We start from the raw sequence: 102,497 nt of genomic DNA, 5'->3' as shown, positions 1-102,497 counted from the left end.
CAAAGTGACTCTTACTGATGAAAAGCATGTGAAATTTGGGTGTGCCCAATGCTTTTTAATATATTTATAAATGATCTGGAAAGGGGGACGACGAGTGAGGTGATCAATTTTGCGGACGACTACAAAATCATGCAGAATAGTTAAATCTCAAGCGGATTGTGATGAATTGCAGGAGGACCTTGTGAGACTGGAAGATTGGGCTTCCAAATGGCAGATGAAGGTTAACGTGGACAAGTGCAAAGTGATGCATATAGAGAATTATAAACCTTGCTGTAGTTATACACTGTTAAGTTCTATCTTAAGAGTTACCACCAGGAAAGAGATCTAAGTGTTATAGTGAATAATACATTGAAATCGTCAGCCCATGTGCTGTGGCAATCAAAAAAGCAAACAATGTTAGGTATTATTAGGAAGGGAATGGCAAATAAAACAGAGGATGTCATAATGCCTCTGTATCTCTCCATGGTTAGATCACACCTTGAATACTGTGTGTGCAGTTCTGGTCATCGCATCTCAAAAAGGATATAGCTGCACTGAAGAAAGTGCAGAGAAGGGTGACCAAAATGATAAGGGGCATGGAATGGCTGCCCTATGAGGAAAGGCTAAAGAAGTTAGGGTTGTTCAGTTTGAAGAAGTGTTACGACTGTTGACGGACGTTTGGCTGCCATGGCGTCTGCCTGCCGTCCTCTCCGGCGTCCCCGGTCCGGCTTGGGCGCTGCCTCCCGCCATGCTGTCCAGCTGCCGCTGTGGAGTACTCAACCAACGAGGCTCTATTCCAGAATCCTGCATATACTTCATTGTACTCACTATCTCAGTTTCTCTCACTACAGCACAGCCATTGTGGGATCGCTGCTCCAGAGCCCTGAGGGACTACAGCCGGGCTTCATCTCTGCTCACTACTGCCACCTCTGGTGGCTCCTCAATACTGTTAATAAAAGATCTATCTGTGTTGTGTGTCCTAAGTTGAACCTGACCTGTGGCACCTCACGGGACATTCCCCCGTGAGCGTGGTCAGCAGCCACAGTGTCCAAGGGTCCACCCAAAACCTTACAAACAATAACAAGAAGAGACTCAGGGGGATATGATAGAAGTCTACAAAATCATGAAAGGACTTGAACAAGTTAATGTTAAATCGGTATTTACTCTCTCAGATAATAGAAGGACCCGGAGGCACTCCATGAAGTTAGCAAGTAGCTCATTTAAAACAAAGAAAATTATTTTTCACTCAGCGCATAAACTCTGGAATTCATTGCCAGGGGATATGGTTTCAGCAGTTAGTGTTATTGGGTTTAAAAAAAGTTTGGATAAGTTCCTAGAGGTTAAATCCATAAACTATTACAGTAATTAATAAGCAATAGTAGCTTGAGATTTATTTAATGTTTGGATACTTGCCAGGTACATGTGACTTGGATTGGCCACTGTTGGAAACAGGATACTGGGCTTGATGGACCCGTAGTCTGACCCAGTATGGCATTTCTTATGTGCTGACTGTATCCGTTTGGCATGCTGATTTGTCAGGGCTGTGTTCTGGTGTTTAATTTGGGGCCAGCACAGGTTTAGGTTTTACACCCTGCATCCCCATTGCTTCTGTTTGTCCATTTTGCATGTCTGTGTGTCCCGTATCTTAGTTGTGAGACCATGCTTTGGCTATGGTTCCATGTCACATGCAAAAGAAAGGCAGGTGTTGGCTGGCAGATGTAAGTGGCATATCTAAGTTTGACTAACACCTGTCCTATCCATTATTACATGGTCTCATTTCTTTTCAGTTCTTGCCTGTATTTATGTGTATTGCATACTTTGTTTTCCTCATGTGTTATATGTATACTTTTCTTTTTTCATTTCTATCTTCTGTTTTTCCCCAAAGGACACAAACTATGCAACAGTTTGTCAAAAGGTCCTGAATCCGGGAGACTAAGATGGCCGCTTACTGAGACACATGCCGAGGAAGATCTCTCCGTTTCTCGCTTTTAGAGATTTATTTCCTTATCTTAAACATGCCACATACTGAGGGAAAAGCAAAATTAAGGGAGAATATTTGTTTTTCTCCATAACCAAACAGCTTCAGCCCTGGATTGAGACTTTCTTCACAACCCCATTGCACGTTACACTGGATGTGTGGGCTGCTTCAGAGCCTGAAGTGGAGCAAACGCCAGCTACGATAGCCGAAGATGTATCGCTCAGCCCCAGTGCACTGACTATGCCTTTACCTCCGCATGCTGCTTTCTCTGTCACTCTTGCAGCACAACCAGTGTTCCCAAGTATGGGACAAGGAGAGGAGATTGAATCTGAGGCCCCAAGAAGGAATATGGAGATTCCATTTTCTCTGGAGAATCTGCGTTGAAGGATTCTACAGGCCCCCTGCTATCTCAATTTCCCCTGGAGCTGAGGAAGGCATTACCAACCTTACAAGTGAAGGTGATGGGAATTCCAAGGTATGTCCAATATTGAGACTTTTCATGGTTAAGTCTTCTCTGATAACTTTGGAGGCAGTTCGGAATGCACTTGTTTCTTTGGAATCAGCCATTTCTTCTTTAACTGCTATTTCACTTGATACTAATCGTCGAGTTCTTGCTACTGAAGGTCAGGTAGCCACTTATGGAGCAAAGTTTGAAGAATTGAATCTTGGATTTCATCTGTGGAGAATATTCATCATAAGTTGGTTCAATCTGACATAACTCCAAAAAAATTTGAAAATTCTTTAAGAATCTTCAAGCTGAGGGTTTTAAATTTCCCATTTATTAAAATGGTTTCCCCAACTGATTTATTCAAGAGCTATTTGTCTCAAATTCTCAAAATTCCATCAGAAGCTACTCCTGTTATAACTAAAGCTTACTATTTGCCTCAAAGTGAGGATGGAATATCTGAAGATCAAGCACCAGATTCTGTTGGGAATTATTAGAAAGGGAATGGTGAATAAAACGGAAAATGTCATAATGCCTCTGTAACGCTCCAGGGTGAGACCGCACCTTGAATACTGTGTACAATTCTGGTCGCCGCATCTCAAAAAAGATATAATTGCGATGGAGAAGGTACAGAGAAGGGGTACCAAAATGATAAGGGGAATGGAACAGCTCCCCTATGAGGAAAGACTAAAGAGATTAGGACTTTTTAACTTGGAGAAGAGACGGCTGAGGGGGGGATATGATAGAGGTGTTTAAAATCATGAGAGGTCTAGAATGGGTAGATGTGAATCGATTATTTACTTTTTCGGATAATAGAAAGACTAGGGGGCACTCCATGAAGTTAGCATGTGGCACATTTAAAACTAATCGGAGAAAGTTCTTTTTCACTCAACGCACAATTAAACTCTGGAATTTGTTGTCAGAGGATGTGGTTAGTGCAGTTAGTATAGCTGTGTTTAAAAAAGGATTGGATAAGTTCTTGGAGGAGAAGTCCATTACCTGCTATTAATTAAGTTGACTTAGAAAATAGCCACTGTTATTACTAACAACGGTAACATGGAATAGACTTAGTTTTTGGGTACTTGCCAGGTTCTTATGGCCTGGATTGGCCACTGTTGGAAACAGGATGCTGGGCTTGATGGACCCTTGGTCTGACCCAGTATGGCACGTTTTCATGTTTGACAGACATTCTTGAGTTATCTCAGGTTATTCAAAAGAGAGGAACTTTATTGGTTTCTTTTGCATTTATCTCAGAAAGAAATTCTGTATTGAGGGTTTTTTTTCTATGCAATTGTTCACGGTTATTTCATGGACAAAAAAATCTGGATATATCCTGATATTACAAGGACAACCCAAGAATGACGGAAGAAATTTCTTTCAATGAGATCAGACGTGATATCACCTGGGGCAAAATTTAATCTAAGATATCCTTGTAAGTGTCTGGTTAATTACCTCAATTCCAACTATGTTTTCTTCGAACCCTCACAATTACGGATGTTCCTGGACCCCGTACCTAGTTTTCCTCATATGTAGGGTCGGCTGTATGTTGTAAAGTGAAGGGATAGTTCTTGGGATTACCTTAATTTTTGTTTCATGATATTCTTTTCGCTCTGTAATTACCTTGGTCTCCCACTTTTCTTGCTATTTGGAGATATCTATATTGAATATGTATAAGTGAGTTGTTCACTTTGCATTTATTTTACTTTTTTCTTTAATATTAATTACAATGTTTATCTCCATTTCTGGTACAAGATTATTCTTGTGTTATTTGTAAATTCAATAAAAATAAAATAATAAAAAAAAGGGGGCCTGAGTCCTGTTTGCCACCAGTGAATAGATACATGCCCTGGAGTTTAGGATGAGCTGGAGAAGATGTGCCTTTTCAAGATGAAGCTGTGTGCACATGCAGTTGTCCCACTTTGCATTTGTGTTCTGTGTATGTGCTAATTTCTAAGCAGAATGTCCAATATCACCCTGGAGCAAAAATGCACTCAACGCATATACTGTATACACCAGAAGCGCAAATAAATCCTTTTTGGTCACAGTTCAACAAATGTAATTCATTTATTTTCAATACGGTGACTCCTTTCAGTAAAACACAATGTTGTACAGCAATCCCCAACATGGACCTGTGTTTCGCCAGTCCGGCTGCTTTGGGGGGCAATTTTTAAACAACAAATAGTCTGTAAACAAAGGAAAGGTAAAATTGACCAATGCACAGTAACTGGGTAAACGAGGCAGACATAGAAACCATTCACAAACATACCTGTATCACGAACTGTCTCAAATTAAATCAGGAGCACTTTTTTGCAAACTTAGGTAACAGAATTTAAATGAATCGCTGCGCCAATGACGAACGCTAACTCGCTAGCCAATCACCATGCACATCTGACCCATGACGTAAAAACGGCATATCAAATGAAGTAGCTCCACTCAAGCTCTGCATTTAAATCTTTAGGGAACACTGTATCCAAGGTGTAAATCCATTTCTGCTCCCTTCTAATAAGAATCAGTGAGTAATCCCCTCCTCTTACCGGGGGTGATATGACATCAATGACAAAAAATGTTAAGTCTGCCACTGAATGAGATAATTGTGTCCAATGTGATACCAACAGAGCATTGTCCCTACCCGTCTTGATATTAGATTTATGTTCAATGATTCTGGTTTTAATTTTACGGGATGTCTTACCGACATAAAGTTTATTGCACGGGCAACTGATCACGTATACCACCCCTTGGGAGTCACAGTCAGAATCTCCATACGGTACAAAAACTTTTCCCGTAACCGGATGTGTAAACTCAGTGATGGTAAAAGTATGTTTACAGACGGAGCAATGACCACAAGGTTTGTGTGTACCTCTACTTTGTGGGGTGTCATTCATAAAAGTGGAATGTACTAACATGTCACGTGTATGCCCGTGCAATAACCTTTATGTCGGTAAGACGTCCCGTAAAATATTTTAATTATTCATCTCGGGAGGAATGATTGGGGTAGGATGTCTGGCCGCCGGTTCGTTGGCATGGTGTGCAGGGATTTAATGTGTGTTTCTTTCTTGCTGCCTGCCATCATTCTCTGTTGGTCTGATATAATTCCTCGACCTGCAGCGATCAGGAATAAAATTTGGCGTTGATGTCGTGCCAATCAGCAGATGGGTTCTTGGCTGACTTCGATGGGGGGCTTTCATATTCAGCATGATTAGTCCTGGGACCTGGATACTGGTCTTTTCCGTACGGATGGGGTCCATTTATCCTTTATTGGTTTGGACCTATTCTTGAATTCGCTGCAGGAGGCCGTGAAATGTATTTTTCGTGGGAGTCCTGGCTGCATCTTTGGAGGTCGCAAGTAATTCTTACCTGCGCCTGTGGCGGATAGCTCGAGCCGACTGGGGGGTTATGCCTTGGTTGACAGTTGTCATGTCAGGAGTCCCTAGCAGAACAACTGGGTGCAGTTGTTGCTGGTACGGCTCCTTGCTGGACAGTGGCGGGGGTCGATCTAATCGGCTCCTTGCTTGGTGGTGGCGGGAGATGTGGGATACGATAAAAGATGGGCTGGGATAGCATGGGTGTGCCCAATTTGTAGGCTGGGATAGCCTGGTTGTGCCCAATTTGCTGGTTGGTGGCGGATGGGCGGAGGTGGGGGATTTATTGTTACAATTGCATGGCTCGGGCTCCAGGGGTGTTGTAATAAAGCTGGAGCCTGTTGACTCCCAAATTTGTTGTGTGTGTATTTATTCTACTGTGAAGGGGTGGGCTTGGGCAGAAGCATCAGTCCTGGCTACCCATATTATAATGTTATCAGGTAATCTGAGAACATTCTGTTCTATTCTTCATGTATGTACTTGCTTCTTATAAAATGTCTGTCTTTTTACATTCTTTCAGTTTTCTTTCTTTACTTTTGGTCTTTCTTGACCATTCAACAGTGTACATGGTTTGCAAATTTAATCAATGAGATAAGTTGAGGAAGGAACTGGAAAAGTGAAAATATTCTTAAAACAAGTGGAAAGCTCAAGAGAGAAAACGTGGACCCCTATCTTTATAAGCTACTGCTATGCGTATGGTTGCACACCCATTGTTTCTAGCAATATAAAATATATAGTATAATAAACTTAAAGAACTACAGTAAGACTACTGTAAGTAGGAAGAAGAATATCAGAAGAAGGAATAGAATCCACAAGAAATTGCACGCAGAACTAATGGAGTCTTTGTAGGATGCATGCATGCACATAATATATGTGGGTCTCTTCAAAAATACCCATCGGGATCATTTGACACACCTTGACATGTCTTGAAAATTTGGTGTGATTAGTATTACTATTTCTTATTTCTAAAGCAGCACTAGAAATATGCAGCCCTGTACCGATACACATGAAAGAGCCTATGCTCCATGCATGGGGCATCAAACACAAAGCTATTATAGTGGAGGACACATGGACACACACACATAGATACCATTGATGGGGACGATTTTATTGGGAGTTACTGTGAGTTGTTAGGTAGTGGGGAGAGAATGTATTTTTGAAAGGCATTTTTCCGTTGATGGAATGCTATCTATTGGGATGTAAGGGGAATATTACCCAAGTCAGGGGAATGCTATTGTAAAAAGTTTGTTGTGTGTCTTGTCCTGTTTTTGATTTATGTAGTGTATTTTTATTCCTGTTGTACACTGCTTTGGTTGGCATGTTTAGGTCAGGGAAGCAATTAATAAGAATTTTTAAACAAATTATTATAGAAAAATAAGCTTACTTTTCTTTCTTGGAAAGTAGGCTAAAAACGAGCCACTGGTATTTTGTAGGTTATAATCCTAAGTGATAATCTGGGCTTTTGTGTAAAATCTTAAATGCTCCCAGTGTGCAGGGACCCAGCTTTTGCCAAGACTTTCAGTCCTAATAACCCTATGTCACTTCTACGGTTCTAAAAGTAGGAACATCCCAGAATAATACCGCCAGTTCTGCTAGAACTCATTTATAAACGTTGGGCTGGACAACTCAAAATGCGTAAACTGGTTTTCCTATCCCTTCTCCTTTTGTCCTCCATTAGATGAAGCCCCTACTTCCATGAGCATAGTTCAGTGGGGACAAGGGGGACATTGCCCCCTTAAACGTAATGGATCTTGTGCGTGCGTGCATGTGCCGCCGTGCAGGGTTCCACCAGAGGCCACGCACGTCACACTTTGAGCCACATGGACCCAGACCTAGACCTGGAGAGAAGCGGCAGGAATCTGTGCTGCTGTCCCTATTGCGACAGCCAGTCTGGTTTCCAGTAAGCCCTGAGACATGCCAGCTAGTGCAGGTAGTGGGAGAGGATCCATGTGATGCAGCCCTCCCTTTGAGGGTGCTGGGCAGTATAGTTTACTGTTTTAGAGGAAGTTTGGAGAGTTTTCCCCCCTTGGTTGATTTTTGGCCTACCTGAAGAACTGGGCCCTTTGGAACAGGTCATGGACTCCACTGCTGTAACCTTCGCCATAGATGCAGAGTGGTTGTCCTGGGATTAATTTTGGGAATTTTGGACTTTGCTTCGTAGGAGCTTTGCGAGACACCTGGGCCTTTCCCGGATTCAGGGCACCGGGGAACCCTGTGATTTTGGATGCCCAGGGATAGGGAACACCTGCCCATCTGATTCACCCACTTGCCTCACAAATCTGCTACATTTTTTTTCAAGGGGTGAATAAACATGTGGACAAAGGTGAACCGGTAGATGTAATGTATTTGGATTTTCAGAAGGCGTTTGACGAAGTCCATCATGAGGCTTCTAAGAAAACTAAAAAGTCATGGGAGAGGAGGCGATGTCCTTTTGTGGACTGCAAACTGCTTAAAAGACAGGAAACAGAGAGTAGGATTAAATGGTCAATTTTCACAGTGGAAAAAGGTAAACAGTGGAGTGCCTCAGGGATCTGTACTTGGACCGGTGCTTTTTAATATATTTATAAATGATCTGAAAACAGGTACAATGAGTGAGGTGATGAAATGGGCAGATGACACAAAATTATTAAGAATAGTTAAAAATCACAAGTGGATTGTGAAAAATTGCAGAAAGACCTTGAGAGGCTGGAAGATTGGGCATCCACATGGCAGATGAAATATAACGTGGGCAAGTGCAAGATGATGCATATAGGGCCGGATTTTAATACCTACGCGCAGGCGTAGATTTGTGCACACAACCCAGCGCGCACAAATCTACACGCGATTTTATAACATGCGCGCAGCCGCGTGCATGTTATAAAATCTGGGGTCGGTGCGCGCAAGGGGGTGCACACTTGTGCACCTTGCGCGCGCCAAGCCTTAGGGGAGCCCTGATGGCTTTTCCTGTTGCCTCTGAGGCCGCTCCGAAATCAGAGCGGCCTCGGAGGGAACTTTCCTTCCACCCCCCCACCTTCCCCTACCTATCCCGCACCCAGCCCTACCTAAACCCCCCCTAACCTTTGTTCCATACATTGTGCCTGCCTCTGGGCAGGCGTAGGTTGCGCGTGCTGACCAAGTGCCGGCGCGAGATCCCCTGGCACAGCCGCTGTGCTGGAGGCCTTGGTCCTGCCCCCCCCCCCCCCTTTTCACAAAGCCCCAGAACATACGCGTGTTGCCGGGGCTATGCAAAATAGGCTTGGCGCTCGTAGGGCTTTTAAAATCTGCCCCATAGGGAATAACAACCCTTGCTGTAGTTACACAATGTTTGGTAACTCCTAAAATGGAACCTATCAGGAAAAAGATATGGACATCATAGTTGATATTACATTGAAATTATCAGCTCAGCATGCAGTGACAGTGAAAAAAGCAAATGATGTTAGGAATTATTAGGAAGGGAATGGCAAATAAAACAAAGGATGTCATAATGCCTCTGTATTGCTCAATGGCTAGACTGCACCTTGAATATTGTGTGCAATTCTGTTTGCTGCATCTCAGAAAAGATATAGTTGCACAGGGAAAGGACAGAGAAAGGCAACCAAAATGGTAAAAGGAATGGAACGCCTCCCCTATGAGAAAAGGCTAAAGAGGTAAGGGGTGTTCAGTTTGGAGAAGAGACAGCTGAGGGTGGTTATAATAGACTCAGAGGTCTACATATGGTAGCCAAGTGGAAGGAAGCACTGGCTCAAGGCTTTGTAAGAGGGGGAAAAGCCTTGCTCTAGCCTGCCTCCTCTTTGGCCACTATATGCTGCTGCTCCTGCACCGGCTCACTAAAAAGCAGCATCAAGTGGCCAAGGGAGGAGGATCCAAACTTTTGAGACAAAACGTTCTGTTGGAGCTGCTGAGCCTCTCCTCATTCTTCCAAGTGTGCATGTGTTTGGCAGGGGTGGGAGATTTAATGTTGAGGCTGCCCAGTTCCCCTCATTGTTCTTATGGGAAGTGGGTCTTATGATAGGGCACAAAATGTCCAGACAACAGAAGTAGATTAAAGGCTTTTTATTTTCATTTTAGTGATTGGAATAGGTTTATTGCTCAATTCAGGAGAAAAAGCATTCCTGTTTCTATTTCTCCGGTGTTGCACTGCATACAGAGTCTGGCTGCTTGGAGATTCCGTTTCTTGTCTGGACGGTTCATTTCTATTTCTAATGTGTGGGTCCCTTATTTGTACTTGCAGAAGGTCTATCTGTGTCCTGCATGTATGACTGAAGTGAGGGATTCTGCCTAGGAATCTATAGCAGTCCAGATTGTTTTCTTTTCCCAATAGGAGGCAGGTGGTTGTTGGTGTAATATTTGCAATGTTCCCTTTCCGTCCTGGGAATTATTGTTGTTATGGTCAGTCGGAGGTGGGGGGAGGGGCGCTCATTCACCCTCTCCCGCAAACCCTCCCCTCCTCAAATTAAGTAGTTAAACTAGGTCTATGCCTGCTTCCTAGGAAGCTGAGCTGGCTGGCTCCCCCCACCCCCGTGTATGAAGGGCACCGCAATTCCTCTGCAGATAGAAAAAAAAATTGCAAAACCCTAAAGTGCCACTCACATGCTCGGGCTCCTTGCAGCAAGAAAATGCAGCCAGGTCTGATCTTCCTGCGCGACTTCTCGTTTCCCTTTTCTGATCTCAGTGACTGCTTAGACCCCGCCAGCCCCGTCCCAGCTCGCCCTTCTGCAATCTCGCTCCTCGAATTTCCCAGACCTCAAAGTTTTTTTTAAGTAAACGCCATCGGATTAACCTCCGCTTACAAACCGGGCTAATCTCCCTTCCAGAAGTATAAGTGTCCCTGCCCAGGACGCTCGAGCGAGGGAGATCCCCGGGCAGGAACCCCCCAGGCTCGTTCTTCTCAAGGCTTGAGGTGCCGGAGGCACTGCGGACAGAGACCGGCGAGCAGCCTGAGCACCTGGAGGAGGGGGCAGAGGCTGCCGGATCCTTCCCGAACGAGAGTCGCACCGAGGAGAGAATTAAATCCCTTCGGATCCAAAATCGCTTAGGAAGCAGCCAGCGACTGGCGAGTGCCCGCCCGCCCGCCTCCTCTCTCTCTCTCCCCCCCCCCAGCTCTCCCCCCTTCCTTTCGTTCATTTCTTCCTCGATCGCTCACTGCTTCTCTCGCCAGCGCAGCCTCCTCTTTCTTTCCTTCCTTCTCTATCCCTCCAGAACTCTCCCAGGCTCTTTCCTCCGCGCCTTCCCCGCCCGCTGCTCCCGCCCTGCACCCGTGGACGCACCATGTGAGAACCCCCCCCCCCCCCAAGTCCGGATCGGCGATGCAGGCGGGCGGGAACAGCAGCAGCAGCGCCGCCCAGCCCGGGCCCCTCTTCAGCCCCCGCACCTACCAGCTCCTGGCTCTGGCCGTGGCCACCATCGGCGTGCTGGGCTTGTGCAGCAACCTGCTGGTGCTGCTGCTCTACGGCCGCGTGGCCGGGCTGCGGACGCCCACCAGCCTGCTGCTGGCCAACATCAGCCTCAGCCACCTGCTGGCCTCCCTCTTCGGGGTCACCTTCCCCTTCGTGTCCTGCCTGCGGAGGCGCTGGGTCTGGGACCAGGCGGGCTGCGTCTGGGACGGATTTAACAGCAGCCTTCTCGGTAAGCCGGGCCGGGGGGGGGGGTGGCACTCGCCTACAGATGGGTTGCGGTTAACAGGGACACACGTGCTAGCGGAAGGGGACTTGGCCTGGGCCGGATGGTTGCCTGCCCTCCGCGGGGGATGGAAGACAGGGCATTTAAGGACCCTCCCCCGAGGCGCCTGGCTCAAACCTGCCCCTTAGTGGTAGCCAGAAAGCCGAGAAGCTGTGTTGCCTTTGTGGAAAATTAATGCATGGTTAAGACAGTAAAGTAAGTAGCTTTACACGTGTGGGTAAGTTAACCTTCATTAACTTGATTGTTTGCTCCGAGAGAGAATAGCCGAAGCTTTGCGCTTTGATATGCCCCCATGGACCTGGCTTTCCACTTTAGTTGATCAGTTATTGTCTCTGCTCTTCCGTAGTGTAGGGATTTATAAATACAGCATTGTTATAGAGCAAATAAAATCTGGATAAAACTAAAAAAACAAAACAAAAATCCTGAAGAATCGAGAAAAGGAATTAAAAATGGAAATATATGGTTGGAAGCAGTGTAGCTAATAGTGAGAATTATATTCTTTTAGTCTAATAAGAATGTGCAACAAATCTTTTGTCCAATGAAAGGATGCATTAATGTAGTTATAGTGTGTGCTATGTGGGATGAGATTTTCTAGGAAATGTATTAGTGTCATGTTGGTAACTGTAAAAAAGCTAAGGCTTAAATGCCTCAATAAGCAGAAAATAGACAGAAGATACCTATAAAAGTGAGATCCCCAGTGGGACATTTTTCAGATCGCGATGGGCTGTTACTGCACGCAATAACATCCTAACGCACACGATAACAACCGCATCACAACTTTAGCATTTAAAAGAGGGAAATGGGGCGGGTAAAAACAATTTTTATGCCAGTACCGCTGCGGCCGATAATGTTTTACACATTATTGCCAGCAATAGAGCCGGAAATAACAACCCCTTTTGCAGTGGCTCTATGGGGGGCGATAGAATACGGCAGCCACAACTGTGGCGGACAAAAGCACACCGCTGCGATGCGGCCAGCTGCACACTATCACTCCCCGCCCCTTTTCTGGCCACAGCTCATCATTCTACTATATTTTTAGCGGAATGATAAATCCTATGGCAAGTCTTTTAAGATTCCTTGTTATGGTACTTTGAAGATTGTGTTGGCATATTAAACCAACAAAGAATGTTTTCCCTCATTAACAGATGTTATTACACATGATTTTATGTACTTTTTTTGGGGGGGGCGGCTATGAGAGAGTGGTGGTTGTGAGGGGGTATATTTTATGTTATGTCATTGAACACACAAACATATTGCAAAACAAAACTTAGTTTACTAAATGTGAATATATGGATAATAAATCAGCAAAGTAATATCAACATTATAAATCAATACAGGTAAATAGGCCACAGACAGAAATAAAGATAGAACATTAATCAATAAGGAGGGTGGATCCAAGATGGCCGCATGAAAGGACGTGAACCGCGCTGCTCCACAGTTTCCTTAAAAGATATTACCTTTTTTTTTGTTGCTTGAAGATTTTTGGTTATGCCGCATAAGAGGAAGGGGAAGGTCAGGGTATATCTTGAACCCGTCCTCCCCGCGGATCAACAAAGTATCCTCGAGTTCGCGACCCCCACAACGGTATTGAGGGGGTCTTCCCCCGCTGGAGAAGTAGAGAGAGGAGCTCTGTTTTCTCCTGGGGAAATATCTCTGAGCCCTCCAGACCCACGACCACAGCTGATAGCTTCTCCATCTGGCGACACCTGTGGTGCTGAGGCCCCAAGAGGAGACTCCAGTGGTTGGCCTCAGTCGGAAGGAGCCGACGGTACTGCTTCAGAATGGGAACTGCCCCTTAATCCAGCCCTGAGCTTGAAGGCTCCCAGGGAGAATGTTGCAGGGAATGGAGTGGTTCTCCCGGAGACATCTTGAGGGAGTGCCGGAGCTATGGGAAGTGGAACAGTGGTGATTATGAGACCGGCTGTTGTGACCCTGGAGTCTCTTTTGGACTTAAAAGCAGGCATGTTCCTATCTTTTAAAGAACAAACTCGACGCTTAGATACTGTGTCATTAAAATTGGATGCAGTCGCTCAAGACCATCAACGAATTTTACAAGAGCATTTGTCTTCTATAAAGAAATTGGAAGAAGAGGTTAAAAGTTTGAAAGGCACTAATGCTGTAATTATTCAAGAGCGTATGGCATCTGTAAGGAGACTGGAATTTTTGGAAAATTCATTGCGACATTTGAATTTGTGGTTGCTTAACTTCCCCAAAGTTCTGGGAGAATTGCCTATTCTTACTTTGAATTAATATCTAGTTGAGATACTAAAACTTCTGGAGGACACTGTTACAATTACTAAGAAGTGTTGCATCCGTCGGTCTCAGACGGCTTCGCCCGACATGCCTCACCTTTATTTCAGCCTTCACCAGCCTCGGGAGAATGGCGTCCGTAGCGTCTCCTTGCCGCACCCTCTGGCTTCCCCAGAGCAGCTCTGGCGCGGCGTCCCGCCATGTTGACCTCAGGCCTCCTAAGGCGTGCATGCCTCACATCTATAGCAATGTTGGCGCGAACCTCGGGGGCGTCCCCCTCGAGTGATGTCACTGCTTCCGTATTCAAAAGGTTGCCCGTTTGCTGACTCTCGCCGAGTTAGCAACAGATTGGATTTGCTCCGATCTGAAGCTGCTCTGCCGCTTCTACTCTGCTGGAAGCTACCTTCACCCTCCGGGGTTCTACTAACCTGGGTATCTGCTCCTCGGGGGCCCTTTGCTTATTTCCAGGTGCCTATCCTAAATACAGGTACTCGCTTCTCGAGGGCCTGTGTGTCTATCCTGGTGCCTGCTACCAATTCTTCAACCTGCTGGAACACTACCTATCAGCTACAGAGAGTGAGTACAACTTCTCCCAGTCTGTCCATTTACAGCTCCTCACTGTCCATCTGCATCGGGTCCTACACCACCATTGTGGAACGGGTCTCCTCTGCTGAGGATTACAGACTGTTAATACCTATCCTCTCTCCACTGCTCACTGGGAACTCTATCTACTCAGCTACCAGGGAGTGTGTTATAACATCTGCCAGTCTGTCTCTCCTACAGTGCCTTACTGGACATCTGTATCGGGGCCTTACACCACCATTGTGGGACGGGTCTCCTACACCAAGGATCACAGACTATTGCTATCTAATCTACTCTCTACTGCCACCTCTGGTGGACCACACTAGCTGTTTAATAAAAGATATATGCTCTGTGTTTGTGCATCTGAGTCTAGCCCGGTGCTTCAGTTCCCTGCAGGGCTCCTCCCCATAGGAGATACCATCACTGTTGCCCCTGAGAATCCACCAAACACCTCGATATCATAACAAGAAGATAGTGTTTCTATCTCAGAAGCAAACTTTGCCACTGTCTAACAATTAAGGAAACATCTCCAATTTGACTGATTATTTGGAAAATTCAGCTATAGAAGTTATTGCAAGACAAATGCTGTTGGTTTCTTTTTCCATTGAGCAAGATATGTTTAGTTATGCATTATTATTTTTAAAGTATTACTGTTCCTTTCCTGGGAGGTGTAGTACGTGTCTACCCAGATTTGGCTAGGACTACCCAATTACGCGGAAAAGCTTTTTTGGATATGGAAGTCTGAAGTTGTCTTGCATGGAGCCAGTTTTCTTTGGCGTTACCCATGCAAATGCATAGTTAGGCTACAAAACAATACCTATATTTTGTTTTAGCCCTGAACAGTGGAAAGCATTCTTAGATGCTAGGGTACTAGTACCAGCGATGAATTTGGGTATTACTGGGTCATAAGTGGATGTAATGTGGGTGAGCTCTGATGTAGCAGTTTCTTTTATGGGAAAGTTTATTGATCTCCTCCTAAGGTTGCTATTATTTTTGTACTCCCCCCTCCAGGTTACCTCTATGATGGAGAGAGTGTAATGTAATATGGCATAGAAGTGATTTGTAATATGATATAGAAAAGGATAATTGTTTGAAAGTAAGTTACTTAAATTGTACTCTCTGTAATTTTCTTTACAAAGTATTACGGTACTTTGTGTGTAATGAATGAGATTAATAAAGAAAAAAAAAGAACATTAATCAATAATAAAGAACAAATGAACGAACACCTCCCTTATACGCCCTCCTCATATAAGCCAGCATCCTAGGAAATCTGTAGGTCTTTTACGGCAAGGACTGGGCAAAATGTACAAGAGCAAGCATACAGAATTGTAGGGGTGTGCACATAACTTTTTTTTTCATTTTGTTTTCATTTTGTTTCTTTTTTGGTTGGTTTGTGGTTTATTGCTTATTTTGTTTCCAATAAACAAAATAAAACAAAATAATGTGAGTGAAAAAAAATAAAAAGGAAATAGGACTCCCTTCCCTTCATTGAAAAAAAGTGCCTGAAAAATGAAAACAATTCAAGGCTCCCAAAAGCCTGCCCCCATGCTCCTGGAGGTAAAGTCCATAAACAGACTTAGGAAAGTCAACACTTATCCTCAGGAGTGAGATACAAGAAATAGAGCAACTATTTGGGAGCTGCTGGGTACTTGTGATCTGGAATGGCCATCGTCGGAGACAGAATGCTGGGCCCAATGCACTTTGGTCTGATCCAGCATTGAAATTTTAGTATTTAAAGTATGATGTCAAATTGTGTGTTTTTACAGTTTTTTCTGGCAGGACTGACGATTGGGATTTCTATGATTGTTGAGTTTATTTATCAAACTCTTAGGTGAGAGGAGAGGCGGAGCAAGGGTGAAGGTTCGCCTAGGGTGCCTAATATCCTTCCATCAGCCCTGCTGGTTGACCTGGGTTAGGTGGCAATCCTACTCTCCATTAAATATTTGCAAAGTACCTTGCTTAAGGTAGGAAAAAAAGTCATACATTTTGTGATGTTTTTTTTTTCTTTTTTTTTTTTTTTCAAAGAATTAAACAAAACCATAAGGCCATTCAATGGCCAACTGGCAGAGAGCAGAATTTTATGCTTGGACCTGGGACTCCTTGCAAGACAGCGACACCTACCGGTTTGAAAAGGTTCATATGTGCACCAGGCTCTGAAGGCAGCTACAGGCTGGGGTTCCTTGCTGAGGAATTTTGCTGTAACAGCTGGTTTAGAGAGAGAGAGAGAGGAATGAAGGAACAGAAATAAGGGAAAAGCCTAAGTAGCTATGAATTAAAGCTTATGGCATCATGTCCCTGATGAGGGCACTCTGACCTAGAGGATGAGGAAGTTGCCAGGCTTAAAAATAAATGCAGAATTACAAAAAGTAATGAGTCTCCCGGTGCAATCTACAACACAGCCTGTGCATATACATTTACAAATATATGTGTAGGACAGTCACTTCACAGCCTTCGTTGATGATTATTAGGCTGAAAAAAAGCAAATTAGGTCCACTTTATTATAAGATTTGTACTTTTTTTTTTTTTTTAAATGTGTGCAATTAAAATATTTTAAATTGTAGCAACAAAGACAGTACAAAGAATTTTTCAAAGATGTATACTTAGTTTTATTTGTTCTCAAAATACCCCGACACGGAGCTGTGATTTCGTTCCAAGTTCCATCAGGCGGACATTCATTATCATCTTCACCCACAGAATTGTTGGTTGAAAGGTTTTGATTAATGATCTCAATACTTCATATTTGTGATCTTAAAGAAAAACAGTAGTTCTATCCAAATCTGATCTGCAGGGAGTGGAACTCATTTACATAAAATTTAGCACTGGTGCTAAAAGCCTTGTTTTGTCACTAATGTTTGTAGTCAGTGTTGTTATTGACAATTAGTGCAGCATTTTGTGTATTTAGTAAAAATTACAAATAGCCTGCAGTTTGTGACTGCTTCCCTGGGTCTTAAGGAAGTCTACTATATACTGACTCAGCCCCTGGTTTCCTGCGGCAGAGTTTTTCCAAGATTCTGTGGTAAGATGTAGCAAATTCTGTGGCAGAATTTTCAAAATTCAGTGGGAAATTTGCATAATTTTGCACTTCTTATACTAATCAAAAAGTGTCAATTTTTTATTGAAAACTTTTCACATTGTTGATAAACAATATTTAAACTCTATACAATATAAAATTTACCTTGTGCAAAAGTCAACTTTTTTTTACAGACTTTTCATTGTGAAACATTTTAGTTTTGAATTTAAATACAGGGCACTTATCCTCTTTATATTTTCCCGAGAAAGTTCTTGTCATTTTCCCCCCGAGTACATGGGCTTATGTATGCTGAAGCTGCGTTCAGCATCAGTAGAGTTTGTCATGCTCTTAATTGAAATTAATGCCTGCTGTGCCAGCTGTGGGACAGGAGCAGCTGGAGACATCAAAAACACATCCCAGGACTTTGTCAGCAGCTGTAGGGTTGGCCACATATGCAGCTGAGAGAATCTTTGTTTAAAGATGTACTTCTTCTAGAGCCGTGGGTCTCAGCCTTTCACCATTGCCGAACCCCTTTCAAGACGTGGAGATGCCTTGTGTACCTCCAGGATTGCAAGATTCACAGAAAATGCATGCACACGCACCAGAAACTGATGTTGCTGAATTAAAAGCGACTCTAGTAGCAAGAAGTGACTGTGGTATGGTAGAGCAGGCGGTGCTGAGGTAGCTGAAGGGCACATTTCTCGTGGTGCTTTACAGGACGATTCTCAAGGTCATTTACTTTGGGTGAATAACCCATGCAAGTGGTGTTACGAGCGCGCGCGGGCGCGGTCGTCTCGGGCGGGTGGTGAGCCCTTGGGCCACGGCAGGACCCCAGGAGGAGCCCAAGGCCACACCGTGGGAGGTGAGCTGAGCAGGCATGGTGAGCCAGGCAGGCAGGAACAGAAACAGGGAGTCCGGCCCTCAGCCGGACCTGCATGCCCATGGTAGCCAACACGGGGAAGTTGACTAGTGAACGGTCCTCCGACTGTTCCCGGCCCTTTCGGACCCGCCGCAGGGAACGGCAATGGGCAGCAGGCCGGACAGAGGCGAGGGCAGACAGAGTCCTTAGCAGAAGACATCAGACGGGGCAGAAGCAAGACGGAGACATCAGGTCAAGGGCTGAAGCGAGACACAGGAAAGGCCCAGGCGAGCAGGAACTCCGATGCTGGGATACTCACATCCGAAGCCCCCTCGGCTGGCAGAAGCTCAAGAGCCCGTGGGACGAATCCCTCCTGTTGGCCACTCCAGGGCCCAACAGGACAGAAGGCTCAGGAACCAGGTCAAGGCAGAGACAGGTAGACATCCGGACAAGGGCTGAAGCAGACACTGAAGACAAGGCTGGACGGGAACATTGCACTGTCCATCAGGGCGCCCTACTCAGCCCACCCGTGGGACTGAGTCGCGGACCACCCTGTCCCAGACGCGCCCTACTCAGCCTAGGAAGGCTGGTCGCGGACCACGCTGAGAAGGAGGGTGCGGGGAAGACCCAGGCGAGCAGGAACTCCGATGCTGGGATACTCACATCCGAAGCCCCCTCGGCTGGCAGAAACAGGAGCAGACATCAGGCAAGGACACTGGACTAGGAATCATGGAAGACCTGGATCAGCACGGTTACAGCCAACTGTAAGGCCTGATCAAGGCCGAAGACAAGCAGGAGTCGGAGTCACGGACCGGAGTCAAGGCAGGCTGAAGACAAGCAGGAGTCAGAGTCACGGACCGGAGTCAAGGCAGGCTGAAGACAAGCAGGAATCGGAGTCACGGACCGGAGTCAAGGCAGGCTGAAGACAAGCAGGAGTCGGAGTCACGGACCGGAGTCAAGGCAGGCTGAAGACAAGCAGGAGTCGGAGGCACGGACCGGAGTCAAGGCAGGCTGAAGACAAGCAGGGAGTCGGAGTCACGGACCGGAGTCAAGGCAGGCTGAAGACAAGCAGGAGGCGGAGTCACGGACCGGAGTCAAGGCAGGCTGAAGACAAGCAGGAGTCGGAGTCACGGACCAGAGTCAAGGCAGGCTGAAGACAAGCAGGAGTCAGAGGCACGGACCGGAGTCAAGGCAGGCAGAAGACAAGCAGGAGTCGGAGTCACGGACCGGAGTCAAGGCAGGCTGACGACAAGCAGGAGTCGGAGTCACGGACCGGAGTCAAGGCAGGCTGACGACAAGCAGGAGTCGGAGTCACGGAGGACCTGGATCGGGAGAGGCCACAGGCAACTGTGTAACCCAATCCGAAGGCCGAAGACAAGCAGGAGTCGGAGTCACGGACCGGAGTCAAGGCAGGCTGAAGACAAGCAGGAGTCGGAGTCACGGACCGGAGTCGAGGCAGGCTGACGACAAGCAGGAGTCATAGTCACGGAGGACCTGGATCGGGAGAGGCCACAGGCAACTGTGTAACCCAATCCGAAGGCCGAAGACAAGCAGGAGTCGGAGTCACGGACCGGAGTCAAGGCAGGCGGAAGACAAGCAGGAGTCAGAGTCACGGACCGGAGTCGAGGCAGGCTGACGACAAGCAGGAGTCATAGTCACGGAGGACCTGGATCGGGAGAGGCCACAGGCAACTGTGTAACCCAATCCGAAGGCAAAGACACAGTGAACAGAAAGTCCTTAAATACTGGAGGTAGAGGGCAACTCCCTGGGAGGAGCTTGCCAGGACCGCCCACCGCTGGTCCTATAACTAGGGTAGAGAGCTGCGGGCCAGCCCCTAGGGAAGGGCGTCGCCCAACAGGAAGTCCAAACACTGAGGCTGCAAGCCACCGGCACAGCTAGGCCTCTCAGGCCCTGGAGCAAGTCCTGGATGATGCGCAGGCGAGGCCCTGGCTTCAGAGCGGCCTCTGGAGGAAGGTAAGAGACCTCCTGCAGCGCAGCAGCAGGGGGGATGCAAGTGGTGTTACGAGCGCGCGCGGGCGCGGTCGTCTCGGGCGGGTGGTGAGCCCTTGGGCCACGGCAGGACCCCAGGAGGAGCCCAAGGCCACACCGTGGGAGGTGAGCTGAGCAGGCATGGTGAGCCAGGCAGGCAGGAACAGAAACAGGGAGTCCGGCCCTCAGCCGGACCTGCATGCCCATGGTAGCCAACACGGGGAAGTTGACTAGTGAACGGTCCTCCGACTGTTCCCGGCCCTTTCGGACCCGCCGCAGGGAACGGCAATGGGCAGCAGGCCGGACAGAGGCGAGGGCAGACAGAGTCCTTAGCAGAAGACATCAGACGGGGCAGAAGCAAGACGGAGACATCAGGTCAAGGGCTGAAGCGAGACACAGGAAAGGCCCAGGCGAGCAGGAACTCCGATGCTGGGATACTCACATCCGAAGCCCCCTCGGCTGGCAGAAGCTCAAGAGCCCGTGGGACGAATCCCTCCTGTTGGCCACTCCAGGGCCCAACAGGACAGAAGGCTCAGGAACCAGGTCAAGGCAGAGACAGGTAGACATCCGGACAAGGGCTGAAGCAGACACTGAAGACAAGGCTGGACGGGAACATTGCACTGTCCATCAGGGCGCCCTACTCAGCCCACCCGTGGGACTGAGTCGCGGACCACCCTGTCCCAGACGCGCCCTACTCAGCCTAGGAAGGCTGGTCGCGGACCACGCTGAGAAGGAGGGTGCGGGGAAGACCCAGGCGAGCAGGAACTCCGATGCTGGGATACTCACATCCGAAGCCCCCTCGGCTGGCAGAAACAGGAGCAGACATCAGGCAAGGACACTGGACTAGGAATCATGGAAGACCTGGATCAGCACGGTTACAGCCAACTGTAAGGCCTGATCAAGGCCGAAGACAAGCAGGAGTCGGAGTCACGGACCGGAGTCAAGGCAGGCTGAAGACAAGCAGGAGTCAGAGTCACGGACCGGAGTCAAGGCAGGCTGAAGACAAGCAGGAATCGGAGTCACGGACCGGAGTCAAGGCAGGCTGAAGACAAGCAGGAGTCGGAGTCACGGACCGGAGTCAAGGCAGGCTGAAGACAAGCAGGAGTCGGAGTCACGGACCGGAGTCAAGGCAGGCTGAAGACAAGCAGGAGTCGGAGTCACGGACCGGAGTCAAGGCAGGCTGAAGACAAGCAGGAGTCGGAGTCACGGACCGGAGTCAAGGCAGGCTGAAGACAAGCAGGAGTCGGAGTCACGGACCAGAGTCAAGGCAGGCTGAAGACAAGCAGGAGTCAGAGGCACGGACCGGAGTCAAGGCAGGCAGAAGACAAGCAGGAGTCGGAGTCACGGACCGGAGTCAAGGCAGGCTGACGACAAGCAGGAGTCGGAGTCACGGACCGGAGTCAAGGCAGGCTGACGACAAGCAGGAGTCGGAGTCACGGAGGACCTGGATCGGGAGAGGCCACAGGCAACTGTGTAACCCAATCCGAAGGCCGAAGACAAGCAGGAGTCGGAGTCACGGACCGGAGTCAAGGCAGGCTGAAGACAAGCAGGAGTCGGAGTCACGGACCGGAGTCGAGGCAGGCTGACGACAAGCAGGAGTCATAGTCACGGAGGACCTGGATCGGGAGAGGCCACAGGCAACTGTGTAACCCAATCCGAAGGCCGAAGACAAGCAGGAGTCGGAGTCACGGACCGGAGTCAAGGCAGGCTGAAGACAAGCAGGAGTCAGAGTCACGGACCGGAGTCGAGGCAGGCTGACGACAAGCAGGAGTCATAGTCACGGAGGACCTGGATCGGGAGAGGCCACAGGCAACTGTGTAACCCAATCCGAAGGCAAAGACACAGTGAACAGAAAGTCCTTAAATACTGGAGGTAGAGGGCAACTCCCTGGGAGGAGCTTGCCAGGACCGCCCACCGCTGGTCCTATAACTAGGGTAGAGAGCTGCGGGCCAGCCCCTAGGGAAGGGCGTCGCCCAACAGGAAGTCCAAACACTGAGGCTGCAAGCCACCGGCACAGCTAGGCCTCTCAGGCCCTGGAGCAAGTCCTGGATGATGCGCAGGCGAGGCCCTGGCTTCAGAGCGGCCTCTGGAGGAAGGTAAGAGACCTCCTGCAGCGCAGCAGCAGGGGGGATCGCAACAAGTGGGTCTTCTGAAAAATGGCCCTCCCTCCGTGCAGCTGAAAGAATGCTTGCTGTTCAATAGCACAAATACTTCTTACTGCATTTAGAAGAAGCGTTCCTGGAAATGTGTTTAGGACAGGGAGGAGGGCAGCGTGCGTAGATTGCATTTTCAGTTCTTTGCGCATTTATTTCTAGGGGAAATGCACCCGCCCCCCCCAAAAAAGGGGCGGTGCAAAACTCCTGAGCACTTTCTCTTTGAAACTTGGAGCAAAGTGCGTGATGCTGCAGGCGATGCAGAAGACTGGAGGCGCTGACAGTGGATCATCAAGGGCAGTGTGCCTTCCATTTTCGATTTATATGCTGCTCTCTTCTAAGAAGGGACCAAGGGCGGGTTAAAACATAGCAGTGAAAATGCAATAACAGCAGTACCTCAAAATAGAATGACATTGAAATACAAAATAAAGTAATTATCCCTTCCCTCCTCCCTCAATAAGGGGCAGGGAAAACTAAATCCAGTACCCTCCCCCCCTCTCTTTTAGGGAGGATCTACCCCAGCAGCAGGCTGGCTCTTATAATTAACCCACGATGGCAATAGCAGGAGAGAGGGGACCAGAACCAAAAGAGGAGCAGGAATAGCCAAAGCATATCAGAGACATACACACAAAAAAAACAAACAAAGCAGTAGGCAAATCCAGCAGCACCGGGGAAGAGATCTGTGATAGCAAAAATCTCATCCTTTGCTGCACCTGCAAATCAACATCCAAACCAGTTAAAGGGAGCTCAAATCCTGGACCGCCCTGGTCACTCCCAAAGGGGCAACCCCTTTTAATTCACCCCTTCAGCAGTGACCCACCCAGGGATAACCTGGTCCCCATGACAGGCAGGCCTCCTCTTCTGGACGGCTTTCAATGGTGTCAGCGGGAGAGGCAGGGAAAGGGCTCAGCTGGGCAGCGGGTGGCAGGAAAGCGTCTCTCTACAGACCAGGCTTCAGAGGAGGAGAGAGCGTGATGGCAGAACTCGCCCAGAGCAGCTCCAGCAACTTCCTGAAGGTGGTGCTTCCTCCCTCCGGTTGTGGGCCTGCTCTTCTAGACAGCCTGCAAAGACCTCAGAGAGCGGGACAGGGCTTAGCCAAGCAGCAGCAGCAGCAGGAAAGTATCTTTCGACTGGCTAGACATCTCCTTCACCCAGGGGGAGCTAGACGGCAGATCTCCCCACGCTGGGAGAAAGATCCTTGGGTGCAGCAACAGGATACGTACCTGAAGTCAGTCATGAAAAGCTTTGTAGTCATCCCAGTGGTTGGTGGCTCTCTGCATCCTGTAGAATACTCTTGGAGTAATTTGTAACTTGGCAATGGAAAATGCTGTTGAATTCTGTCTTGCTGGACAGGTACTAGGAAGAGGGGCTTTTGCTTGTCCCTCTCATCAAATGCCATAGTGGATAAAATGTTGAGGGGCATATATTGCTGTAGAAAGAAAAACCATATGAGTTATGCACTGGTGCTTCTGCTGAAACCTCATTGCTCCTCTTCTGCAGCCTTGCCACAATACCTGTTACCCCTTCACAGCAGGCCTCTGCAAAGTTTGCTCTAATTTCCTGAACAAAATCAACTGTGCATGCTGGACCCAGTGGAAACAATCTGTCAGCTTTGTCCATGGTGTCAGAGCTACATTTCGCGATTTGCTTTGGTTGTTCTTTCTCATGTTTCGTGTGTTTAGGAGACTCATTGAAGAGCCGTGGTTGGTTCTTTCCGCTCAGTAGTAGCAGGTAGCTGTCTCTTGTGGTTTGGGTTCCACTCTCGTACAGCCCTAGTGGGCTGACTGTGTGCCCCCTGACAGGCTTCTAGGTGATCCCAGGGGTACATGCACTTCTGGTTGAAAACCATTTTTCTAAATGGGACACTGCTCCTGGAATTATATCAGAATGGTCTTTGCTTTGATTTACGAGAGCTTTGAAGGATCAGACATTCTTACGGTTTGCTCTGTCCACTCTAGCCTCTCTCCTTCCCCTCCCGCTCCCTTTAGGGGAACAGGAGGGAAAGGGGGAGCAACAGGAGGAGAGGGGGCTAGATTACCAAGCAGGGTGGCTCTTTTCTTCTTTGCACTGACTGCTCTAGCCTCAGCCTCCCTCTCTCTCCCTCCTCCCTCCTGCTGCATGGGAGGGGAAGAGCTGGAGCAGGAAGCAGAGAGAGCTGTTAAATCAGCTCTTCAGGCACCTTGTAGGTTCCTTTAGATGACTGAATTACAAGGTGGGGGTGGAGGGCTTTTCAAGTTTCTTGATTGTGTTGGGGGGGAGGGGGGGTTTGAAATTTGTAAGGAACAAGCTAATTACGCAGTTTCTCCCAAGGTGGCACTCACTTATACATAAGAAGATAGGTCAAGCAATTACGCAGATTTAAAAACCTGCACAGAGGAAGTGTTAAAACGGTTACATAATATGGTTTATGAAATGTGGTTAGTGCTGCAGACATGCCCCACGTATTCTCCTGAGTTATTGCTTCTGCAAAGCGAGATCTAACTGGGTGGTTTGCGATGGTCTTAAAAGGCTTGCTCAGATTTGTTAAAAAAATACAAAACATTCAAACTTTGGATCTCACCTTTAAAAAAAAAAAGAAAAAAAAAAAAGTTACCCACATTAGGACTATTTTGTTGGCTTGCTGCCTTCCTGCCCCCTTCTTTGGGAAAATTCATGTTTTCGCTACTCTCCTCCTCCGAAAGCTGACCCCATTATAAATAATGCCAGCCTTGGATCCATTCACATTAAACAGAATTTAAATTGCACTATGGTTCATTAATTTCATGCTGGATGATAAATTCAGCCAGTGTTTTATTACTCTTGTTGGTGCAGAGCAATTTAGGAGTTATGCTGACATGAATAGCACGAGGAGATAAAAGAGCCCTTAAGTTTCTTTTGAGTTAAAAGTTTTGCTTTTATCCCTGTGCCAGAAAGTTCTTTTTTCACGTTAAAGTAACCTCTTTCCCTAAAATTTCCAGTTCTTTTTTAAAAAAAATAAAAATAAAAAACCTTTAGCTGTCTTTTCCTCTTACCATCAGCATCAGCTTTGTCTATGTTTCTGTAATGTTGATGCTTTTACACTTCTTGTGAATCAAACAGGAGGCGGAGGATGTGTCAAAATCGAGCCAAAAAATGAGGCATAATGGGAGCAATTTCATTTTTGAGCAAAACCACTAGAATAGCGATTCTCAACCAGTGTGTTGCCAAGCACTGGCAGGTGTGTTGTGGCAACTGTTGTCTCACTGCCCCAGTTGTGCTTTCCTTCTCCCTTTTTCTTGCCCCGCGGGCCAATGGGAAGCCTCCTCCCTTCTTCCTGCCACCGTGGACCAATGGGAAGCCTCCTTCCTTCTTCCTGCCACCGCGGACCAATGGGAAGCCTCCTCCCTTCTTCGTGCCAATGGGAATAGGTAGAAGGGAGAAAGCCTCTGATTGGTTGGTGGGTCAGGAAGAAGGGGCATCCCATAGCGAAGAAGCCTGACCCCACAAAGCAAGGCTGCCACGGGAGCCCATCCTCTCGGTGGTGAAAAAGAAGTCCCACTGGAATAAAGCCGTAGCGTAACTGGAGCCCATCCCTGGGGTGAAGGAAGAAGAGGTTTGTCAGTGAGGCCTGGTGCATGCATGTGTGAATGGGAGTCTGGGTGTTTGTGGGTGTGGGTGTGAATGGGAGTCTGGGTGTTTGTGGGTGTGGGTGTGAATGGGAGCCTGGGTGCATATGTGAGAACTTGTGTGTGTGGTAGAATGGGAGCCTGGGTGCGTGAGTGAGAGCTTGTGTGTGTGGTAGAATGGGAGCCTGACTGTGTGAGTGAGAGATTGTGTGTGTGTGTGTATATGGTAGAATGGGAGCCTGGCTGCGTGAGTGAGAGCTTGTGTGTGTGGTAGAATGGGAGCCTGACTGTGTGAGTGAGAGATTGTGTGTGTGTGTGTGTGTGTGTATGGTAGAATGGGAGCCTGGCTGCGTGAGTGTGTATGTGTGTGGTAGAATGGGAGCCTGGTTGCATGTGTGTGTGTGTGTGTGTGTGTGTGTATGTGTATGGTAGAATGGGAGCCTGGCTGTGTGAGTGAGAGCTTGTGTGTGTGTGTGTATGGTAGAATGGGAGCCTGGCTGCGTGAGTGAGAACTTGTGTGTGTGTGCATGGTAGAATGGGAGCCTGGCTGTGTGAGTGAGAGCTTGTGTGTGTGTGTGTGTGTTAGAATGGGAGCTTGGCTGCGTGAATGAGAGCTTGTGTGTGTATGTGTGTGGTAGAATGGGAGCCTGACTGCGTGAGAGTATGTGTGTGTGGTAGAATGGGAGCCTGGCTGCGTGAGTGAGAGCTTGTATATAAGTGACAGAGCATATCTGTGATTGAGAGAGAGATTGGTTAGGGAGATGACTGGTATGTGTGTGAGAGAGACAGACTGGTCAGGGAGGTGACTGGTGTGTGTGAGAGAGAGAGAGACAGACTGGTCAGGGAGGTGAATGGTGTGTGTGTGAGAGAGAGAGATGCAGACTGGTCAGGGAGGTGACTGGTGTGAGTGTGAGAGACAGAGACTGTTCAGGGAGGTGACTGGTATGTGTGTGTGAGAGAGAGAGAGAGATTGGTCAGGAAGGTGACTGGTATGTGTGAGGAAGAGACTAGTTTTGGGCTCTAAGGAACAAGACCGTGAGGACAGAGCTTCAGCAGCCACTGCTGCTTCTGGTGTGTGTTTTTGGCCTGCAAGAGAAAGGAGTAGTAGAATTGCTGGAGAGGGTAAGATAAGGTGGCTCTTTAAGTTTATTTTTCTTGATTGACTGCCATTTTAATGATAGTGTATTATGTGATGTGTCTGCTGCTTTTAAATATTTAATTGGTATTTGGACAATTTTTAATAATTTTTATGAGTTTTACAATTATTTCTGTATGGGGATCTATAGCAGCTTGGCTTATTCTGTTTGCCTAATAGGAAGAGTATTAGTGTTTAGGGCCTGGTTTAATATTTGTAGTATTTGCATTTTCATAAATAGGGTTGTTACTGTTTGAGTGTGTTCCATAATCCAGGTTGAGCTTTGTGCGGGTTAGTTTGTGCGCATTATTGCAGATCCTGGGACTATGTTAGGTGCTATATTTCTCTTTCCATTTCTCCAGGTTTGCACTGCATGCAGAGTGGCTTTTTTGGTTTTCCATTCCAGTTTGTCTCCATATTTATAATGTGTGGTCTTTCTGTACTTGGTGAAGGTCGGTTCTGTGTGTGTGACCGAGGTGAGGTATTTTACTAGCATGTAGGCATTTGTATCAATCTTATTTGCTGTGTTTTCTCAAAAGGACATGCATTAGTGAGATAAATTTCTGTATTTTCATAAGGAAGGCTATTGTGCCTGCAAGTAAAGGGAGTTTGTTTGCTTTTACTGAGATGTCATGAGAACCAGAATATATTTTTTGTATGGCGAGTTGTACAGGGTAATGCCCTAGATATTGTTGGGGGTCGAGGGGGTTCCTGTGGACACAGAGTGTATGTTTACATTTAGCCCCATGACGGTCACTTGTTCAAAGTGTCATGCATGTGAGAACCATTTATCAAGTGTGTCCCGGCCAAAAAAAGGTTGAGAACCACTGTACTAGAAAATGTTATACTGTAAGTGACAAAAATAAGCTAACTATACAGAGAATCTTGTAACAATCACTTTACAGCTTTATATGTAGTTTAGCTGGCACCCATTGAAAACTGATAAGAAGGTTATGTCGGATTGGATTTGGGGTGCATGCTGCTCTGCACTCTTTGTCTTCAGGCCCACGCCAGCACTCTCGTCCACCCCAACCCCAGCACACTTCCCCCTTCCAGTCTTATCCCAGCATTCTTTTCTCTCCTCTCCAGCCCAACAACAGTACACACTTTCCTCCAACCCAGACTCTAACACCCTCCAACACCCCCTCCCAACCTCAGCGCTCATTCCTTCTTCCCAGCCTGACTCCAGCACATTCTGATCCCAGCATTCTCTTCCCTTCCCCAACTCTCTTCTCTTCTCCCTTCCCCAGTCTGACCCCAGCACTCTCTTCCCCACACTAGTTTGATCCCAGTCTCACCCCAGCACCCGCCAAATTGAGCTCTCTTCCCCTTTCCCCAGCTTGACTCCAGTATACTTCATCTCTATCTACAGCCAGACTCCAGCACACTCTGATCCCCCCTCCGTAGCCCAACACCAGTATTCTTGCCCCCTCCCAGATACCACCCCTAGCCCCAGACTGACTCCAGCACCCATTTCCTGACCCCCAGCACTCTTGTCTCCCTCTTCCCAGTTCGATCCCAGCACACTATGACCCCTTCCCAGCCTGACCCAAGAACTCTGTTCTGACCCCAAAACCCTCCTATCCAACCTGACCTCAGCACTCTCTCTCCCCCTCCTCAGCCCAAACCCTGCACAATATGACCCCCCTAGTCCTAGCATTCCCTCCCCAGCCTGACCCCAGCACAGTCTGGCCCCCTCCTCTACCTGACCCCAGAGTTATCTTTCTCTCTCCAGCCTAATGCCAGCACACTGACATCCCTCTCCAGCCGACCCCCCTCCCCATCCCAGCCCAGGCACCCCAACCTCCCTTCCAAGCCCAACCCTAAACATTCTCTTCTCCCCAACAAAATCTGACCCCTCTCCCCAGCTTGACCCCTAGCACTCTTTTCCCCCCTCCCCAGTCTGACCCCAACACACTCCATACACAACTTCCCTGCCCAATTCCAGCACTCTTCCCCCCCTAGCTTGATATTGGCACATTCCAACTCCTAGCTCGATTCCAGCACCCTTTTCCCTCTCTCCCCATTCTGTCCCCAACACTTGCCAAGCCACCCTCCCTAGCCTGACCCCTGCACTTTCTTCCGTCCCAGCCCACTCCGATTATTCTTCCCAGCCCAATGCCAGCACTCTCTCCTCAGCCTAATCCCAGTGCACTCTGACCACTTCCCTAGTCTGATCCAAGCATGCTTTTCTACCCCTCAGCCTGATCCCAGAACCCGACCGCAGCTTTATCTTCCCCTTCCCTGCGCCTAATTCCAGTATATTCTGTTATTCCTGCCCAGCACATTCCAACTTCCCTTCCAAGGCCAGTCCCAGCATTTATTTCCACCCCTACCTCAGCACACTTGACCTCCCCATCCGACCCCAGAACTCTCTTTTCCAGTCTGAGCACAGTAACCCATTGAGCGTATACACGTGGCTTGCAGTGTGTGCATGTTTGCTCTGTTGTACGCATGTATCCTGCTCAGTGGCACGCAGGGTGCACATGCATGCTGATGCCTGCATATAGACCTCACCAGTTCTCAACGTACAGACACCACTTTAGGCTAAGCATATTACGTGCATTGATTTAATGAGTTTTCATACCCGTCATAAAATTATTTTTTCAAGTTTTGAATTTGATATCATATTCTAGGCAATTTTGTGTACTCTAATTGTGAAGTCCTTAAATCTGGCCCCAGAGTTTACTTAAAATACCTGGCCAAAGCTTTGATATATTTGGAGGATTATATTCTCAGAATCCCTCATGAGAACAAAAGCTTCTTTATGATCCTCCTTTTCAGTCAGCTAGAACATTTAGAGACAATAGATGTGCCTTGAAAGGCAATCATTCTGTATTTTTGAAGATTATTGCTTTAGCTTATTTTATTCTACTTATGGTCTGTGGTAGTACTATGCTATTTGCTACAAAGAGATGATTTTGAGGGCCGGTGTGGTAATGGGCATTGGCATTATGGTAAAAATGCAGGTTTTTGTTAGCGTCCATCTATGACGTGCATTAGTGCACAGGCAAATGAACTGATTAAAGGGTGTTGGTGCCGAAAGTACCATCTAGGGTTAATACCTAAGAGGCTTAGATAGTAACTTTCAAACTGGCACGCAGGCACACGTTGGCGTGCTTACATCGGCCTGCGCCCAGGGACATGGCCATTTTATAACATGCACGCGCATATGAGTGCATGTTAATTCATGCCTCTGGGCCTGAAGACCCACCAAGCAGATAAGTGCCTTTAGGTCTCTTACCCAGGCAGATAAGATCCTCTGGGCTGAACCCCTATTCTCCTTCCATGGCAGATAAGAGCTTTCGAGCATACCTCCTCTCAGATCAAACTAACCTTAAAAGTCTTCAAAATCTTCTCCAGCAGAAGAGAAGGTGTATAAAACAATGATGTAAAATGCGTAGCAGTGAAGCCTTTTGTAATGTAACTGAAATCTATCTTTAAGAAAGGGAGCCTGTTTCCTCCTGCCAGTTATAGTGCCAAAACTCGGAATAATGCCACTGCCCTGCTGATGTTCAAACCCTTGAACCTTTATAGCCCCCCCGAACACCCTCCGTTTCCATTCCCCCAGGCAGATAAGAGCCTGATGAATGCGGCAGCATTATAATGAATAATACTCTCTTAAACATGGCCGTGGTGATGCAGCCACAATCTACACTTTGACTAGCAAACAAAACCGAAATAACATTAAACCAACCCCCCCCCCCCCCCGCAAAAAGTGAAATATCCCTCCCCAAAAAGAAAAAATGAATCGAAATGAAAAAATGTGCATCTGTTTAGCAGATAGATAGTAATAAACCCATAGGGATCTTGCAAATGTTTTACATTACCCAGGTTTTTGGCCAGGGTCCAAAGAATCTCATGACCTCAGTGGGGCTGGGTGACAGGGTATTAAACCTGCCCCCCCCACCCCCATGGTATCCAGGTTCTCAGTCTCAGCCATAATTATAATAGTGAAGCCAAGAAAGGACTGTCCTCCGTTCATGGCTCAGACTTTACATATGATCTTAGCAAAAATGAAGCTATTTCCTGGGGCAGTTTGTAATGGTGAAAATTAGAATGACTGGCGCATACATCCTGATACTTCTGGTATTTGTCGTCAAATTCACAGCTAGACTGGTTCTCCTAGCTAAAGTTATTTTTTTCTTTTTTAAATTGCCTTCCTCAGGCTAATTTTGCCTACCATGTACTTTTTCTTTCTAAAGCAAAGAAGTGTATATTGGGGAAGAGGGGTTATTTAAGGAGCAGAAAGACACTTTAAGGAATTCTACTCTACCAATAAACATAGCGACATAAAATGATGGCAGATAAAAACCAAGTCATCCAGCCTGTCCGCCCAGCAAGTTGCTCATGGTAGTAACTCCACGCCATGCAGGTTACCCCCATGTTTTCTGTTATGGGTTATAACCGACACTCTGTGCACGTTATCCCCATGTCTTCCATTAAGGTTAGTACTTGCCACTCCGTAAGGTTACCCCCAGTATTAGAGCTCTGTGCTATAATAATAATAGAACAGTAATTTAAAACAGAATAACATTTGGGAAAATTGCCTCTTTAGTTTTACTTTCTTTCCATAGTACGGGTTGCTTTCCTGCACAAAGCAAATTTTTCTTTACAAGATGCCCATATTTAGGTGCCTGTCATCTTCCTTTGTGACCTACAGACATGACTTTTTTTCTAGGGATGTGCAGTCACTTGCAACAAAATGGCCCTCTGGCTAAAAAAGCACAGTGCCACCAAAATAAAAAAAAAAGTAAGGACTCCAGGTCCTTCCCCCAAAACAGGATGCAGCTCAGTGGAAGAGAACATGCTTTGCATATACAGTCCTTAGCACTTCTAGTTTCCTGTTTTATGGGGTAAAGCCGACAGTCGCTCAACAGTTTATAGTTTATTTGGGTTTTTTTTATACCATTACATCAGTTGTTAAACCATCACAATGGTGTACATTAACATAAAAATACATATATAGTAATATTATAATCAGATTAATAACAAATTAATGACAAATTAATATCATAAAATATCAGAGCCAGCACATGGTTCGGAAGGTGGGCATCATCAGAAGATAACTAACAAAACAGGAAAAGTTAGAGCATCCTGACACAGAGGTTACAATAAAGGCAAGTGTTACGAGCGCGCGCGGGCGCGGTCGTCGTAAGCGGGTGGTGGTGAGCCCTTGGGCCACGGCAGGACTCAAGGAGGAGCCCCAAGCCACACCGTGGGAGGTGAGCCGAGCAGGCATGGTGAGCCAGGCAGGCAGGAACAGAAGCAGGGAGTCCGACCCTCAGCCGGACCTGCATGCCCATGGTAGCCAACACGGGGAAGTTGACTAATGAACGGTCCTCCGACTGTTCCCGGCCCTTTCGGACCTGCCGCAGGGAACGGCAATGGGCAGCAGGCCGGACAGAGGCGAGGGCAGACAGAGTCCTTAAACAGAAGACATCAAACGGGGCAGAAGCAGGCTGAAGCAAGACGGAGACAGCAGGACAAGGGCTGCAGCGAGACACAGGGAGGATCCAGGCGGGCAGGAACTCCGATGCTGGGATACTCACATCCGAAGCCCCCTCGGCTGGCAGAAGCTCAAGAGCCCGTGGGACGAATCCCTCCTGTTGGCCACTCCAGGGCCCAACAGGACAGAAGGCTCAGGAACCAGGTCAAGGCAGAGACAGGAAGACATCCGGACAAGGGCTGAAGCAGACACTGTAGACAAGGCTGGACGGGAACATTGCACTGTCCATCAGGGCGCCCTACTCAGCCCAACCGTGGGACTGAGTCGCAGACCACCCTGTCCCAGACGCGCCCTACACAGCCTAGGAAGGCTGGTCACGGACCACGCTGAGAAGGAGGGCGCGGGGAAGACCCAGGCGAAAAGGAACTCCGATGCTGGGATACTCACATCCGAAGCCCTTTCGGCTGGCAGGAACAGGAGCAGACAACAGGCAAAGACACTGGACAAGGAACCAAGGAAGACCTGGATCAGCACGGTTACAGCCAACTGTAAGGCCTGATCGAAGGCCGAAGACAAGCAGGAGTCGGAGTCACGGACCGGAGTCAAGGCAGGCTGAAGACAAGCAGGAGTCAGAGTCACGGACCGGAGTCAAGGCAGGCTGAAGACAAGCAGGAGTCGTAGTCACGGATGATCGGGAGAGGCCACAGGCAACTGTGTAACCCAATCCGAAGGCAAAGACACAGTGAACAGAAAGTCCTTAAATACTGGAGGTAGAAGGCAACTCCCTGGGAGGAGCTTGCCAGGACCGCCCACCGCTGGTCCTATAACTAGGGTAGAGAGCTGCGGGCCAGCCCCTAGGGAAGGGCGTCGCCCAACAGGAAGTTCAAACACTGAGGCTGCAAGCCACCGGCATGCCTCAGGAGCAGCTAGGCCTCTCAGGCCCTGGAGCAAGTCCTGGATGATGCGCAGGCGAGGCCCTGGCTTCAGAGCGGCCTCTGGAGGAAGGTAAGAGACCTCCTGTAGCGCAGCAGCAGGGGGGATCGCAACAGTAAGAGTAGCCCAGATACCTTTAAATAAAGAGCAGATTGAGCTAAAAGATTCAAAATTATTCCTGTCAACTGAAAGGAAGGATGTATTTGAAAGGAAGGTTATATATTAGAACAAAAAAAAAACAAAACCAAAACATAATTTGACATGTCTGCATGCAAATGCAAAAAGTCTAAGAAATAAATTGGGAGGGTTAGAATGCATATCACTGAATGAAGAGGCAAACATAATTGGCATCTCAGAGACCTGGTGGAAGGAGGATAACCAGTGGGACAGTGATACCAGGGTACAAATTATATCATAATGATAGGATGGATCAAAATGGTGGGATGTTGGTGCTAGATGTTAGGGCTGGCATAGAGTCAATATGATAAATATCCTGAGGGGGACTAAATGCACTGTGGAATCTCTCTGGATAGAAGTTCCATGTGTGATGGGAAAGAGTATAACGGTGGGAGCATATTTCCATCTACCTGGCCACGATGTACAGACAGATGATGAAATGCCAACAGAAATTAGGGACACTAACAAATTTGGTAGCATAGTAATAATGGGAGATTTCAGTTACCCTAATATTGACTGGGTAAATGTCACATTGGGACATGCTAGAGAGGTAAAGTTTCTAGATGAAATAAATTACTGAAATGAACCAACTAGAAGGGGAGCCAGTTTAGACTTCATTCTTAGTAGAACACAAAATTTGGCATGTGAGATAATGGTGTTGAGGTCACTTAGTAATAATGATCATAACATGATCACATTTGTATACTTTTTCACAAAATAAAAAGGCTAGGGAAGACCCCATGTAGTACTAAGTAGCACTTTTAAAACAATCGGAAACATTTTTTTTTTCATTCAATGCACATTTAATCTCTGGAATTCGCTGCCAGAGAATATGGTAAAGGTAAGGTCTAAAGAAGGTTTGGACAGGTTCCCAAAGGAAGAGTCCATAAAATTATTATTAACCAAGTAGACTTGAGGGAAGCCATTGCTTATCCCTGGGAGTAAGCAACATGGAATGTATCTACTGTTTGGGATATTGCCAGCTACGTGTGACCTGGATTGACCATTGTTGGAAACAAGATACTGAGCATGATGGACCATTGGTCTGACTCAGTATGACATGTTCTTATCCCTTCACCACCCTCCCCGACCCAATTTACCCATCCTTGTGTGTCCAGAAGTGCAAACGAGACAGGAGTGATCTCCAGTCACTCCTGCCACTCTGGGTCCCTAGTGGCAAATGGCACCATCTGGCCCTGAGGCTGACAATATTTTATTGTTTAGAGGTAGAAGGCCTCAAGACTGGCTGGTGCCATTTGCAACTAGGGGCCTGATGAGGCAGGAGTAAATTAGGATAGTTTCTGCTCCATTTGTACTTCAGGATCCCCATCGATGAGATATGTTGGGGTGGGGAGAGAGGAAGACTTGGGGGCTGTACCTTGTTTAATTTTTGTATACATTTGTTTCTGCATTGGTGGGAAAGGTGCTTCCTTTTTTATGTTTGTTTTGTTCTTTTTTTCACTTTTTTCTAAATTTAGTTTCAAATAAAATGAAATAAACATCAAATGGAAAAAAAATGAAACGGCTGATGAAATAAAGAGGAGGGGTAGAGTATGGGAGGCCTTTATGGGAGGGTTTGCACGTGTCGAAGTGTAGGTTTTAATTTTTTTTTCTTGATATCTTTTAATTGTATTGATTTGATATTTTATTGATTATAACATGCTTCGAGAGACTTTTGGTGGTAAGGCATGAAATATAAATGAATGTATCATTATCTTATGTATATACACTTTTTTCAGGCCTTCCATGTACTACTCCACCCTCTTTATTTAACCAGCCAGCCCTACCACATAAGAAAACAGAATGATGAGAAAAGCATTATAAAATTGTGATACCAACCAAGCCCCAAACCCTTATTCTTGAATAGAACTCAAATCAGGTGAATGCTTGAGAAAAGAGTAGGCGTGTGCTCTTCAACTGCCATTTGATGACATGAGTATCTCTCTTTTTATAAAAGTTGAAGCTTTTGCATGGGAAACTTCTCAACATTATTCCAAAGCTGTGTTAATTCAGTGAGATCTGATGATTCAGAAAATTGGAACCAGTTTAGAAGAGAGTGAATCGTTATACTCTGAACGCTATTGAGTGGCTTTTGGGAAAGGAGTTTGATTTCTCTGTCCATTTCCCAGTAGGCAGATGTATCTACATCACTAAAAAAAAAAATCATTAAAATTTGACACTAATTGGCACAGATTTTTGACAGTCTCAGCAGAAAGGCCTATGAATGCACAGGCACGGGTATCAAAATACACTTTCACCCTTAGAGCCATTCCCTCCAGAACAGGATTGAGCCTAGGCCCAACTTACCCCGACATGCCAGGTGATGTGCCTCTTCTGTGATTACATGGACCTCTCTTTCCAATTCTGTTAGTTGGGAATCTTTCAGGAAAATTGTATTCTTGAGAAAAACTTTGGGGAAAAAAAAAAAAAAGGAGGTTGTGCTAACCCAAACATTTTACTAGAGGAATTTCTAGTATATCAAATTACTTTTTTACTATATGTTCTAGAATATTATTTGTAGGGTATTCTTCTTTAGCTAAGATTAATTGTCAAAACTGAAGCTATTGATTCCAAATACTTTAGAAAGACTAGCTTTTCTTTTAATATGCATTATTTACAGCCCTGTAAAATAGAGCAAAAGTACATCAGCATTTATTTTCCTAAAATGAACTATCTGCTGCAATATTTATTACACTAATCAACTAAACTAGATATTTGACATTGTAATACTTTTCTATATTGAAGGAACAAAACAAAAGGCTCTATTCTAGCAAATAGCTAAATAATTTATTTATATTTGATAAATTGCCGATCTTTACAGCTCAACGTGATGTGCAATCTAGCAGTTATTTAAATTCACAATAAAGTGTTCATTTCAAAACTCATTTATACATAATCAGCAACAATTATAATTAAAACAAATTCACCCATAAAACATTATTTAAGGTTTCTAATAGGATTCAAAGTATGCGCTTTTAGTGACTTTAATAATCTCTGAATAATCTAGTTCTCTATCTGGAAGAGAAGATGCCACCCTAAACAAAGATTTTTAAAAGCTTTCTAAATCTATGAAATGCCCCTTCCAAATGGACTTCCTTCAGTAAAGAGTTCCATAGATTATGAACAAGATCTGGTTTTTATCATTTTACAATTCCTAGTAGAAGGCACACATAAAAGTGCATCATTTTCTGATCTCACTCTGTGTCTTGAAATGTGTCCTTCAGTTTATTTATAAGATAAGGAGGGCCCTGATCATACTTTACTTTGAAGGTTTCTTCCTTAACACTGGTTAAAATTCAGTTTACCCTCCCTGGGAATAAAAAACCTCAGCTGGAGGCAATTCTCCCTGCTGGCCTGCAGAATTTTTAGTAAGATCATGGTGAGTTTCAAAATCTTTCATTTTAAAAAGACTGAAGATTCTTCGCATTGTAATTTTGAATGTGAAGAAAGCAATTAATCGTTAGGTGGGCAAAATCAGGTTCCTCAATATTTTATACAGTTGATGAATTAATATCTAAAACCATCGCTATTTTTGTCTGAAAAAAACAGACATTTGACACTCAAAATTTGTGTTTTTATGTCTTCAACTGTATTAAATATCTGCTTTTATCCTTCTCAGACTGATTTTCGCCACTGTCTTTCAATCTGATGATTTTTTTTTCTTTTCATATCTTTTAAGGTCAGCACTGTGACAGGGAAAGGACATAGTCTGGTTCCAACCCTTTATCAACCCTCCAAGGGAGTCACATGGTCCAAAATCTAATGTCCTTACTGCTTCTAAAAAAGTGTCTGGAGAAAAACTTTCTTTCATAGATCACTGATCAAAAAGATCCATCAATCAAAACAGGGTGACTAATATTTTAAATGTAAAAATATAATGATCCTTCCAACAAACAGGATAGCAGTCCAAATGCATTATTTCTAAATAAAAAAAAAATGTAAATCTAATATATGCCCAGCCTACTGGGTTATCAGATCTAACAGATTCTAAAGCCACAAATAGGATTTGAGTTCTATTTTCAGTCAATTGGTCCACATGGGTGTTGGAGTACCCCCACTACTATTAGTTTGGGAAATTCCAACATCCAGGCAAAAATCATTTCAAGAAGCAGCATTAATAATGTGGAAATCCCACACCCCACCACACCAATTGCTAGCTAATTATGTATTTATTTCCAAACCCTTGATATTCTGCTTTTCTCCAAGACTGGTCTCAAAGCGGAGTGCAGTACATCAGAATGGAATAACAGATCAATACCAGAACCAGAATTTTGAACAATAACTCTATTTGCCCTCCGAGGGACATGCTCATGAGTGGCGGAACTTAGTTATTATTAACAAACAGACTGAGATCCTTGCTCCAGATCTTGGGGGCAAAGAAGCTGAAGGCCCTCTCTGTCTTGTGCGGGTCACTTTCGCAGCCATTAAAGGAGGAGAGGCTAAGAAGGGGGCCCTTGTGAGGACTGGAGATCTCTTGCCGGGATGTAGGGACTAAGGAGAAGCGAGGGATACTCTGGGGCCTGTTTATTCATACATTTGAAGCAGACATCCTGAATTTTATCCTAGCTTCAATAGGGAGCCAGTGAAGATTGCATAGGATGGGCCTTATGTGATCTAAAAATTACTGTTAGCAAAGCTCAGTAGAATCCACCCTTCTTCCTGCTGAATAATATTTTTCCACACTTGCATTGTTTCTTTAAAAAATGACTTCTAGTCATAACTGGTAAATTGCAACTCTTAGGGAACTCTTAACAAGTTATTACTTGCAAAATTGTTCTCAGAGTATAAATGCCTTTTTAGTGCTTGCTTTCTTGGCATTTTAAATTTCTACACGTGGCATTATGTCTGATTAATCCCCATAGGTTAGCCACCGCTAAGCAATCTACCCCTTCCTTCTACATCATCCTTTCAACGAAACTGTTGGAACCTTATATACCAGTGTTAGAGGAGCAAGACGTATGCAGGTTCAGGTTCAACAAGGAGACCATACTATTTCTTTGCCAGCATTTAGAGCAGGACCTGTGCCCTTCCACCCAGGGAGGCCACATCTTGCCGGTAGTCCTCAAGGTCACTACAACCCTTGCCTTTTTTGGTTCTAGACACCTCTAGTGGTCACAGCAGGAGTAAGACAATCAGCCACCTGTAAGGGGAATAGCAACAGTTAATTACCTGATATAAAAAACAGATAACATACAACGCAAGTTCATTGGTTTAAGAGAGCAGAACTTATTCCTTTTGAGGTACATTAATGTTTTTTTATTGTAGCATAAGCATACAATGATTTTATACAGTAGATATGATTTAAGCTAGAGGATGGGAATGAATGAAAAAGCTTGTGGGTAACCTGCATGGAGCGGCAGTTACTACCCTTAAGAGAATCGTGGGGATAACCTGCACGGAGGGGCAGTTACTACCCTTATCAGAAACGTGGGGGTAACCTGCATGGAACGGCAGTTACTACCCTTATCAGAAACGTGAGGGTAACCTGCACGGAACGGCAGTTACTACCCTTATCAGAAACGCGGGAGTAATCTGCATGGAGCGGCAGTTACTACCTTGGGAAGCTTACTGGGCAGACTATATGGACCATTTTGGTCTTTTTCTGCCGTGATTACTATATTACGTTTGTTTTAAGTTTCTGGTTTAATAGAGCAATGCACTCGTATGGCACATTAACTCAAAGATAACTTGCACTTGTCAAACATGCATTTCCAATTAACTATTCCCAGCTAGAGAAGTAAATAAGCCAGTGATATCACCCTTTGCCACAGTTATAAGGTTATGCTCCTGGAGGATCAGGGGTCCTTTCTCAGCACAGAGGTATCCAGCTGTATCTTCAATGCCACAGTCTCAGGACAGTGCCCAGAACATTTACAAAATTCTCTGTAAGCTGTGCAGGTAGGGATGGGTAAAGAAGGCTTAACTTGTTACAGCTTAGGCTGGTGTGAGACCAGCAAGTATAACTAGACAGTCAATCCAAGAGTAATGGAGCAGGGCTGGGCCAAGCTTTGAACCTATTCTCGAAGCTTAGCTAAAGCTTCATGGAAAAGAGTCTTACGTACCAAATTCATGGGCATAAAGTTCATGTGAATAGCAGTAATGAATGGAGAAAAAGTCCAAAGTCTTTTTATTTTCTCAGAACTTTATACACATGCAGTTGCATAGTGTCCAAACGTTGATCTTGATTGAATGTTACCATCACCTGTAGCCATAGGATTGGTGGACTCCTGATATGACTTCATCTTGGCCAGTACATATATGCATATTTCTCACAGAGCATAATGAGAAGCATCAGGAGATATTTGTTGAACAATGTTGTCTTCATGGATAGATACAAAATTTCTCCAAGGCCATTGCTTAGCAATTCTGTGTCCAGGATGTACCAGCTAATTGTAAGATGCAGATGACTGGTATGAAGAACAATGGCAGTTTCTTCTACTCCATGTAGTTCACGCAGTCTCATATTAAACTGCAGAGGTCATCACGTGGTTTGATACTCCATTTTGAATTGCTCAGTCTTGTTCAGGTTTGCAGACTTTTGTTCAGTTGCACACACATTTTAGGGTGACTAGCTACTCTCAACAGTTCCTTCCTTATAAGATGGAATGCTCAGCAAGGGCATATTAGCTCTTAACCCTAACTAGTCCAAAATAACTGTGAAGTTGAACTCAGAGTAACACAAGATAAAAATGATAAATGCAATGATATAAATGATAATGATCAATGCAAGGAAGAATAATGCAAATAAGCATCAATATTTATTTTCTATTGATTATGCTTCAATATAACATAAGTCAAATATAACTAGTGATGAATATATTAAAAAATGTGATAAACAGGCATGAATGAAAATGTGAGTAAATATATTTCACTTAATGTGTGATTATGTGAAAAATCAAAATATATATCTAGCTTGAGCTTTCTTCTGTAGATCTTAAATCTAAACAGAGAAATAGGAAAAAAAATGTTTTGTTCAGTGTAGCTGGTTCTGAGACCTCCTCATGTCTGTTATCTTTTTACCCCTCTAAGCCCTTGATCCTATATTATCTTGGCTCCTTGCTGTTCCTATATGAATCAAGATATGATATTCAGTTTTGCCCCACTCCCTTATCCCTCCATCCCCCCCCCCCCACTAACCTACCCCCTTACCCACCACCTCCTTACTCCATCATACCCCTCCCTACCCTTCCAGTTTCCCATTGGGTACTTACCTGTGGGGGCAAGAAGCTCCACTATTAAATTAAACTTTTAAGGCTCCTCCATGCCTACCATATGGTCCATTCCATCTTAGACTCTGATGGTAAAAAAACAATTCCTCATTTCTCTCCCCCAGGGATGCCAGCCTATCCTTATCCCTGATGGTGAAATTTGGCTGCCTTACCTGGGGGCCATCTTGGAAGGAACCTTTCCTGGAAAAACCAGAAGTTCGCACACATGTGTAAAAACATAGACATGTACGTGAGTTCACATATTCACAAACATTTGCACGTAGTGCAAACACATGTGCATGAGTTTGGGGGATGTGGATACACAGGTAGATATTCAAATCTTAGCCGCTTATCTAAGTTATCTGGATAGACTTATCCGGCTCTGCAGCTGAATATCCCAGATAAATCACTGCTTAGCTGGATTAGTCTTATCCATCTAAGTTTAGACCTGCTATTGAGCTGAAAAACATGAAAGGGAGCTTGAAAAAATGAAAGAATGATAAAATTATGTATTTGGAACATTAAATTCAACCAACCACATACCATTTAGAAGAATGATAAAGGGGATGGAACAGCTTCCCTATGAGGAAAGGCTGAAGAGGTTAGGGCTGTTCAGCTTGGAGAAGAGACGGCCGAGGGGGATATGATAGAGGTCTTTAAGATCATGAGAGGTCTTGAACGAGTAGATATGACTCGGTTATTTTCACTTTCGAATAATAGAAGGACTAGGGGGCATTCCATGAAGTTAGCAAGTAGCACATTTAAGACTAATTGGAGAAAATTCTTTTTCACTCAACGCACAATAAAGCTTTGGAATTTGTTGCCAGAGGATGTGGTTAGTGCAGTTAGTGTAGCTGGGTTCAAAAAAGGTTTGGATAAGTTCTTGGAGGAGAAGTCCATTAATGGCTATTAATCAATTTTACTTAGGGAATAGCCACTGCTATTAATTGCATCAGTAGCATGGGATCTTCTTAGTGTTTGGGTAATTGCCAGGTTCTTGTGGGCTGGTTTTGGCCTCTGTTGGAAACAGGATGCTGGGCTTGATGGACCCTTGGTGTGACCCAGCATGGCAATTTCTTATGTTCTTATGAATAAGAACTGGAAACTGTTAAACATAAAAATAGATGTATGAGTAAGCATCTTGGGTGACCTGAAGGTAGCCTGTCCATGTAATAAAGCAACAGCATGCTTGGTTGCATAAGTAGACATATTATCAACAGAAAAAATACGGTAAGTGAGGAGCTTGTGTGCAGCATGGCCCAAGGTTGCTTATCCCAGGCCAGTTTTGTGCATCAAAGGAGAAATTCTTTGAAGCGTTTAATTCCACTTTTTCCCTCCATGCAGTAGTAGGCACTAGGCTCATACCTACCTTCCATTTTCTTTTCCCTTTGAATCCCTTCCTTCTTGAACCTGCTTTCTCTTCTATTTTAATCTAATAACAGACATGATGCTGCACCTTCTTTCTTTCAGGCTCACTTGTTATCCATTTATCATTCAGTGTTAAACATCAGTCCCTCTTTACTTCCTTTACACTGGAGTAGGTAATCACTTTCTATTAGGAAGATACAGTAGATTCAGTTTCTCAACATCTGCTTTACATTTCTACAAAACCGGCCGAATTTTAAATCAGCCACTTGCACAAACATCGTCACTAATGTGTGTGGCCGGGCCCTGTGCACGCCGCGCGCATTTTCACAAGGGCCCAGCCGTGCGTGTAAGTGACAATACATGCATAATTGCCGGGCCTTGAAAAGGGGGCGGGCCGTGGTCTGGGCAGGACGGAGGCAAGCCGGGGCAGCGGCCATTAATTGGAGCAGACACGGGGGGAAAGGGGGAATTTTACAAAATTCAGCCCCCCCTGCGTGCGCCGCCCACATACGCGCGCGGCCCATGGATTTTATAACATGGGCGCGCACACACGTTTAAAAATCTACCCAAAATTGTTTCATTGCTCTATATGTTTAGCATTATAAATCTCAAATACCTGAATGGTACGGAAAATCGAATGGTTTTTGTTTTAGAGATTTTCATTAGTACTGCTGTGAATTTACTGTTCTCTAATACAGTGCATGTTTCTCAATGCTTCCTGTCATCCTTTTTTAATGTCAATGATCAGAAAACTGCAGTATGAGACTACGGTGGATGAAAAACTGGTGATGTGGAAAAGGTCACCCTGAGGGAGGGTGAGAGTTACAGTAGGTGAGGGAATGTGAGAAGGGTAAGTGGTGGTAATGGAATTAATTGTTGGAGATGGATTAGTGACAGAAGGGTGAATGAAAGAGCTTGATAAGAGTCAGTGGATGAGCAGAATATGTTGAGGATGAATAGGTCAATCAGAAATGGTTTCTCAAAAGATATTTATTTTTTTTAGTTATGATTTTGGTGGCCCATAAAGATATATAGAAAGCCAAACTTGGTCTCTCATGGACAAAACAAGTAATGGTGCAAGGTTATAAGAGTGATTTCTGCTAGGTCATAGGTTCCCAAACCTGTCCTGGGGGACTCCCAACCCGTTGGGTTTTCAGGATAGCCACAGTGAATATGCATGAGATAAATTTGCATGCATATTCATTATGGCTATCCTGAAAATCTGATTGGCTGCGAGTTCTGCAGAACAGGTTTGGGAAACACTATATACAACCTTTTATTTAAAAAAACAAAAAAACTTTCTCTTATCTGATGTTTCAGCATGTAAAAAAAAGAGCTGAGAAAATACAAAAAAGAAATGAAAGCAGAAGAAAGGGCATACATGAAGTTTCATGCCCAACTTCAATGCACAGCCCTTTATTTGATTAGGTTTAAGGAAGATGCAATAAGAATATAACATTATTTGCATAGTGATCACGTAAATGGATGTAGGAGAGGAGAAGGCACTAAGCATCAGATGGAGGTTTCACATTTCACCTTTTGAAGTACATAGGCTTGCTAGTAAGAAGGCGCTGATGGAATAAAGATGATTCATAAAAATATAAAGCTTGTCCCAGGTCACATACAAAATGTTAGATAAGGTGAAAACCCACCACAAAAGGAGTCATATTATTCTGTTCTGTATTTACCTAAGCTGGGCTATTTGCAGTCCCATAAGTTAGCATGTATAGCACTTTCTCAAGCCAATAACAAAAAAATAGAAAAGTAATTTATCAATGTCAACATTTATTGAACCCCTATCTGTAGCAGTACCGTTTGCTTGGTAGGTGATACTGAACACAAATAATTGCCAGCTGCCTAGGAGTTTTCAGATTGTCAAGGGTTCACAGTAGATCAGTTTGACACAGTATTGTGTACCGATTCTTTAGAGCATAAGTGCCATGCTGGGTCAGACCAGAGTCCACGGAGCCCAGCATTCTCTCTCCAAAAGTGACCAATCCAGGTCACAACTACCCGGCAGAATCCCCATGGTTGATCTACTTTTTGTATTTCACTCCCAGGGGTAAGCGCTGGCTTTCCCAAGTCTTCCTGTCTAATAACTGTTTATGGGCTTTTCCTTCAGGAACTTGCTTAATCCTCTTTTGAACCGCACTATGGGGGTTATTTTCTAAGGCTATTGCACGCGAAAAGGGACTTTTCTCGTGCGATAGCTTGCCGGGGCGGAGAGGAGGCGGACGCTGCGCTATCTTCGCTGGCGGCGATAAGGTAATATATGTTATCGCCGCCAGTAGCACACCAAATAGCACCACCTTTCATGGTGGCACTATTGGATGCGAAAGCTGGCAGTGATAACACTGCGGTGGTGCGATCGCTGCTGGCTTTCGCAGGCCTGCCCCCCCCCCCTCCCCCTGTTACCACCGGAATTCACCATTCTCTGAGAGAATGGAAAATCCCGGCCTATGTTAGTTGCCTTGATGACATCCTCCATTAACAGATTTAACAGCTTGATTGCACACTGAGTGAAAAAATACCTCCTATGATTTGTTTTAAATCTACCAGTTGCTAGTTTCATGGAGTGTCCCCTAGTCCTAAAATTGATTGAAAGGGTAAATAACTGTTCCTTATTTACCTATTCCACCCCCTCATGATTTTATAAATTACAATCATAATATAAGAAGTTGCCATACTGGGTCAGACCGAGGGTCCATCAAGCCCAGCACCCTGTTTCCAACAGTGGCCAATCCAGGTTACAAGTACCTGGCAGGTACCCAAACATTAAACAGAGCCCATGTTACTAAAGTGCCAGTAATAGCAGTGGCTAGTCCTTAAGTCAGCATGATTAATAGCAGTTTCTGGACTTCTCTTCTAGGAACTTGTCCAAACCTTTTATAAACCCAGCTACACTAAGGGGCAGATTTTCAAAGGGTTACGTGCGCCAGGCCTATTTTCAAAAGGCCCGGCGACGCGTGTAAGTCCTGGGGCTTGCAAAAAGGGGAGGGGTGGGGTGGGGCGGTCCAGGGAGCGGGGTCAGAGGCTCCCGGCACAGCGGCTATTTGTGGCGATTTCGGAGTGGCCTGGGAGGGAACGGGGGAAGGCAGTGTGGCTCGCCGCGCACCCCCTTGTGTGTGCCGACCCGCACATGGACGTGTTCGCGCAAGTTTGAAAATCTACTCCTAACTGCACTAACCACGTCCGCTAGCAACAAAGTCCAGAGCTTAATTGTGCAATGAATGAAAAATAATGTTCTCCAATTTGTTTTATACGTCCTACTTGCTAACTTCATGGAGTGCCCCCCTAGTCCTTCTGTTATCTGAAAGAATAAATAACCGATTCCCATTTATCCATTCTAGAACTCTCATGATTTTAAAGCCTTCTATCATATCCCCCCTCAGCCGTTTCATCTCTACGCTCTAACGTCGTTAGCCCTTCCTCAAAGGGGAGCCATTCCATTCCCCTTTATCATTTTGGTAGCCCTTCTCTGTATCTTCTCCAGTGCAACTATATCTTTTTTTGAGATGCAGCAACCAGAATTGCACACAGTATTCTAGATGCATACAGAGGCATTATGACATCGTCCGTTTTTATTCACCATTCCCTTCCTAGTAATTCCTAACATTCTCTTTACTTTTTTGACCGCCACAGTCCACTGAGCCGACAATTTCAATGTATTATCCACTATGAAGCTTAGATCTTTTTCCTGGGTGGTAACTCCTAATGTAGAACCAATCATCATGTAACTACAGCATGTTTTTGCCCCCATATACATTACCTTGCACTTGTCCACATTATATTTCATCTGCCATATGGATACCCAATCTTCCAGTCTCACAAGGTCCTCCTACAATTTATCACAATCCGCATGTGATTTAACTACTCTGAATAATTTCATGTTATGTGCAGATTTGATCACCTCACTCGTCCTGTCTCTTGCCAGATGATTTATAAATATATTGAAAAGCACTGTTCCAAGTTCAGATCCCTGCCACAGTCCACTGTTCACCTTTTTCCACTGAGAAAACTGAGCATTTAATGCTACTCTCTATTTCCTGCCTTTTAACCAGTTTGCAATCCATGAAAGGACATCACCTCCTATCCTCTTTCCAAGCTAAAGAGCCCTAATCTGATTAGCTTTTCCCCATAAAGGAATTTTTCCATTCCCTTTTATCATTTTTATTGCCCTTCTGTGTGCCTTTTCTATGCTGCTATGTCTATTTTGAGATGGGGCGATCAGATCTGAACACAATACTCAAGGTGGGGGTCACACCATGGATCTATACAAAGGCATTTATGATATTCTCAGTTTTGTTGTCTATTCCTTTCCAAATAATTCCTAACATTCTATTTGCCTTGTTGACTGTAGCTGGACACTGAGCCAAAGATTTAAAGCATTGGAAGTAATTTTAAAAGGAGTTTCGCACATAAATGTAACATCCTATCATAGCAATTTTTCTTTTTTTTGAAAATCTGTTTTATTTGAGCCAACAGACAATCAAAAGATCAGTAAACACATCAATCAACAACAGTCAAAGTGCTGAACAGAAAGAAAACGCTATCCCTTGAGTGAACAAACTTACACTGAAATATCAGTTTCCAGCAATTTCAGTCCCCCCAGACAGACACTCATGGCACTATCATACCTCAGTCACTCACCCAAACAACCATTCATGCAGACGACGAATCTGGCATGAAGCCCATGCTACATAAGAGCCAACAACAAAGCACCTTTATACTTTCCTTAAAACTGTGTCCCGTAACAGAAACTAACCCTTGGGAGCCGTAAAGGCCTTTGTAGGGTGCAAATCTTTCTGACCCAAGTTCTCGTCTTGCACAGTGGTCTGCATTAATTCTTTCCAGCGCATAAAGGTAGGAGCAACGCTGGTTTTCCAGCATAGCAGCACAGTTTTCTTAGCAAGCAACAATGCCGAGGCTAAAAATCGCACTCCCCCTTTTGCGGTAGCTGAACACTTCTGTCCACGATATGCAAATAGATAATCCTCCCAGACCGGAGGAACCCCTCTCCCCAGGATATCATCTAAAAAATCTGTGACTTCAGCCCAGAACATTTGCAGTTTAAAACAGCCAGTGACATGTGACATAAATTCTGAGGGTGAGTGTTGCATTGAATAGAAGATTCGGAGTCCCAAAGCCGCATTTTGACCCCTAAAACCCTTGTAATGTATATTCTATGGAATAACTTAAACTGAATTGCTCTCATATCAGCAGCAAGGAGATACTTACACACCAAAGCGAAAGCCAGGCTCATAGAATCAGCCTCAGTCTGTTCCCCCAAGTCTGTGCTCCATTGCACCGCCAAGCACGCCATGTGGTGGGAAAGCAGCAAAGTTTGCAAGTGAGAGACCCAAATCAAAATTCTGTTGAATTTAGGAGTGGTGTCTAGAAAACCATCTTCCTCATCAGTAAGAACAACCCGGGACAACTGTCCTGCACAAGCACTAACCTCATAGTGGCGAGCCTGCAGGAAAGCATAGAGTTGGCAGTTCGGCAACTCCCACTCAGCCTGCAATTGCTGGAATGAAAACCCGCAAGGAGTGTCCGTATCTACCAAGGATGCCACATTCCAATAACGATAAGGGCAAGGATTTCCACCGCTGGAGGAGGGCTTTGATCTGTACAAGATTCACCCACGTAAATGTGAATATCCTATGGACACTTCAATGATGTTGTGGGATTGCCAAGCAAACTTCAGGCTGGAGACACACTCCACACTGACTTCAGCCTCTTTCATACAAGGTTCCAGCTTTATTATAACAATATTCACAACATAGCATGTAGACTGCTTAGATTCAGTAGTGTATGCACGGCTTCAACTTGGGTCAGACATATTACAGGAGCTGCTTTCTCCTAGAGATATGGGGCCTCCTGTGCCCAGCTGGGCTCCGCCTCTTATCCTAACCATCAGAGTCTCGCCCTCAGAGCTCTTTTCCTCAGTGGGTTTTAAGTTGGACCAGGCATCTAGCCTGGTTCCACATAGACATTTTTTGGGTACTTGCCAGGTTCTTATGGCCTGGATTGGCCACTGTTGGAAACAGGATGCTGGGCTTGATGGACCCTTGGTCTGACCCAGAATGGCATTTTCTTATGTTCTTAGATTAAAGAGGGGTTGTAGGGCGACTCCTTTATATACCCTCTCCCTCAGCTCAAACCCATGGGTACGAGCGCTACTATTCACCCTGGAACCCATCCAGGGAAGTGAGTCCACTCTCCAATATACTAGACTTTGGGTAGGGGCTATAGGGTCATGATCTCCCTGTCTCATTAGATTTACCCTAAATACCCCCATTACCATAACCTCCCACTGCGCTCTTTGCCCAGTGTCTACCTACATTTCTTCAAATGAGTCCCTTTGCTGCTCTGGGTTCCAGTCCTTCTCCGGCAGGACTCTCATGACTGCTTCTGGATGCTGCTGTTGTGGTTTCTCTGCCACTCGCTCTATAACTGGTTTCATCTCTTTCTCAAATTTTTTCCTGTTGTCTTTACTCTTCTGCCCCATCTTCATCTGTGACACTGCTTTCTGGCCATTCTGCGTGGTGGCATCTGGATACTCTGCAGCACCCCCCTTCTGGCCACTCTGCAGTGCCTCTCTCAGGCTTCTGCAGTGCTTCTCTTTAGGTTCTCTGCATGACCTTTCTTGGGCCACTCTGTAGCGCCTCTCCCTCGCTTCCCATGCTGCCTTCCTCAGGCCAGTCTGTGCTGCTTAAAACAGGCCACTCAATACTAGTGGCCACTCAATACTAGTGGCCTTCTTTGCAGTCTTTATTTCATCTTTCTGGCCAGTCTGTAAAACTCCACCATGAGCACTCCCGTACATAAGTCCTTGCATGTTTATTCACCTGACTTCCATTCAGCTGTGCCTGCTCTTATCCCTCTGGTTCAATCTCTGGCAGGTTGGCAGCTTTTTTTAACTTTTTTCTTTAACATAGTGTTCTCTCTGGTGAGAGAGCATAGCACTTGGGTCATCTCTGCCACAATCTCCTGCATTTCAGTCACAAGCTGTAGCCAGTTACTTCTTTGAATGGCCTGGTTTCCTGGAAGTGGGTTCTCCGGCTCCACTACCTTGGCTGGCTTTCTGGCTGCATTACCTCTTAAGTTATTTTGGGTAGCCTCTGGTTCTCCCTCTAGTCCTGCTGTCTATAGAGGAAAACTGTTACCACACAAAAATATATGACTGCTCACTTTTTCAAGCACACTGGCTTCTTTTCTGCTGTCTGTTCCAGCAGTGTGTTCACTGGCTCCACTCCAGATTTCCTGTAGTACTACTCTCAGACTCCTGTCTAGCAGCTGCACTTCTGTTCAGGACCACGCCCTGTTCAACACACAGCCTACACAAATTCTTTCCTCCTTTTTAATTTTTTTTCTGCCAGGAAAAAGAAAATAAAACCTGCTTATTCAGCAAATAATTCACTTTCTTTGCATCCTGCCTAAGCAAGCAGAGCTTCTCTCCTTACGTGCAATAAAATCTTTTAAGCTGTTAATTATCATTTCCTCTTTGGAGACTTGGATTTCTCTGTGTACCAAACACAGAGTGGAAATCCCACTTCTCACACCATATGTGGGATTGCTGAGCAAACTTCAGGCTGGAGACACATTCTTCACTGATTCCAGCCTCTTTCACCCCAAATTCCAGCTTTATTATAACAGAATTCACAACATAGCATGTAGACTGCTTAGCCTCAGCAGTGTACTCATATCTTCAACTTAGGTCAAAGATATTACAGGAGCTGCCTTCTCCTAGAGACACAGGGCCTCCTGTTCCCAGCTGGGCTCCACCTCTTATCCTGTCCAGAAGGGTCCTGGCTTAGAGCTCTTTCTCTCTATGGGTTTTAAGGTGGACCAGGCATGTAGCCTGATACTGCACAGGTTAAGGAGGGGTAGGAGGGCCACTCCTTTACAGGCATATCTTGTAGCAATTTTCAAAGGACCACTTTCACAGGTAAAGTGTACTTACATGTATAAAATCTAATTTTAAGCATATAAATGCTTTTTAAAATCAGGCCCTTTGCCCACAAGGTCTTCCTTTTCCTGGCTGGTGACTCCTAATTTGGAACCCAGCATTGTTTACCTGTAGTTGGGATTATTTTTCCCTACATCCATTACATTACTCTTGTCCACATTACATTGCATCTGCTTGTCTCACAGGGTCCTTCTGCAGTTCTTTACAATCCGCTGCTGTTTTAACAATTCAAAACTTTTTTTATGACATCTGCTAATTTGGTCACCTCACACATTGTTACTTTCTCCAGATCATTTACAAATATGCTAATATCACAGACACCCATACAGACCCTTGAGGCAATTTTCTAATTACCTTTCTCTATTTGGAAAACTGATTATTTAGTCCTACCTTCTGTTTCATGTCTTTTATCCAGTTATCAATCTACAATAGGACACTGCCCCCGATCCCATTACCTGCCGAGGAGTCTCTCATGAGGGACTTTGTCAGATGTCTTCTGAAAATCCAGACATACTATATTAACCATTTCACCTTTGTCCGCGTGTTTATTTACACCCTCAAACAAACCTAGTACATTAGTAAGGCAAGACTTCCTTTTGTAAAACCCATGTTGACTCTCCCACATTAAACCATGTCTGCTTATGTGGTCAGTAATTTTGTTTTTAAGAATAGTGCTGAGCAAAGTGATTTATTGAAGTTGATATCGGGCTCACTAATCTGTAGTTTTTCAGATCACTCCTGGAGCCCTTTTCAAAAATTTGCATCACATTGGCTGCCCTTTAGCCTTCGGATACCATGGTTGTTTTTAAATGATAGGTTATAAATCATCAGAAATAGGTCTGCAATTTCATTTTTGAGTTCTTTAATAACTTGCGAGCAGTCAGGCATGAAAAGCATCAGAGGATTAAGGAGCTGGACTTTTATTATGTACACAAACAAAACAGAAGAGAGAGGCTGCTTACCTTAGCAGTACTTATCTGGATTGAACAAAGACTTCTATATCCTTGTCTTCCTTGGGGCCTCCCTCTTCCCTCTGGGCTTGATTTCTTGATTTCTTTATTTATGTATTTATTCGGAGCTTTTATATACCGAGGGTTTAGCAGTTAGCCTTCACCCCCTGTTTACAGTAGAACAATTTGTTACATCAAACAGGACATGGAACATAGTATGGCAGAGATTACATCAAACTGTTAGAAGAATATCTTAGAATAAATCTTAATCGCTTCAACAAGGGTCGCATCATGGTAAACTAAACTTTAACAGCAACAGAGAACTGAGAAACAAATTTCTAAAAACAAGACTATAGAGAAAAGCGAAATGCATGACAAGGTAGGAAGACGGGGGGAGAACAAGGGGGGTGGGGTAAAGGAGGAACGGATGGCGGGAGTAATGGAACACTGCATCTTAAGGGTGGTATGTTGAGGGGATAGTGAGCGGAGGTATTCCCAGCTGCAGGGCAACGCCCTGAGACCACAATCTTCAGCTAGGTTGTTCCTTAAGGTGGCCTGGGTCAGCTATCTGGAGCTGGTCCTTTAAGGCATTCTGAGTCCCTTTTCTATGTACCCTGTCACAAGTTCCTTCAGAACACTTGAGGTAAATACAGTCTCACCCCAGTGACTTGTTATTCTTTAGTCTGTCAATCTGAGTTATTATATCCTTCAGTGTCAGTGATTCCATCCAGTCGCTCAGAGTCATCACCTTCAAGAAATGTTTCCATTGTGGGTAGGACCCTGACATCCATCTCAGTGAAGACAGAGGCATTCATGTAATTCTTTTTTTTTAGCTCCACAGTGCTGTTCTTCCAGAAAAGTTTGTGGGCTTTACATCAGATGCAGAATCGCTTTGTTTTTGAGTGCAGTGAATTTGGTCAACTGTATAGGTTATTTGAACAAAGATTTGGCATGCTATTCCTGCACGGTGATTTTTGACCATGTTAGTGAACCAAAGCAATAACTAACAGGAACTAAGTATAAAACATATTTTCCAGCAAAGCAGCTTCCAGTCATCTGCCCAAGTCTCAGAAGCAATGAATAGCAGCACTGTGATATACGAAGTAAAACTATTGGTTTCCTTAATACTTTATGACATCAGATCTGAATGCCTGCTGAGTCCACATCCTCCATTATTAATGCCGCTTGGATAGACTATGTCCTTTTATTTTCGAAAGTAGAAGGCCTTAACAAAATAATCTTTCATGCTGTAGATGGCAAATGATTTGAAACTGATATGTGTATTCTGATATCTACAGTACATTCTGGGAGCAAAGTTGCCCAAATATAGTTATTGCTTCTTTGGAGGATAACTTTTGCCTTTCTTTAATCCCCCCATCTCCTTGACTTTAAACTGGGGGCTCCCATACAATCCCTCGTTCATGCCATTCAAGCTAGGACTGAGAAATTCTATAGCAAACCAAGGATCAAGTAGCAGGAATTTGGCAAGCAGATGTCTCTAGAAAATATTGCGCTCCCCCCCCCCTCCCCTCCCCAATATAGCAGAATGCAACCGACGCAGAGCTACACGTTTAACTGCTTCTCTGCAGTTCCCTTGAATTCTTTGGAACAACCACGGCACCGCTGTGCGCATGGCTGTTCCCCGGGATTCAGGGAAATTGCAGAGAAGCAGTTTTCCTGGTTTCTCAGCCTCAGTTGTACCCGTGCCCATGTGGCGTGGGTTCTCTGAAAGGGTGTTGTGGGGAGGAATTACCTCCAGAGGCCCTAGGCATATTTGCTGGTGAATACAAAAGAGAGACACTGTTCACCTTGAACTTTGGATCAGGGTCTTCTTCCTCTTTATCACCACACTCCCCCCCCCCCCCCCCCCCCCAATAGGAAGACAGGCCCAGGGTGAGAGGTTTACTCCCTCAGAGTGGGAGTATTCTCCATCCCATTGATGAAAACAACAGAAACAGTTAAATTTGGAAAGGTATCAGAAGCACCACCACAGGGAACTATCTGTGCGGCCTTCTTTTCCTATTGAAGACTATGGATCAAACTTTGATACAGACAGGTTTTACCCCCTTCCCAAGCTCCATGTTATTACAGAGAGGTGAAAAAATGAACTTCTCTCTCACTCTGCGCCTGTCTTTCTGAGTAGAAAATCCTTGAGGTACTCTAACCCAGCCCAGGACTGCACCACTGTAACCACTCCTAGAGGGGAGGAGAGTGCCACAACATATGGTTTTGTCCAAAGCACTACTCTGATATCTCGATATTGTCCTCTGCTGGTATGAGCATAGACCTAGTGAAGGGATCACTGAGCCTTTTATCGCAGGGATTTGCAAACTATGGCCTGTGAGCCAAAGCCAATTCACAGGACCCTTTAAGCCAGGCCGCTCAGCTTTAAAAATGTTGTAATAGAATAAATAACTTGACCACCTGCCATCCTGTAGCTCTGCAGATATTTCTGCTCACGTCATTATCTAAGGTCCATCATTGTGGGCCTTTGTTGATGATGTGAACAGGGACTGCTGTGGAGCTATGGTATCCTTGCTCTCCTGATCTCTGTGCCACAGACAGAAGAGAGAGGATAGCATAGCTGCCACAGACACAGTTATTAGACGCGCAAGGGCAGAATAAGAATCAGCCAGCATGGTGGTAGGAAAAGGAGAGCCTGCTGCCACTGCATGATAGAAGGCTGTACTCTAGGGAGGAAGTTTTGGAGGTAGGAGAAGGGGTAATCCTGGAGTCTGACTGAGGAGAGTGCTGTGGTTAGGGAGGAGATGGGGGGATCCTGAGATCATGGAGGGAGATGCAGGAGTCTTGCTGGGAAGAATACTGGGGAAGGGGTGGGGGATACAAGGGGAGAGGAAAGAGATGGGGGGGGGGGGAAGGGGGATCCTGGGATCTGACTTTGGGGAGTGCTGGGGGAGGGGATGGGGAGGGGAAGGGGATCCTGTGGGGGTTTGACTTATTTTATGCTTATTAAGTATGCAGTGCTGTATTGTTTGAACTTTATTACATCTATTTTTCCTGTTTAATTTGAGTTATATTATTCTGTTATTGTTCTAAAAATTGTGGCTTTATGGAAAAGTATGTACCCCTAAAGATGATGATGGTGGTGGTGGTGATAGATTAATAACCTTGTAAGTCTGCTTGAATGTGTGGAAATAAAGATCAGTAAAGAAATTTTATTGCATTCATTAACTTTTATACCGCCTTACTGGTTTATAAAAACCAGTCAACACAGTAAATATCAGAATGTAAGGTGATACATTTTTATTGGCCTAACTTATTCCTAGACTAGTTTTTGGGAGCCTAAAACCCTCTTTATCAGGTCAAAACAAAAAGCATACATGCAAGTGAATCACAATTCACATTACAACGGTTGTTTTAAAGGACGGGATAAAGAGAGGTTTGATGTGTTTGCAGAGTGACAGAGTGGCTTCAGAATTATGTTTGGCTGAATTACAAGTACAGTATTTATATTCATTTTCATGTTAATTAAGACTATGTATCATAAACTGTGTATAGTATTTGCCAATTATAATTGTAACCAGGATCCTAGAAGGATCACTCGTTTTATGGGAGGAAAATTAGAGTCCTTAATGTAGCGTATGTCTTCATTTATAATGGGAGCTGCATGGCACATCATTAATTTTAACTGTATCTGAGGGTCATATTCTCTTTGATGCTATTTACTTTTCTCCACATAAATATATCTTCATTCACATTTGAAGGTGTAATATGATATGTCCGTTTCTTTACTGCACCAAAGATCAGATCTTCATAGTGATGGTATGGAAGCTTGATTAGTGTGCGTTAAACATATTCGGGTTGACGCCACGATGCACAGGGCATCCCAGCTTCTTTTCCAGTGCCTCTTCAAAGTGCATTCATCTTCTCCCTTAAGTACTAAACAAAGGCAAAGTTTGCTTTATGTCTTTCCCAGTTACAGACGTCACAGGCTGCACTGCTAAGGCCCAGATTTAAGCAACAGTCAAAATTAGGGTAAAGTAAGTGCCAGGACTCTGTCACTGTCCTTGCACAATTTGAAAATAATGCCTCTTTTGCCCAAAGTATGGATTTCCTACCATATGCATTCCCAAAAAAAATACATGCAAGCAAATAATTGTGCAATGCTTGCTTAATTCTTAAATGTAGCACTTTCAAGCAAAAATCTAATGGCAGATTTGTAAGACATAATTTATTCTGTGGATTTCCCCCTCCCCCCCCCCTTTCTGAAGTTACAGGAAATTTTAAATCCTTCCATAAAAGCTGTGCCCTTTCAAAATGGTGCAAACAAACTGATTTACAGAAGTCCATATTGGAACGCTGACTGCTGAAGTTTGCTGGATAAGCTTATCTGGCTAACTTGGCCAAGATATTCAGAGGTACAACTATGTTGCTGAATATACTTGGGCTATTTTAAATGTAACCCCCATCTGGACAGGGCACATAAATAGTGAGAAGGTACATAAAATAAACAGGGCACATGTGACGGGTGCGAGCCGAGTGCCAGCCTCTCGGGAAGGGCTCAGTTGTAAGGTCAGTCTGGCAGATGGCATAATGAACCCAGTCCCAGAGGCAAGGAGGGGCTTGAAACAGGCTTGAACATCAAGCTTAAGAGAACCCCTCTGATTGCATATTTTCCCATGCTCGGTTCACCCCACATCAGAAAGTTGGTACTCATTCTGCAAATATATTACACAGCCAAATGTACATTTTCTGATGGTACCAGCTGGCAGAGTGTTATAATAGTAAATTGAGAGAAAACATGATTAAATCAGGATACATATGCTTGCTCCAAAATATAGAAAGAGTTAAACCTACCAAATCACCAACAAGCAATTTACACCTTCTCCCAGGTTAGCAGAAGTTAGTGACAAAACTACTTTTTGCTGCTGTTAACCCCATTAGGTGAATTCATCTTCCAATCCATTAGTTCCATTCTTTCCTCGACAGACAGTGATTACTACAGTCTTAATACCACTCATAAAACACATCAGAATTCTCTCTTGAGCACACTGGAGCTCTTTGTAGACCACTGGACTTGTTCTCCACAGCTCCCATCCAGTAGATAGCCAGGTACATACCCCCATGTCCCCAACCTACTCTTCCAGCTCCAAATCAGAATCCACCCCCATGTGACCACTCTACTCCATCTTTTGAGACTCCTGAGGCAGTCTCCTTGACTGCTTCCCTTTCAGAAACCACCTCATGCCTCGGGCCTCCCCCCTTGAGGTGGGAAAGCCCTGCAGGGCCCTCTCAATTGAGAGGCCACCCTGGGCAGTACCCTCTCCCTGGATGGGTTCTCTCCAACAACTCCTCACCAAAAACCTCATCAACCCCTTTTTTACTGGGTGAAGCACTCTCTAGTCTATAGGACCTTGCTCCCCATTAAAGGGAGTCTTTCTTTATAGAATCTCAGCCACCTTTCCCATTGACACAGTGTAAGTGCATTGTGAAAAATTTTACTAGAATGAAGGCATCTAGGGACATTCAGAATACCACATTCCCACCGGCTTCTGCCATTCTATAAAATTTCACACAGTAAAATCTATATCAGAAAGGGGCCAGGTAACCTCTCCTTCTCAGAATCCTCTCCAGGGGTTGATTTGTGATGAAAGAAAAGCTCCCTTATTGGGAGGACCCACCACATAAAGTTAGCCAGATAAGTTTATCAGGCTAACTTTAGGAAGACCGAATAGCTGTCCTACAGTTATCCATCTGAAAATCAGTTATTATCCGGCCTAAGTTAAAACTGTTATGTAACTCCGCCCCTGAATGCTCCCTCCTGCCCCTGGACTTATAAGGCTAACATTTTAGTCGCTTACAAAGTTAGCCAGATAAGACCAGGAATGGCCACTGCAGCCAGATATTTAAAGGGCACCATTTGGCTGGCTAAGTCCAAACATAACACAAGAAGGAGGGCGGAGTAAACAGCACACACATATAGATAAATAGCAACAAAAATAATGTGTGGCAAATAATATACTAATCAATAACAAAAATCTTATTGCTGACTGTTATTTGCCACATACTATTTTTGTTGCTAAGTCCAAACATAGCCAGCCAAATGGTGCTGAATATCAGTCCCAAATTCGTTTGAACATTTTTTTGCCCTATTGCCTGAAACTTAAATCTAGCTCTTAGGAGGTAATTTTCAAAGGAGTTACACACGTGAATGTAACATACTATCATAGCAATTTTCAAAAGCCATTTACTCAAGAAAAGTACATTTACATGAGTAAATCCTATGGACAATTCAATGGCACATATTGAGCAATTTTCAAAAGCACATTTACTTGAGTAAAGTGCATTTACACTGTCACGGTTTTGCCTGCTATGCAGCTTCTCCATGCCCTGGTCCTGCCTGTTATGACTCTTCACCTGCAGAGGCCTTCAGTGAGCTTCGCTTCCAGCTTTGCCAATCTCTTCTCACTGCTTGCACTACACCCAAGCTCCAGCCCTATATAACCCAGCCTTGCCCATTCACCTTTGCTTCTCCATGGATTCACCCTTGGTTCTCTGACCTGGCCATTCTTATCTTGTTACTTGCCTTGAGGCCTTCGGGCCTGCTCTTGTTCTGAACCATGCCTTGAGGCCTGTCTAGGCCTTTCCTTGCTCCTTGCTCTGTGGCCTCCGGGCCTGCTCTACTATTGTATCCTTCTTTGTGGCCTTCCCATAGACTCCCTCTGGCACCCACACTCAAGCACACTCGCACATGCCCCCACTCCCTCCCCAATCACTCTCACACATGCTCTCTCAAACCCCCCCCCCCCCCAAGTTCCCTCACACATGCTCTGTCACCGCACCCTCCCAGCTCGCGACCCTCTCTCCCACACACACACACGCACCACCCCTCTCTACATATACTCACTCTCACTGGGGCCTTTGCTTTTGGCACTCCCTCTCCCCCCCCCCCCCCCCCCACCCCCGATGAGTTTCTTGGCTGGGGGCCTAAGGCCTGATTACTGCTGTGCCAACTTTCTGGGAAACGCAGCAATCACAGGCTGGCAGTACAGCTGGGAGCCGCGCTATCCATCCTGGGAGTGCAGTTACGGAGACGAGAGGAACCAAGAGGGAGTGGCGCAGACACCGAGCGGGCCCTCCTCCCGGACCCGGGACGGCAGAAAGGCGGCGAGTGACGGCATTGGCTCTCCCCTCCTGTCTCGCAGCCAGCTCTGGGCTCCAGGCTCCAGAATCTCGGCCAACATCCCCTGCCACGACAAGGCCTGTAGCGGGCAGAGAGGAGGAGGAGGAGCAGCATCTCCTTTGTGCACCGCCCGCCCGGGACGCTGCTGCTGCGCAGCTCGACCCCCGGGAGCTGGAGGGCAGCCGCTGTCGCTTGGGGGGGAGGGGCTGGTCAGCTGCCATCCAGTTCCCGCAGAGAAAAGCTTACAGGGCAAAGCTACCCCCGCCGGCTCCTCACTCTGGCTGCATGAGGGGTACGACCCACACACACACCCCAAGCCAGACCCCGTCAGTGCATGCTCCATCAGAAAGGTCACTGCGCGGGCTCTTTGTTGTTTTGGCGGCAGGGTGAGGCAGCCGCTAGAGGAGTTGGGGGAGGGGGGCAGTTTTTGCCACTCCTAAAGTTGCCGCCTGAAGCGGCCGCCTCACCCTGCCTCATTATAGAACCGCCCCTGGCTACAGGCTAGACTATTAGCCGGAGGTTGGCTGACTCTGGGGCCGATGCAATTAGCGGAGCGTTAAAATTCGGGGCGCACAGTTTCTTAACTCACAGTCTAATTTTTTTTACTACCCAATGTAGTAAGCTAATGGCATTGTAATGCGGCAAGATTTAAAAAAAAAAAAACAAAAAAAACCAAAACCAAAACAAAATGCACACAAACCAAAGAAAAGGCATAGCACACAGGGAAAACATGATTTATGCGCAGAAATCATGGTCCCAGCACCAGAACTCTTGCTTCTGTCCATAGACCGACACTAACCCTGCAAACTTCTCTTTTGACCAGAAGTATAATTTCCAGCGCTGAGAGAATATGAATTAAGCCGGTGTACCTGCCTTCAATAGGGGTAATATCCATGCCAGGGCGCTAAGCAGTGCGTACAGTTCTACACACACATTATTATGCGTGCAAAACTATTCGCTGCATTGGGAATAAAACTTGCGCACAAAAACGTGCGCATAACTGCTGGTAGAACCGTGAGCTGTGCTTCTTATTACGTTGAGCCCTCTGTCACACTGTTTACGCTACTGGTTTTTAATGTTCCGTACTTAAGTTCATTTCTCTTAATGGATTTTATTGTATTTGACTGCCCGATACAAGGACCCTAGTTTTCTGTGGCCAGATCCATGCAGTACTATGGTCAAAATCAGTACATCCCATGGAAATTCTGCAGTATATCTGTGGTGTGAAATACATTCACATATTGTAAACAGTGAGAAATGTTTCTTTTTACAACTTACATGTTGAAAATCATATTGTTATAGCTAGTTATTGTTTTATGTGCAAACTCTTCACTGTTATTCCAGATTGATATGGTAGTTTTGAGGGAAGATTGCTTAATGTACTGTTAAATGTGGATTCCTAAGAGAGCATACTGTACTGACCTGCCCTCATTCATTCTTGTTAAATATTAAAGTACTTTTCTTAAATACACATATTAAATAATGCTTTATTTTAAATGCTATCATATATATGCATTCAGGTACTTAAATGCTTCATGGTTCACAGACTCTAACCATGCTTAGAGGATAAAATAATAAGCCAATCATGATTGATCTGCCTGCTCAGTGTATTTCAAGGCAGTGTAAGAATCTGGAGTCGATTTTTTACAAAAATGTGATCAAGCTATCAGATGTTTTTTGTTTTCCCTTAATTCCTAAGTAAAAATTAGTCATATTTTAATATGCAATTTCTAAATAAGAGAGCTTCTGCAGCAAAACAAAAAAATCCCATAACTGCAGAATCACAAAGAACTGGAGGCTTTGACCTGAATATTTGACCCCTTTTTCAATCAAGCCAACTATTTTATATTTATCAGACTGCCCTACCCACTGTTAGGAATAATCTTGTGAAAAAGCTGATCACAGGATAATCATTTGGAGAATGATAAAGTATAACATGATATAATACCAAATGTGTAATTAGCAACAGTTAAAGAAATACCAACTTTGGAAGAAGGTACTCCAGGGATTGATATCATACAGTTGCTTATACAGATATTTCTGGTAGCATTTAAGTAAAAATAGAGATTGGTGTGATTATCAGGAAGTTGTTAATAATGCTTAACCATAATTTTGATAAAGGCTAGCTCAAAACTTTACATATGAGCTGAGTTTGACATAGCACCCGAGAGACTAAATGTGTTCATACAATGAGTTGTGGCATGGTTAATAGCAAAGAATACCAAAAGTGTCCAAATAGTTATTTCATTCACCAAGAACCTTAAAAGTGAGTATGTCTACTAGGCTTCATTGACCTTCATCGTATAGCATGGTTTCACTTTCACACTCCACCTTATATTTAATCATTGGTCAATATTGGTGTATACATTTTTTACAATTCTTTAACTTGCAACCCCCCCCCCCCAAACAATGTTTAAGTACCTGGTGGTCCAGTGGGGGTCCTGGGAGCGTTCTCCAGCTCTCAGGCCGTCGGCTGCCATTAAACAAAATGGCGCCGATGGCACTTTGCCCTTAACATGTGACAGGGTATCCGTGCCATTGGCCGGCCCCTGTCACATGGCAGGAGCACTGGATGGCCCACGCCGTTTTTTGTGTTTGTGTCGTTCTTTGTTTTTCGGCCACCGTGGGAAATGTCGTTGTTTTGCGGTTTGGGGGTTTTTTTTTTTCCGCAAAAAAAATCGTTTTTTTGGGTTAGGTTAGTGCGCGCTAACTCCCGTTAGCGCGCACTAACAAAACCCGTTAGATTTTGTTTCTTATTGTTAGTTTTTGTTAGTGCGCGCTACTGGGAGTTAGCGCGCAGTAACGCCAGTTAGTGCGCATTAACCCGAAAAACGATTTTTTGCGGAAAAACGGGAAAATCCGATCGTTTTTCAGGCTCCCTGAAACATGCTGAATTGGACAATTCGGCAAAAACGAATGCACATCTCCAGTGGTGACCCGCTGCAAGGGAGAACCGGTGCTGTTTACTTTTTTTGAGACGGAAGAAGTTAATTTCCAAGACCTGCGAGGAAGTGTTTTTCTGCCCCTCTTCCTATCCACTGGTAGACCTGTGATTCCTGCAGCTCCATACAGGATTCCTTCCATCGGGAATCCCTTCAAGATCAAGGACATTTAACTGTGAGTAAGAATTCACCTGAAATAGGAAGACACCCATTCGGAGTCTTCACAAATCCTGGGGAAAGACAGAGGTTTCCTCTCTGGGCAGAGGCAGATTTTTTGCCATTTGGAAGTGGTTTCCCACTCAGTGAAGGGACCCTAACCTAGGGGGACTCCTGCTAACTTAAGCCTGGGAGTGGCTGGATTCTTGGCCTGTAGAAAAGACTCTTTCACAGATAGATGATATGGAACTGTATACCAAGAGAGAGATAAGAGAGAACTGTGGTGCTGGACTTTCATATTTATTGTGCCATCAGTCCATCGCTGTTTACAGTAAAGTAATATTTTGGGCACTAACCCAGGGGTTCCTGAGTCTTCTTTTGGGCACACAGCGTGTAAGAATTCACCTCACCCAGGAGAGGAAGCCAGTCACCCCACACTGGGATCTGAGAAGGGCCCCTTTCTGCCCCTTAGGTGAAAGGATCCGCACCTTGGGAGTAAAGGGAAGGATAAGAGCAAATTACCGTCCCTGCCCCAAAGAGTCTATAAATAACTTTGTCTCCATCCGTGCTGGACCTGCACACCGGGGTGGGGTTACAATGGGATTGTTATAATGATCACGGCACTGCCCCAAGCTGTTTTGATTCAACATGGTGGATGGCAAAAAATAAAAGGAACTCTCAAATGCTTTATCCACACAACAGGCCAATATTTTAAAAAACATCTTAACAGATAAACTTATCCAGCTAAGGTTAGCCAGTGTTAAGCTATCCTGGTTATTTTGTAGGAGAAACATCCCACTGAATATCCCCAAATAAAGTTACTTGTCTAACTTTAGCCGTGTAACTTTAAACTTAACCTGCCATTTATTTTTATTTTTTTTTTAGTATTGCGGTTTGGTTTCAAGTTATCCCCATTCAAGTGGTACAAATATAGGGCCTGCCTGCCTGATCCTCCCTTCCCCCGGAAAAAAGAAATAAAATATTCTTACTGAGAGAGACAGATTGCTCCAGCAAATCCCTCCTGGTTCAGCCAGGTAAAGGTACCGCTGGCTAGCACCTCTTCGCTCTCCCCTTCCTGACATAGCAACACTGAAAATGTTTGGGATCGAGGTAGGAGTGGAAACCAGAGGCTTTCTGAGTGTGCTGGGTGGCGGGTGGAAAGTCAGGATTGGGATGCCAGGGGGGGAGGGAAGAGGAACTGGCTAGAGGTGAGTTTATGTGGCTGAACTTGAGAGTACAGGGGGAGCTACAGTGATCTGTCTCTTTCAATAAGAATATATATATTTATTTTTTACTATTGGGGGGCGTGGGGGGTAGGTAGGATCGGGCCAGTAGGCCCTATGTATGCAATTTGGGAAAAGGTGGGAGATTGGACCACTAGGTCCTCCTAATTATTATTATTTTTTTTTAACTCTGCTCAGCCTTTTGAACATAGCCAGTTAAGATTAAAGTTATCCGAGCACAAGCATAGTAACCCCGATAACTTTAACCCCGCTCGCAGCCACTTCTTGGGTTAGCTTATTTGGCTAGCTCTAAATATTGGAGTTAGCCAGATAATTGATTCGGCTGACTGCCCCCCCCCCCCCCCCCCGAGCTCCTCCAAAAAAGGCCCCTTTCTTAATCAGCTAATACTTAGCAGATAAGTGCCAGGGATGTCGAAAACCTGGCATTTAGCCAGATAATTTACCCACGATCCAGCTAAATGCCTTTGAATATTGACCTCCAAATGATTCCTCGGGAATGAAATGAAAAGCAGAACAAATAAGGGAAAAGATAATTATTTTGTTTAACAGCAAATTGAATCATCCAGAAGAGCCTTTTGTCCTTAGCGTGTCTGCTTTAAAACATGCCATAAAGAAGCAGTCTGCATGGTGACAATTTACAAGATGTGTCCTACTTTAAATGCACTTTTGAAAAGAATTCTGCTGCTTGATGTACATGGTGTTTGTCTGAATGTTGGTATGACCAGAGAAATTGGTGGCCTGAAAGAAACAGATCTACTGCCTCAGAACTTAGGTCTGGCTTTCATACGGCCAGAAGGGGGCCTTTTGCCTTAGCTCTTCGTGTTTGTTGAGATCAGCTTGGCCTGGAGGGACTCGCATGCTTCCCGCTGTGCAGAATTTCTATGGCTGAGGTGGGAATAGTGCAGACCTTTGAGGAGAGCAGTCTAAAGCTTCTGAATCATTTTGTGAAGCTTTTGTTATTTCTCTTTCCCAGTCTACCCTCAGCAGACATTGGTTTCTCTTTCAAATTCAGTCATTGAAGTGTGTTTAATGATTCTTGCCAACGGCTATGAAAAGTGCAGCAAAATTCAAACACTGAACTCATTATCTAATCTAAAGATTAAAGTGAATTTACAGGCAAGCTTTTCCATCTCACTCACTAGGATCTCACTTTTGTCATTCTCTGTTATTCATTATTTACTATTTAGCCCTTTTACTGTCCTTAATATACAAGTTTAAAACATTTGATTACTCGCTTCTCATCCCAAAGTATCTAAACTAGGTACAATAAATTGAAAATATAAAACACACACAGCAATAAAAAAAAAAGTACATTAGCATAAGTATTCCCACGTGATCCTTGTCAGATCCACGGTAACTGTGTTTAATTCTGCGTTGGGGGTGGACGGGGAAGAATTAGTTAATTGCAGGCCAATACTGTAAAGTGCGCTCGGCTGAGCGCACTGTTTTACCTGCAGTTGGACGTGCGTTTTTGACACGCCTCCCCTACCCCCTTATACAGTAAGGGGTTTAGCACGTTGAAAACGCGCGTCCAACATCCCCCCCCCCCCCCCGAAACTAATACTGCTCATCACATGCAAATTCATGTTGATGAGGCTATTAGTTATTCACCCGGGATACTAAAAAAAAAAATGTGCGGCCAATCCGCACATTTTACGCTCAGAAAAAGTGTACAGAAGGCCAAGATGGCGGCGTGAGCAGTTGTGTGGTTAGACGCTCCGGAATTTGTTCTTACCTTGACTGAGATGCCGGCGAAAAGGAAAGGCAAGGTGTGAGTCTTTCCCCCTGAGCCTCCCCTGCCTGATGACCAGAAGCGGATTACAAACTTTACAACTGCCTTAGCGGTGAAAACGGATGACGAAATCCTCGCTGCGGTGGCTGGAGAGGGAGCTCCAGCACCGCCTGGGGAAGTCACTCTCAGTCCCCCGGATTGTCGACCTCCACCGGCGCCTGTGCAACGGGCGGACCTCCAGCATGCGGCGCCCCTTGATGACATCACCCACTCCCCGGATGGGGGACACCGAGTTGGGGAAGCGGCGTTGTCCTCGAGACTCTCCTCAAGTCTGCTGGGAGCAGCAGCGATGCCGGGCCTGGAAGATCCGGAGCCATTCTTGTCTCCTGTGGACCCGAGTGAGGAGGGAAAGAGACTGCTGGAAGTCTTATCGGTGGAATCTTTAGGGTCGTCGATGGAACGGGAAAGGGGTGCGTTTTCTATTCCCCCTAAACCGGCTACGGTGACTCTGGACTTGCTGTGGGAACTGATGGCCAGCATTGGCCAGTTTCTAAAAGAAGCAGATTGTAGATACAAGAAAGTGGAAGCTGAAGTGCAGTCCCTGAATCTTAAAGTGGAGGGTCATTTCAAAGATGTTGGAAAAAGGCTGCTAGAAGTTGAGAAAACAACTACACAAGCTCAAATGGTCAATGTTAAGATGATTAAAGATCTAGGATCCCAGTCCAAGAGATTGGAATCATTGGAGAACCATACTAGACATTTGAACTTGAGATTCCTGAACTTTCCACGTGCTTTGGGGGTAGGATATCCAAAGCACATTAAAAAAGTTTTTCTTAGAGAATTTAAAATTTGAAGAATCTAAATTGCCATTTGTGAATAAAGCCTATTTTCTTACTAAGATGGAAAGGAGAATCACAGAAAACCAACTGGGAGTGTTAGAGAATCTTACTCAATTTATAGAAAGTTTGGCCATTGAGATATTGGGCAGGGGTACTTTGTTAGTATCCTTTGTCATGGAAAAAGATATTAGCAATGTGAGGAAGGCGTACTTTCAAAATGCGGCAGAAAATTTCTATGGTCAATTGGTTAAGATTTTCCCAGTCTTTGCCAGACCCACTCAATTAAGAAGGCAGGAATTTATTAAATTAAGACCACAAGTAGTGGCCTTAGGTTATACATTTGTATTAAGATATCCTTGTAGATGTCTTATTAAAGGTAAAGGAGAAAATTATGCATTTACAGCAGTAGAACAACTTAAATCTTTCTTAAATGCTAGGAATGTGACTATAGTTCCACAGCAAGTAAATTTAGGCAATCATTAAAGTAATACACCACTTAAAAACGTTAATGCCAGTTATTCTTTGTTAGTTATTGTAAGTATTCTCCCTTAAAATTCTGGCCTTACTCTCAAAAATATTTTTGTTTCCTTTGATAGGCATATATGCTAAGATGTGAATTTGGGAAGGTGTAATAATGAATGCTTATTTCCTGTGGGGCGGATTTTAAATGCCCTGCTCGCATAAATCTGGCCGGATTTACACGAGCAGGGCCCTCGCGTGCAGAGCCCCGGGACGCGCGTCGGGTGTGTCGCCAAATGACGTGGCGTTTCGGGGGCGTGACTCGGCGTTTGGGGGGCAGGCCCGGGGGGGCGTGGTTTCGGCCCGGGGGCGTGGCCGCGCCTTCCGGAACAGCCCCCAGATCGGGTCTTGGCGCGCCAGCAGCCCGCTGGCGCACGCGGATTTACGTCTGCCTTCGGCAGGCGGAAATCCATGGATAAAGGTGGGGGGGTGGGTAAGATAGGGGAAGGGAGGGGAAGGTGAGGGGAGGGCGGAGGGAACGGAGGCAGGCTGCCTGGCTCGGCGCGCGCAGGCTGCCCAAAATCGGCAGCCTTGCGCGCGTCGATCCCGGATTTTATAAGATACGCGTGGCTACGCGCGTATCTTATAAAATCCAGCGTACTTTTGTTTGCGCCTGGTGCGCGAACAAAAGTACGCGATCGCGTATTTTTTTAAGATCTACCTCAGTATGCTTTTCTGTATCTTATTTTCCTGCAAAGTATGATTTATGTATACTTAATGAAAACTCAATAAACAGTGAATTAAAAAAAGTGTACAGAAAAGCAGAAAATACTGCTTTTCTGTACACCCTCTGACTTAATATCCTAGCAATATGAAGTTGGAGGAAACAAAAATGTAAAAAAAAAAAAAATGTGCCGGCCAGTCAGGTTAGGAAAATGGACGCTCAATTTTACTGGCGTCCGTTTTCCTAACCTATGGCTGTGAGCGGGTTTGGGAAACAGGGACTCCTAAAATGGAGCATTGGTTTTCTGTACCTGCTGACATCCACCTCTCCTGGGTTTCTGCTGCTAAGGAGGCACTAGGGACGTCTTATTTTCCCTAGTGCCTCCTTTTTAGCACGACCCCTCATTTAAATACAGGATCGCATGCTCGGGAGAGTGGGCGCTCAACACCGAGCACCCGTTTTCCCGCAGACCTTACAGAATTGGCCTGTTTGGTTTTTGGTCCTGCTATCTGACTTTTTTGAATTGCTTCTGAACCAGACATATCTTGAAATTCAATTTCTAAGGCATTCTATTGCTTTTGGCTGGTGATGCATAAGAAATCAATTTAAACAGAGATTTAACAGCATTCTCCTTTATTAATAAATATTCTCTTTTTGCCTCGGGCTTCTATTTCCTTTTTTCATTACAACGGCTTTGTTTTGTCTTTCAGGAATTGTTTCTATCACGACGCTCACTGTCCTTGCCTATGAGCGCTACATTCGCGTGGTCCATGCTAAAGTAATTGATTTCTCTTGGTCTTGGCGAGCAATCACTTACATCTGGCTCTACTCATTAGCTTGGACAGGGGCACCTTTAGTAGGCTGGAACAGATACACTCTGGAAATACATGGACTTGGTTGCTCAGTGGACTGGAGATCCAGAGACCACAGCGATGCCTCGTTTGTGCTCTTTTTCTTCCTCGGCTGCCTAGCAGTGCCCGTGGGTGTTATAGCTTACTGTTATGGTCATATTCTATATGCAATTCGTTTGGTAAGTTTTAAAAACATTTTACTTCAAAAATATATATGTTGACTCTGCTGTTTTAATTTCCTGGAAGAGAGGCAATTTCATGTATAAGGAAAGCTACTGTAATGTATTGACTGTTTTCCCACATTTAGTGCCCAGAAAGATTTTATTCACATAATTTTGTTGAGAATTAAAGATTTAGAGGTCAATATTCAAAAGGATTTGTCAGGCTAAGTCCTGAACTTAAGTCAGACAAACCTGACATTAAAATATATCCCCCCTTTGACTGGCCATGCTTGAGCTCAATAAATGATTATCCGGCTAAAAAAAAAAGGCAGGCCGGGGGCATTCCGAGGCAGAGCAAACGTATCTGGCTTGCTTAAGCTAATTTTCAGCATTATCTGGCTAACTTAGTACCTGATTCACTTAGAGGTGAATTTTAAGACTCGTGCACGTGGATATAGCGATTTTATAACATGCGCATATATGCTCGTATATGCACGACTGTTATAAAATCAGCTATAAGCGCGTACATGTACGCACAACTTTATATTGATGTGCGCATGTGCATGCGAATGCCACCTTGATCGTGGTAAGTGGGGGGATTGTAGTAGATATGTGCGACAACGCAATTACCTGTTTCCCCAGTTCGTTCCCAGTTCGCCCCAGTAAAGGAGAGGACGTCCTAAACCCCCTAGCTTACTTTCTTCTTCTTTTACCCTATTACCCCTGACCCTTAAAATCCCGCTGACTAACCTTGCTTTTATTTTATTTCTTACACGCCATCCTTAGCAGAAGTAAAGTTACGCAGCAGGGTACCCCCGCCACGCGCTTGTGCTCGTAAATACTTACGCACAGGCAGGGCCGACGCGTCCATTAGGTGAACTTCGGCGGTCGCCGAGGGCGCCGAGCCGTAGGGGGCGCCGAAGAGCAGCCACGTGGTGCCGCAAGCGGGATCTATCCCACTCGCGGCAAAGAGAAATAGAGACTGTGTGCTTTTCAGTAGCACTGAGAAGCACACAGTTGCGCCGAAACAGGTAGTGGGGTGGGGCACAACCGGGGAGGGGGCATGACCAGGGGAGAGGGGGCGGCAGCGCAAGGGTCGCCTAGGGCGCCCAATACCCTTGCACCGGCCCTGTGCATAGGCTTCATGTTCCAGATTTGGCCCGCCCCCTTTGTTGAACATTTTGATTTGTGTGCGAATCATGAGTTATGCGCATGCTCACGCAGATTTTAAAATGCGCGCCAGGCCGAGACACATGCATATCTCCTGGCTTTAGCATGCATAGCGCTTTTAAAGTCAGCCAGTAAGGGTTTTTCCCCTAGACACAAAATGGGAGAAAAGCCTTAATGAATCTGGCCCTTAGCCGGATAACTCTAGGACTGCCTCAGAGCTGTGTATGGTGGCTAACTTACTGCTTGATGTATAATATTGAAAATATAGCTGGATAAGTGGCTACAAGAAAAAAAAAATAAAAGGGCCAGTCCCGCAGCTCCTTTTAAAATAAGTGCAAGCATAGCACCCAACCCTCACAGTATTGTTATTATCGTTTGTTTCCAACGTTGCTATCAGAACAACGCGGGAAGCTGCCAGGAGTGGGTAAGACATTACTGTGCTCCTGGCTGGGGTTGCAGGGTGGGATATTGGGGGGGGGGGGGGGGGGGTAGAATAGAGGTGTGGGTGTGTGTGGAGGGGATCGTGTTTTTGCTGCAGAAGAATAGGGAAGGAGGGTATAGGGTGAGCTTCAGAATGTTAGTGCCTGCTGCTTTTTTAAAAAAATTGGTGGATGAGGGTGCAGGGATGAACAGACACTACACCTGCACGTATTTTAAAGTGCTTTTATGGGGTAAGGGGCTGCAGGACAGGACCTGAAGGCCCAAAATGTTTTCTTTTCATTTTTTTGTTTTGTAGTCCCTTAACCAATTATATATTGACTATAACTTGATAAGTAGCAATCTGCCCAGCTACACGTGGCCGATAACTTTCAAACCTAACGGGTTATTTTCAAACATAACCAGTTACATTAGAATATTTCATGGCTAAAAGTAGCTGGATAATTATAGACAAATATATTCAGCGAGATGTTTATCCTGCTGAGTATCTGGGACAAGTTATGCAGCTAACTTTAGCCAGATAAATTGTCCGCACACTGGCTTACTGAATATTGGCGTCCTAGAATTAGAAAAGTTGCTAAAAGAAAATTATATAGTGTATGGGAAATTGTCAACACTTTTTATGTGGGTAAATGTTTACCTATGTATAAAAGGCCTTTTAAAATTGCTCCCTTCTCCTACTCCCCCCCCCAACGCTCACTCTGGTAAAAGCACACATTTATTTTTTTTTCTTTTATATTTATTGATTTCATAACACTTACAAAGTAGGCAAACTTTATTGCAGAAACTTGAGAAACAAAAACTAGAAAAAAGTCATAATAAAAATAAATATTAATATTACATTAAGTTTCTCGTATCATTAGACCACAGTAATTGGGGGTATAGGAGATTCACAAAAGAAATGTGGTACAAAGAAGATAACAGTATTGGTGTGACAAAGCCTAACATTTACAAAGGCCATCAATCTTCGATCTTACTGGGGCCTGGAGTGGAAACAGATGACTTCTTGGCATCTAGAAAAAAATCTCAATTGCTTTGGGACAAAAATAAAATAACATAACTATCAGCATTATACTTTAGCGCATTTTTTCATGGATAACGTAAAACAAAGGATTCTCCCAAAGCATGTCCCCCGACACAAAGCCAGAAACCACCTTCTCCTCTCCTGACACATCTTTACCCACAAGAAAAAAGGGACAGGGTTAGATTAGGTTTCCTTTTAAAATCTCCATGCTTATTTTCACTTGGTTACACTGCCCCTTCTCCAAATTAGGTGCAGAGTATGTGGGTACATGGTACCCACTTTTCCCTGCTGACCATGGGGAGTTTCCTGTTGAAAATTAGCTTGTAGGTCTGTGGGTACATTTTTATCCATGGGCATTTCTAGAATTGCCCCATGAGTCTATAGCATACAATATAAAAGAGCAGCTATTCTCCCCTCCCAGGTTCTGTGCAAGTTACTCAGGTACTCCTTTGATCTCACCTGTCAAGCAGTCTTCCTTAGGACAGGTCAGATTTATGGTGCCTCTGTTTACAACTTGATCTTATCACCCAGACTAGGAAAGAGGCTGGTTTAGCCCCAATTGTTCTGAGACTCCATTATCTGCCTAGGTCTCAGAGACCAGCTCTGGTTTGATTTTGGGTTGAGATCATATGAGCTTGCTTACTGTATTTCAGCACCACATGCACCCAAGCTGCAACAAGGTGGTGCCAGCTTTTCTTAAATATATGACGTAAATGGCATATTTCAAGAACCTGGCATGCTTTCAGTTAGCTACAGTATATCCAAAAATGATAATATATATTTGATAAAGGCATAAATATTTTTTAAATTAATATCTGGAAGAGATACTATGCAGCATTAGATTTATAAGAAAACATTTTGGAAAGAAGTAACTGAGAAGTTCTTATTTTTATTGTGATTCTTAGGGTTATGCACATTTCTTTGTTTCATTTTATTTTGGGGTTTTATTGTTTTCATTTTGTTTATTTGTTTTGTTTTTCTTCATTTCTTTAAAACAAAAAAAATCAAAGTTTTAATAAAAAATATAAATAAAATGAAAAACTGACAAAATGTCAAATCCGCTGTAAAAAAAAAAAAAATACTGGTCCTGCAGTTTCTTGATGGGGCAGGAGAGTTTCTTTGTTGCTGATGCTGCTGCTGCTGCTGCTGCTGCTGGAATTGGTCTGGTTGAGGCAGGTATCATTGTTAATTTTTTGCCTTACAACCTATTACCATTTTGTAAGGCAAAAAATTAACAATGATACCTGCCTCAACCAGACCAATTCCAGCAGCAGCAGCGACAAAGAAACTCTCCTGCCCCATCAAGAAACTGCAAGACCAGTATTTTTTTTTTTTGACAGCGGACTTGACATTTTGTCAGTTTTTCATTTTATTTATATTTTTTATTAAAACTTTGATTTTTTTTTTGTTTTAAAGAAATGAAGAGAAACAAAACAAATAAACAAAATGAAAATAATAAAACCCCAAAATAAAATGAAACAAAAAAAATGTGCCTAACCCTAAGAATCACAATAAAAATAAGAACTTCTCAGTTACTTCTTTCCAAACTGTTTTCTTATAAATCTAATGCTGCATAGTATCTCTTCCAGATATTAATTTAAAAAATATTTTAATTTTTTGCCTTACAAAATGGTAATAGGCTGACTTAGGCTAGCACCATTTTGTAAGGCAAAAATGAATAATAGTGCTGGACTCTGTCTTTGCTGTCATTTCCAATAGCAGCAGCAGCAGGGCAAGACCAACCAGGTATCTCGTTCCTGCCCTGGGAAGAAAGGTAAGATGACCCAGGACTGACTCTTTTTTTTTTTTTGCAGCAGCAGCAGACTGGACCCTTATTTTCTTAAAAATGAACAAACAAAATATCATTTTGTTTTAAAAATGAATTGAATTGAAACTAAAAATGTCCTTAAAACTTTCCTTTTGGTTTCAGATTCCATGAAATAGTATTATCTTGGTTAGTGCAGCAGGTCAAGAACCAGGTTTCAAATCCCACTGATGCTCTGTATGACCTTGGGCAAATCACATTACCTCCCATTGCCTCAGACAAAAACTTAGGACCCTATTTACTAAGAGGTCGATATTCAAAAGCCATTTTGACAGACAACTGAAAAGTTATTCATCTAAATGGCAAAGCAGTGATATTGGAAGCCGTATGTGGCTAAATTCTAGAATTTAGCCACATAAACCAGGGGCATTCCAGGGGTGGGCAGGAGGCCTTTTGGAGAGGAGCAGAGATAGCAGTTCAACTCATGCGGCTAATTCTGGTTACACCGTAGAGCTGTGCTAAAGTTAGCTGGTTAGACATAACCAGCTAATTTTAAAATGGCTGGGTATATTCAGCAGTGCGGTTGCGCCACGGAGTATACCCTGCTAGTTAGCCGGATATGTTTATCCCGCCACCTAGCTGAGCCACTTAGCGGCTGAAAATAGACCACACAGTATTTTTTCGATAGGCACAGAATGGGAGAAATCCTTTAGGAATAGATATTCAAATTTATGTGGATAAGTAAGTTATCCAGATAAGACTTATCTGGCAAACTTATAAGGTATAGTCAGCAGCATGGCTATGCTGCTGAACATCCTTATAAAAGTCGCTTGTTAGCTGGATAACTGTTATACTGCTAACTTTAGACCTGCTATTGAACACATCTAGCATATCCAGTTAGCTTAACCAGATAAGTCTGAATATCAGCACTTACCCAGCTAAGTTAACTGGATAAGAAGCTTCCATGAATCCGCCCACATCCTGACCGCCACTTATCTGGCTTAACTACTTAGCCGGATAAGTACTTATCCAGCTAAATGGTGAATGCTGATCACAGCCAGATATACAGCTGCCACCAGTTAGCTGAATATGTCACTCTTTATCCAGCTAAGTAGCACTGAATATTGGCCCCTTAGTATATAACCCCCTTAACGGTGAATTTTCAAAACATTATGGGGCAGATTTTAAAAGCCCTGCACGCCGAGCCTATTTTGCATAGGTCCGGCGACGCACGCAAGCCCCGGGACATGTGTATGTGCCGGGGTTTTGAAAAAGGAGCGGGAAGGGGGCATGGGCGGGGCGCCGGTCCCGGGGCGGGACTGAGGCCTCCAGCACAGCGGCTGTGCCAGGGGATTGTGTGCCCGGCAGGCGTAAATAAGAAAATAAAGGTGGGGGGGATTTAGGTAGGGCTGGGGGGCGAGTTAGATAGGGGAAGGGAGGGGAAGGTGGGGGGGGGGGGCGGAGGGAATGGGGAAAGCCATCGGGGCTCCCCTAGGGCTCGGCGCGCGCAAGGTGCACAAGTGTACACCCCCTTGCGTGAGCCGATCCCAGATTTTATAATTTGCGCGCGGCTGCGCGTGCATGTCATAAAATCAGGCATAGATATATGCATGCCGGGTTGCGTGCACAAATATATGCCCGCATGTATCTATTAAAATCCAGCCCCATGGGAGTAAAAATTAGCACATACGCATGGAAATAGCCTCTACTTGTGTACTCCATATTTTATAAAAAGAGCATGTTTTCACTTTCGCACTCATATGCACATATAAAAAAAAAAGGAGGCCGTCTGGAGGTTTTCCAGGGAAGGGCAAACACGTGCATATGTTGCTATTTTTAAAATACACGCATGTACATTCTCCAATTTAGGGCCTTATTTTCTAAAGTATCGCAGGCCTGCGATACTTTAGGGAATGGGGGCGGGGGGCGGTGCGATCGCGGTGCTATCGCTGCCGGTTTTGCACCCAATAGCGCCACCATAGAAGGTGTAGCTATTGGGTGCAAACTCTGATGTGAAAAGGGCCTTACCTTTTCGTCATCTGCGGCGTCTTCGCGGAGTCGGCCCTGGTGACACGACTCCTCCTCTTCTGGGGCCGACTCCGCCCCCATTTTGGTATTGCACGTGATAAGGGACGTTTCAAATGCGAAACGTCCCTTATCGCGTGCAATCCGGGTGGAAAATGAGGCCCTTAGTTGGGTATTTTTACATCTGCTAATTAACTGGCATAAGCTCTATTAAATGTATTTATTGTGCAGTACTGATTGGTTGGATGATTTGGGTGAATTGAGGGGAGTTCAGGCTGAAGAACCAGAAAGTTCTTGATGACCTGGAGAAACCTAATTGGTAGAGCTGGCAATTTCCTTGATGCACACACGTTTTAAAATTGGTCGACTTACGCGCGTAAATTGGGACTTAGACCAATATGTCCTGCTTTACTTTCGCACATAAAATATACACGCGGATATTTTAAATTATAGATAGGAAAAGTATGCATGTTCAGTGCATTGATATACGCGTTTCAATGCATTGCATGTATTCATGCATAAGCATACATATGCGTGTATGCTGCGGGGTAGACACACATATTTTATAAAATGTGTATATATTAGGGATGTGCATTGGTTTGCGACAAAATAGGAAAAAGAGATGATATTTCCTATTTCGTCCCGTTTTGGGGCGGGATGCGACGAAACAATAAGAAAACCCACGAAATTCCATGTGGTTTTATTACCGTTTTTGGGGGGGAGGAGGGAGAAAGGGCACATAAAAAACAAAACAAACCCAAACCCACCCCAATCCTTCAAATTTAATTAATTGCAACACCCATCCTCCCGACTCCCCCAAAACTTGCCGAAATTCCCTGGTGGTCCAGCAGGGTCCTGGGAGCAATCTCCCGCTCTCGGGCCATCAGCTGCCAGTAATCAAAATGGCGCCAATGGCCCTTTGCCCTTACCATGTGACAGGGGCTGTCGGTGCCATTGGCCGGCCTCTGTCACATGTTAGGAGCAATGGATGGCCCGCACCATTTTTTAAGATGGTGCCAGCCATCCATTGCTCCTACCATGTGACAGAGGCCGGCCAATGGCACCGACAGCCCCTGTCACATGGTAAGGGCAAAGGGCCATCGGCGCCATTTTGATTACTGGCAGCCGACGGCCCGAGAGCGGGAGATTGCTCTCGAGACCCCTGCTGGACCACCAGGGAATTTCGGCAAGTTTTGGGGGATCGGGAGGGTGGGGGTTGCAATTAATTAAATTTGAAGGGTTGGGGTGGGTTTGGGGGGGTTTTTTTGTTGTTTGGGGGTTGTTTTTTGTTTTTTTTTACAACCCTCCGTTGTAATTAATTTAATTTGAAGGGTTGGGGCGGGTTTTGGGGTTTCATTTTGGGGGCAGCCGAAATAAAATCGGCCTGAACCGCAGGAAAATGAAATTTCCCGTGACGGGCCGATAACGAATGCCGAACCAAAAGGTTTGGCCGAATCACATCTCTAGTATATATCATACATACAGATTAAAAACTAGTATGGTAAAACTACACACGGTCTCATGCACACATATATGCAGCCACATATAGTTGTTTGAAAGTTATCCTCATAGATTGTAAGCCCTCTAGGGATAGGTGAATTCCTACAATAATGTAATTCACCTGAGCTACCTATGAAAAGACCTGAACTAAATCTAAATAAATTAATTCCTTAGTGATTCCTGATAATGAATTGCCTTTTTTTTTCCTGAAAATTATTTTTAGTTCCATTCCAATGGAATAGATTAGTTAAGAGGGAAAATACTGTGGCATAGTCTAGCTCCCATGATTTTCCTTTATAAGAAAAGGAAAAAAAAGTAAAACGTAAATAAAAAAAAAAAAAAAGGAAAAGAAAAAAGTGCATTTTTAGCTCTCACAGCACATAGGGAAGCTGTATGGGCAAAATGGAGCTTGCTGGATTTATTGCAGTTCTGAGCAGGAATAAATGTATTTGGGGGACGAGATCTAGCACAAATTCTGTCATAAACTGTGCTGGAAACATAAACTACATACAGTTTACAGTTTCAGCGCAGACATTTAAAAGGGGATTAGGAGATGGAGGTTGTTTGGCCCAATATCTTGCGAAAACATCTGTGCAGTAGATCTAAATTTAGCCAGCTAATGTTGGGCCTGATTCCCTAAGACTTTTGTCACATTCTATGGCTATAGGAAAAATGCTTAGTGAATGAGGCCCTTAGCCGGTTATAATTAAAAATTGGCTAAGTTTGCCAGATAACTTAACTGCTCCCCAAAATGCCCACAAAATGCCTCTTTTTTTTTTTATCTGGCTAGATTTTAGCTGGATAATGACTTATCTAGCCAGATATGGGCTGAATCTCCCAAACCTTGCATTTAGATTGATAACATTTAAGTTATCCCTCTACATAGCTTTGAATATTGATCTCTATATGGTGAATAGCCATTTGTGGAACTGGAGGCAGAGGGAGGTCTGATTAATGAAGAATATAGGTGGGTTACGCCTCCTCTGCATATTGAATATATGTTTTGGACCCTTCCAAGTAACTTTTGAGAACTTAAAAACACACCAGTTAGCAGCTATTATACCTTTCTACAAGAACAGGTATTCAGGAATCTTTGTTTTTGACCACTGCTTCCCTCCTGCAAAGGAAAAATGCTAGTGCAAATGAAACTCCCCTTAGTGCCTACTGTATGTCTATAGTGAAATTGCCATAAAAATCAATTTCACTGGTAACACTAATCTCTTTTGGCACTGGTGCTGATGTCCATTTCCATGACAAATTAATAGTTGCTGCTCCTGTATGTAAATCAGTTGTCCAGGTGGACATTTTTGTTCATGTTGGTTTCTGTTGTGACTCAGTCACTAAGGAGGTAATGTTCAAAGTCATTTCTTTACATAAAACCTTAGGCACATAAGTTACCTTTGAAAATATGTGTTAAAGTCTACGTGTGCAATGTACATACAGACTTTACCACCATGCAGGCTGTTTGAATATTGCTCTCCAGATTTCTAATGAGACAATATCATTACAGATATTGATTTCATGTGAGGTTCACTTCTGAAATATTTGATGCCAGACATTCCCACTAATCTTTTCTTCTGAAGGACTTGAAGACAGCTGGAAACTATAGCATTAGCATATGGCTGTTGTCCTAGCAAAGTGAGCAGCTAAAAAATGATAAACCAAGGACCATTTGAGCCCTCCACCCAGCAAAGGGACTGAATGGCTCAAGGGAATTGGTGCAGGGTTATAGATCTTTTCACCTCTAGACAATGAATCAAACCTGGCTCAAATTAGTAGTGACCAAACTTTGTTACTATCTGAAAAGGATTTGGTGGTCTCAGTTCAAACCTAATGGACAAGTGCCCTTATCACAAAAAAATCACCATTGCAATCTGGTCTGGCATGAGGTGACAGTCTTGATGGAAGTTTTAGTTGTGAGGTCAAAGATTGTACAAGTATGGAGACTGTCTTGCCCTATTTTTGTTTTTAGAAGTAGTCCCTCAACAGTAGGGTTGAGGCACATTAGCAGACCATTTTGGTAAAGATGGCACTGCCACTTCCTGTTCAGAGGTGGTACTGTTAATAAATATAACATTTAGAACTCCATTGCATTTAATTTGGCATATTTCATGAGCACCAAAAATAAACTCCTCTAGTCAGAGCAGCAAGGGTAAGCTCAAAGTCTTGCTAGCCATTGTGACCAGAATGGCTATCTCCATGCTAAGTGGACCTAGAAAAACAAACAAAGGACTAGATTTATCAAAATATCACATGCAATAGGAAGAGGGGTGTGTTTTATGGTAATAGCCTATTTATCACAATGTGCATTATCTTAGCACTTTTCATAGATATTACTGCAAAGTGTGTTAACTTTTCAGTAATACTGCAATAATTGCATTTTCCTACCTGCAATGTGCTCATTTCACCATTTTGAGAGAGAGAGAGACTGAGACTGAGACTATCTACAAGGCCCTTGTAGTAGTTAGCTATTTATGCTACTATAGGAGGCCCACCTAGTAAGTCAAGGTGAGGTGTAGGTTGTAGGGTAGGGGTTAGGGGCCACTTTGACATGCAGAGTGAGATGTACAAACAGAACAGTGCACTCTTGTGAAGATTTGATGTCTTTTGGAGAGAGGAAACTCACACAACAATGAGATTTGTACAATGTTCTCTCAACCTAGCTTGATGAACTCTCTACCTGGTCACATCAAGCTCGCTCTCTCTCTCTCGCTCTCCTCCCATATCTCAGGCCCTTCCGCAGCCTAAAAATGTCCAAAATGGAATTTGCGTTATGGGCATGTCGCATAGCTTAACACTAATGAAAAAGGTGTAGTTATTTTCGGCATTAAAACTGTGCAATAGCATGCGTTATGGCTTTGCACTTCGCAAAGTCAGCCCCCTTTTACAAAATTCCCACCCCCAACTCCACCCCAATCCCTCCCCTTTTAAAAATTAGCATTGCACCATGCATTATGGTGCTTTTTGCATGCATTAAAGGCATTTTTCGTATGCAAAACGCCTTAGTGCATGCGAAATCACCATAACGCAAGTTGGAAAATGACCCTAAAAGCTTGAAAATTCTTTCACAAAAACTGTATTAGAGAAACATTGTGGTTGTATCATGAATGGCAGAAAGTTAAGAAATTCAGAACTAAGTTCCTAGTGGCAGCCAGGATTCTCTTCAGCTTCACTGTTTTGACATGACAAGTTGCATAATGATATCACAAATGAAAAGTATGTGAAGTACAAACTGTAGAGAGAGAGGTCAAATTAGGGGACAAATAGGTACCGGGAGGGATGAAGTGTAATGGAAAAACAAGCAAAGAGGTAGAGAAACGAGGGTGGAATGGAAATAAGGAAGTAGGAAGAAATAAGATGCAGAAAACACATTTTCAGTAGAGCTATGGAGAAAGTACATCAGGGACAGAAATAAGGGAGGAAGAAACATGGAACAGCCTCCTCTGTGTGGCTGGAGCAGCCTCCCTGTGGAGGTGTTAGGGACAAGGACAGTATTTGAATTCAAGAAAGCAGGAATTTCATCTTGATGCGACCTAATTCTAAGGTAATACAATGTGTCCTTTTTATACTGTTTATCGGGTTTTCATTCATTGTTTTTCTCTCTTGTTTTCTTTTTTTCATAGCTTCATTGCGTTCAAGACCTACAAAGTATTCAAGTAATCAAAATCCTAAAATACGAAAAGAAAGTGGCAAAAATGTGCTTTTTAATGATAGCAGCGTTTCTTATCTGCTGGATGCCCTACACGGTGGTCTCTCTTCTGGTGGCATATGGCTATGGCAAACTAATTACACCAACAGTGGCTGTTATTCCATCATTTTTTGCCAAATCAAGCACTGCATATAATCCAGTTATCTACATCTTCATGAGCAGAAAGGTATTCTTGTTTTGTATATGATAGATACGAGACTAGGAGAAATGTGCTGGGCAGGCCGTCTCTCCTCCCCCCACCACCACCATCACCTCTTTCATGCTTTCAACCCCTTCCCTCCCTGTGCCCGAGCAGCAGCCTCCATCAGTCCCTGAGACGTTCACTTGGCGCTACTCTTCATGACCAACAGGGACCACCACAGCAGCAGCAGGACTGAGTGGCATCACCATGGCAGGGTGCCCAACCCCAGCAGGACAGACTGTGACATCAATTATAGACTCTCGTTTCTAGTTTTCGCCTCCCACGTGCCAACTAACAAGAGACCAAACCTCCCACCAGTCCAGGAACCGAGAGTTCCATGCTGCATGACCTTTGGGGAGGGCAGACAGAAAGAGTGTGCCTCTTCTGCTACGTCTCCCATCCCCCCAACAGCCTATTGGCTGGCAAAGCAATACCTGACCAATGGCTTTGAAGGGAGAGGGGAACAGCAGCAGTGCAGGAGAAATGCCTGCTTGACCTTGATCTGCCTGTAGTGCCAGTGGAGAGGGGGAGGCAGAGGGACTGGGAAAAGGGGAAGAGAAACGTAAGGAGGAACTGATAATGGGACTGAGAGAGGTGATAAGAAAGAGGGAGAAGAGCTGATGGGGGAGAGAGGCGCTGAGAGAGAAGGAAAGGTTGCTGGCTGGAAGGGCAGATGAAGGGCCGTGAAAAGCGATGCTATCTGGGAGAAAGATGACTGCTGTGCAAGACTGGGAGAGCACTGCAGCTTTGAGAAAGGAAGGGCTACTACCTGGGAGAGGAGAGAGGAGCTCTGAGTGGAAGAGGTGATTAGAAAGGGGGAGAGGCTCTGGGAAATGGGGAGAAGGTCTGGAAATGGAGCTGTGAGAGGGGGAAAGGGGTCATGGGTCATGTTGCAGACCCTCTGGACATTACAACATTCCACTTAGAAGTTGTGGTTTTGCACAGAGACATTTCTCCCATCGCTTTGGTAAATCGGGAAAATAATAGCAGAGTGGCCCTGCAGTGTCTGCACGCATGAAGGAGTTACAGACCATTCTCAGCAGTTTCAGCAAATATGCTGATACTGGTTTTATCACCAACATCATCATTATGTAGTAATTCATCTGGGTTAACTTGAGTTGGCACAGAAGTTAGCATGAGTGCCATTTTTGGCCTGTAGCATCATACCTGAAACCCTTGATCCATGCAATGCACAATCTTGCAGAACCAAAACTTACCTCGCAGAAAAACATAAAGTAATATTCCTCAACAGACGGGGTTGATAGATCCACGAAATGGCTTCCCGGTGCTGGCTGAGGCCAAAACTGTTCCAGAATTCAAGAAAGCATGGGAGGAGCATAGAGGATCCATAGTTGCTAAGAAGTGAAGTGAAAACCAGAGTTCAAGTAGATCCTGGAACAGCATAGGAAAATGGGCAGACAAGCTGGACCTTATAATGTTTGTCTGCTGTCATATTCCATATTCATAGGCTTATATTTAAGGTGGGTATATCGGTGGGTGGAAAGATGTCCAAGTAGTTATTCATGTATCAGTGTCAATGTGTGAGGATATATCAAGTGAGGGTTCTGGGCAGTTTAAATCTGGGACCAGTGCTATTTAATAATTTCATTAATGATCTGAATGATGGCTTAGAGAATACACCTAGGAAGCCCAGTTTTATAATGGCTCATATAGGAATTCAGCCCTGATTATGCATTTAGTTGTGCTTTGAAAATTAGTGGGTAGGCACGTACCCTATGCGGCATATGCTCACACTTATGCGCTCGCTTGGCAGCAAATGTAAATGTGTATGCGTACATTTTCATGCATACTTTTGAAAATCATAATTGGTTCTTCCCCAGCTCCACCCCTCCTTCAAATACACATAAAAGTATGAGTGAAATCATTTCCACAAGTACTTTTAAGTATACAACCCCCAGAATAATTTTCAAAAACGCATTTATGCATGATAAACTACGCTTTACGTGTGTAAATGCTTTTGAAAGCTACCCCTGTAAAAATGCAGGGATGAGGTCAACCTGGGAAGATTTGTAAGCATCTTAAAGGACAAGACCAGAAAGGAAAAAAATCTTTACAAATTGATGAAATAGAAAAAAAAAATTGGTTGCAATTCAGCAAGGACCAATGCGCAAGGTAAAGCAATCAAATGTACAAATACAAAATAGGGAGTCACTGGCTGAAAAGTATTACCACATGTAAAGGGAGACCCTTACTACTGTAGGATCATTTTCCCAATAGACTGGGCTGCTGCGACGCAGGCCAATATAGTGGAGTGTTAAGAGAATTTTGACACGATCTGGGAGGAGGTGGTCATAGGTTTAAGAAAACTGTGCTTGCATGAGTGCAGGGTAGTAGGAAAGCGCCTTTCTTCACAAATTGTGCAAGGAGCAGTCTTTTCCAACAGAAAGATACTGGTTGAGAGCCTCTCCTGTAGAGCGATGCTGTGAAGAAATGCTCCTGTCCTAAGAAGGTGACCCGAGGAAGGAGGCTACAGGTCTTTAAGGAAAGAAGAAGTGTCTTCGAGTACCAGAGAGTAGATTCCTGCAAGTGTTCCTGAGAAGTGCTAAATTTTCAAGGTCCAAGAGGGATTTCTTCAGACACAGACAGCGAGAGAGAGAGTGGATTAAGAGGATTGTCCTTTATGGGCATTAATAGGGAAACTGCCCAACAGAAGAAGGTCCAGAAGAGTCGCTGACTGACAAAAGTAATCAACCAGAGGCTCATCTGAGTGTGAGAAGTGAGAGGCATTCTAGAAAAAAGGAAAGCTGTATCCAGAGACAGGTAAGAGAAGTGTCCCTGCCCCAGAGGGCTTACCTACTAAAGGTGTGAAGCATTGCGCTACTGTGAGAGATTGAGTGATTTTTTTTTTTGTGCTCTTGAACTTATATTTTTGAACTGTTCTGGTGCACTAAACATTGGTGTATCATTTATGGATTGTGTTTTTCCTGTCACTGGTGACCAGTAAAAACTTTGATTTTGAATAACAGTTTTGGAGTGCAGTGTTGTACTGGTGTACAGACGAACCCTAGAAGAGAGAAAACCCTAAGGACCTTGAAAAATTGACATTTTCCCCCCTTGTGCAGGAAGAACCTGGGAAGCATGGGTACTGCTTTGGCCCATGAGTCTCCCAGTGAGCTCCTGTGCTCAGGAAGAAGTTGGGGCAGAGGTTACGTACAGAAGATAATCTGGAGATTATAGAACTAGTCTCAACATAACTAACCCCATAATATCATATATTAACAGGAGTATTACATACAAGATGCATGAAGAAATGATCATACTCTACTCAACATAGGCAAGGCCTTTGTTGGAACACTCTATCCAGCGTCAGGCCCCACACTTCAAGAAGGATGAAGACATTTTGGAGAAAGTCCAGAGGACTAAATAATAAGATTTAGCTAATATGATCTAAGAGGAAACGGTTAAAGGATTTAAGTTTACTTATCCTAGAAAAGCCAAGACATGGTTTGAAAACAATAATCAAATTACAGAAAGAAGATGGTAAATGAGCTGGGGTTTTTTTCCTCCAGCGGGACAGGATGAGAAGCAATGGATTTACAATGCAGCAAAGGCAATTAAATATTCAGAAGATCTTTCTAAGTGTAAGAGTAGTTAAACACTATGGGCTGGATTTAAAAAGGCCCGGCGACGTGCGTAAAGCCCGGGACGCGTGTAAGTCCCAGGGCTTGCAAAAAGGGGCGGGGCAAGAGGCCTCCGACACGGCGGCCATTTGCGGCTGTGTTGAAGGATCACATGCCGGCAGGCTGCTGGTGCATGCAATCTGTACCTGCCTCCAGGCAGGTGCAAAAGGTTAGATAACAATTTTGGGGGGGGGTTAGAGTAGGGCTAGTGGTGGGGGAAAGGTTAGGGGAAGGGGTGGGAAGGTTAGGGGGAAGGGAAGTTCCCTTCCAGGCCGCTCCGATTTCAAAGTGGCCTGGGAGGGAACGGGGGAAGGCAGCGCAGCTCGGTGTGCACAATTGTGCACCCCCTTGCGCGCACCGACCCCTGATTTTATAACCTGCGCACACAAGTTATAAAATCGGGTGTACATGGGTGCGCGCCGGGTAGTGTGCGCACATGTACCCCTGTGCGCTGCTTTGAAAATTACCCCCATCTATAGAGGAGACAGAGATTCTATCATTGGAGGGTTTTTTTTTAAAGCAGATGAGAGAAACATCTGTCAGAGAAATTTTATGTACATTAATTCCTGCCTGGAGGCATGGAATACAATAAATGATATCTGTAATCCATTTCTATCTTGTCTTTAAAAGCAGGTGCAGCTGGGAAAAGATGTAAAAACGTGAGAAACAGATTTTTCTTCCATAATTGTTATTGCTGTTAAAGATAATGGTGGTGGTAGCAATACAGCCAATTTAAAGTGATAGTGATATCAAACTGAACTATAAAGTTCGCCAATAGGAAATCAAATTTATTTCCTGAGTTCATGTTGAACAATATTTTATTTATAGTTGCAGCAGAGAGACAAAAGCAAGATTACCTCAGCACAACCAAGCTACTCCAGCCCTTCTTGGAGGAGATGTTCATTAACTGCTATTAATCAAGTTGACTTCGGGAATGGCCTCTGCTATTAGTGTTTGGGTACTTGCCAGGTTCTTGTGGCCTGGCTTGGCCTCTGTTGGAAACAGGATGCTGGGTTTGATGGACCTTTGGTCTGACCCAGCATGGCAATTTCTTATGTTCAGTAAAGTTCACCCTCCATGAAGAATGACATGATCAGCCTTGTTCTTTAGGGACCAACCAGTGCGAGAGTAATTCCATTTCATACACATTAAGTCTTTTTCTATTCTACTAAGGCTGCCAATTGTAATAACAGTAGCCGTGTAAAATCACTAATTCATGTCACATGGGTCTCATAATGACTGTCAGCTTTTAGTCACTTTCTAACTAGGCTAAAAAATCTAGCTGAATCTCTTAGTAAAGAGACATGGTCATGCCATATCCTGAGGTGACGGCTTTCAAAAGTGTTTACATGAACTGCGCACAAGGGAGGGTCATTTTCAAAGCCATTTCCAAGGGTAAAACGGTAGTTGACCTGCAGTTACGGACTTTTAAAAAACTGCTGTACCTCCAGGCGGTATAGGGACAAGAAGTGTTCCTGTGGGCAAGGTGGGGAGCGGGTTTGGAACTCTGTGCATACTCTTTAAAATTTACTCCAGGTAGGATTTCTGGGATAATTTTCAAAGTGACCATGCATGACATTTTTCCTTTGAAAATTGGTGCAAAGTAGACAGCTAAATTGCACCCACAGACTTTGCACTTCCTCAGGCAGTCTTAAAATTACCCCCAAACTGTGCAGACTGATAACAAAGCAGTAGATGAATGAGCAAGTGAACGTTTTTCCTGGGCCTATTAAAATATCACTACTAGCCAAGCCTTCTTTAATAATTCGCATGGCAGCAAGAACAAATAAACATTTATAAGGACATTGTGAGGGTGAAAGCAGTTCAGAGAAGGCCCGACCAAAATGATGTAGAGCCTGCAACACAGATCCTGCAAAAAGAAGTTTAAGACACTCATGTGCTTGCTGATTTAAAGGAGAGAAAATGATTAAAAACAAAACAAAACATTACAGAAGAACGATAAATATTTGAAAGTCCAAGAAGGTACAATTTTTCATAGAAAAATAAATGCAAGGTCAAAGGTTCATATATGAAGTTGGAGGATAGGAGGCTGAGAGGAAATATGAGGTGATATTTCTTTATTGTTGGGTGGTAAATGCCCGAAATACGCTAGCAGCAGGGGTGATGGAATTAAACATGCTCGATACAGATACCAAGGGCAGTTGTAAGAACCTGGTAAGAGGTTGGATAAAACTAATTGGGGGTCAGGAGGGAGAGCATTGGTTTTAAGTATGTAAACTTGAGCACGTCTCTACGGAATAGTAGAGGGCCAAAGAGGGGAGTGGTGAAAACGGACTTCAGTAAGGGGCAATATCGTTTGTGTAGCTGGTAGCCAAGACGTCTCCATAGCTAAAGCAGTATAAGCAGGGAGAACATGGCAGACTGGGTAAGACATGAAGGGATCATTTTCAAACAGCCCATGCAGGGCTGAAGTCTGCTGGTAGCTTATACCCGCAAACTTTAACCTGAATTTTCAGTGCACATAAGTCCAATTTTGAAAATTCACAGGCTGTCCCTCTTTGCGAGTACACAAGCAGCTGTAACTTTCTGCATGTACAATCCCGCACATATTCTTGGAACTCAAAGGCATGTGCGCAATACTTTGTCCCACGAGGGTTCCACACCTAACTTTACATGCACCAACGCCTGATTGGTTTTCAAGCTCATCATGTCTTTCGTAAGCAAGCTGCATTAGTGCAAAGCACTTCTCTCTTTTTGTCTTTCCCTATTCATGTACTAGGGGTCCTCTCGGTGAATTCACTAGGCCGGAATTTGGTAGATAAGCCTTTTTGTGATTCCAGTATTCTTACTAAATTTCTGTCAAATGTGCCCATGGAATGGTCTCCCCAACAGATACGTTGGGAGAGTGAGGCCAGCCTTTCATTCAGAGGAGAATGGGAACCAGTGCTTGAAGCACAAGACGACTTTTCCAACTTGAATCTATTGTAAACGTGAGATGGAATGCATCGCAGATGTTTTTGAAAGCTGCATCTGGACAACTCAGAGCACTGGCTCGTCATGTTTGTTCTATCATTTTCCATGCAGACAGTGTTATCCTGCTAAGTCCAAACTTAGACCTAGATTTTTCATTTTGCTATATTTATTGCAAGCATAGCGCCTGCGTTAAAAAAGGGGTGTGGTGTGAGAGAGAGACTCAACATAGAAGAATGGGTCAGTTTACTATTTCTATCAGTGTAATGGGGGCGCTTTAAACTCGGGGTGGGAGGTGGTGAGAGCTTGGGGGGCAGTTTAAGATACACCTTTACAGATATGTCAGCACAGTACACACCTGGGAGGATTTGGTGTCATTAGGAGTGCTGAAAGTTGAAATAAAAGTAGATTTATTGACTGTACTCTCTACCTAGCCTCTCTCTTTCTCTCACTTGAGAACTGCCACATACAGTAAAAGCATTTTTGGTCCTATAATGGGGACAGCACAGGCAAAAAAGGTGTAGTTATTTCCAGCGATAAACTGCATTATCACGTGAGTTATCCTATCATATTTGTTGTTGGGAGTTGATCATTTCCATAAACTCCGCCCAAACTCCTCCCACATGCATAAATATGTAATTTGCATATTAACCTGCATTGCGGTCATTAACGCATACGTTAGGTTCATAACACAGGTGTTAAGCCCTTATAGCAAAATAATAAATGACCCTGTTAGCTGGACAAACACCGCTGAATATTGGCCTCCTCACAACAGCTGGTGAAATGTTGCTAATTTTTCTAAGAGCTCATGAACAAAAAAAATGTTGTGTATAATTGCTATATTCGGGGTATTTTATGTCTTTCAATTTCTCAGTTTCGGCGATCCCTTGTGCAGCTCTTGTGCTTTCGTTTGCTGAGATTCCAGCGAGCCCTGAAGGCCAGACCTGCAGCTAAGAATGAAAAGCCAATCCGACCGATTGTGATGTCACAGAAGGTGGGCGACCGGCCGAAGAAGAAAGTGACTTTCAGTTCTTCATCCATCACTTTCATCATCGCTAATGACGAAACCCAGCAAGCTGATGAGAGCACAAAAAACAGTGGCACCAATGTGAATATTATCCAAGTAAGACCGCTGTAGTCTGAACAGCCCCATGGAAACTTAGCACAAAGAGACATTTCTACGATGAGTTTCAAGACTGCAAAAGCCTACAGGAAATATTAAACACACACTATGTGGTGACAACAATTTAATTATTGCACTTTCTATCAAACTTCTAATGAATAAGTATTTCTATTCAGAAATTTGTATATGTTATTTTTTAACTTTCTCTGTAGCCAGCATCGTTAAGATTGTAGATATGAAATATGTCTGTGTCTTTTTTGCCATCCATGTTGTTTGCACATTCGCAAGCCTCAGGCTGGGGAAAAAAAAAAGCTAGTAAAGATAATTAGAATTGCCCATAGGGTTACAAAAGCAAGAAGTTATTGGAAATGAGTACTTATTGGCAGTGAATCGCATCACCAACGTAAGATATTAAAGGGTTTTTCTTGATTTATTTTGTGCATGGGGAAAACTTAGTACTTCTAACCCTAGACTAGGGCCCAATTCAAAAAAAGAACGTTTTCTTTTATTCAATGCTGATGGAAAAACAAATCTTTCTTAACTAAAGCCATGTATCCTTGATTTTATTAAGGAAAGACAGCAGGGCAAACTGCCAATAGTGATTGGATTAGTTGTCAGCAATCTAGTTATGACCAAATATGTTTTGTATTCTGATGTAATGGATGCGGTGATGGCCCTTTAAGTTGAATTTAGATTTGCTGATGTGTGTAGGCCTCAGAATTTCCTTGCAGAATTACAGCTGACATAACGAACCACTGGACCATTATTAAAACATAGCTTGGAGGAGTTTAATTTTCCAGAGTCAAGCCTTTTGCTGATTCTGCAGCGAGATGAAAGGCATTGTACTGCTTAGAAGTAAAGCACTTAATTTGAAACTGTAGGCATCCAGTTTAAGAATGCATTTTTTTTTTAGTAAAAAGGTGGAATATTGTTCACGTCTACTGCTCTGTCTCGACTTATGTACATACACAGAATTTATATCATTCACAAGACCCTTCTGGATATCACTGATGCCCTTCTTGCACCCCTCTGGCACACATTATAGCCAGGGCAAAATGATTTTTTTAAATTGATATTTTCAGTAGCATATGTCTACATGCAAATTAACTGAAACTTCACACTGAACTGTAGAGCTCCTGGGCTCAAGTCAGAAAATTGTAAAAGTTTTGATTTAACTTCTGTACTTTTGAGAAAGTTAATGCAGTAGCAATAAATACTATGGACTACACTGAGAGGAGAAAATATTCAGTTTTGTGGACATTATTGGTATTGGTTTTTACAGCGTATTTCCAGCACTTATCAAAAATACCAGTAGAAGTCTACTGTTTATCCACAGAACAGGTACCGTATAGCACAGGCATCTATAGTGCAAGCTTCCCCACAGTGCTCTACAGATGTGCGATAACTTCATCCTGTCATGGAGGAAGCAGTTGTTGGGGTGATTTATTGATTTAGCATCACTTATATTCGGCAGCTCTATACATTATTCACTGCGGATGACATAAAACATTCACAGTCTTCAGCAATGAATTAAACTAAATAATAACACAAATATAGCATACTTGAAAAGCCTTCAGTTGCTTGGGTAATTTGCATTTCATCCCATTCAGTTCTTGGCTTCTGCATGCAAACTGCAGACTAGAGTAACGGACTATGCTGGAAATACTTTTTCGGTGCAACACTAGCAGGCATACTCCCATGGCCAAATCTGCTATACCACCTTACAAAAAAATATTCCTCCCTCAAAAGTAAATAACATTAACTTTCCATGGTGCTACAGAAAAATAAAGCAAAGGTGTAGCATCCACTCCGAATAAAAGAGGAAGAAATGCATCTTTCAGCCAACATACTATAAACCTAAATACTCTTTGATAAAATACAATACTGACTGATGCTTCCAGAGGCAAAAATCTTTCTAATTACAATGGCAATTTCTTATTTCTTATCTGTGATGCTCAAGGATGATACATTCATCATGACTCCCCAGTTCCATATAGTTGTAAGTAAAATGTCTTTCAAAATAACCAATTAGAGGTAGATTTTCAAAGGGGTACGCGCGTAGGATACGCTCGTACCACCCGACAACCTACCCCAAACCCCTTCTGCGCGCGCCGAGCCTATTTTGCATAGGCTTGGCGGCGTGCGCAAGCCCCGGGATGCGCGTAAGTCCCGGGGCTAGGATGGAGAGGCGTGTCGGGGGCGTGTCGGTCGTGATGTGGCGTTTCAGGGGGGTGACGCGATGTTTTGGGGGCGGCGCCGCGGGCATGGTTTCGGCCCAGGGGTGTTCCGGGGGTGTGGCTGCGCCCTCCGGAACAGCCCCCGGGTTGGGTGATGGCGCACCAGCAACCCGCTGGCACGCGCAGATTTACATCTGCCTCCGGCAGGCGTAAATCCGGCAATAAAGGTGGGGGGGGGAGGGGGGTGGGTTAGGTAGGGGAAGGTGAGGGGAGGGCAAAAGAAAGTTCCCTCCGAGGCCGCTCCGATTTCGGAGCGGCCTCAGAGGGAACGGAGGCAGGCTGCGTGGCTCGGCGCGCGCAGGCTGCCCAAAATTGGCAGCCTTGCACGCGCCGATCCCGGATTTTAATGGATACGCGCGTATCTATTGAAATCCCGCATACTCTTGTTCGCGCCTGGTGCGCGAACAAAAGTACGCGTTCACGCTAAATTATAAAATCTACCCCTAAATGAATTGACTTATGCTTTCCTATCCTTGCTATATCATAAAATACATTTTTAGTAATCCAGTTTTCAAAAGAGCATTGCCATTGGGCATAAAAAGGGATGCATTGTGTATTGCTGGTTGAGTCATTCATCCATGTTTTGTTCTTTCAGATATTTTTAATGTTCATTGCATCACATCTTGATTCTCCAGGTACAGGTTCACTTCAGCTTTCACTGTGGTAGACTATTGGGCCCTGCATGGCAGTCTACAGCCATGCCAGCTCTGGGTTCTAATTCTATATGATGCTGGGCTTAAAAGATACTTGAATGAGAGATCTCCAAGGAACAGTGAGTATTTCAGGAAGTGGGGTTGGTGAGGCTGCTGAGAGTCATTCTTCCATCTTAAAATTCAAATGCTGTCTTAGCTTGATTTGAAGATCTCTGACACACTAAATAAAGGAGCTGCGGTGGCCCGATGAACTCCCTTCCCCACACAGAAAATAAAGGGCCATGCTACTCTGATGGACCCCTTCTGTCCCCCAACTCTCCCAGCACAGATCCCTGATCGTCCTCACTCCACCCCCAGAACCAAGAGAAAGGGGTCTTCATGGCTCATTGTGACCATACCTGGGAACTTTTTATTTCCAGTCTCCCTGAGATTACGGTGACTGCAGGGGGCAGGGACGAGGGACCAGATACTCATACACACATTTAACACTCATTTGTTCATGACCACTTTCCAAACACACACACACACGCTCATTCTTACATGCTCTCATTCCTCATTCTCTGATACATTCTCACATGCTCACTTACAGCTTTACTCTTCTCATTTTCCTACACACACCTCTCTCACACACATGCTCGCTCACTCCTCTCCCTCTTCCATACATACATGCCCACTCACCCTCACACCCATGTTCATTCACACTTTCATTTCTCTTCCTCCTACACAAACACACACACTCTCAGTCATGCTTTACTCCCTCCCCCATTCACATGTACACACACACACACACAGCCCCTCACATCTATATACAAACACATGCACAAATACCCCCCTCAATTGCTACCTCTCCCCACCCTAAACTCAAAAGTAGGGGCAACTTCCTCCTAGGTTTGATAGGATTCCCTGTCTGTCTTTTCTCTTTAACCTCTATGGATTTCTGGGAAGGAAAAGTTAAAAACACCAGGAACTGATTGCCTCAAAATATCTAGGCACCTTGTTTATCGGCAGGCTGAATATGTTTTTTCTTGTGTATAATCCACTGGATGTGGACAACACACCTTTTAGGACTGTTTTCTGGTCAGAGCAGGGCGCCGTCTCTGATAAAATAGTAGGGCACCCGGAGGTTACAGCTGTTGGCCTGGAGACTCAGCAATTCCATTAGAATTCTGGAGTCTCGAGGTCAAATCCGGAGAGTTCCCAGGTATGATCGTGTCCATCCATCCCTCCCTCTACAACGTTTACTGGCTTCTACATAGGGCATATGAAAACTGGACAGCAGGTAGCTGGTTTCCTTCCACAACTGCTGCTTTTAAAAAATGGCACTGGCTAACCTTTTCGAGGGCCAATGCAATAAACGTATGCCAAAAGCAGACACTCAGTGTTCCGCGCCCACTTTCCTAATGCGCGCCCAGGTACCTCTCCTGAAGGCACCATGCAATATTTAAATTAGGGGGGAGGGATCGCACTGCCAAGCAGGTGCTAGGGTCGACTATGTGCCCCTAGTGCTTCCTTGGCAGCGGGCGCCCAGGAGAGGTCGGCTGTCAGCGGGTTGAGAAAACGGACGCTGAATTTATCAGCGTCCATTTCCCTAACCGGCGCACAGCCACAGGTTCGGAAACAGACATTCGTTAACTGAACATCCGTTTCCCTAACCTGACCACCTGCACTTTTTTTTTTTTTTTTAAATCTTTCATACTTCGTTCCTCTGACTTAATATCGCCAGTATTTTCTGCTTTTCTGTACAACTTTTTGGGCTGCTCAGAAATTCTGAGGGTAAAAATGTGCGGGTCCGGTGCACTTCTTTTTTTTTTTTTGTATCTGGGGAGCACAGCTAATAGCCTCATCAACATGCATTTGCATGTGATGAGCGCTATTAGTTTCGCAGCGCGTTGAATGCGCATTGTGGACGTGCCAATCCCTTTATAGCATAAGAGGTTTTAGATGAACGTCAACCAGTGCACTCGGTCTGTCTGTGCTAGGAGGATTAGATGGAGATTGGGTTTCCAAAGCCTCTTACTCTCTGTGCTTGTGAAAGAGGATCTAGGCAAATGGCTAGAGGATCTCTGTACTTGTGGAAGAGGATCTAAGCAAATAGACTCTTCTCTTGGATTGCTCTAGGGACCCACCTAAGTCCTACTGGTCCCTTAAACCCAAGGGCTCAACCTGCAGGAAACGGGGCTGGTATAGGGGAAGCTCCAGTCAGTTCTGCCACAGGGTTTCTCTGCCAGCCGATGGGGTGGGCCTAGTGGGCTTACTTACTAGGCAGCATCAACCACCCCTCGGCACTAGGGGGTCTACTTCTAAGCATTACAGTTTGCTGAGGCCATGGACCTGGCGGTCCTGTCTGCCATGCAGGCCATTCCTGGTATGGCCCAATGACTCCAGCAGCAGCAAGAGGTCCTCAACCAGGCAACTGGAGTGCTGGATTGGCTGGTCCTCTGTTAGTTTCCCTGCCTCCCTCGCAGCCCACTCCGCCTCCTGTACCTAGGCCACAGCTTCCGCTGCCTCCATCATTCCATGGAAAGCCAGCTGAGTGCTGGGGCTTCCTCAATCAGTGTCAAATGTATTTTGACTTGCAAACTGGTCTCTCACCCTACAGACAAAGAATAGGTCACCTTTATCCTGACTCAGCTCGGTGGTGCCGCTCTGGCTTGGGCTTCCCCACTCTGGGAAAGAGATGACCCACTCCTCTCTAACTTGGATCACTTTCTGGCTGAATTCTGCCTGATCTTTGATAAGCCCAGTCGTACCTCGTCAGCAGTATCTGAGCTCCTGCAGATTTGGCAAGGCTCCAGCTCAGTAGGGGAGTATGCCGTCCGCTTCTGGATCTTGGTTTCGGAGCTCCAATGGAGAGAGGATAGCCTGATGGCTATCTTTTGTCAAGGTCTCTCTGAGGCTATTAAAGATAAACTGGCAGGCTGAGACATACTGCCTACTCTCGAGGCTCTCATCAGCCTCACTATCCAGCTGGATGTAAAGTTCAGAGAAAGAGCGAGGAAGAATAGTTTGGTTCACCGACCACATCACGGATCTCCAACCTCCTTGCATTCCCCAGCTGCGCCATGGTAGTTGGGGCTACTACATCTATGGAGGAGCCCATGAAGATTGACTGGTATCACTTGTTGCCTGAAGAGAAGCTGAGTAGGTGGCATCTTGACCCATGCCAATACTGTGGAGCCTCTAAGGCACTTTGTTTCTTGCTGTCCGCTCAAAGTTGGAAAATGCCAGGATCTAGGGTTACAGACCTTCAGAAAACTGAGAGGTTTTAATGATGCACAATTGTCAAACCTTTTCCATTGAATAGAAATGAATAGACCTAGAGGTCATGAAATGAAACTCCAGGGAGGCCGACTTAGAATCAATGTTAGGAACTATTTCTTCATGGAGAGGGTGGTAAATGCCAGGAATGCCCTTCTGGAGGAGGTGATGAAGATGAAAACAGTCAAGGAATTTGAAGGGGCATGGGATAAACACTTGGATCTCTAAAGGATAGAGGATGGAATTAAAGAAAGTGCATGGGGGTGACTTGCTGGTGTGGCAGTTGCTACCCTTAACAAATAACAGTGTCAAGGCCTAATGCAACTCCATCACTGTTTTTTGCTTCAACGACAGTGGGAAAAGGGGAATTGGATTCAGAGAGCAACCAACAACGTTTACGGTTTGGGGAACAAATAAACATGGGGGTTAACTTGCTGAAGCAGCTTTTACTACCCTTAATCATTAAGTCTGATACTTTTCATGTGGCTCCATCATTGCTCTCTGCTTCCACAGCAGGGGTTAGAGAAAATTGGATTCGGACAGCATCCAAGGGCTCTGACTTTTAACGTCTGGGAAAGTGATAAGCATGAGGGTAACCTGCACAGTGTTGGCAGATACTGGCATAAGCTTGCTAGGCAGACTGGATGGATCATTTGGTCCTTTTCTGCCGTCATTTCTATGTTTCGGGTTGGTAGGGGAAGCCACCCTAGGTTGTTCCAGCTCTTCTCCACAGAAGCTGGTCCCCATTTCCCTTGCATGGGAAGGAACCTATGTCCATCTGCAAGCCTTTCTGGATTCCAGCATGGCTGAGAGCTTCATTGCTGCAGACATCATACACAATTACCAGATCCCAATGGATCCTCTAAGCTAAACCTCTTACAGTGTCCTCTGACATGGGGGAGGTCTTATACAATCAATTGACTCACTCTATGGCAGCCCTACAAATGCAGACCAATCTGCTCCACCATAAGTAAATCCACCTTTATGTTCTCCCAGGTGTATTTAACCAAGTTATTTTGGGTCTACCTTGCATAAGGCAGCATCAACTAGCCATTGATTAGGGCAACCTGGAAATATTCCAATGGGGCGCTTCCTGCTGGACCCACTGTCTCACTCCGGTTTGGCCGAAGGAACTCTTAGGCCATCTGACCTTGGCCCAGACACCCAGGCTACTGGACCTTTACACTGACTTCCAGGATGTCCTGCAAAAAACACTCAGAGACATTACCTCCACACCAAATTTATGATTGTCCTATTCACCTGCTTCCTGGTAAATTGCCACCCAGAGGACAAGTTTATCCACCATTGGCACTCGAAATGGAAACCATGTCTAAGTATATTCAAGAAAACCTGGACAGAGGATTTATCTGCCACGTTTCGTCCTCTGCTATGGCTGGACTGTTTTTCAGTGGCAAAAAAGGATGGGTCCTGAGTCCTTGTATAGACTACCGCAACCTTAATGCCATTACAAGGAAAAATCGCTCATTGCTTCCCTAGGTGGAATTCGCACATAACAACCACATCAGTGCCACTGGATCCTCCCAATTTTATATAGACTTTGGATACCATATGCATACTCTGACACCAATCCCCACATCGGATACCTGTCCAGCAGCCACCCTGGCAGGGCAGGCCATTCAAGAGCTATGGATTAAGACCCAGCAACTCTTGGACCTAGCTGCTCACTGAGCCAAAATTCAAGTGGACAAGACCTCCAACCTGCTACTTTGGTATAGCTTACTTCCAAGAACCTCAGGCTGAAAACATTCTCTATGAAATTTGCCCCTCAATTTGTGGGACCTTTTCCCATTGTGCAAAAGGTGGGCCCAGCTGTGTATAGGCTCAGGCTCCCAACAGCCCGAGGCATACACGTATTCCACATCTCCGTGTTGAAACCTGCAGTTCTGTCATGGCCAGGCCAAGCACGTCCTCAAAAACCTGAACTTCTCATTGAAGAGGACACCCAATTCAATGTGCAGAAAATCCTTGACTCCCACAGGATCCGCAACTTCCTACAATATCTCATTGCTTGGAAGGGCTATGGGCCCGAAGAGAATACTTGGGAGCCTGCCTCCAACCTGCAAGCACCCCAACTCTTAAAGGACCTCCACCAAAGATTCCCCAACATGCCCAGGCCCAGAAGCCTGGGGAAGGGACTTTGGAGAGAGGATACTGTTACGCCCCTAATCTCTGATCCAAAGCGACTTTGGCATAGACTCTGGCAGCATGCTGTTCCAATGACCGGGGACAGAACTTCCTACAACTCTGGAATGCCTTTATAGGCCCCCTAGCTGGGACTTCCTGAGGCGCTAATTGATGATGTCACATCTTCCAGAAGAGGTATATAAGCAAGTCTCTTGCAATCAGCCAGTGCCTCAGCAGCAGATCTCCTGGTGCCCTTGTATTCCAGTTCATGTTGATATCCTTCTCTTGGTTCTGCCTTGTACATTGTTCTATATCCCTTGCTCCTCTGTGTTCTGTTTATTGACCAGTTCCTTGCCTGTCCACTCTTATTCCAGTTCCTGCTTATTCCTTTCCTTGCTTGTCCTGTGGTCCTGTCTGCTTGTCTGTTCTGACTTCCTGGATCCTGTCCCTGGCCTGGCCTCCATCCTTCTGCTGCCTGCCCTGACCTCTGGCTTGTATACATTCTGCTGTCTGCTGGTTGCCCTGACCTCTGGCTTGTTATATGTTCTTCTGTCTGCTACCTGCCTTGACCTATGCTTGCCTGGACTCTTCTCTTGGATTGCCCTGGGGACCCACCTAAGTCATGCCAGCGCCTGGAACCCAAGGGCTTTTCCTGCAGGGGAACAGGGCTGGTATAGGTGAAGCTCCACAGGGTTTCTCTCCAGGAAACAGGTGGGCCTAGTGGGCTTGCTCACTGGACAGCGTCAACCACTCCTTGGCACTAGGGGTCCACTTCTCCATCAAGCGTTACAATATTCCCTTCCAATTTACGTAACCCTGTCCTTGCAGAGACAGTCCTTAACTGGAAGAGCCATATATTAGGGATCCTTTTGGAAATCTGTAATCATGGGCCCTAAATCCAGCTACAAGGTGTTACCATTGGTCAATAAGTGAAATTCTCTCCAGCATTACATTGGTCACCCTCTAATCTTCAGGTACTGTAAGTGATTTTAGTGATACTTTACAAATTATTAGCAGTAGGTCTGCAATTTTATTTTTTAGTTCTTTCAGCAATTTGGGATTTATACCATCTGGTCCAGTGATTTGCTACTCTAGTTTGTCAGTTTACCCTAATACATCTTTCAGGTTCACAGAGATTTGTTTCAGTTCCTCTGAGTCATCACCTTTAAATATCACTTCTGGGATGGATATCTACCATACATTTTCCTCAGTATAGACCAAAGAAAATAATTAATCTGTCCACTATGGCCTTGACCTCCCTTTTACCCTTGATCATCTAATGGTCCAACTGACTCCCTCACAGGCTTTTTGCTTCGAATGTACCTGAAAGTTTTTATTATGAGTTTTTGCTTCCACAGCAATCTTCTTTTCAAATTCTGTCTTTGTCTGCCTTATCAATGCTTTGCATCTAACTTGCCAGTGGCTTATGCTGTTTCCTTCATTTGGATCCCTTTCCCATTTTTTGAAAGATGCTCTTAATACCCTCTCTCACCTCCCCTTTTAACCATGCCTGCAGTTGTTTGGTCTTCCTTATACCTTTTTAATGCATGGAATACATCTGGTCTGAACTTCCAAGATGGTACTTTTAAACAATTCCTGCCTCTTGACCTTTGCAGGTGCTTCTTTTAGTTTTTTCCTAACCATTTTCTCATGTTATCATAATCCCACTTTTGAAAGTTAAATGCTATCGCAGTAGAATTCCTTAGTGTCCTCCCTCCAGTTAGCAAATCAGATTTGATCATATTATGATCACTATTGCCAAGTGGCTCTAACACCATTACCTCTTTCACCAAATCATATGTTTCACTAAGGATTAGGTCTAAAATAGCTCCTTCCCTTGTCAGTTTCTGTACCAGCTGCTCCATGAAACAGTCATTTATTTTATCTAGAACTTTTACCTTCTTAGCATTACCTGATATGACATTTACCCAGCCAATACTGGGGTAATGGCGCGTGCATGTTATAAAATCCAATGGCTGTGCGTGCATGTGCGGGCGATGCACTCAGTGGGGAATTTTCGCAAAATACGCACTGTGACACAATCGGACCCACCCCCCACCTAACCTTCTTCTCTTTTCCCCTCTAATTCCCGCCTCTAAACCTAACCTGTTCCTAAATTTTTTATTTTGGTACTTACTGCTCCTCTGGAATAGAAGTAATCTCAACACTCCGGCCGGCTACCAGCGCACTCTTCTCCAGGACAGCATCGAATGGCACTGTCCCGGCCTGCCCCACGCCACTTAGACCACGTCCCAAGCTCGCCTCTTTTTTTGGGCCCGGCACTTCTGCACATGGGGTAGATTTCCCAAAGAGTTATGCACGTAACCCTTTAAAACCTACCCCTGTGCGCGCAGAGCCTATTTTGCATAGGCTCGGCGGCGCACACAAGCCCTGGGACGTGCGTATGTCCCGGGGCTTTGAAAAAGGGGTGGGCCGGGGGCGGGGTGGCGGGCCAGGGGCGGTCCTGAGTCCTCTGGCACAGCGGCTGTGCTGGGGGTTGGCGTGCCGGCGTAACTCCTGCAATAAAGGTAGGGGGGGGATTTAGATAGGGCAGGGGGGTGGGGAAGGGAGGGGAAGGTGGGGGGGGGAGCGAAAGGAAGGTTCCCTCCGAAGCCGCTCCGATTTCGGAGCGGCCTCGGAGGGAACGGGGAAAGCCATCGGGCCTCCCCTAGGGCTCGGCGCACGCAAGGTGCACAAGTGTGCACCTCCTTGCGCGTGCTGACCCTGGATTTTATAACATGCACGCAGCAGTGCACGCATGTTATAAAATCGAGTGTACATTTGTGCGTGCTGGGTAGCGTGGACAAATGTACCCCACGCACGTAAGATTAAAAATCTGCCCCATAATGCGAAAGCGCATGGTTGGGCCCATTGTAAAATGCACGCGGCATACTCAAGGCCCGGCCACTTACGTAACCCCCGTAATTTACATACGTGGCCCTTTTAAAATCAGGAAGCCTGACAATGTGTTCAAACGCACCCATTTAGTGCTCTTTGTTGTTTTCCTTTTAAAATCAGGTCATATGACTTTTAGAAAAATTCTAGAGATCATGGGGTGCTCTGTTATCTGTGGCAGAAATTGGAATGAATGTTGATATACAATTTACAAGGCCAGTTTCCCTGTCAGAAACTAAGCTATATAAATGAAATAGAAATAAACTTGGTGTCTTTTGTGAAGGGACTTTTCCTTGATGTTATTTCTCCTTAACTGTGATATTTTGCCCCATCTGACCTGAATTTAACTGTTCTCCAAATGATGTAGAACTTAAAAAAAAATCTATTATTATTGTCATTTTGTGTAGTATCTTTATCCAAAGCTATGTATGGTGTGTAAGAAGGGATATATACATGACAATGTTTTTCTGAGCCTGATTAGGTTCCTTGTGTGGGGTAAATTTTGGCAGAAGAGATTTTATTAAATATAGTAGAATTTTGCTAAAACAAGTATTAGCTTCCTTGCAAAAAGTGGAATGGGATTTTAGGTCCAGGCTCAGTGCTAAACAAAAGGTTATATATGTTAACATAAAGCAGATAAAAATGTAATTTGCACTTAACATGGTATACAAAGAGCCGGATTTTCAAAAGGTTACGTGCGTAAATCCGGTGTAAGGCCTGGTGATGCGTGTAAGTCCTGGGGCTTTACAAAAGGGGCGGTACGTGGGCGGGGTCAGGCTGCCGGCACAGCGGCCATATTTGCCGCTGTGCCAGGGTTTGCGCGCCGGCAGTTGGCCAGCGTGCGATCAGTTCGAGGGTTGAGGCAGATGGCAGAACAGGTAACAAGCCAGAGTCAGGGCAGGCAGAAGACAGCAAAAGGATGGAGGTCAGGCCAGGGTCAGGATCCAGGAAGTCAGACCAAGACAAACAGAACAGACAAGACAGACAGGAGCAATAGGACATGCAAGGAAAGGAACAAGCAGCAACTGGAACAGGAGCGCTCGGGCAAGAAACTGGACAACAAACAGAGCACAGAGGAGCAAGGGACATAGTCCTATGTGCCTCATCTATCAACTTCAAGTTCTATGTACCTTATCTAAGAACATAAGAAAATGCCATACTGGGTCAGACCAAGGGTCCATCAAGCCCAACATCCTGTTTCCAACAGTGGCCAATCCAGGCCATAAGAACCTGGCAAGTACCCAAAAACTAAGTCTATTCCATGTAACCATTGCTAATGGCAGTGGCTATTCTCTAAGTGAACTTAATAGCAGGTAATGGACTTCTCCTCCAAGAACTTATCCAATCCTTTTTTAAACACAGCTATACTAACTGCACGAACCACATTCTCTGGCAACAAATTAATTGTGCGTTGAGTAAAAAAGAACTTTCTCCGATTAGTTTTAAATGTGCCCCATACTAACTTCATGGAGTGCCCCCTAGTCTTTCTACTATCCGAAAGAGTAAATAACCGATTCACATCTACCCGTTCTAGACCTCTCATGATTTTAAACACCTCTATCATATCCCCCCTCAGTCGTCTCTTCTCCAAGCTGAAAAGTCCTAACCTCTTTAGTCTTTCCTCATAGGGGAGTTGTTCCATTCCCTTTATCATTTTGGTAGCCCTTCTCTGTACCTTCTCCATCGCAATTATATCTTTTTTGAGATGCGGCGACCAGAATTGTACACAGTATTCAAGGTGCGGTCTCACCATGGAGCGATACAGAGGCATTATGACATTTTCCATTTTATTCATCATTCCTTTTCTAATAATTCCCAACATTCTGTTTGCTTTTTGACTGCCGCAGCACACTGCACCGACGATTTCAATGTGTTATCCACTATGACACCTAGATCTCTTTCTTGGGTTGTAGCACCTAATATGGAACCCAACATTGTGTAATTGTAGCATGGGTTCATCCTGTTCATCCTATAGCAACCAAACCCTAACTGCATAATGTTATTGAATGTTATTTAACTGTAATGTTATGTTACTCAAAGTTTTCGATGGTCCTTGTTCTATGTAATGCTCTCAGGCAGGTTATTGTTTCACTGTAAACCGGTTTGATTTGTATCCCATGCAAGAAGATCGGTATATAAAAGTTAAAAATAAATAAATAAATAGCAAGAAACGATGACAAGGAACATAGAACAAAGTACAAGACAGGAACAAGGCAAGGATAGCACCACACACTGGACCATAAGGGCAACAGGAGATCTGTTGCTAAGGCACTGGCTGCTTTTAAGAGACTTCCTTATATAGTCCTTGAGGATATGACATCATCAGCCAGCACCACAGGAAGTCCCAGCTAGGTGACCTATAAATGTTGTGTTTGTGGACCCTTGAGCCGGCATGAGAGCAGATGGATCCACCTAGGTGAGGCCCTCTAATGGCACTCTTAGTCGGGAGGTGGAGCAGGACCAGGAGACCAGACTGGAGTTTCACCTTTACCAGCCCTCGTTCCCTGCAGGTTGAGCCCTTGGGTGCCAGGGCTGGCAGGACTTAGGCCAAGGTCTCCTGGCAGAGGGAGTCCAGTGGACAGTCCGAGTTGAGGCTGGCGGAGATCCGGAAGATCAGAGACGATCCAGGAGTTGAGGTGGGCAGCAGCGGTGCAACACGGTAAACCAGGCCAGAAGTCTGGGCAGGCTGAAGACAAGCAGGAACCAGAGAACACGACGGAGGTCAGGATGGGCAGAAGACAGGAGAATCAGGATACCAAGCCGAGGTCAGAGTTGAGGAGACAACCGAAGACAGGAACTGGAAGGGGAGCAGAACCACAGGAGCCGGAACACAGGAATGGAGGCAGGAGCAAGCAGGAACCAGGAATGGAAGCAGGAACAAGCAACTAGCTACTCACAAGAGCTGACCTGTTGCCAAGGCAAGGAAAGGAAGTAGGAAGTGGGCTTATATAGCCCCAATGATGTCATCATTGGGGGCTGGGCTGAGGTTTCCTGCCGCGGCCCCTTTAAATTTGGAGCTAGGCCACGCGCGCCTATGGAGAAGTCCAGGAGGCAGCCGGTGGCATCTCCCTCATGGGGAGAACGTCGCGGGAGAGGACGGAGACCGGTGTCTGCCGGGTAAGTCGGGGGGACCTGGTTGCGGCGGTCCGCGAGCGAGGTTCCCAACAATAAAGGCAGTCCAGAGTTGGAGGAAGTTCTATCTGGGTCCTTGGAGCAGCATGCTGCCTGAGGCTATGCCAGAGTCACTTCGGATCAGATGTGAGGGGTGTAACAGATATAAAAAAAAAAAAAAAGAGGGAAAAATCCCCAGATTGTTGGCAAATTAAATCATGTGGTGGCATCACAGCAAACTGAGGCTGGTTCTGCTTGAACTGGAAATCCAAAGGAGCAAGGGGAAACTGACATGAGAAAAAAGAAAAATCTATATTTGAATGCTCTGGAGTATACCTGCCCCACAGAAATAACCGTTGAGGATTCAAACGTACTTTCAAATCCACATTGTGCTTAAGTAGTTTTCAAATATCTGAATGTAATCAACTCTGAAGTGTCATGAAAAGCAAAATATAAATAAATAATATGGGAAACTACCTACAAGATACATGGGTAAAAAAATATCCACAGATCATTCACCTCTTCAGTCACATGAAATTTTTCCTTTATGTGCATACATCACATACTTTCACGGAGTCTTTCATTGAACATCTGGTAAAAACCTGGTAGGGCTCCTCTTTTATAGATCCATATCCTTTGTTAAGAAATTTGGATTACAATAGTTATACGATATAATTTTAGCACCATGACTCTCTGGAGTAGCAGGCCTTAATAATCCAGCTCAGATGGGATATTTTGTAGCAGTAATGAAGAGCTTTCAGGACAGCTTTCATCGCAGGCAGGAAGAGGGAGAAGGCAAAGAGGGCAAAGAGGGTTTGTCCTCCCGAGCCTCTTCCTTTTATTGTACATTCATACAAAGGCAGATGATGTGTCATTACATGATTGGCTACTTTCCCATAGCAACAGAAGAGTCATTACACCATTGGCTTTGGCTCAGGGGGTGTGCACGGATCATATCATTGGCTGCTGAAATCTATACCTCCTGACTTTGTCCTGCCTCTGACTAGGGAACACCCAGCCCTACTTTCAGGCTATCAGGATTAATTATAAGCCAGAAAATACATGAAGTCAGGTATCCTTTCCTAGGGAGAGACTTAAGCACAAGTGATGCTTTTATTCAGGCAATTGTCAGGGAGAAGGGAAGTTAGTGTTTAACCCTGATGAAATGGCTTGCTGGCAAGCACATATTTCCCACATCTCACCCTTTCTGTTTTTGTTTAGGAAGCTCAAATAAAGCTTTAGACCCTTACTGAAATCTGTTATGTCTTGGTATGGGCTGGAAATAGGGGAAGAGGGATTATGGAGAGAAGAAAGCTGATTCGACGTGGTGTGCCAGCTGCCGATGAGCTTCTGAATCTCCATATCACCCAGAGCTGGTGCAGGTGGTGTGCCAACTCTGCA

General features: G+C 44.8%; 1 protein-coding gene across 1 annotated transcript; it reads left to right on the top strand.

Annotated features, from left to right (window-relative positions):
- Positions 1-10,458: 10,458 nt before the first annotated feature.
- LOC115087170 (opsin-3-like) lies at positions 10,459-88,219 on the top strand. Its single transcript, XM_029594014.1, has 4 exons — positions 10,459-11,365; positions 66,989-67,308; positions 78,836-79,087; positions 86,549-88,219. Exons 1-4 carry the CDS (start codon positions 11,047-11,049, stop codon positions 86,810-86,812), a joined length of 1,155 nt encoding a protein of 384 aa, XP_029449874.1. The 5' UTR covers positions 10,459-11,046; the 3' UTR covers positions 86,813-88,219.
- The last annotated feature ends 14,278 nt before the right edge of the window (positions 88,220-102,497 follow it).

The sequence above is a fragment of the Rhinatrema bivittatum genome, chromosome 3 (genome assembly GCF_901001135.1).
Source record: "Rhinatrema bivittatum chromosome 3, aRhiBiv1.1, whole genome shotgun sequence".
NCBI lineage: Eukaryota > Metazoa > Chordata > Amphibia > Gymnophiona > Rhinatrematidae > Rhinatrema > Rhinatrema bivittatum.
The sequence above is the reverse complement of the archived record's forward strand: the minus strand, read 5'-3'. Positions and strand labels throughout refer to the sequence as shown.

Bases quoted from the DNA above. Each gene is read 5' to 3' on its own strand.
- LOC115087170 (XM_029594014.1), top strand. From the start codon at position 11,047: ATGCAGGCGGGCGGGAACAGCAGCAGCAGCGCCGCCCAGCCCGGGCCC. The intron at 11,366-66,988 runs GTAAGCCGGGCC...TTTGTCTTTCAG, and splicing joins ATTTAACAGCAGCCTTCTCG to GAATTGTTTCTATCACGACG. The intron at 79,088-86,548 runs GTATTCTTGTTT...TCAATTTCTCAG, and splicing joins ACATCTTCATGAGCAGAAAG to TTTCGGCGATCCCTTGTGCA.